Source organism: Zalophus californianus, chromosome 9 (assembly GCF_009762305.2).
Source record: "Zalophus californianus isolate mZalCal1 chromosome 9, mZalCal1.pri.v2, whole genome shotgun sequence".
Taxonomy (NCBI): Eukaryota; Metazoa; Chordata; class Mammalia; order Carnivora; family Otariidae; genus Zalophus; species Zalophus californianus.
This window is the reverse complement of record NC_045603.1, coordinates 96,995,337-97,138,913: the sequence shown is the minus strand read 5'-3', so window position 1 is coordinate 97,138,913 and position 143,577 is coordinate 96,995,337. Positions and strand designations below refer to the sequence as shown.

The 143,577-nt window shown below is 43.1% G+C and overlaps 3 protein-coding genes and 1 long non-coding RNA gene across 12 annotated transcripts; 2 read left to right on the top strand and 2 right to left on the bottom strand.

The window, feature by feature from the left end:
- Positions 1-5,314: 5,314 nt before the first annotated feature.
- LOC113935274 (60S ribosomal protein L10-like) lies at positions 5,315-6,016 on the bottom strand. The gene has a single exon (XM_027617016.2). It carries the CDS (start codon positions 6,014-6,016, stop codon positions 5,315-5,317), a length of 702 nt encoding a protein of 233 aa, XP_027472817.1.
- A 29,511-nt stretch (positions 6,017-35,527) lies between these two features.
- LOC113922269 (solute carrier family 2, facilitated glucose transporter member 3-like) lies at positions 35,528-83,255 on the top strand. Of its 7 annotated transcripts, none has more exons than XM_035721801.1 (11): positions 35,528-35,944; positions 37,567-37,641; positions 71,924-72,016; positions 72,546-72,706; positions 74,931-75,171; positions 75,610-75,772; positions 76,089-76,276; positions 79,357-79,461; positions 79,832-79,933; positions 80,394-80,597; positions 82,509-83,255. In XM_035721801.1, exons 2-11 carry the CDS (start codon positions 37,624-37,626, stop codon positions 82,707-82,709), a joined length of 1,476 nt encoding a protein of 491 aa, XP_035577694.1. In that variant the 5' UTR covers positions 35,528-35,944; positions 37,567-37,623; the 3' UTR covers positions 82,710-83,255. The 7 variants fall into 7 exon arrangements, with proteins under 7 accessions (XP_035577694.1, XP_035577693.1, XP_035577691.1 ...); XM_035721800.1 differs by having other exon boundaries at positions 35,528-35,981; XM_035721798.1 differs by having other exon boundaries at positions 35,529-35,944; positions 37,567-37,644.
- A 5,725-nt stretch (positions 83,256-88,980) lies between these two features.
- Positions 88,981-108,948, top strand: LOC118357341. The gene is made up of 3 exons (XR_004820288.1): positions 88,981-89,160; positions 90,688-90,744; positions 108,888-108,948. It is a non-coding gene; the product is annotated as an uncharacterized LOC118357341 (long non-coding RNA).
- A 6,800-nt stretch (positions 108,949-115,748) lies between these two features.
- LOC113922268 (homeobox protein NANOG-like) lies at positions 115,749-119,821 on the bottom strand. 3 transcript variants are annotated; one of them, XM_035729253.1, is made up of 4 exons: positions 119,780-119,821; positions 117,797-118,062; positions 116,315-116,401; positions 115,749-116,177 (listed from the first exon to the last, which is right to left on the bottom strand). In XM_035729253.1, the coding sequence occupies exons 2-4, from the start codon at positions 118,040-118,042 to the stop codon at positions 115,749-115,751; spliced, it is 762 nt and encodes a 253-aa protein (XP_035585146.1). In that variant the 5' UTR covers positions 118,043-118,062; positions 119,780-119,821. The 3 variants fall into 3 exon arrangements, with proteins under 3 accessions (XP_035585146.1, XP_035585147.1, XP_035585148.1); XM_035729254.1 differs by lacking the exon at positions 119,780-119,821 and adding an exon at positions 119,346-119,425; XM_035729255.1 differs by having other exon boundaries at positions 115,753-116,172.
- Between the last annotated feature and the right edge of the window lie 23,756 nt (positions 119,822-143,577).

The window sequence follows — 143,577 nt, the reverse complement described above, 5'->3', positions numbered from 1 at the left end:
AGGTAACAAGTATTGTATGAACAACCAGGTCAAGCTCCTAAAGCTGCCAGCCTCCTTCTCCTCAAGGTCAGGCGGGCACATTCTGTTTTCACTGGTACAATTGACTTCCATCTTTGTCCCTCTCCATGGGCCTGGAGAAAAATGTAGCACACATAGAAGTCCTTAGTATATTGACCCAACAAGCCTTAAATGATAGCTGGCAAAGCCTGTATTTACTGGACACTGAAATGTCTCCAATGAGAAGAACTGTCCCCCAAAATAGGATGTCCTTGGACATTGCTAAGGCCTGGCAAGGATTATCCAAAGAGAATGTTGTGTGGTTGGACCTGATGCGTCTGCTAATGTATTATTTTTTCTTAAATCACATGGGGGGGCGCCTGGGTGGCTCAGTCATTAAGCATCTGCCTTTGGCTCAGCTCATGATCCCAGGGTCCTGGGATTGAGCCCCATGTCTGGACTCCCGGCAAGGGGGAGCCTGTTCTCCCTCTCCCTCTGCCGGCCTCCCCCACTGCTTGTGCTCTCTCTCTCTCTCTCTCTGTTGAATAACTAAAATCTTTCTAAAAAAAAAAAAATTAAGAGCCTGTCACACAAGAAGTAGTGTGTTAGAGGAAATCACGTGAGAGGATGTGATCGCTGGTTGACCTGTGACCCAGCCCTGGGCAATTGGAGGCTCCTCATCCCCTCCCATATCCTTGGAATGTAAATTCTGTCCACTGTTCCCACCGTGGGAGCCATTCTGAAGGACACAGCCTTGAGAGAGCGAGGTTTCGTTGAGACCATCTGGACGGCCTTCAGGCCTCTCTGTAACTTTGGCCTCAATCCACTTAAGGCCTCTCGATTACTTTGAAGATTCTGGCAGGCAGATTCAGAGATCCATTCATCGTGTGGCTGCCCAAAGCCAGGCTCATTAATGAGTTCCCATGCTTATTAAATCTGCCATCTACTAATCTGGGGTTGTGGGCCTCTTCTGTCTTTCATTGGCCTCAGTGTGGGAGCCAATTTCAGATTTCACTGGGGAAAGTCATGAGGTTACAACCAACAGGGTAGAAGGCAAGGGAGGTTTTTTTGTACTTTTCCCCCATGAACTTCAAGTATTTGTTTAAAAGGTCCTAGTTCATACCTGGAATATTTTTGGAGCTCTTATTTACTGCTGCTAAATAACAATAATGCCTTATTCAATAGAGTGCACAGCAGGGTGCGAGGTACTTTCAGGAATAGTATCACATTTGATTTTTGCCATCACCTTTAACTTAGAATGTGGTAACCATTGCTTTCAGGATCAGAAAGACTTGAACATGTTCATAGTCTGAGAGGAAAGAATGAGTCGAAAGGGTTTAGTGGATTTTGACGGATGAAATCTGAGTTGAAGGGGATGAGCTCCTAAAAGGAGGGAGGATGAGCTTAAAAAAACAAGGGATAGAAGCATAATATATTTATAACCTCCATGTATCTTTTTTATGTCAAGTACAAGAAGCCAGACACAAAGAGTCACGTATTTATGTAAAATGTCCAGAATCAGTAAATCCAAGGAGACAGAAAGACTGGGTTGCCAGGGGCTGGCAAGGGGGAAGGGAGAATGTTGCCTAATGGGAACCTGGTATCCTTTAGGGGTGATGGAACTATTTTGGAACTAAATAGAGGTGGTGGTTGCACAGCATAACGAATATACTAAATGCCGCTGAAATTTTATTTATCTTCAAAATTGTATGATTTTTAATTTTTTTTAGATTTTATTTGTAAGTAATCTCTATACCCAACACGGGGCTTGAACTCACATCCCTGAGATCAAGAGTCACATGCTCTACTGACAGAGCCAGCCTGTGGGCCCCAGGGTAGGCCTGGGCCAGATCACAGGGTGCAGGCAGCTGCGGATCGGAGCCCTTAGGCTCGGTTCCTGAGCACAGAAGTAGGCAGTAGGCAGCAGGCCCAGGCCGCATCCCTGGGGAGAAGTCGGTCCGGGGCACGGAGGAGTGGTCAGTTCTCCTGAAGCAGCCAGAGGCCGAGGGAGGGCTGGAAGGGGTGTTATATCCGATGGATGGGTGAAGCTAGGCCATTGGGCTGGGGGGACGGGGCAGGACAAGGGGTGGGGCCATAGCCCACCCTGAAAGAGGCGTGGGGGCGGGGCTGCCTGCAGCCTTCCGCAGCCTGGAGGGGAGCGCCCAGAGCACTGCTGAGTGGCAGGGCCCATGACCTTCACTGTCTTTGGGGAAATACTGATCATGGCAGCGGTCAGTAGTGGAAATGGGTTTGCCGAGTTCTGAACACTGTTCTGAGCTAGTGCTCGTGCCCAGAGCAAGGGTCTGGGGATGAACGCCATCTAGTAGATATAACCTGGATAAAGGTTGTTTTCTTTTTTTGTTTTGTTTTAAGATTATATTTATTTGACAGAGAGAGACATAGCGAGAGAGGGAACACAAGCAGGGGGAGTGGGAGAGGGAGAAGCAGGCTTCCTGCTGAGCAGGGAGCCCGATGTGGGGCTCGATCGCAGGACCCCGGGATCATGACCTGGGCTGAAGGCGGACGCTTAATGACTGAGCCACCCAGGCGCGCCCCTGGATAAAGCTTTTAATAAAACAAAACTATTCTGAATTATATTATGTTCAAAAGGAGCCCTGTCCTCACCTGTGAACTCTAGCCCGCCCCTGAGGCCTTAATGTTGACAACCAAAAAACCCTATTTCGTGGGTGCCTGGGTGGCTCAGTCCGTTAATCCTCTGACTCTTGATTTCCACTCAGGTCATGATTTTAGGGTCGTAAGATCGAGCCCCACATCAGGCTCTGCCCTGGGCGTCGAACCTGCTTAAGATTTTCTCTCCCCCTCTTCCTCTGCCCCTCCCTCCCGCTCTCTCTCTCTCTCTCTCTAAAACAAACGAATAGCCCTATTTTGTTTTACTCTTCTGTGATTTCTTAAAAACTTTTTTTTGCCACCTGTATTCAACTACCGTGGTATAGGGCATTTTAAAACTCATTTTGAGGGCGCCTGGGTGGCTCAGCTGTTTAAGCCACTGCCTTCCGCTCAGGTCATGATCCTGGAGTCCCGGGATCGAGTCCCGCATCGGGCTCCCTGCTCAGCAGGGAGTCTGCTTCTCCCTCCGACCCTATCCCCTCTCATGTGCTCGCTCTCTCTCTCAAATAAATAAATAAAATCTTAAAAAAAAGAAACTCATTTTGAGATTTTGTCAGGCATGTGGAAGGACAGCAGCACAAGACAACCGAGGTAGAATGGTGACCCGGTTATTAACTACACAATCCAGACTGTAAAGCACGGAATGAGACCAGCCGAGTACTCCTAGATCAGAAGAAAATTGAGGTATCAAATCACAAGTTCCATATGAGGTTGTATTGAAGCTGGGGAAGGGCCCGTATGAAACAGCTAGAAGAACAGAAAAAGAGTAGAGACAGGGGTTTGCAGTTTGAGATATCCAGTGTGAAATACCCCATATAACAGGGTCAGATCTTGGCCATAGGTGGGTGAAGGCCAGTGAGTTTCAGAAAGTTCAGAATCTCTAAGGTTTAGGTGTTAGATGGTTCATCCACACGAGCGGTGAAAATCACACCAATGTCAAAATCTGATGAGATCTGGGTAGAGATCAGAGCAGGGGTAGATAAGGATCTATACTTTCTTTATTGATGACTTTCCACACTCCCACTCAGGCTCCATCTTCCTGTCTCTGGTCCTTATGTCCACTGGTGTCATCTTCTTCCCTTCCCTTCCTTCCTTACCCAGGGTTCACGTGTCTGTTCCCTCTGGCAAAAAACCTAAATAACCCTGCTTCTCTCAGTCACACCCACCAGACAAAAACCGCCCCTCCAGGAGCATGATCAGGTTTGTAGAGAAAAGTCAAAACGGGCTGGTTAGAGATAGACTGACAGATTGCAGGACGCACCAAACCCATTAGATTCTACATTCTCTGGACATTTCCACAGAGGTTAGTCATTTCTTCATTGCTTTTTCTTAAAGTCAATGAACGTACATTATATATAAAGACTTCAAATCCATAGTAAGGTAAAAAGAAACTGTTTAGAAACTCCTTTACACTCCCCTCATCCAGTTTACTCCACAGAATTAACAATGGTTCACATTTTCTTGCTTAACCTTCCAAAACTCCTCTATACGTGAGAATGGTGTCATACAAAATATTTCACAAGACAGTCCACGTATTTAACATATATCAAAATATGTTAGGGATGCCTTGGTGGCTCAGTCAGTGAAGCATCTGCCTTCGGCTCAGGTCATGATCTCAGGGTCCTAGGATCGAGCCACACATCGGGCTCCCTGCTCTGCGGGGAGTCTGCTTCTTCCTCTGTCTGCCGCTCCCCCTGCTTGTGTTCTCTCTCTCTTTCCGACAAATAAATAAAATCTTTAAAAAAATATGTTAAATCTGGAAAACAATTTCCACTGAAGAACAAGGGGAATCTTCCTAAACCACATTTAAAAATTTCGAAATGGTGAAGAGGTAAAGTTATGGAGATGGAGAAGGCACAAGAAATTTGAAATACTCTCACATTGGAATTTCAATAGAGAGCATTAGGAGTATATAAACACTACGTATAAAACACAAATTGATACAGCCTAGAATATTTCCCAGGTTATAACTGAAAAGACAGCATTTGCCGCTGAAGGTGCAAGCACAAATTGAGGCTTAGTGCGGCGCCTGGGTGGCTCAGTCGGTTAAAGGACTGCCTTCAGCTCAGGTGATGATCCTGGGGTCCTGGGACTGAGCCCCATCTCAGGCTCCCTGCTCAGTGATGAGTCTGCTGAGAAGACTCTTCATCTGCCCCTTTCCCCGGCATATGCTCTCGCTCTATCTCTTAAATAAATAAAATCTTTAAAAAAATTTTTTTAAAGATTATTTATTTATTTATTTGACAGAGACACAGCGAGAGAGGGAACACAAGCAAGGGGAGCGGGAGAGGGAGATGCAGCCTTCCCACTGAGCGGGGAGCCCGATGCGGGGCTCGATCCTAGGACCCTGGAATCACGACCTGAGCCAAAGGCAGATGCTTAACGATGGAGCCACCCAGGCTCCCCAGTAAATAAAATCTTCAAAAAAATTAAGGCTTAGACATTTAGGAACTGGTACTTGTTATTAGTATTATTTTTTTTAAAGATTTTATTTATTTGAGAGAAAGAGAGAGAGAGCACATGAGAGGGGGGAGGGTCAGAGGGAGAAGCAGACTCCCTGCTAAGCAGGGAGCCCGATGCAGGACTCGATCCTGGGACTCCAGGATCATGACCTGAGCCAAAGGCAGTGGCTTAACCAACTGAGCCACCCAGGCGTCCTTGTTATTATAATTTTTGCAAGAACTAGGATTTATTGGCTGGCGTGAATAAGGAGGGGGCAGTGCCGAGGTTCGCATGAGGACAGAGCCCGCCATCTGTCCAGGGGGGCAATGATTAGGGACGTTTTTGACCCACAGCCATCTGGGATGAGCTGCTTTTCAGCCACTATGTCTTCAAATTCATCCGCATTAAACTTAGTAAAGCCCCACTTCTTGGAAATGTGGATCTTCTGGCGGCCAGGGATCTTGCCCTTGGGCCTGTGTAGGGCCTCAATCACATGCTCCTTGTTCGACAGCTTTCTACAAATGGAGTTGATGAATTGGCCAATGTGGACCCTGGCCACTGTGCCCTGGGGCTTTCCAAAGGCACCCTGCATACCTGTCTGGAGCCTGTCAGCCCCAGCACAGGACAACATCTTGTTGATATGGATGCCGTGGAAGGGGTAGAGCCACACTCGGATGTGAAAAATATCTTTGCCACAGTTGTTCACCACATACTTGCGGGCACAAACTCGGGCAGTTTCCGTGGCTTCAGAGGAAGGCTGCTCATATTCATCTCGCACCATGTGGCCACATGGTGGGAACTCATTCACTTTTGCCTTCTTCCGCCCCAGGTCAAAGATGTGGATCTTGGCGTCAGGGGCACCTCTGCAGAAGGGAGACTCTGGATACGACTTGTTCCTATTGGTACTATTCTTACAATAGTGGTAACAGCTGGTGGGGACATGGCCCATGGAGACACCAGGATCTTCAGTGGCAGGAAGGAAAAGAGAAGAACTGGTACCATTTGATAAAATCACATTATTTCTATATATGTTATTTATTTATTTGAGAGAGAGAGAGAGAGAGAGCACAAGAGAGCAGGGTGAGGGGAAGAGGGAGCAGATTCCCCGCTGAGCAGGGATCCAGACTTGGGGCTTCATCCAGGACCCTGGGGTCATGACCTGAGCTGAAGGCAGACGCTTAAATGACTGAGCCACCCAGGCACCCCCAAAATCACATTATTTCCCAGCAGTTCAGTTTCCTCACTTATGGTTTAGAGTGATGATCGGGTGAGGCAATACACAAAAAATTATAAATAAACATACATAAATAATATATAAAAATTCTATATACAGTCTAGTACTTTGCAAAATGTTGATGTTATGCTTCATTTTTTCCATCAACATGAGGTTCTGCCAATAGGTAACACAGAAAAGACAAGCCTCACAAATATTCAGCATCTAAGGAACAAAAAAACCAAAATTATTAATTCCATACTGCAATCAATAAACATCTACGGGGGCGCCTGGGTGTCTCAGATGGTTAAGCGTCTGCCTTCGGCTCAGGTCATGATCCCAGGGTCCTGGGATCGAGTCCCGCATCGGGCTCCCTGCTCCTTGGGAGCCTGCTTCTCCCTCTGCTTCTCCCTCTCTCTCTCTCCTCCTCTGTCTCTCATGAATAAATAAATAAAAAAAAATCTTTAAAAAAAATAAACATCTTCGGGCTGTAGTAGTATATTTGGTAATATGAGTACATGGTGAATGGTGTCATATCTGTGTATGCACATGCATTTTTGTATGTCGAGCAGAATAACAAAGAGGGCAGTTAGCGGTTCTTTGTGTCACTGGCTGAAACGTGAAAAGTTGTGTGGTTTTTTGATTGTTTTAACATGTATTCTCACTTTATTAAATCTTACTATCCGCCCCTAGAGCTACCACAAATGCAGCAAATCCCTATTTGAATCGATTTAGTAACACACCAAAGGAAACACTGTTCGCAAAACCACCCATGTATCTCCAAGCTTCAAGCTTCATCCAAGTAGCATGGATCCCTTAGGCCTCGGGCAGGCAGCTTCTCCTGGACAGATTCTAATGGTTTTCTTTTTACCTTCCACTGTTCATAATCTGGAAGGTCAGGTTTAATAGGACCATGTTCACGTCCATGTCCATGGGCCATGTCTGAGAGCAATCTGAACTCTCAAGATGCTCCGTATTCAACTCTCCAGCCAAAGCCAAATGGAAATGCTGGAATGTGAAGAGTTTATGGGATATCCAAGAACTATGGGACACAATCTGTCTCTAAAAGTCAATATGTTCCTTTTTTACTTCCTTACAACTTTGTGTTCTACATATAAAACATTCTTACAGACGAACCATGAGACGTGATGGACTCTGAAAAACAAACTGAGGGTTCTAGAGGGGAGGGGGTTGGGGAGATGGGTTAGCCTGGTGATGGGTATTAAAGAGGGCACGTTCTGTGTGGAGCACTGGGTGTTATATGCAAACAATGAATCTTGGAACACTACATCAAAAACTAATGATGTAATGTATGATAATTAATATAACAATAAAAAAATTTAAAGATTAAAAAAAACATTCTTACCTCTTGGGTCTTTGCTTAGGTTTCTGCTTGTACATAGCTTTATTGTATTTCTTCCTCCTTTTACAAAACCATTGCTTTATCTGTAAAAAAAAAAACAAGGTGGGGTAGATGATGAATCGAGGAATAAGGTTATGGGGGGCGCCTGGGTGGCTCAGTCGTTAAGCGTCTGTCTTCAGCTCGGTCATGATCCCAGGGTCCTGGGATCGAGCCCCACATCGGGCCCCCTGCTTGGCTGGGAGCCTGCTTCTCTCTCTCCCACTCCCCCTGTTGTGTTCCCTCTCTCGCTGTGTCTCTCTCTGTCAAATAAATAAATAAAATCTTAAAAAAAATAAGAATAAGGATATTGTTTTATATGGGTAATAGTACTACACAGGTTACTCCCGTTGGTAAAGAAATATGTTTCATACCTGTTTTACTGTCATGTTAAGTTCAAATGCAAGTGATTGGCTATGTTCCTTTGTGGGGCATCTGTTTAACTTAAAGGTTGCCCAGAGAGTGTCCATGAGGGGTTTGCTGACTAATCTTTTCTGGGGATATTGTTCTTCATTTTTCTCTTCCTTTTCCTGTTTCTCTTCCAGTCTCTTTTCTATTTCCAACTCTTTTTCTTCTCCTTCTCTTTCTTTCCATTTTTCCTTTCCTCTTCTTTCATCTTCACTATGGTTCCTCTTTGATTGCTCTGGATTTTGATCACAAAGCATAGCTGCTTCTTTCTGTAGAGCAAAACCTGTGGAATAAAATCAAACTGCAGCTAAATTTGACTTTTACATCATAGCCAACATTCTTCAGTGTGAGAACATATTTGATTTTCAGAAAGTAGCAGTGTTGTACATTGTTGGAAAAAAGAGAGGAAAGAAAAAGTAAGGTTATCAACATCAATGAAGATTTTCATAAAAAGATCAGTTTATTTATTTTTAAAGTTTTTATTTATTTATTTGAGAAAGTGAGTGAGAGAGAAAGAACAAGCAGGAGAGGTAGAGGCAGGCTCCCTGTGGAGCAGGGAACCCAACACAGGGCTCGATCTCAGGACCCCAAGATCATGACCCGAGCTGAAGGCAGACTCCCAACCCACTGAGCCACCCAGGCACCCCAAAAGATCAGTTTAAAAATAATTTACTTCTGGGCGCCAGGGTGCCTCAGTTGGTTAAGCGACTGCCTTCGGCTCAGGTCATGATCCTGGAGTCCTGGATCAAGTCCCGCATCGGGCTCCCTGCTCAGCAGGCAGTCTGCTTCTCCCTCTGACCCCCCCCATCTCATGTGCTTTCTCTCTCATTCTCTCTGTCTCTCAAATAAATAAATAAAATCTTTTAAAAAAAATAAAAAATAAATAAAAAAAATAAAAATAATTTACTTCTGGATTTAAATATAGACTAAGTGAGGAAAGGGGCTGTGTATTGAAATTAATATGTCTCCTTGTGATGTTAGTCAAAAATAAGTTACATTGGGGTGCCTGGTAGCTCAGTCAGTTAAACGTCCGCCTCTTGATTTTGGCTCAGGTCATGATCACAGGGTTGTGAGATCAAGCCCATGTTGAGACCACATCGGGCTCCATGCTCAGCACAGAGTCTGCTTGAGGTTCTCTCCCTCTCTCTCTGCCCTTCCCCCCTCTTATACACTATAAATAAATAAATTAAATAAATAAATAAAACCTTTTTTTTTAAGATTTAATTTATTTGACAGAGAGAGACACAGTGAGAGAGGGAACATAAGCAGGGGGAGTGGGAGAGGGAGAAGCAGGCTTCCCGCGGAGGCGGGAACCCGATGTGGGGCCGATCCCAGAACCCCGGGATCGTGACCTGAGCCGAAGACAGATGCTTAACGACTGAGCCACCCAGGCGCCCCAAATGAAATCTTTAAAAAATAAGTTACCTTGAAAAAATTAAGTTATGAGTTACCTTACTTAAAGGACTATTCAGGCTTTTTATTTCCTCTCGAGAGAGTTTTGGTAAGATATATACTTTTTAGAAATTTGTTCATGTTTCAGTTTTCCCAGGATTGTTCTGGTATATGTCCATAAACTGACATTATTATTATTATTATTATTGTTATTCTTTTAAGCAGGCTTTACACTCAATGTGGGTCTTGAACTCATGACCCCAAGATCAAGAGTTGCATGTTCTAGTGACTGAGACAGCGAGGCACCCCCATAATTTTTAATATTAATAAACTATTTTTTACTTTGAAGTACTCTGGTTTAAACTACATATGATCCCTCTACTTATACTACTAAAGAAATCAAATCAGTAATTTAAAAATAACCAAGAGGACGCCTAGGTGGCTCAGTTGGTTAAGCGACTGCCTTCGGCTCAGGTCATGATCCTGGAGTCCCCAGGGATTCTGCTTCTCCCTCTCACCCTCCCCCTCTCATGTGCCCTCTCTCTCAAGTAAATATAATCTTTAAAAAAAAAATAAAAATAACCAAGACAGGGCACTTGGGTGGCTCAGTCGGTTAGGCATCTGACACTTGGTATCAGCTTAGGCCATGATCTCAGGGTTGTGAATCCAGCCCTGTGTGAGGCTCCATGCTCAGCACGGAAGTCTGCTCAAGATTCTCTCTCCTTCTTCCTCCCCCTCTGCCCCTCCCCCCTGTGCACTCTGTCTCTAAATAAATAAAATCTTTAGAAGCTCAAAGACCAAATAATATTATTGAAGAGTGCATAAATATGTGATAAAAACTATAAAACTAAGGCAATAATAAAATTGAGGAAGATGGTTGGAAAAACAGGAAAGGATAGAGGAGGCATACAGATAAGTAGATGAAATGTATGTAGTGCTAACTTATATTGGTAATGTTATAATACTGTTAATTAATGTATAGTGTATATTAATGTAGTTTTATATTTTTTAAAAGAAATACATTGTTTTTTGAGTTGGTTGGTTGGTCCTTGCATGTTCATGTGATTGATTTGCTTATAAATTAATTATATATCAAATATGTTTTTGCATATCTCAAATATTACAAATAATTTTTTAAAAAGTAATCTCTATATCCAACGTGCGGCTCCAACTTATAACCACAAGATCAAGAATCACATGCTTTAGGGGCGCCTGGGTGGCTCAGTCGTTAAGTATCTGCCTTCGGCTCAGGTCATGATCCCAGGGTCCTGGGATCGAGCCCCACATCGGGCTCCCTGCTCCGCGGGAAGCCTGCTTGTCCCTCTCCCACTCCCCGTGCTTGTGTTCCCTCTCTCGCTGTCTCTCTCTCTGTGTCAAATAAATAAATAAAATCTAAAAAAAAAAAGTCACATGCTTTACTGACTAAGCTAGCCAGGCGCCCTTTTTTAAAACAAAATTTTGATTGTATGGCTAATATTTTAAAAAATTGAAAGAGTTGGGACACTTGGTTGGCTCACTTGGTAGAGCGCATAGCTCTTGATCCCAGGGTTGTGAATTCGAGCCTCATGTCAGGGGTAGAGATTACCGGGGTGGCTCACTCAGTTAAATGGCTGCCTTCAGCTCAGGTCATGATCCCGGTGTCCTGGGATCGAGCCCAGCGTCAGGCTCCTTGCTCAGCAAAGAGCCTGCTTCTCTCTCTCCCTGCTGCTCCCCCCTGCTTGTGCTCTCTCTCTGAAATAAATAAATAAATAAATAAAATCTTTAAAAAAATCAAGAGGCTTAACATCAAAATTCAATTTCCAGATTAAAAAAAAATCTGAAATTGGTGGTACTAAATTCTCATGGAATCAAAAATTGGCTGGATCTTGTCCTCTTTGGACGGAGTCTGCTTTCTCTAACTAGCTGGAGTCCACACAGCCAGCTTAATTTCACCTACCAACCACTGGCAGGAAGAAAAAAATAACACGCATACACCCTCATTCTCCATTTCTGACTCACAAGATTATATATTCCTTATATTCTTTCTATAATAAAAGCTCAATTCCCATTTAACTGTTCAGCTCTGCTGTGGTCAAACTTATACTCTGTTATTATTAAAATCCGTAACTATTGGAAGGGAACCTGAGTGGCTCTGTGGGTTACTCTGCCTTTGGCTCGAGTCATGATCCCAGGGTCCTGGGATCCAGCCCCACATGGGGCTCCCTGCTCAGCGGGGTGCCTGCTTCTCCCTCTTCCTCTGCCATTCTCTCTGCATGTGCTCTCTGTCAAATAAATAAATAAAATCTTAAAACAAAATAGTAAGTACATCAATGAATACTAACATGGAAAGATGGATGTCCCAGATTTTTTTGAAATAAAAGAACCACTTCAAATTAGCACATACAGTAGAACAAATTTCTTGGACAGAAAAACAAATCTTATCAATGTTCAAATAGTCAGATGGCTTCACTGGGGAAATCTACCAACATTTAAATAATAATTAAACACTTCACAAACTCTTCCCAAAAAATGGAAGAGAAAAGAACACTTCCCAAGTCATTCTCTGAGGCCAGTATTAATTATCTCGTGTTACCAGTCAGGGTTCAACTAGACAAACAGAACCAGGAGGAGATAGGTACTAAGAGATTTATTGCAATTGGCTTACGCGGTTGTGGGAACGGTCCAGGCAAGTCCGAATCCTAGGGCAGCCGGGAGAAAAAGGAGGCTGGCGTTCTTGGGCACCCGGTGAAGCTGCTCTCCACAGGCCGAATTTGTTCTCTTCAGAGAAGCCTCAGCTCTACTCTTCAAGCCTTAATTGATTGAATTAGGCTTACTGAGGCTATCTACGATAATCTCCCCTACTTCAGTCAACTGATAAGGATTTTACTTGCATCTAAAAGATACCTTAAAAATATCAGCAATACCTCTATTAGTGGTTGAGTAACTGAGTCTCTAGCCTAGGCAAGCTGCACCTGAGACGGACCATGACACCCCGATGCCAAAACCAGACAGATAGTTCCAGAAAAGAAAACTATATTTTTTTAAGATTTATTTACTTATTTGAGAGAGAGAGAGAGACTGAGGGGCAGAGGCTCAACCGACTGAGCCACCCAGCTGCCCCCTAATAGGCTTCTTTTTAAGGGTGACAAAAATGTTCTGGAATGAAATAGTGGTGATGGTTGTACAACATTGTGAATGTTATCTTTAAAAATTGGGGATTTTACCTATTTTTAAATTTTATATTTTAAAAGAGTGAATTCTATGGTTTCTAGTTTATATCTCAATTTTGTAAAGCACTCACGTGACGTAGGATTTCACACCCCAGTACGGTGAAATTGCATAGATGTATTAAAAAATAATTGAAATTTAATTTCAAGTAGTTAACTCTATTTTCAAATTTGCAATTTCAAATTTGTGGAATTCAATTCATTAGTTACATCATTTACCCTCTCTATCATTTCTGCACATGATATAAACATACTGTAATTAGGATCAGGTTACAAAAACAAAAACACATCTCTCTTGAATCACACATCCCTCTACTGCTTCCACCCCACGTCTGTATTTTCTTTCAAAGCAAAACTCTTTGAAAGATTTCTCTGCATTTGCCGTTTGCATGCTGGTGATTTTTCCCTCCTCTTTCTCTCTTGAATACTCCAATCAGACTTTCACAGATACTCCTCTTGTCAAAGTCACAAGTTAATAATGCTAACATTGCAAAAATCTAATGATCAATTCCCTGTCCCTATCTTTTTTTAAAAATATTTTATTTATTTATTTGATAGAGAGAAATAAAAAATATTTTATTTATTTATTTGAGAGATAGAGAGCACAAGAGGGAAGAGGGTCAGATGGAGAAGCAGACTCCCCGCCAAGCAGGGAGCCCGATGTGGGACTCAATCCCGGGACTCCAAGATCATGACCTGAGCCGAAGGCAGTCGCTTAACCAACCGAGCCACCCAGGCGCCCTATCTTTTTTTTTTTTTTTAAAGATTATTCATTTGAGAGAGAGGGAGTGCATGGTCACAAGCGGGAGGGGCAGAGGGAGAGGGAGAGGATGCCAAGCAGACAACCTACTGAGCTCAGAGCTGGAAGCAAGGTTCCATCTCACAACCCTGAGACCACGACCTGAGCCTAAACCAAGAGTCAGACACCCAACCGACTGTGTCACTCTGGTGCCCCCGCCCCAATCCCTAACTTAACTTGAAGTATCAGGAGCTCTCCATCTTGAAAAGCTTTCTTCTCATCACTTCCAGGATACCATCCATTCCTGACTTTCCTTCTATATCAATGGCTGCTCCTTCACAGTTTTCTCTGGGGCACCTGGCTGGCTCAGTCGGTAGAACAAGCGACTCCTGGTCTCAGGATGGTGAGTTTGAGCTCTGCATTGAGTTAGAGATTGTAAATAAATAAACTTTAAAATAAAGGAACAAGGTTTTCTTTGTTTGTTCCTTCTTTCCTCCCACCTTTCCCCAGCCTTGGTCCTGCCCAGTTTCTCAAGGCAAAATCCCTGCATCTCTTCTCTACTATATACACATGGTCCTAGCCTTGGTAATCCAATCTGAAGGATTTAATACCACCCAAAGGGTGACTACTTGCAGATTTTTAACTCTAGGCTCATATATCCAACTCCTGATTCAGTATCTCTGCCTGGATGTCCTCTAGGTAACTTAAGTCAAGCTTAAAACTCCCAGACTCAGGGGTACCTGGGTGGTGAAGTCAGTTAAGCATCTGACTCTTGGTTTCGGCTCACGTTGTGATCTCAGTCATGAGATCAAGCCCCGCTCGGGCTCTGTGCTGAGCATGGAGTTGGCTTGGGCCTCTCTCTCATTCTGCCCCTCCCCTCTGCGGGTTTTTCTCTGTCTCTCAAATAATTAATTAAATAAAAAAAAAAATTCCCAGACTCAGTCATGATCCTTTTCACTGAACCCCCACTCTCAGTGACCCCACCTGAGCAATGCCAACTGCATTCATCCAGGTGATTGAGTTAAAAACCTTGGTAGCATCTTTGACTCTTCTCTTTTTCTCATAGTCCAAACTCAATCTGTCGGAAAATCTTGCTTTTCTTCTTTCAAAATTCTCAGAATACTACCACTTCTTAACCACCATTATCTCTAAACTAGATATATTTCATGGGGCACCTGGGTGGCTCAGTCAGTTAAGAAGTGGTAGATTCTCGGGGTGCTTGGGTGGCTCAGTCGTTAAGCGTCTGCCTTCTGCTCAGGTCATGGTCCCAAGGTCCTGGGATCGAGCCCCACATCGGGCTCTGTGCTCGGCGGGAAGCCTGCTTCTCTCTCTCCCACTCCCCCTGCTAGTGTTCCCTCTCTTGCTGTGTCTCTCTCTGTCAAATAAGTAAATAAAATCTTTAAAAAAAGAAAAAAGAAGGGGCGCCTGGGTGGCTCAGTCATTAAGCATCTGCGTTCAGCTCGGGTCATGATCCTAGGGTCCTGGGATTGAGCCCCCCTCGGGCTCCCTGCTCAGCGGGAAGCCTGCTTCTCCCTCTTCTACTCCCCCTGCTTGTGTTCCCTCTCTCGCTATGTCTCTGTCAAACAAATAAAATCTTTAAAAAAAAAAAAAGAAGGGGTAGATTCTCTCCCTCTGCCCCTCCCCCTTCTCTCTCAGGCTCTCTGTCTCTTTAAAATCAATAAACAAATCTTTTAAAACAATGACTTCCATTCACATCTGCCCGAGAAAAACCTATTTTAACATTTTGGCACGTATTTTAGATTGCCCATGCATATGTTTGCCATCTACATGGTTGGTGGTCAATAAACATTTATATTAATATAAACTTTTTATAAAAATTGCATCAAACTGCTAATAATATTTTTCATATCTATATACATACATCCCATTATTTAAGATTTAGTTGCTTTGCATCTTGATTAAATTGAACATTTCTCATAAACCTCCTGGAAATGCATTATTTTTAACTTGTATATGTACTTTACCCACTCTATCACTAGCTGCTCATTTTTGTGGCCCATTGACATCCAAGACACAGATGACACCTACCTTAATTCTGGTCACCATTATCACTGTAATCTCTACCACCAGGGAACAGTTAGTCTCTAATTGTCCTTAGTCCAATCTATTCTTTACTCCATAGTTTATCTCATCACTTAACAACCCTTCAGTGGTGTTCAGTAGTTTTAAATATTTAGCACAAAATCCTTAGCCTGAGTTGGAAAAGCCTTCAGCCTCCTGACTGACATCCAGATTAGAACACCTCTAATTCATTTTCCAATTGAAATTTTACCTGATCACAACCCAGATTAAAACTCCCCGTAGTTTCCATTTACCCTTGGACCCTAATCCCAAAACCCTAATCTCATCAAATACTGACTCAAACCCCAGTGCTGGTCACTGCCTCACCAATAAATGTACTTGGAGACGTGGAGAGTAAACTGAAGGTAAGAGAACAAGTCATGCGTTTATCTGGAGAAATAACTTTCTAGACAGAGGAAGTAGCACAGGCAAAGTCCCTGAACTGGGACGGTGCTTGGCTTGTTTACTAAAAAGCCTGGCAACCAGAGGGAATGGAGCAAAGAGAGTGAAGGGAAGTGTTAGCAGAAATCCAAAAGGTAGCCAGAGATCAAATCCTACAGGATATTGTAAGCCATTGTAAAGTCTTTGGCTTTTACTCTGAAAAGAAGAGATATTGTCCACTTTTGGGTAATGGAATGTTATTATCTAATTTATATTTCAAAGGGCTACTCTGCTATGTTAGAAGCCGACTACGGGGTGGGAAGGGCAAAGCCAAAAGGAGAGAGTTATGAAATATATCTAGCTTTTTTTAAAAAAGATTTTATTTATTTGGGGCGCCTGGGTGGCTCAGTTGGTTAAGCGACTGCCTTCAGCTCGGGTCATGATCCTGGAGTCCCGAGATCGAGTCTCGCATCGGGCTCCCTGCTCCGCGAGGAGCCTGCTTCTCCCTCTAACCCTCCCCCATCTCATGTACTCTCTTGCTCTCTCAAATAAATAAATGAATACATCTTTAAAAAAATAAATAAAAGATTTTATTTATTTATTATACAGAGAGAGGGAGAGAGAGAGAGTACAAGCAGGGGGAGCAGCAGAGGCAGAGGGAGAAGCAGGCTTCCCGCTGAGCAGAGAGCCCCACACGGGGCTTGATCCCAGGACCCATGAGATCACGACGTGAGCCAAAACCAAGAGTCAGATGCTTAACCAACTGAGCCACGCAGGAGCCCCTGGAAGTGATTCTTTTAATTTTTTTTGTATTGCTTGTTTCTAGTTATTAAAATTTCTGTAATGTGCAGGACCACTGGTATAATAAAAATAAATAGAAAGAATATACTACACATGTAGGCCACCCAGCATACCCACTTATCCAATTCTTGGAGAATTTTAAGGGAAGGAATGAAAATACTATCTAGGATTAGATTTCTTTTTAAGATTTTATTTGGTCATTTGACAGAGAGAGACACAGCGGGAGAGGGAACACAAGCAGGGGGAGTGGGGGAAGGAGAAGCAGGCTTCCTGCGGAGCAGGGACCCCGATGTGGGGCTCGATCCCAGGACCCGGGACCGTGACCTGAGACGAAGGCAGAGGCCTAATGACTGTGTCACCCAGGCGCCCTTAGATTTTTCTTTAGCTAAGTTAGTTTCCCAGCAAAGGATATAATTAAGTTGTTTTGTGTGGTACGGAAATCTCAGAAGCCTCTTAAAGGGTATTGATTGGAGATGCAGCCATTGTACAAATTATCCAGTGAACATTAGTGCAAATTATCTAGTGACTTTCTGGGTAATGCAAGCAACAGCCACTCCCTCATATCCACCCTAGACGCCCACCTATAGCAACAAACCATCTTTACACCAGTGGTTCTCAACCCCTGATGCACATTAGAATCACCTGGGAGAGCTTGGCTGCCCCTTAGAGCAATTTAATCAGAGCAGGGCTCAGGCATTAGTAGTTTATAAAGTACTTCAGGTGATCCCAAGGTGCAATCAAGAATGACCACAGCCTTCCACTCATCTATCCTCTTTCGATTAAATCACAGACAGGTGTTGAGAATGATGATTCTATCAGCACACAATTCTTGGCAGGTATAAATCTGGTTCTCATAAAGGATCTATGCCTGTTTGATATATTTAAAAAATAGTAAGTGTGAACTGTTTGGTACGCCCTGCCCAGGTTAAGTAAACATTGGGAATTAATGTCATCCTCTCTTTTCTTGAGCAAATGAAAAGAAAAAATAGTGTTGGGAGTATAGTACTTTTGTAAGAACTTTCAGACAAGGAAGGAGAGTGAGTGTCTGATGTATAGATTATTTGACAGTGCAAAGAGAGTTGAAAGTTTTGCACTTTGGACAATGGGATGATAAAGCTCGTGTGAAATCATGAGACATTTTTTGCTCTTGTTTATGTTATTTGCCGCTACAGAGCATTTAAAAAAATGGTACATAATCTATGCTGATATATATTCTGGTGAATTCTTTTTTAAAAGTAATCGATCAATTAATTAATTTATTTTTAAGTAATCTCTACACTCAACCTGGGGCTCGAACTCATGATCCTGAGAGCAAGACTCGCATGCTCTACTGACTGAGTCAGCCAGGTGCCCCTATTCTGGTGAATTCTTAAAATTCAAGAAAATGGGCAGAATTAGGAATACATCTTTGATGGGAAAAAGATATAAATTAAATTTAAATTAATTTTAAAAAGGCGCTAAATTCATGATAATTCCAGACTTCTCCACAACATGAATTAATGTCAAAAGAAGAAGATACTGGTGTTGAGTGCCTAAATATAGAGATCTCTAGATTTAGAGATTCTTACTCAGTAAATCTGGAGAATTGGAATTCTATTTTTAAACCTCCCTACAACAGAGCAAATCCTAAAACATCAAGAGAAAGTACCTGATGCGGATGCTGTGTTTAAATAATTAAGAAGATATTCTTAGGTCTATATTTCTGAGAAAATTTGAAACTCAAGATACAATAAAAGAAAAATAAAGTTTATTCTATGAAGAATAGGCATCGAGAATTGGAACTATCCAGAAGGCATTGGTTATAGGGATAGAATAGAGTTCACACAGGTCATTGGCTTGAAGAAACAATCCTCCAGAAGTCCACCCAATCTCACACTGTAAAGACTGTAGGAATTAAATGACTTTTATTGTTTCTGAATTCTCTCAGAGAAATATGGAAACTCTAAACTTTCTGATCTCTGGGAAATGATTGAAAGGTAAGTTTGAAATAATTATCATATTAATAATATTATCATATGTAGTCATTAGTAGGCACCAGCATCATAGTTAAGAGAGTTTGGATTTAATATACCCCTTGGTGACATTATCCCCATTGTGCTGACATTATCCCCAATGGGCTGACATTATACCCATTTTACACATGAGTAAACTAGGGTTTAGAAAAATTGAGTAACTTATCACAGATCTGTACCCCTGAAACAAATAATACATTATATAATTAATTGAATTTAAATTAAAAAAAAGAAAAATTGAGTAACTTGTTCAAATCACATAGAGAGCAAATGATGGAGTTGGCCTCAGGACAAGCTGTCTACTTTCAGTGCCTATGCTTTTTTTTTTTTTTAAGATTTTATTTATTTATTTGAGAGAGAGAGAGAATGAGAGATAGAAAGCACGAGAGGGGGGAGGGTCAGAGGGAGAAGCAGACTCCCTGCTGAGCAGGAAGCCCGATGTAGGACTCCATCCCGGGACTCCAGGACCATGACCTGAGCCGAAGGCAGTCGCTTAACCAACTGAGCCACCCAGGCGCCCTCAGTGCCTATGCTAAGATCACACTGTATTTTCTCTCACTAAAGGCAACGGTTATTTCCCGCTTTGGGAAAGGGCAGAAGTGGGACATTTGATACCCAGATGAGATTTCCAGGAAAAGGAAATTATTTATTGAGAGGAATAAAAATGTGAAGAGCACGATCACAATTTAGACATTAGAGAAATATTGATAAAAAAATAAAAAATAAAGAAATATATATATTTTAAAGATTTTATTTATTTATTTGACAGAGAGAGACACAGGGAGAGAGGGAACACAAGCAGGGGGAGCGGGAGAGGGAGAAGCAGGCTTCCCGCAGAGCAGGGAGCGCGATGCGGGGCTCGATCCCAGGACCCTGGGACCAAGACCTGAGCTGGAGGCAGACGCTTAACGACTGAGCCACCCAGGCACCCCAAAATAAAGAAATATTGATGTCAAGGGGCCTGGGTGGCTCAATTGGTTGAGAGTCGGCCCCATAGCATAGTTCACCTTAAAAAAAATTGGGGGGGCACCTGGGTGACACAGTCAGTTGAGTGATCGACTCTTGATTTTGACTCAGATCATGATCTCAAGGTCCTGGGATTGAGCCCCGAGACTGGCTCCCCGCTCAGCAGGGTGTCTGCTTGAGGGTTTCTCTCCCTCTCCCTCTGCCCCTCCCCACTATGTGTTCTCTCTCAAATAAATAAAGAAATCTTTAAAAAAGTAAAACTCAACTATGCTCAAATTAATATCATTTTTTAAAATGTATTTATTTGAGAGAGAGAGAGCATGAGAAAGAGAGCACAAGAGGGGGTAGGGTTAGAGGGAGAAACAGACTCCCTGCCAAGCAGGGAGCCCAATGTGGGACTCGATCCCGGGACTCTAGGATCATGACCTGAGCCGAAGGCAGTCGCTTACCCAACTGAGCCACCCAGATGCCCTCAAATTAAAACATTGTTAAAATTATTTTCAGCTTGTTATTTTAGATGGTAAGTATTTGGTTCAATTATCAATGACCAATGATTTAATCAATCATGCCTATGTGATGAGGCATCCATAAAAACCCTAAAAGACAGGGTTTGGCGACCTTCCAGGTTGGTGAACCAGAACATACCACGTGCCACTGTATTGGCCCCCAAACCCATTGGACAGAAGCTCCTTTGTCTGGGGCCTTGCCATCTGTATTTCCTCTTCTGGCTGTTGATTTGTATCCTTTAATATCCTTTGTAATAAACCAGTAATCTAATAAATAAAGCGGTTTTCTGTGTTTTATGAGCTACTCAAGCAAATTAATCGAACCCAAAAAGGAGGTTGTGAGAGCCTCTTTTTGTAGCCAGTTCCTCAGAAGCGTAAGTAACAACCTGGATTTGTGATTGACATTAGCAAGAGGGGCAGACTTATGGGACTGAGTCCTTAACTTGTGGAATCAGATGCTACATCTGGGTAGATGGTGTCAGAATTAAGTTGAATTATAGGACAACCATCTGGTGTTCAGAGAATTGCTTGGTGTGGGGGGAAAATCCCACCCATCAGAACTGGTGTCAGAATTGTACTACGTATACATTTTTAGTGTGTAATGTTAATTCTACGTTCTCATTTGTGCACATGAAATCAAAGGGAATCTAAACTCCTCTGGAATGTGTGACAGATTTTGTGAGAACATTTTCAGGTGGCAAGTTTAAGGGTATAATGCTAAATACATTGTAATCAGATGCAAATCTGATTTTTCTTTTCCTTTCTTTCTTTCTTTGGAGTTTTATTAGAGGCCCCCAAAACTATGAACAGGATGCTCTGTGTAAAACATGCTAAGAGATTATGAAACAGATTTTGCTATTAGTAGCTTATCACTCACTTGAAGTGTATCTGAGGCAAAGAGAATGATCAAGAAAGGTCATCAAATTTCTCTAAAGAGAGTGGGTGCTGGGCTGTGCTAGCCTTCCCCATCCCACACACCAGTCTCTCACTCTGCTGGAAGAAAGGTTTGCCCCTTTGTCAGTCCCAGTCAAGTGAAGAGATTATCTCATATAGTCCCTCATAGAGCTTGACTTTTGTGTTTGGAAATAGACAGGGACTGGCACCTGACTTCAGCTTGAGAATGTCTGAGAGGCACGATTGGGAGCTGTCCATGGTGGTGAGAAGGTCTTGCTGGTACTGGCTTGACTGACAAGCTGATGAGGAGTAGGGAAGCCATACATATAACCATATGAGAGGGTTTGGATTTGGCCCGTCATGACAGTGTTGCTTTCTAGGCCTCCCCAGGTCATGTATTCTAGCAGTCCCTCTTGAAAGGGACACTGCCTACCAGAAGACTGATGCTAAGGAGGGAGTCCCACAGGACAGGTGTAAGAGGTATAGCCCTCCTATAGAAAATTCATGAAAAAGACACCTAGGGCAGAGATACCTTAAAAGACAACAGAAAGTGACTTAGGTATACAGTCCAGAAGCATGATCTCTGCCATGCCTGAAGGGCACACTTAGCAGAGTTACCATCACACCAGTAATGTAAGACTTTGTCCTTTTACTTTAATCTGCCTATCATCTAGCTAAGTCAGACCCTGTTAGGCTGGGGAGGTGCAAGCTCTCTCATAATTTTTTAAGAATTTCCAGGGATATAATTGAAATTGTTCTGGGGGCCGCCTGGATGGTTCAGCCAGTTAAGCGTCTGCCTTCAGGTCAGGTCATGATCTCAGGGTCCTGGGATCAAGCCCTGCATCTGGCTCCCTGCTCAGCGGGGAGTCTTTTTCTCCCTCTCCCTCTGCCCCTAATCCCTGCTCATGCTGTCTCTCTCTCAAATAAATAAATAAGATCTTAAAAAACAAAAAGAAATAGTTTTTGATTAGAAAAGATTAGTTTCAGGGGTGCCTGGGTAGCTCAGTCATTAAGCATTTGCCTTTGGCTTGAGTCGTGATCCCAGGGTCCTGGGATTGAGCCCCACGTCGGGCTCCCTGCTCCATGGGAAGCCTGCTTCTCCCTCTCCCACTCCCCTGCTTGTGTGCCCTCTCTCACCATCTCTCTCTCTGTCAAATAAATAAATCAAATCTTAAAAAAAAGAAAAGAAAAGGAGTTTCACCCCATGGCTGACCAGTCTATTTTTGAAGAACATGTGAAATCCTAGACAAAAAACTCTTTTCACAATCTTAAGCCACTGATTTAAATGACAGTTCCTTAAAAGTCCAAAGTTTGAGGTCCAAAATCTTTGGGAACACAACTGGACAACATATTCAGCAGTGTTTCTCTCTCCAGTGCTGTCCATATGCTTGTGATCTTCCAACAGCCATCTATGCTACGTGGTAAGATTAATGAATCAACTAACTTCACATATTTTACCCTTTGTCAATTACGCTGAAACTTAATTGTGTACTGACAAACCTGTAAAAGCCAATAGAAATTCTGGATTTTCAGGAGTTACTTCATGGGGGGAAAAAGTAATGAATCATCCCCATCTCTACCTCAACTAGCCAATGGCAGTGGCTGCTTCTTCTTCTTTCTTCTTGTTCTTCTTGTTCTTGTTCTTCTTCTTTTTCTTTTTCCTAGCTAGGCAGTTATTTTTTTCAAATAATATTTTCTTTTACTTTTTAACTAATTCTTTATTTTTTTTCAAAGATTTTATTTATTTTTTTGAGAGAGAGACAATGAGAGACAGAGAGCACAAGAGGGAAGAGGGTCAGAGGGAGAAGCAGACTCCCCGCTGAGCAGGGAGCCTGATATGGGACTCGATCCCAGGACTCCAGGATCATGACCTGAGCTGAAGGCAGTCGCTTAACCAACTGAGCCACCCAGGCGCCCTTAACTAATTCTTTAAAAAAAATTTTTTTTATTTGTTTATTTGTCAGACAGGAAGAGAGAACACAAGCAGGGGTAGCAGCAGGCAGAGGGAGAAGCAGATTCCCCACTGAGCAAGGAGCCCCACGTGGGACTCGATCCCAGGACCCTGGGATCATGACCTTAGCTGAAGGCAGATGCTTAATCAACTGAGGCACCGAGGCACTCCTCTTTATCATGCGTTCAATTTAAAATATCTGTTTTTATCTTCTAGGGAAACGTTGGGGACTATCTTAGGCGTCTCAGGTACAGACACTGAATAAACCCAGTTCTACTTAATGGTTTGCCATATCGGAGAACGTACTTAGAAAGTGGGACATGGCGTTGTCTCTACTCTCAGATCTCGTAAAAAAGGGTATTCTCTCCTATTACCAAGTCTTGGACTTTGTTTAAAGCAGAGTCTAGATGCAGGGTCTCCTTCACTTACACTATCCTCTCGATGTGGTTCAGGAGATGGTACTCCACAATATGGCACTTTGGTATATTGACTATTCTAAGCTGAAGGTGTTTGAGAAACCTGCAGGAGCAGGAATGTCACTCTGACCCCCCCACTCCCCTTGTTCCCAGAAATAGGCCATAAAACCGTCATGGGAAAAGTGCCCTCCCTATACCCAGAGGAAAAGAAAACATCCTTATCTCTGAAGACAAAGAGACGCCAAGAAGAATCCTAACAAACAGGCCTGGCTGGGTTTCTCCTAGTTTACTATAATTATCTCATACTCTGTGACATATTGTATTTCTTCTCAAAGTATTTTTCTCAACCCTCTGCTCTTCATCACACCTAGCATAAAAATACTAAGGTTTAACCATTTCTTTGGTTCTTCTTTTCCTACGAAGTCTCCAGGGTCATGTCAAACTTATATTAAATAAATCTGTATCCTTTTTTTTTCCCGTTAATCTGTCTTGTTACTTTAATTTTCAGACCCAGCCAGGGATCGTAAACGAGTTAAGGAAAACTTTTTCCTCCCCTATACTCTATAAATTCAGATCGCAAACTCCTTCTGATATGTGAAAGGGTCTTTGATCTACAAGTAGTAAAGAAGGAGAGGGGAGCAAATCTAGTTCCGTTTAATTTTTTTTCTCGAAAATCTTTTGTATCTTAAACCAGACGGTACATTGTAGACTTGAACCCAAGAACCTGGACACTTTTGTCGTCTCATTTTTGCCATGCATGAGTAGAAAGAAGCAAATGAATTGGTGCTGAAGGAATCCACAGAAGGGACCCATCTGTTAATTTTTTGCAGAATTATCCTACCTCAGTGGAGTTAAGGATTATCCTCCTATTTTCCTACCTCAGTGGAGTTAAGGATGGAATTCTTTGGTTTCTAGCTTGATGAGTGATGATAACAACAGCAGAAACAGAACATTTTGGATAGAAATAGGTGGGTGTGTGAGTTAGTTTCAGACGTTACCAGTTTGCAGATTCAAACGAACACATGTACCCTCCCCCGCAGTTGAAGATATGACTTTAAAGACCCCAGAAAGGTCAGAGTTAGACAGTGGACTTGGGAGCCATCAGCATGGTGCTGAAATGATTAATTTGGAATGAGACGCATCCAGAGATTGCTTAACATGGCAAATGGTTTTTCAGAAGTTACCTCAGGGTAGAAAAAAGGGATGAATCACCACTGTCTCTGCCTCAACTAGCCAACGACTTCCTTTTTTTGTTTTTTCTTGTCTAGGCAGTTGTTTTCTTCAAATTATATTTTCAAGGCCAAAATTTGTCCCTCCAACCCCGTATGAAACCCTGATTGTTCAGAAGATGAATATTTTGGGAACAACAAAATTAAAGGGGAAAAATCAATCAGCTGTATGATGATAATCACTGACAATCTTTTTTTTTTTTTTTAATTTATTTAAGTAACCTCTACACCCAACGTGGGGCTCGAACTCACAATCCCAAGATCAAGAGTCGTATGCTCTTCTTACTGAGGCAGCCAGGTGCCCCTCTGACAGTCTTAATGTAAACATTTTCTGTGGCATTGGGGGAAAATGGACAGGGAAATATGGATAACCCTTCTCAGAAGTTTGAATGGAAAAAGGAGAGAGATGCGTGAAGCTATTGTTAGACCAAGTTTAAAGGACAGAGGAAAAGGCAGAAAATGTTTCTGACCCGGCAAAAGGGAAAGAGTTAAGTGTTCAGTTGAGTGGTTGGCCTGGAACAGAAGGAAGGAAAGGAGTCCCTCAGCGTTTATTCTTAGAGCCCAGAAGTGACAGTGACAGATACCAGGTAACTTTGTGAGATGCTGGCGGCGGAGGGTTGGAAGAGCAGGGAGGAGACTGAAGAAAGTCACATTTAATGGCCTTAGTTTTTGTCAGTGAGTTAGGAGAGAGGATATCTGCCTATAGAAAGGGGGGCAGGGGGGCGCCTGGGTGGCTCAGTTGGTTAAGCGACTGCCTTCGGCTCAGGTCATGATCTTGGAGTCCCGGGATCGAGTCCCGCATTGAGTCCCGCATCGAGTCCCGCATCGGGCTCCCTGCTCGGCAGGGAGTCCGCTTCTCCCTCTGACCCTATCCCCTCTCATGTGCTCTCTCTCTCTCTCAATCTCTCTCTCAAATAAATAAATAAAATCTTAAAAAAAAAAAGAAAGGGGGGCAGGGTTCCATGGGTGATACGAAGATTCATAAATAACAACAATAGGAACTGTTTAGTGAATGCTTTCTATTTAATAATATGCTATTAAGAATATTAAATAATTTTACTTAACACTTAAAACAACCGTATGAGATAGAACCTACTCTAATCCTCATTTTATGAATGAGGAAGTTGCCGCTTAGAGCAGGTCAGTAGCTGGTCTTAAATCACAGTTTAATAAGCGGTGGGGCCTGGAGAGAAAGAAGGGCTGTCTGGCTCCAAATCGCCAAAGTCCGGATGCCATCCAGGAAAGCTAAAGGGATCATCCCTAGGGGATCTGAGAATAATGACGTGAGGTATTTCTGTTCTGATCTACCTAGCTGCTTGAAATAATAACCGTCTGTACTTAAAACATGAACAGGAGGCTTGAGTTTCCAGTGTGAAAAAGAACAACAGTGCAGGTAAGTGATAAAAAGAGACATGTCAGAACCTTTGCAGCCAAAGTGCAGATCAGCAAATCTTCTGAAATCTGTGTAGGGCACATTTATCCAAGGACGTATCTGCTTAACATGGTTAGACGGTGGTGTGGTGCAGAGGTTTTGTACAGAGGTTCTAGTGTATTTTCCTTCTTACAAACGCTCCTTGTAGCTTTTCTACTGGAGAAGAACAGGCATATGAAATGAGATTAGCAAAACCCCTTTGGCAACATTCCCTAGCCGCCCTCCCCCTCCACCGCACCTTCCACCTCCACCCAGCCAGTGGTTCTCAAACTTTTGCCTGCGTAATAATCCCCAGGAGGTCTTGCTAAAACAGAGGCTCCTGGGATTCAACCCCAGAGCTCAAAAATGTGCATGTTTGACAAGCTCCCTGGTGATGCCAAGCTGTTCATCGGGGAGCACACTTTGACAATCACCACTCTGGCTTGCTTCACATCACATGCTTATCCAGAGTATTATGAAGGGTAGACCCTTGGGTTAGATTGGAAGTCCTAGCACACAGGCTAATGCCTGAAGGAGAGCGGCCCCTCCCGCTCACCACAAGGGACTACCTATAGTTTGCTTCAGGGGACAAAACGCAAAAAATTATAACTTTCGGAGTAATAGCAGCTAAAACATAATAGGGATTACACAGACAGCAGAGAATTGAGCTCATTTAAATTTTAACCAACTGAAAGCAGCAGGTTTTTACTACAGTATTCTCTTGCACCAGGGTAATAATGTCTGTAAGAATCATAAAGACCTGCTGTTTAGGTATTCTCTACAAAACAAGTTTTAGGAAAACTTGGTGCTTTATGCCATGAGACAATCAGAGTAAAACACTTCAGCACCACCCGATGCTTCTGATGGAAATTTTTTTCAAGCATTCTGTCAGCAGCTCCAATTCCGGTAAAAGTATTGTTGTTTTTTAAAAAAATTCAAATAACAGTGATAATATATTTTATCTGGACTTGAAAAAATGTCCTCGTGTTTTAGATGCTGGCAGTTTTAAAATATGAAGTATAAATTCCTAGAGATCCATTCGTAGAGAGGCACTCACAGTATCTTTATATCAGACTTTCAAAATATTTTAAAGAGGGACTATAGTATTATTTATTTTCAAAGTATGATTAAAAACAAGAATAGGTTAAGACCTGAGACATATTTTTCACCTCTTTTCAGTAAAGTTAAACTTGGTTTGTGTATGAATCAGGTAGGGTTGCTGTAACAATGTATCACAACTTGAGTGTAGACAACATATACGAATCATAGTTCTGGAGGCTAGGAGAATAAAATCAAGGAGTTGGAAAGGGTGGCTTTTCTGAGCACCGTGAGGGAAAGAGCTATAATATTGTTTTTTAATGTAGATGTAAACTTTGCCATAGAGGATAATCTAATATCTGAGATTAATAAAAAAAAAAAAAAAAAAAGGAGGGGGGAGTGGATGGGGAAGAATGTTGTCAACTTGTTCCTTGAGAAAAATCCTCTGTTGTTAGGTAAAAGGCACCGGCCTATCATCTGAATGCCAAATACACGGTTCTTTTCAAATCTGCAGAAACAAATATAATGTTCTTTTTCCACCTTGGGACCCACCTGCTGCAGAAGCTTCTAACTTCCTGTTTCTGTCTCGGGTACGCGTGGATTGTCCAGCCTGGACTCTAGGCCTCTTGCCTGGGGCCAAGCTCATTTCTGACTGCATGCCTCCCTTGAAAGCTAAGAAGTATGAGATGCTATAAACATTACATTGTATATTTACAGATAATAAGACTGGGGAGGGCCCCCTAGGAGTCTGTGGAGGCCTGCTGGGAACAGGACTCCTATAATGCCAAATAATGTCTGGAAGGCTGTGGTCCAAAGCCTTTTTTGCTGGCTATAAGCGGGGTCTCCGGAACCAGAGGGAGCACACAGCTTTTCTTGAAGGTGTTTATGCTCGAGATGAAACAGAATTCTATCTAGGCAAGAGATGTGCTTATGTGTACAAAGCAAAGAACAACACAGTGACTCCTGGTGGCAAACCAAACAGAACCAGTGTAATCTGGGGAAAAGTAACTTGAGCTCATGGAAACAGTGGCATGGTTCGTGCCGAATTCCAAAGCAACCTGCCTGCTAAAGCCATTGGCCGCAGAATCCGTGTGATGCTCTACCCCTCAAGGATTTAAATTTAATGAAAAGTAAATAAAGGTGTAGATTTGTTATCTTGTAAAAAAAAAAAAAAAAAGCCTGGGGAGAAACACAACAAAAATGTTCAGGCTGGTTCATACTGACTAATTCAATTGCAGGTGATTTTTCTTTTTTCTTTTTATTTTATGTATTATTTAAATTCTCCGTGATGAAAATGTAATACTTTCAAAGTTAGGAGAAAATACTGTTTTGTTTTGTTTTAATTTTAAGGCTATGGCTTATTGATTGATATTAGTGCTACCGCTTCTGATAAATATGTATTTCAGTTTGGGAAGGACCGTTTGGACAAAATATAAACATATCTCAGTGCAGTAAAACAGCCCATATAACTGCCACTTAATTGTTAAGTCATCCCCCCCCCACACACAGACACATGGACATGACCGTGCCCATGACCGTGTCCATGTACCATACCTTATACTACGGCATGACTGCTCTGAACCCATAACCATCCAGATTTCAGTACTAGAAATAGCCTGAGAAATATCAAAACAACAGCAAACAAACAGCAAACTATTGACCACAAATAACAGTTATACAATTCAAGGGGCTTCCATTAAACAGCAGCCAAATGGGGCAGGTACTTTAGAGTAGTTGCTGAGTTTCTTTCTGCCTCCAGAGCGAGCTGTCGTGGAGGCAACCCCCATCCCCAGCAGCAGACGGGGCAACTGAGGCCGGAAGAGCTGCCAGAAGAGAAAGCAAAGCTGCCTCCACCCAGGCCCGTTAGAGATTTTCCAGGACAGATTAAAACTACGGAGAAATCTGACCCGATGTGACTTCTCACTGTGTACTTCCTCTGTACTCGTGAACTAGAAGTCTATCAGAAAACAGGGCCCAGGGGTGCCTGGCCGGCTCTGTCAGAACAGCATGCGACTCTTGATCTTGGGGTTGTAAGTTCAAGCCCTCACATTGGGTGTAGAGATTACTTAAAAAAAAATCTTAAAAAAAAAAAAAAGTGGGGCCCAGAGAGGAAGGAAGCAAGGAAGCCTACTGTTTGCTAACCCGTGTGACTGCAGGCTGCTTTTTATCCATTCACCAAAAAAATAGGAACTTTTTTAAAGATTGTATTTTTAAGTAACCTCTACACCCAGTATGGGGCTTGAACCCACAACCCCGAGAGCAGAGGTCAAGAGTCACACGCTCTACAGACGGAGTCAGCGAGGCGTCCTTCCCTTTTTTCTTAGTCTAGCTAAGGTTCTGTCAATTGTATTTATCTTTTTTTTTCTAAGTAGCTCTTAGTTTTGTTAATCATTGTTGTTTTTCTACTCTCTATCTTATTTATTTCTGCTCTGGCTTTTGTGATTTTCATAGCCTTTTTATTTAAGAAAATCCGATGGGCTTATGATGTTGAGTTCTAATCTGCAGAAAAAGGAATCAGATGACCACTCAAGATAAAAAGCTTGTGATGGATCACATTATGATCACTGTTGTACAGATGTAGAAACTGTGTTGCTAAAAGGTCACAGCCGGTGGAAGAGCCAAACCTTGATCTAACCACTACAAGGTACTACCACCTCCTGGGCCAATCTCCTGCTTCTCCCTCTGCCTGTGCCCCACCCCTACCCCCCTTGTGCTCTCTCGCAAATAAATAAAATCTTAAAAAAAAATACAGTATCTATAAATAAATATTTAAAAAATAAAGTATCTATGTCAATTTCATAATCCTGGAAAATGTTTCACACGTACTTACCACCTGGGTTAATCCAGCCATAAAATGAGAGGTAGATCTGCTTCCCAAACCTACCATTTTCCCCTTACCACCCTGAGGCCTTTAAAATTTGCAAGATTTCCCCTTAACCTACATTCCTAGAAAAAATTGAAAAGTTAGAAGGAATTAGTAAAAAAGATGACCTCTACATCCAATGAATGGAAAATCAGTTGTTTCACCTACAATCTGAGAGTCAAGGGTAGGAAGAACTTAACTATTTGAGAGTACTGAGAGATAATCAGCTATACCAGAAATTACGGAATCACTTGCTTTCCAGCAAGATTTCACCAATGCTTGAACATGGTCTAAAAACTGCTCTGAAATTGAGGAAACAGTGCAAAAACTTCCCAAAAGTGTTGTAACTATTCCCACTGCAGGACACTGCACGGGCTGTTGGTCAAGATTCAAGTACCTTTTATTTATCCAGAATGATTTTATATTTTCTAGAATATAGATATATTCCTTATAATTTTCTAGAATCTTCTAGGCCAGATAGTTTATGAGAGAGTATATCATACTGGCTCTTCAGTTTAATTATGAGAATAGTTTGAAATAAGGGGAGGAGCAGGGGGCAGCTCTATTTGCAATAATAAAAGTATCATAGGAAAGTTATTTCTAAGCTACAAATAATTCTGCATAATAAGGTATACATTGCCGGGTGCCTGGGTGGCTCAGTCGGTTAAACGTCTGCCTTTGGCTCAGGTCATGATCCCGGGGTTCTGGGATCGAGCCCCGCATCGGGCTCCCTGCTCCGCGGGAAGCCTGCTTCTCCCTCTCCTACTCCCCCTGCTTGTGTTCCCTCTCTCACTGTGTCTCTCTCCGTCAAATAAATTAAAAAATCTTAAAAAAAAAAGATCAAAATACACCACAAAAAAAAGAAAAAAAAAAAAAAGACTACTAAACTCACCCACCAGGGGAAGCTACAGAAAGGGGAGGAAACAAGACTGATGCTGAAACTGGCGAGTTCAAGAACACAGTGCCTTCCTCAAGATCCGGGTATCAGGAAGCTACTGTTGCAAACACTGCCTCAGCAGCCTTCAGTGGCCACGAAGCTTGTAAATGGTTGCTGGAACAATGCTGCCCAAAACCACGACGTCCCATGACCATGCCGGCCAGCAGCAGCTACCAAAGCAGCCAGGAGAGGGCCCCTGCCTCACTTCCACTTCTCGGGTCTCTTGGATGTGCACATTATTGATGAATCAAAACTCACAACTACAATCCAAGCTTCAAGAAAATTTAGGAAATTGAGGTTTTGGTTTTCCAGCCTCTCTAAGGAGAGGAAAGTATATAAAAAGGAGGGAGGGGCACCTGGGTGGCTCAGTGGGTTAGGTGGCTGCCTTTGGCTCAGTTCATGGCCCTGGGTCTTGGGATCGAGCCCTGTGTCAGGCTCCCTGATCAGAGGAGAGCCTGCTGCTTCCTCTCCTTCTGCCCTTCCCCCACGTCATGCTCTACCCACCCCTCACCCCCACCCCCCATCCCCCCAGGGATCAGTCAGTGGAGCAGTGACTCTGGATCACAGAGTTGTGAGTTCAAGCCCCACACTGGGTGTAGAGATTACTTAAAAATAAAATCTTCATTTTTATTTTTTTTTAAGATTTTATTTATTTGAGAGAGAGAGAGAGCATGAGTGGGGGGAACAGCAGAGGGAGGGGGAGAAGCACACCCCCCGCTGGGCAGGGAGCGTGACCTGGGGCTCGCTCCCAGGACCCTAGGATCAAAACCTGAGTGGAGGGCAGACGCTTAACCAACTGAGCTACCCAGGAGCTCCAAAAATAAAATCATTAAAAATAATAAAAAGGGGCACCTGGGTGGCTCAGTTGGTTAAGCATCTGACTTCCGCTCATGTCATGATCTTGGGGTCCTGGGAGCAAGTCCTGCATTGGGCTCCTCACTCATCAAGGAGTCTGCTTGTCTCTCTGCCCTTCTCCCCACTCATGTGTGTGCACTCTCTCTGTCTCAAATAAATTAAAAATCTTTCCAAAAAAATAGGGGCACCTGGGTGGCTCAGTCCTTAAGCGTCTGCCTTCAGCTCAGGTCATGATCCCAGGGTCCTGGGATAGAGCCCCGCATCAGGCTCCCTGCTCCTCCCGAAGTCTGCTTCTCCCTCTCCCACTCCCTGCTGCTTGTGTTCCCTCTCTTGCTGTGTCTCTCTCTGTCAAATAAATTAAAAAAATCTTTAAAAAATAAAATAAAATGTCCTTGGTAATAAGTAGAATGAAAGGATTCTGAGCCAGAAGCAGCACAAGAATGAAGCAAAAGTCTGTTTCACACTTTTTTATTTTATAAACCAATAGAGATATAATGGGGAGCAAAGAATTTTTTATATAGTCACATAAAGACATTACCAGCTACCATCTACCATGAACATCATTTCATTGGAGAATTAACATTTTTTAAAGGAATTTTTTTTAAAGATTTTATTTTTTTTGACAGAGAGAGCTCGAGGAGGGGGAGCGGCACGCAGAGAGAAGCAGGCTCCCAGCTGAGCGGAGAGCCGACGTAGGACTTGATCCCAGGACCCTGGGATCATGACCAAAGCCGAAGGCAGACGCTTAACTGACTGAGCCGCCCAAGTGCCCTGAGAATGAACATTTTTAATACCAAAACGATGGGAAGGTTATACTCTCAGAATTTAAGAACTGGATACATTTCACTTCAAAAAAAAAAAAAATACGACCTTGTTTTTCCTTTCCCAAGGAAACACTGTTCCAGTGTGGCATCGCTCTGAAACCACAAAGTAGCATAAGGTCACAGCCATAGCGGGGAAGAAACTCAGCTTCTTGTCTAGTCTGTTTCAGACTTGCCAAATAGCCTTGAACAGGTCGCTTTACCACTGGGCCTTCATCTACTGCTAACTAAAATTAATATTACAAACAAAACATTTAAGAAAGGAGAAGGGAAGGTGTGGAAGAAACAGTTTGTAAAAGGAACATAGACTAGAAAAAAAAACTTATTTAAAACGGCATTAGACTAATAGAACTCTTAGTTCTCTTACAGTTCTAAAAGTCTATTCTTCAACTTTTTTTCTGGACTCCTAATAACCCTCGACCTGGACTTTGGCTTGTAGAGTCTACTTATGTCAACTCATCCCCTTCAGTGGCCCACATTGAATAAAGCACAGAATTTTTTTTCATGTCACTCTTTTTGTTCAAAAGCATTCCATGGCTACCAATTGTCAATAAAATATAATCCAAACTATTCAGTGTGGCATTCAAGGCCCTCCTCAGTCCTAATCCCTACCTGACCTGCAATTTCCTGCCATTCACAAAATAACTGGTATCACCTGATAGGGTGCCTTTATTTGTTACCATTTGCCCCCCATTTTATTTCAACAAATATTCATCGAGCTTATTGAGCATCTTCTATGTGCCAGACTCTGTGTTAGAAACTTCAGGTTCAAAGATGAATCAGGGGGTGCCTGGGTGGTAGAGTCAGTTAAGCGTTCAACTCTTGACTTTGGATCAGGTCATGATCTCAGGGTCGTGAAATCGAACGCTGGTGGGGCTCCAAGCTCAGTGGGGAGTTTTCTTGAAGATTCTCTCTCTCCCTCTCCTCCTGCTCCTCCTCCCTTCTCAAGAAACAAAACAAAATAGGGGCACCTGGGTGGTCAGTCCGTTGAATGTCTGCCTTCAGCTCAGGTCACGATCCCGGGATCCTGAGATGGAGCCCTACATCGGGCTCCCTGCTCATCAGGGAGTCGGCTTCTCCCGCTCCCTCTGCCTGCCACTTACCGTGCTTGTGCTCTCTAAGAAATGGATAAAATCTTTAAAAAAAAAAAAAAGAAGAAGAAGAAGAAGAAGAAACGAAATAAAACAAAAAAACAAAGATGAATCAGGCTCAGCCCCTGTTAGAGTGACTACCCATCCCAGGTTGCCCAGGACTGTCCCAGGGAAACCCCTTAGTCCTGGGATAACTGAGATAGTTGATCACGCTAGCACCTGTTGACAAGAAATTATAAGGATCTTAAGATCCCTTCTAACTCAGAAACTCTGCCTAGATGCATATTCTTTTCCCCAACTTTTTCCAGAGTAATTATTTTGGATTTCCCTAACAATTAGCATAGTATCAAAGACTATTCCCCAGCAATGACTTTTATGTGCTTATAAAATCCTGGAAGGCAGATATATCTTTCCAGGACCTCACAGTGCCTACTAGAGCCTTATAATGATTGTCAAAGGGATGCAGGTAGAACTGAGCAGAGAAGTTGGACAAATTAATATGTCAGTCTTTTTTGTTCTTAACTGAAAACTTTTTAAGGTAAAACACATCAGGAAAAATGTTTTATCGGATGGTTGTTTTTATAAAGTTAACAGCACCCAGACCAAGTGACAGAACACACCCCAGAAGCCCTGCTGTCCCTTCCAGTCACAATCCCCCAACGGGTAAGCACAATCTGGATTTATGACACCATAGATTAGTTTTGCTGTTTTTGACCTTTATATAAATAGAATCTTTCAATACATTCTCTTTTGCACCCTGGTTTCTTTCACTAAACTTTGTGATTCATCCCTATCGTTGCATATCACCTTAATACATCTGCTCTCATTGCTGTATCCTATTTCGTTGAGTGAATATACCACCGTGTATTCATCCATTCTTCTTTCAATGAACATTGGATTATGTATTTCCAGTTTTGGAGCTATTAGGAATACTGCTGAGATGAACATGCTAGTACCTATGTTTTGGCGAACATGTATATGCATTTCTGTTGAAATAGCTTGGAATGAAATTGTTGGGTCACAGGGTAGGCCTATGTTCTGTTTTAATAGATATTGCTAGTTTTCCCAAGTGATGGCACCAATTTATCAAGGTATACCCCTAATTAACAGTGTATGAGAGTTCTGGGTGCCTCGTATGCCCTCCCACGTTTGGCATTCCTCTTTCTCTCCTTTTCCTCCTCCTTCCTTTTAACCATTCTGGTGGGCCTGCTGTGCAATCTCATGTAGTTTTAATTTGGAGTTCCCTGATGACCAATTCAATTGCATACCTTTTCATGTGTTTATCTTTCACTGGGAGGTTCTCTTTTGAGAAGTTCAGTGTAGATCTTTAAAAAACAAACACAAAAACAAAAAACAACAACAAAAAACCGTCACTATGGCCTCGCCTCTTTACTAAAGGCCAAGCCATCATGGTGAGGCTCCAAATAATTCCAAGTTAGGTTCGGAGAAGAGCAATCTCTCCAAAACACTTTTGTGTTCTCTTGGGCCCTCCCCTCCCCTGGAGAGCACCAACAGGGCGGCAGGGGACGACTTTTAATAGAAATTCGAAAGAGTCCTTTCTGGGAGGTGGAAAGAAAGACAGTTGGGTTTTTCATCAGAAAACAGCCACAGGGGCCTAAAGAACTACCACGAATTGCCTCCCCCGCACCCCCGTCCGCCTTCCCGGCACCCACTCCGGCCCGCCCCGCGGGGCTTTCTGGGGGCACCTTCTCCGGGGCGAGAGGGCGGTGAGGGGGACGGGTATCTCTTAAAGCAGAAATGTTAACACCCTCCTAACGGCGACTTGGAGGATTGTGGGGCCCAGCGCTGTTTCCCCGTAAAGGGTTCCCAGCCGCCTGCGTCCGAAGACGCCGGAGGGGTCGTGCGGCGGCCGCCCGCGGGGGTCAGTCTGGTGTGTGGGTGAGAAGTGGGGCTGGGGTCGCGGTCTTCGGGACTCGCGAGCCGGACCCCCGCGCAGCCCGCGGGGGGGAGCGCGCGTCTCCCTTCCGGAGGGAGCCGGATAAACGAGTCACGTTTTACGACCACATCAGCGGATCCGTTCCAAAAGAATCCTTGGCATTTGGCCGCAGCGCGGGGCCCTAACGGCTGCGGAGCGAGCCCCGCGGAAGGCAGTGGCGCCGTTATTGCCACTCCCGGGCGCGGCGACCTGGGACAGCGGAGAAGCGTGGGGGGCCCCGGAGACGGACGGTTGAGCGGAGCCGCAGGGCCCAACTGCAGTTGCCGGGTCCGGGTGGTGGACACGCTGAGCTGTCCCAGTGGCCGGCAGGTGGGAGGACCAGCCCGCGAGCTGGGATCGGGTCCAGGTGGGTGGAGACCCAGAGTTGGGCTGGGCTGAGGGAGAGCGGGTCCTGCGGCTCTGGAGAAACCGGCACGTCGCCTCTGAGTACTGGAGACAATATTGGTTATTTCCCGAGTACCCATTGTGTCTCAGTCCCTGCTCTAAATGCTGGGGATCCCACTGCGTACCAGACAATGGCCCTGCCCTCCCGGAGCTTATACTCTAGCGAAGAGACAGCAAGGAAAACACACGGATAGATAATAAAATGCCAAACGGTGATAAATCTTATGAAGAGAATACACAGTAAGAGATGGGGAGGCGACTGGTGTATTAAGGTGGGCGAGGGAGAAGGAATGGTATATTAAATCGGGGGTGGGGGTGGGCGAGAGGGATGGGGTGGGTCTGAGAAGTCCTTTCCCAGGAAGTGTCTTTTGACCAGAGACCTGACAGAAGTGAGGAAGCCATGAAGAATGGTCCAGGCGGAGGGAACTTGAAGGATGTCTAGCAGGGGTTAACTGTTAAGCAGATGAGATTAGTTTTGTAGGTTTTTGCAAGATGAAAACTGGAATTTTCTTAGAAAGTTATGGATCATCCATTCATTTAATGCTTTATTCCTGAAGTGTCAGAGAAGGGGAGTAAGGCCCGGTGTCCTTGGCAAAATACTATTAATTTTGTCCCAGTTCAATACATAGACTAAATTGAGAATTTCCACTTGTTTTCAAATGGAAGAAGAACTTATCTGAATTAATTTCATAAATAACCAAGTAGCATCTCCCTTTTTAACAAAAGTATTTACTCGAGTTTAAAGAGTTATGGACTGTTTTTGTTTGTTTCTCGATTTGTCCCCTCCCCCCATCTCCTAAATGAGGATGACTAGAAGACAAGGAGTTGCAGACAGGAAAGGAGGGAGATGAGACTGGGGTGAGAAGTTTGAAGAGAGAAATGGAAAGGAAGAGTAACAGAGTCTGTGCAATAGTCAGAGGAATGGCCTGTTCTAATTCTCTGCCTCCTCCTGATAAACTCAGGAAATAACACTGGTGCTTCAGCATACAACATCTCAGCTGATCCCCACAACCGTGCATCCACTTCAGGAGAGGAGGGAACAGATTCAGGACTTGATAACTGGTTAAGCAGAATCATGATTTCGGACTCCACTACAGCTCACTGAAGCACTTTAGGCCAAAGGTGGCTTATTTCCAATATTTTAAATTTTATATGGCAAAATAAGCCACATTAAGTCCCAGAATTTGGTAACAGCAAGATTACCTAACCCCTGCTTATTTTGCTAATGGGGAAACCACTAGTTGATGAAGAGCAATGACTCCAAATATAGGGGTTCCATTTTCACCATATCCAGCTCTGTCCCTTTTCTCTCCCCAGAACCCTTAACTTGATAAAATTCTTCCCACTGGCTACTGAACAAGTGGAAAGAGCTTTGTTGACGACCCCAGAATTGAGTTAATCTAAGACATCATTAGAATTCTGTGAAGGTTTCACATTCTTCCACAAGTATTTATTAGTGTGCCCACTGGTGGGCTAAGTCATACTTAAGCTCTTGAAGAGTTTAAGTAGATAGAGCGAATAAATAACTAGCCAATTACAATTTACAGGAAGCAGTACCTTGAAGAGGAGTTGGAGGGAGAGTCAATTCTTAGTATAGCAGAGAGATGGAGCGCAACAAACAGGTTGTGAGTATTAAGAATTTATGTCAGATTGGTATCAAACTGTTTTGTCATGGTTGTGTTAATAATCATGATACCTGTCATCTTCCTAAACTTTTGTTATCTTGATCATGTATGCCATACATAAGTGGTGGTGGGAGAGACTGTTGCAGCCAGTGGACTTGGTACATTCTCACGTTGTCTTTTCACAATTAACTAGTATTTGCCCCTTAGGGTGTTTTGTGCTTTCATATTATCAAGAGTAATAAGAATGATAAAATAGCCGTGTTCAGCATTGTAATTGCAAACAGGTCTTGGTAAAATTATACATAACTGGTCTTGGGGGAACATCCTCGAAAAGAAGCATGGCTGTGTAGGTGTGAAGAGTAATACAGAGTAATAGATGAATTCACAATAGGAAGAAGTCTTCTTATAGAGCAGACTCTAGAGTGTAACTGAGTCCCTATTACCTTAGAAGCATTGTGATAAGAATCTCCCAAAAGGCATTAACCCTTTGGAATGAGATGGGGTAGGGTAGACATCATTGGGTGGCTAAAATCACATATTGCCTGAAGTCAGTGGTTTACCACATGTGATCACATCCAGAAAAACTTTAAATAAAGTTGTTTCTGGGAAATCATTGGTATCTTGAATGGCTGGCGTCTCAGACTGCCCGATTTTTTTCCTGAACTGTTTAATGGTCATACTAAGGGAAGAAAAGCTGGGGGAGCAATTGCTCTTCCTTAGCATATTTTCCAAAAGATGAACATTTTGGAAAAATTTAAAAGTCAGTACATTTTAAAAGATGATACATTTACATGACAATTGTTAAGACTATTTTGGAAAGATGTTAGAGGAAGCAGTATAAGAGCAAGATATGAAACACAAAGCCACCGTGCCCCTGCCATCCCAGACCCCTATCTACTCCCCCCTGCTGTATATTTATTTAATAATTAGATTAGACCCTGTACTTTGTTTTCCATTTCAAAAATCACAGAATTGCCTACCTCTGTTAGTTGTGAGCTTCTAATTATGCCGACCTTATCGTTGTTAAGATACCACTATATCATTGTTCTTTTTATTTTAAAAGAAGCCCATATCTATGAAACATCCCAATAATACAAAGTCTCCTGAATCTTGGTAGTAATTAAGGATAAGTAAAGGTTTAAGATGGTTGTTGCTGTCGTTACTTTTGACAAGGTCATTTTGACATAGCCAGATACAAATGGCTATGAAAGTTTGTCCTATTTCATATCTATTAGCCACAGTATAATTAGCTTTTTGCATGACGTGTCTCTTTGCCTATTATTGTAACAATTAAATTAGATCATATATTCTAAGCACTTGGCCGAGTATTTGGCTATGTAGGGAAAAATCCAGTTCTTCCCTACTGTGATTCTTTCCTTTGGGTCTTGTTTCCTACTCACACAAAACACTTCAGTTCTAGTCACCAAATGTGTCAAGGTTTTTCCTCACACCAAGCAATCTTCTGTAACACCACTTAGTTGTCCTATAATTTTATTCAATTAGGACACTATCTACCTGGAGATAGTATCAGATTCCACAGGTTAGGGGCTCAGTCCTACTAGACTGACCCTCCCGCCAACACACTCACACACTTCAGATACCAGTTGCAAGCCCCGGTTATACCCATACTTCTGACCAGCTGGCCCTAGATCGGGGATTCCAACAACCCCTCCTTTGGGTTTGACTACTTTGCTGGAGTGGCTCACAGAACTCAGGAACACTTAGTTATATTTACCAGCTTATTAAAGACTATGATAAAGGGTGCAGATGAACAGTCAGATGAAGAGATACGTAGGGTAAGTCTGGGGGCTTCCCAAGTGCAGGAGCTTCTATCCTCCTGGACTTGGGGTGAGTCACCCTCCCAGGATGCATGTGTTCACCAGCCTGAAAGCTCTCTGAAAGCCCTACTGTTGGGATTTTATGGAGCTTCCTCACGTAGGTATGATCAATTTCTTGCCCCTCTCCCTGCTCTGGACGGTGAGGACGTGGGGCTGAAACGTCAAGCTTCTAACCATGGCTTGGTCTTTCTGGTGACCAGCCCCCATCCAGGAGTCCTCTCATTAATGTAATGAGTCACCTGATTAGAACAAAAGATGCTCCTAGCGCTCTCATCACTTAGGAATTTATAAGGGTCTTAGGATCTCTGTGTCAGGAACGGGGTCAAAGACAAATAATAGAACAAGAGATGCTCCTAATGTTCTTATCCCTTAGAAAATCACAAGGGTTTTAGGAGCTTTGTGCCAGAAGCTAGGCATATAGAAAATATTAAATAATTGGGAACTTCCAGTTATTTACATACATTGATTTGTGAGGCGGACTGAATTCAAGGTTTAAGATCTTGAGATAAATTTTCAAGGTCACACAGCTAGAGCATGCTGGAGCTGGCCTGTGATCAATGTCTTTATACCAAAGCCCTCTTTCTTTTCTTTTGTTTTGCATGGTCCTTGTAGTAGACAGATTAAGAGGTTCAGAACTCAAAAACAATGGGGAGAAAGCAATCACAGTGTGAAAAAGATAACCTACATTAGTATTCACCTGTTAGATTGTAGTTTAGGTTCAAGAGGAGATCAGGAAGGAATATAGAGTTAGAAAATTAAATCTAGGGGCACCTGGGTGGCTCAGTCTGGTGAGCTTCTGCCTTAGGCTCAGGTCATGATCCCAGGGTCTTGAGATCGAGACCAGCATCGGGCTCCCTGCTCAGCGGGGAGCCTGCTTCTCCCTCTGTCTGCCGCTCCCCCCTGCTCATGCTCTCTCTCTCTCTCTCTCTCTCTCTGACAAATAAATAAAATCTTAAAAAGAAAAAGAAAACTAAATCTAAAGACATCCAAAGATCCTTGCCCTCTAGCCCTCTGTAACTCCTTAGCTTTTTATGTTAGGGAATACCAGAGGTAAAATGACACACAAACATCACTTATACAAATTATGATGGGAATCAGATACATAGTTCTTTTATTCAAGTATTGCTCCCCTAATGAAATAATTTATGGAGTAACAGGATTGTTTTTCTCAAAAATGGGTAGTTCTCTGTGATTCGGTTATTCATTCAAATATTTCAAATAGTACCTATGGTAGGTACTGTTGGTTCCAAGGACTCACCTCAAGTAGCTTATATTCTGGCAAAGGAAGTGATACATTCTATTAAGAAAAATAAAGCAAGGTAAAGGCATACATGTTGGGATGGGAAGGTAGGGTTGCATAAATAATGTGGTCAAAGAAGGCCTGTGCAACATGAATTTGAGCAGGAACCTGAGTGACAATAAAGAGCCAGCCATGAGAAGATCTGAAGAAAGTGTTTCCGATAGAGGGAAGAGTAGATGTAAAGGTGCTAGGGTAGAAAGGCTTAGCAGATTAGAGCAAGGAGTCCACAAAGTTTTCTTTAAGGAGCCAGGTAGTATTTTAGGCTTTGTAGGCCCTATGTCTCTGTTAACAACTATTCAACTCTGCTGTCATATGTTAAAGCAGCCACAGACATTATGTAAACAAATGAGCATGGGTGTGTTATAATGAAACTATTTATAAACACAGGAAGAGGCTTGACATCAAAAGCATAAAGCATAAAAAAAAAAAGATAATTTCGGCCTGACCAAAATTAAAAGCTTCTGTTCTGCAAAACACCCAGTGAAGATGGTAAAGAGACAGGCTACAGAGAAAATATTTGCAAACCACGTATTGACAAAAAGCCCTCTCAAAACTCAACAGTAACTATAGTCAAAACAGGGTGGTATTAGCATAACATTAGACATAACTGAATAAAATAGAATTGAGAGTCCTGAAAGAAACTCCCATATGCCTCTGTTCAACTTTCAACAAGGATGCCAGGAGCATTCAGTGAGGAAATAATAGCCTTTTCAACAAATGGTGCAGGGACAACTGGATAGCCATGGGCCAAAGAGTGAAGTTAGACCCTTACCTCACACCATTTACAAAAATTAACTCAAAATGGATCACACACCTAAATGTAAGATCTGAAACCATAAAACTTTTTTTTAAAGATTTATTTATTTATTTGAGAGAGAGGTGAGCAAGGAGCAGAGGGAGAGGGAGTGGGGGAGTCCTTAAGCAGATTCCCCACTGAGCGCAGATCCCCGGACCCTGAGATCAAGAGTGACACCTGGACCTGAGCTGAAATCAAGAGTTGGCCGCTCCATGGACTGAGCCACCCAGGCACCCCTAAAACCATAAAATTTTTAGAAGAAAACATATATGTAAACCTTTGTGATCTTTCATTAGGCTACGGTTTCTTAGATAAGGTAGCAAAATGATGAATAACAAATGAAAAAATAGATATATTGGATATAATCAAGGTTAAACACTTGTGCTTCAAAGGACACCATCAAGAAAGTGAAAAGACAACCCTCAGAATGGGAGATAATATTTGCAAATCATGTGTACGGTAAAGGGACTTGTATCTAGAATATACAAAAACTAATTACAATTCAATAATAAAAAGACAAATAATGCAATTAAAAAAATGGCCAATGATCTGTGTGGACATTTCTCAGAAGATAAAGAACTAATAAGCACATGAAAAGATGCTCAAGGGCACCTGGGTGGCTCAGTTGGTTAAGCAACTGCCTTCGGCTCAGGTCATGATCCTAGAGTCCTGGGATCGAGTCCCACATTGGGCTCCCTGCTCAGCAGGGAGCCTGCTTCTCCCTCTGACCCTCTTCCCTCTCGTGCTTTCTATCTCTCATTCTCTCTCTCTCTCTAATAAATAAATTAAAAAAATAATTAAAAAAAAAAGAAAAGATGCTCAATATCACCAGCCCTTAGGGAAACGCAAATCACATCCACAGTGAGATATTATTTCACGCTCACCAGTTGTCTATAATTGAAAATACAGACACTGAAAAGTGTTGGCAAGGATGAAGAAATTGAAACCCTTTATACATTGCTGGTAGGAATATAAAATGGTATAGCTGTTTTGGAAAATAGGCTAGCAGTTCCTCAAAACATTAAACATAGAATCACCATATGACCCAGCAATGCCGCTCCTAGCTATATACCCAAGAGAACTGAAAATGTATGTTTACACAAAAACTTAAACTTGAGTGTTCATAGTAGCATTATTCACGATAGTGGAAACAACCCAAATGTCCATCAATTGATGATTGGATAAATAAAATGTGGTATAGCCGTACAATGGAATATTATTTAATAATAAAAGGAAACAGAGTGCTGATACATGCTATGATATGGATGAACCTTGAAAACATTGTACTGAGTTTATGAAGCCAGTGAAAAAGTCCACATATTGTATAATTCCATTTATATGAAACGTCTAGAATACACAAACCTATGAAGGCAAAAACAACTCTGAATATACTAGAAACCACTGAATTGTACACTTTGATGGTGAATTGTATAATATGTGAGTTTTATGTCAATAAAACTGTTATTTAAAAAGCCTCAACCTTTTTTTAAAGAATGAGCAAAAGGGGTACCTGGCTGGCTCCGTTGATAGAGCATGAAAGTCTTGATCTCGGGATTGTGAGTTCGAGCCCCATGTTGGGTGCATAGAGATTACTTAAAAAAAAAAAAAAGGAATAGACTATTGCTACATACAACAACTTGGATGGATCTGAACGGAATTATACTGAGTGAAAAGAGGCAATTTTAAAAGGTTATATATGATATGATCTTGTTGTGGACTGAATGTATCCCCCCCCCAGATTCATTATGTTGAAATCTAATCCCCAGTGTGATGGCACTTGGAGGTGGGGCCTATGAGAGGCTTTTAGGTTATAAGGGTGGAGCCCTCATGAACGTGATTTGTGCCTTTGTAAGAAGAGGCCAGAGAGCTACTTTGTGTGATTTCTCTCTGCCGTGTGAGGCTACAACGAGAAGGCGACTATCTGTAAACGAGGAAGAAGACCTTCACCAGAACCCAACCATGCTAGCACCCTAATCTTAGACTTCCAGCCTTCAGAACTGAGAAATAAATTGTTGTTTAAGGCACCCGGTCTATGGTACTCTGTTATAGCAGCCCAAACTAAAATAGGTTCCATTTATAGAACATTTTTTTAAATGATAAAAATATAGGGCGGCTGGGTGGCTCAGATGGTTAAGCGTCTGCCTTCGGCTCAGGTCATGATCCCAGGGTCCTGGGATCGAGTCCCGCATCGGGCTCCCTTCTCCTTGGGGAGCCTGCTTCTCCCTCTGCCTCTGTCTCTCTCTCTCTCTATGTCTCTCATGAATAAATAAATAAAATCTTTAAAAAAAATAAATGATAAAAATATGGAGGTGGAGGACAGACTAATGGTTGCTACTGGTTGGGATCGGGAGAGTGATAACTGGCTGTAGGGTGAGTAGATTTATCAATATCATTTCCCTGGTCGTGATATTGCACTATGTTATGCAAGATGTTGCCATTAGGGGAAACTGGGTAAGGAATATATGGGATCTGTGTATTATTTCTTACAAATAAATGTGAATCTATAATTACCTTAAAAAGTTAAGAAAACAAACTACAAAAAGAAAACACAAGAAACAGTTCGTAGGCCGCATTTGGCCCAAAGACCATTATAAGAACTGCAAGGAAAGAGGGTAGTGCATCAAGGAGAAGAGTTTGAAATAAGATTGGGGCGGCAGCCCAGGGCCGGATCACCTAGGGCCTACTGGACCATGGTGAGATGTTTGAGTTGTTTTTTTTTTTTTTAATATGATAAAAGGCCACTGGAAGGGTTTTGACCAGGGGAGAAATAAGTCAGATTTATGTTTTTAAGAGGTCACTAAAACCTGTTGGTTGGACAATAAACTGTATAGAAGCAGACAGATCTGTTACTGGCCTATTGGTAGAGATCATGTTGGCTTGAGTACAGATGGTAGTAACCGGTAGTAAAAGCAGTGAGTTCGGCAGGCAGGACTTGCTGATGAATTGGGCAGAGGGTGAGAATGTAATACAGAACTCAATCCTAGTTCCTTTGTTTTTAGCTTAAGTGATTGAGGTAGGAAAACTGGAGGAAGCACAAGTCAGTGGAGAAGTGAGCAAGAGCGTGGAGCACTCCCGGGTTTCAGATTCCCATTAGCCCTCCTTGGCGAGACATCCAATTCTGTAGCTTAGAGACCGGGTCCCAACTGGAGATTGAAATTTGATATAAATGGTATTTAAAGCCACGGGTCTGGAGGTGACAAGCCAGGGCATGAGTGTATGTAGAAAAGGGTTTTAAGGACTGGACACTGGAGACAGTCCAGCATTTAGAAATGGTGAGAAAAGGCAGGAACTAGAAACCAGGACAGACAGATGTATCAAAAGTCAAGGGAAGAAACTTATTTGAGTGATTAGTTTTGTCAGAGGTTTTTGAGTGGTTGGGAAAGAAAGAGAGAATTGGCCATTGGATTTGATAAGATTGAGTTTGTTGATGACCTTGACAGAAGTTGTTCAGATAGAGCAGGAGGGACAAAAGCCTACTGGAGTAGGTTTAATAGAGATGACTTAAGGAATGGGAGGAATTTTACTTTAAAGGGAGCCCAGATATGGGGTGCTCATCTTGAGAGGGACTTCCTTCCTTCCTATAGAGAGAGAAGAATTCTTTCCTTTCTATAAAGGAATATATGTGTTTTAAGAATTTTTTATGGTAGGGGCGCCTGGATGGCTCAGTCGTTGAGCGTCGGCCTTCTGCTCAGGTCACGATCCCAGGGTCATGGGATCGAGCCCCGCGTCGGGCTCCCTGCTCTGCAGGAAGCCTGCTTCTCCCTCTTCCACTCCCCCTGCGTGTGTTCCCTCTCTCGCTTTGTCTCTCTCTGCCAAATAAATAAATGAAAATCTTAAGAAAAAAAAAGAATTTTTTATGGTTAAAAAACTATATTTAGAATTAGCCAGCTGGACTCAGTTTAGATGATCCCAGTTTCTTTGGCAACATCCAAAGCATCACAGTCAAGAGGCAGTTGAACATATACCTTCTCTCCATTAGGCCTGATCAGGGTATTGGTTGGCTTTGGCTGTGTCCGTGTCACAGAGCTTCCTCACAGCCCATTTGGTCTGCTGCTTGGTGGCTTTGACATCCACTCCACAGTGAATGCAAGAATATTGTGGTCTTCTTTCTTCATGGCTGAGTCAGTGGTCGGGGGGAGTTGATGATGGCATATTGGTCAAGCTTGTTTCTCCTGGGGATGCTCTTCTGAGGATGTTTGGGCTGCCTTTGGAGTCGTGGTGTGTGGCACCTTTTAGCACTGCTTTTTTGGCCTTTAAAACCTTTGCTTTTGGCTTCAGCTTTGGGAGGGTCAGGGGCTTCCTTATTCACTTTCAGCAGCATCTTTGTAAAAAAGGCATTAAGTTTTTTTTTTTTTTTAATTTGACACAGGGAGAGCGAGAGAGAGCGAGAGAGGGAACACAAGCAGGGGGAGTAGGAGAGGGAGAAGCAGGCTTCCCGCAGAGCAGAGCCCGATGTGGGGCTCGATCCCAGAACCCTGGGAGCATGAGCTGAGCCGAAGGCAGACACTTAAAAACTGAGCCACCCAGGTGCCCCAACAGATCTGTATTTTAAAAAGCAGCTATAGGGGCACGTGGGTGGCTCAAGGGGTTAAGTGTCTGACTCTTGATTTTGGCTCAGGTCATGATCTCGGGATCATGGGATCAAGGCCGAGTCGGGCTCTGCGCTCAGCTCAGTCCGCTTGTCCCTCTCCCTCTGCTCCTCGCCCCGCCCCCCGCCAAAGCTCTCTCTCTCAAATAAATAAATACATAAAATCTTTTTAAAAAGGCAACTATAGTGTTGTGACGTTTATGATTATACCTGGGGAAATTGAAGAAAATGAGACTAGTTAGTATTCACCGCAAATTAAGCAATGACTATGAGCATGGGGCATAGATTTCACCTAAAGCGTTACAATTCAAGGGTTTTTAATATACTCACAGGGATCTGCAACCGTTAATCAATTTTAGAACATTTTATCACCCCAGAAGAAGCCCCATAATCATTAGCAGTCTCTCTGCATTCCTCCTTAACCTCTCCCAGCTGTTGGCAACCGCCACTCTACTTTCTGTCCCTGTGGATTTGCCTATTCTGGACATTTCATGAAGGGAATCATAAAATATATGACCTTTTGTGACTGGCCTCTTTTACTTAGCGTGATGCTTGAAGGTTCATCCATGTTGTAACACGTACTTCATCCCTTTCTATGAGTAAATAATATTTAATTATGATTATACTGCATTTATTTATCCATTGATCACTTAATGAACATTTGGGTTCTTCCTTTTTTTTTTTAGCTTCCTTTTATTTTTCTTAAAGACTTTATTTATTTATTTGACACAGGGCGAGAGACAGCAAGAGAGGGAACACAAGCAGGGGGAGCGGGAGAGGGAGAAGCAGGCTCCTGGTGGAGCAGGGAGACTAATGTGGGGCTTGATCCCAGCCCCCTGGGATCATGACCTGAGCCGAAGGCAGACGCTTAACGATTGAGCCACCCAGGCGCCCCAAGGTTTCTTCCATTTTTGACTATAATGAATAATGCTGTTATGAACATTCTTGTGCATGTTTTTATGTGGACATAGGTTTTCAATTCCCTTGGGAATATACATTGGAGTAAAATTGCTAGGTCATAGAGTAACTCTGTATTTAACTGTTTTCCAAAGCACCACACCATTCTACATACCCACCAGTAATTGTGAAAGTTCTCATTTCTCCATACCCTTGGAACAACAATTGTTATTTTTTTTTCGTATGGCTATGCTGGTCCATGTAAATTGGCATCTCAGTATGTCAATATGAGTTCAATTTGCATTTCCTCAACCACTAAAGATGTTTTTTGCGTATGGGCCATTTGTGTATCTTCTTTGGAGACATGTCTATTCAAGTCCTTTGCTCATTTTTAAATTGGATTATCTTTTTGTTAAATTGTAAAATTTTTATTTTTATTTTATTTTTTTTTTAGTGAGTTCTATCCCAATGTGGGGCTCAAACTCACAACCCCATGATCACGAGTCACATGCTCTACTGACTGAGCCAGCCAGGTACCCCAAGTTGTACATTCTGTTTTTTGGGTTTTTTGGTTTTTTTTTTTAAGTAGGCTCCATGCTGGGCATGGAGCGACGTGGGGCTTGACCTCACAACCCTGAGTCAAGACCTGAGTGAGCTGAGGTCAAGAGTCAGACGCTCAACCGACTAAGCCACCCAGGTGCCCCCCGACTTGTAAATTCTTATATATTCTAGATACGTTCTTTATCAGATATATGAATTTTATTTTCTCACACTATATAGGTGGTTCTTTTACTTTCTTGATGGTATCCTTTCAAACATAAAAGTTTTATGTTGATGAAGTCCAATTTATCTCATTTTTCTTTCCTTACTTCTACTTTTGATATTATAAAAAGCTTCATCTGACCCAGGTCAAAAAGGTTTACATTTGGATCTGTGAACCATTTTGAGTTAATTTTTATGTATAGTGTGAGGAAGGGGTCCAACTTCATTCTTATGTTCATGGATATCCAGTTGTAAACATCACCCTTTTCTTTTGTTCTTTTTTTTTTAAGATTTTATTTATTTATTTGACAGCGAGACAGGGAACACAAGTAGGGGGAGGGGCAGAGGGAGAGAGAGAAGCAAGCTCCCCATTGAGCAGGGAGCCCAGCACAGGATTCGATCCCTGGACCCCGGGATCATGACCTGGACCAAAGGCAGATGCTTAACGAACAGAGCCATCCAGGCGCCCAAAACAGCACCATTTTCAAAATAAAATTTGCTCTTGGGCACCTGGGTGGCTCCGTTGATTATGCATCTGCCTTCAGCTCAGGTCATGATCCCGGGGTCCTGGGATCGAACCCCGCATCAGGCTCCCTGTTCAGCGGGGAGCCTGCTTCTCCTTCTCCATCTCCCTCTGCCTGCTGCCCGCCCGCTTGTGCTCTCTCTCTCTCTGCCAAATAAATGAACAAAATCTTTAAAAATTAAAAAAATAAAATTTGATCTTGTTCAATAACTAGTCCAGTATTTTTTTTAAGATTTTATTTATTTATTTGACAGATAGAGAGCACAAATAGGGAGAGAGGTAGGCAGAGGGAGAGAGAGAAGCAGGCTCCTCGCTGAGCGGGGAACCCGATGCGGGGCGTGATCCCAGGACCCCGGGACCATGACCTGAGCCGAAGGCAGACACTGAACGACTGAGCCACCCAGGTGCCCCTACCTAGTCCAGTATTAAGGGATATTTTCTGAAAGCAGATTTGAAAGTACTTGATGGCTTGAAAGTCAGAGAGATAGAAGCATCAGAATTTTTATTTTAGGAACTAGATAATTAGTAATGCCATTAATCCAAGCGGAGAAATCAATTAGGGGAGGTAAAGCACAAGCAGATTTGGAAGATCAGTTTTGAGCATGTTGAGCTTGAGGTACTTATAGGATATCCAGGTAGAGATTCATAGGAGGCAATTATAAATTTGGTCTGGAATTCAAAAGTTTATTTAGGGTGCCTGAGTGGCTCAGTCTGTTAAACATCTGCCTTCGGCTCAGGTCATGATCCCAGAGTCCCAGGATCGAGCCCTATGTCGGGCTCCCTGCACAGTGGGACGGTGGAGAGTCAGCTTCTGTCTCTGACCCTCCCCTGTCTTGTGCTCTCTCTCTCTCTCTCTCAAATCAATCAATCAATAAAATCTTAAAAAAAAATGTTTGGAGTGAAAACGAAATTTAGAAGTCCCTTCTTCTGTGAGAGGTTGAGAACACGAGAAGCTGTTCAAAGATGAACCTGGTGTTTAAGAGTCATTGAAGAAGAAGAACCAAGGGGGGAAAAAAGTAGAACTAAGAATTAGAAGAGTTGAAGACTACCTAGAAAATGGTGTGGGAACTGAGAGAGATTGGGGGGCTCATAACAGTTTAAATGATGAAAAAAGTTTCCATTGGACAACAGCTAAGAAGGTCACTGGTTTTACAGTTAGGTTATTCATGTCTTTATTGAAATGGAAGCTTCAGCAGAGAGGTTGCAATGGAATGTGGGGAAGAATGCTTGCACCTTCAAGCAAAAACATTTTTTCTTCGGAAATTATTGCTAAAGACTGTACCTACCATCTTGGTAACCTCAAGGAAGGAGCACAAGGAGGGCAGCGTGCTTTTCTTTTCCTCTAATTCTGTCTCTACCCTCCAATACTTAATACAACTGAGAGAAGCCTGGAATGTCATAGCAAGACTTTCCAAAGACAAGGAGATAAAAGAAGAAAAAAGAACATTACAAAACTTAGGATTAATAGGTACTTCTCTTTCAGTGAACTGGTTCATGGAAGACCTATCTTGCTGAGAAGCTCTTGGCCTAGTTCCATTTATCAGAGGCCAACCTTGTACCTCTTGGGAGGGTCCTCAAACACATCAAAGTCTAAGGGAACAAGGTCCAGTTTCCTTATACATATATGTAAGAGTTCTGGTTTCCTTTTTATGGACCTACCTCTTTTCTCCAGGTGAAAGAAAGTCTACTTTTTTGCAGGGAAACCATACCTTCCCACAAGCATGTAGCCATAGGTATAGGTGATAGCCTTATTTCATAAAATAAATAAAATTCTAGTCATTTCAAAGATATTGCTAGTGACAGGTATGTAATTTCATATAGAGGTCTGCACTACTGTGCAGACCGCTAGCTATTCTGAAATATGTTGATGCTGAATAGGAGGGAAAGAAATAGAAACAGGGAGTATAAATCACTCTTTGGAGGAAGTCAACAGTGAAGAGTACCTTGACAGAGTACTTTAGAGAAGCTGAGGTATAGGAAGAATGAAAGTATTTCAGGATGGAGGTACTTTAGAATTTCATTGGCAGCAGGAAAAGACAAGCAGAAAGTGAGAAATTTAAGGCAGAGCTGGGAATAATAGATGGAACAGTGTCCTGGACCCTAGATAGGATAAGGTATGGAAGATAAAAATTTCTAAAATAAGCAGGATTTTAGAATGAATGGATTAAGGGTGAGGTGAGGGTAAGGAATGAAAGTTAACAAAACCCGTTTTCTAAAACAGCATGAGGTCCGGTCATCTGGGAAAATGGGGGAAACAGGGATGAGATTGGAGCTTGGAAAAGGCTGGCAAAGGTTTGTTTCTCTGATGAAGTATTTTCTCCATACCTTAGAATCTTGAGCAATACTCCTGTAGAGAGATGTCATTTCCTGTACATTAACCCTCTGAAGATAACTGGTTGGTTGTCTGAATCTTTTTTCTGTCCCTCTATTATATAAATTTCATTTCTGCCGCAGGGCCAGCCTGGAGATGCCTTCAAATGCCAGATTCCTGAGCCTCTTGTGCAGTAGGACTGTTTCACCCACCTGATGAAAAACTCCCAGGATTGGTTTAGGCTTCTCTGATACTCCACCCTGCATGCTGAAAAAAGTGAACAAACTAGAAAGAGAATTGATACTGTTATAAATGCACAGTCACTGGGGCACCTGGGTGGCTCAGTTGTTTACGTGTCCGACTCTTGATTTCTGCTCAGGTTGCAATGGAGTCGTGGGACTGAGCCCCATGTGAGGCTCCGAGCTCCGTGCAGAGCCTGCTTGAGTTCTCTCGCTCCCTCTCACTCCCCCATCACTTGTGTTCTCTCTCTCTCGAATAAATGAATAAATAGAATCTTTAAAAAAATTTTTTAAAAGGGGCACCTGGGTGGCTCAGTCAGTTGGGTGTCTGCCTTTGGCTCAAGTCAGGGTCCCGGAGTCCCGGGATTGAGCCCCGCATCGGGCTCCCTGCTCAGTGGAGATCCTGCTCCTCCCCCTGCCCCTCACCCTGCTCATGCTCTCTCTCTCTCTCTCTCTCTCTCTCTCTCTTGCTGTCTCACTCAAATAAATAAAATCTTTTTTAAAAAAATTTAAAAATAGTAAATTCACAGTCATCAATCTCACCGAGTTATTAATAATGCTCAGCAATCTGTAATTATCCAGTGCAATTTTCTACCAAATATAAGAAATTAATTCAGTTCATCTATATTATTATTTGATTATCCATTTCTTCAACAAATATTAATTGAGCTTCCAGTATATATCAAGTTCCTTCTAGACATTAAGAGTATGGGTCAAATAATATTGATAGAAAAGGTCCCTGTTGAAATGGGGACAGACAAGAACCAAAGAAATAATTTCAGATAATGATAAGAGTATGAGAGAAATTAAAACAGGGAGGTATGGTAAATGATGGATGGGGAGAAAGGCAACATAGACAGCCTGCCCGAAGGAAGCCTCTCTGAAGAACAGGCTTTGAGCTCAGACCTGAATGACAAGAAGGAATCTGGCATTTGAAGACATCTGCAGGTAGGCCCTGCAGCAGAAATAAAATTAATATAATAGAGGGACAGAAAAATGACCTAATATGGCTGGAGCTTAGTGAATCAGGGGAATAGTGGTAGAAAGAAGGCAGGAAAGAGGGAGAGATAGGCGCCAGATATAGTTTTGATACCTGTGTGAAGAATGAATTGTACAGTAAGAATGAATCAGTAAGACCGATTAAGAGACAATAAGCTGGGGTACCAGGCTGACTCAGTCAGTAAAGCATGTGACCCTTCATCTTGGCGTTGTGATTTCGAGCCCCATGTTGGGTGGAGAGATCACTTGAAAAAAGCAAATGAAATCCTTTTTAATTTTTAATTAATTTATTTTTTTAAAGATTTTATTTATTATTGACAGAGAAAGACAGCGAGAGAAAGAACACAAGCAGGGGGAGTGGGAGGGGAAGAATCGGGCTCCCCACTCCAGAAGGAACACAAGCAGGGGAAGCAGGCTTCCCACTGAGCAGGGAGCCCAATTCGGGGCTCAATTCCAGTGCCCTGGGATCATGACCTGAGCCGAAGGCAGACGCATAACGACTGAGCCACCCAGGCGCCCTTAAAATCTTTTTCTTTTTAAGTTTTATTTGTGTATTTGAGAGAGACAGGGCATGAGAAGTGGGGAGGGTCAGAGGGAGAGGCAGGCTTCCCGCTGAGCAGGGAGCCGGACATGGGACTGGATCCCAGGACTCCAGGATCATGACCTGAGACAAAGGCAGTCGCTTAACTGAGTGAGCCACCCAGGCGCCCAAGTAAATAATTTAAAAAAAGAGAGAGACATACTGCAATAGATGAAGTGACAAATTATGATGGTTTTGACAAGGGTGAGGCCGTAGAGAGTGGAAGAAATCTGGGTATATTTTGGAGGTAAAACTGACCATACTTCCTGCTGTGTTAAATTTGGAAGGTAGGAGAAAGAGAAATCCTGAAGAGCTCCTAGCATTTTCGCTTTTGCAAAAGGGTGAATGGTGATAGTGTTTACAAAAATGGAGAAGACTAAGGAAGGAAGGAAGCGATCTGAGGATTTGGAAGAGGAATCAGTGCTTCTCTTTTGGCCATGCTTAGTTTGAGATGCCTTTTAGCCAGTGAAGTAGAGCGAGCAGACAGGCAATAGACGGATGACTCTGGCAATCAGATCAGCAGTGAGAAACTCATTACCTTACAAGGCAGCCCGTTTTTGGAGAGCTTTAATTACTAGGAACTTCTTTCTATGACATTGAGATGATGAAAAATGTAATATAAATGGGATACCTACTTCAATTTGGGATTACTGAAAAATGCGTATTTTGGGAAGCACAACAAATATGTGAAGAAAGTTATCATGTCGTCTGCCATACTCTGATTCTCTAAGCTAAATAACACTAGTTCCCTCAGCTGCTCTTCATTACCTTGTTTCAAGATACTTCATCATCCTAGTCATGTCTTTTTTCTTTTTTAAAGATTTTCTTTATTTATTTGACAGAAAGAGACAGGGAGACTCATGTCTTTTGTAAAGTAGGATGTCAAGGACTAAAGTGATCTGGAGAACATATCCCCTACACAGGACTAATATCCCTCTGATTTGCTATTCTTTCAAAAACATGTTGGTTCACTTTTTCTTAAAAAGATGCTATTTATTTATTTGAGAGAGAGATAGAAATCAAGAGTAAGGGGGAGGCACAGAGGGAGAGGGTGAAGCAGACTCCCCGCTGAGCAGGGAGCTCAATCCCAGGACCCTGCGATCATGACCTGAGCCAAAGGCAGACACTTAACCAACTGAGCCACCCACGCGCCCCGATGTTTGTTCACTTTTTATAATTTGTCAGTTTCCTTTCTTGCTGTCATTAGTGTGTTAGGGCCCCTGCATGTGGCATAAGACATCTCTTCTAATTTTCTTTTAATACAGTGTTGCTGATTTGGAAATCAGATAACGAACTTATGCTCTGTATCAGTTATTAACATTTTGTATTGTATGTTGGGAATATTTTATAGTCATTTAGAAAGAGAGAAAGGGTATGGTTTCTTAGAGGGGCCAACAGAGCCCTCCTATGAAGAAGGCTTTGCAGTCTAGTGAAAAATATCTTTTTTCCTTTGTTTTTCATAGCTTACATTCAAAATAGGTTAGTTTGGGACACCTGGGCGACTCAGATGGTTAAGCGTCAGCCACTGGCTCAGGTCATGATCCCAGGGTCCTGGGATGGAGTCCTGCGGAGGCTTCTCCCTCTGCCTGCTCCTCCCCCTGCGTGTGCACTCCTGCGCGTGCACTCTTGCGCGTGCATGTGCACGCGCACGCTCGCTCTCTCTGATCAATCAAACCTTTAAAAACAAAAACGAAATAAGTTCGTTTTCTGAATAGTTGAGTTACAAATGGGTGAGGTCTTGCAGTCTTTTACACAAGGATCTCATGAGAGATTTCCTAAGGGAATGGTTCTCACTCAGCAGTGATTTTGCTCCCCAGGGACACTTGCCATTTTTCTACAGACATATTTGGTTGCTGTGACTGTGGCAAAGAAAATGCTACTGGCATCTAGTGAGTAGAGACCAGGAATGCTGCTAAACGTCTCACAGGGCACAGGACTAAACCCAATAACAGAGAATTACCTGGCCCACAATAGTACCTAGATTTTTTTTCCTATTTTTTTAATTATTATCTTAATCACCATACATAACATCATTAGTTTTTGATGCAGTGTTCCATGACTCATAATTTGCGTATAACACCCTAGATTTTAAAACCTTGGTCTGTGGTATTTCTCTGATTTTTTTTTCTTTTTTTGGCTAACCTTATTGGAGAAAAGGTTAGTAAGACTTTAGGTGAAAAATTGACACGATGTAAACTTAATGAATTAATTCTGCATCCAATTAATCACTCCTCTTTCCTTTTATTGCATGCCAACCATCTATTAGTAATCTTTCTAGAACTTAATGGGAAAATAATGAAGCACTACTTTTTCTCACTTTGAAAAATTTTCGTACCTCTCAGGTTTTTCTTTGTTTTGTTTTGCTTTTTAAGTTTATTTATTTGTCTTTTTAGTCATCTCTACAGCCAACATGGAGCTCAAACTTATGACCCCAAGACCAAGAGTCACATGCTCTTCCAAGTGAGCTAGCCTGGTGCTCCTATAATCTTTTGTCTCCCAGGCTCCATAATTATTAGAATATTAACAAGTGTAAAAAAAAAGAGAATATTAAGTAGTGTTCAGTGATCAAATTTGGGCATTTTTTATGCTTTTTATTTAAAGGAAAAATTTACTCTCACTTTTCTCATTGCCCTTCCTGGCCTTTAGTTTCTCTTCCCCATATCTCATTCATTTTTTCCTTTTAGAGAGGTCATGTTTCTTGAGAAGAGGATAATCCTGCTTTTCTCCGGTCATATCTCAATATTAGATAAATACAATACAAGGTAAACCGGAAGCTTTGTGGCCCTCATCTTTCAGGTGCCCCAGTGAGGCATGCAGCTATTTTGGGATGCAGCTATGCTCATCAAGCTCCCTAGTGTGTTACTGGTGAGACAGGCGGGGCAGAAGTCACTGTCCCATCACTGTTTGTACTTCGAGGTAGAGGTGTGGGAGCCAAAAGAATGCTCTTCACTGCACGTCCTCTACGGTGGGAATGTGCTTGTCTTTTCCTGGGGATGTTTCGTTTCTTGGTGTGGACCCCAGGTGTCAGGATCAAAGAGGAAATAATGAGACAGGAGTAAAGAGCTTCATTCTCCGAGTACCTGAAAGGAGTGAGGGCTAATGGAAACTAAAAAGTAAAAGGGAAGAAATAAATTCTTTTTTTTTTAAGATTTTATTTATTTATTTATTTGAGAGAGAGAATGAGAGAGAGAGCATGAGAGGGGGAAGGTCAGAGGGAGAAGCAGACTCCCCACTGAGCAGGGAGCCCGATGTGGGACTCGATCCCGGGACTCCAGGATCATGACCTGAACTGAAGGCAGTCGCTTAACCAACTGAGCCACCCAGGTGCCCGGAAGATATAAATTCTTTCCTCAGCCATGCCCCAAAAGAACAACCAGGTAGCACTCTTCAGATGCTTCTAATTTTTCAAATTACAACTGTGTCACCGCTCAGAATCTGGTGGTAAAAATAATCCTTCCCCTTATACCTTTATGTTCAGAGCTGGCAATTGATTCATTCATTCTTTCGTTCAGATATTTATTGAATGTATCTATATATACCAGGCACATAAATGTACCAGGGAAGCTTCTAAAAACCTGGAAATTTTAAGTGTATATTTGAAAGGGGAGTGATAACTGAATACCTAATTAATAGTCAAAACGTTTCTATAATTTGTCACCTTTCTTCCTCGGGGTAACAAATCACTAAGTATTTGTATGGGCGGTATATTTGTGGAACTCTTGAGATTGCAGAGAATACCACAGCTAGGTCTTTCTCCTTCAGCCTTAAGACCACCCTTTAGGGATGCCTGGGTGGCTCAGTCGGTTAAGTGTCTGCCTTGAGCTCAGGTCCTGATCGCAGGGTCCTGGGATCGAGCCCCGCATCGGGCTCCCTGCTCAGCATGGAGTCTGCTTCTCCCTCTCCCCCTCTCCCTGTGTCCATCTCCCTGCTCGTGCTCTCTCTCTCTGTCTCTGACAAGTAAATAAATAAAATCTTTAAGGGCGCCTGGCTGGCTCAGTTGTTAAGCGTCTGCCTTCGGCTCAGATCATGAGCCCAGGGTCCTGGGATGGAGCCCCGCATCGGGCTCCCAGCTCGGCGGGAGGCCTGCTTCTCCCTCCCCCACTCCCCCTGCTTGTGTTCCCTCTCTCACTGTGTCTCTCTCTGTCAAATAAGTAAATAAATAAAATCTTAAAAAAATAAACAAAAATAAAATCTTTAAAAATAAATTTAAAAAAGACCACCTTTTAGAATGAGCGGACCGAGACACAGGTTGAACGATGTAACTAATCACTAGCTAGTTTGTAGCAGAGCAGGTCGGGGACCATAGTCTGAGGTGAGGTTACCTGGGTTTTCTAATTTTCAGCCTTGTCTTTGTTCTAAAAATAGAAGTGAGAGCAGATGGATTGCAGAAAGTGCTTTCCACCACCACCGCACCAGGTTGGTTTCTCTCCAGAAAGCCTTCTGACAAACAGTGGATAGGATAGTGAAATGAAAGAACAGAGTTTGGGGTTCAGGGGTACGGTTGGGCGAAGCAACGGAAGGAGGGGATTAGAAAAAGCTCTGAACGAAGAGAGCGTATTTTAGTTGGGACAAAGCGTGTAAGCTAAAAGTGACACGTCTGGTATCTCTGGAGGACAAATAGTCCTGTAAAACAGGAAAAAATGCGTTAAGATTTTACTTCATTTCCCACCTAAGGGCATAGAGTCAAAGTAGCATGTGTGGTATTTAAAGACTGTGGCAGCATCGCCTGAACTTGCTTTTCCAGCATTGTCTCTCCCTAGACTCCTATACGCACCCTGCTCTTCAGGTAAATTGGTCAAAGCCCTATTTCCCGACCTTCTGCCCAAACTTCCTACCACCATACCTTTGCCGGGGCCATTCCATTTTCCTGAAATGCCCTTCTGTAATCTCTGCCTCTCTTCTCTCCTCTCTCAGTCACCTGTCCAGACCTAGTCCAAATTCTAACTTCATGAAGGCTCTCTGGATTCTTCCCACGTGAACAGAATCTCTTAACACTTTGGCTGCCTTCAGAACTTTTTTGTCTTGTCCCCTCAATGCCAGATTGTAACCAACTTGAGGGGAGGGACTTTGGGTCTTCTGCATTATTTAGAAGAATGCTGTGCATTTTGTAGGCTCTCTGAAATCGTATTTATGTATATATCTTCGTTTTTCTCAACATTGCCTTTTTAAAAACTCATTAAAATTTTTCTGTCTTCAGGGGCACCTGGGTGGCTCAGTCGTTAAGCATCTGCCTTCGGCTCAGGTCATGAACCCAGGGTCGTGGAATTGAGCCCCGCATTAGGCTCCCTGCTTGGCGGGAATCCTGCTTCTCTCTCTTCCACTCTCCCTGCTTGTGTTGCCTCTCGCTGCCTCTCTCTGTCAAATAAATAAAATCTTAAAAAAATTTTTTCTGTATCCATGGGGCACCGGGGTGGCTCAGTTGGTTGAGCATTTGCCTTTGGTTCAGGTCATGATCCCAGGATCCTGGGATCAAGCCCCACATCGGGCTCCCTGCTCAGCAGGGAAACTCCTTCTCCCTCTCCCACTCCCCCTGCTTGTGCTCTCTCTATCTCTCTGTGAAATAAATAAATGAAATCTTTAAAAAAAAAATTTCTGTATTCAGAAAACCATCGTTTCTTATTGTTTTTATTAGATGTGATGTTATCTAAAGGTGAAGGGGTCCAGGTAAGCATGCAGCTCTAGGAAAAAACGAAAAATGGAATTGAAAGAAGCCAAGTTTCTGGCTAGGGTGTGGGGACAAACCTGACTTTAGGAAAAGGGAGATATTGGAAAAGAGAATGGGATAGACAAAAGGAGCATTAAGATGGTGGCTTGTGGGTGCCTGGGTGGCTCAGTTGGTTAAGCGACAGCCTTCGGCTCGGGTCATGATCCTGGAGTCCCGGGATCGAGTCCCGCATCGGGTTCCCTGCTGAGCAGGGAGTCTGCTTCTCCCTCTGACCCTCCCCCCTCTCATGTACTCTATCTCATTCTCTCTCTCAAATCAATAAATAAAATATTAAAAAAAAAACGGTGGTGGCTTGTAACCTGGGAGAAATGGAAAGAAAAGAAGAAAGAGCAAGAAAGACAAAGAACTGTAGAAATTTTGAGATACAAATATTGAAAAGAGGGAAGGAGGAACAGTCGAGAGACCAAAAGGGTTAGGTCTAAGGGAAAGGTGTGACTTAGCCTTTGTTGTCTTTGGGAGATGCCTCGCAGAAGACCACAAGCAAGAAAAGGAAGTGAAAAACAACACAGACGTCAGGTTACCCTCTGTATAACCTCCCACTGAACCCTTCCTTGGAAATAAGAATGACTGAGGAAGGCATAGGAGGATAAAGAAACACCCGTCCAACTGCCGCTCTTCTCGGTGACGTTCTGTGTGAGGCTGTTTTCACCGGGATCCAGTGTGATCTGGTTCGGCCCCTGACTCTGTGTCTCCCCTCCTGCGTCTCCACATGTATTTCAGGTCCTTGGCTTTGCTTATGGCTGTGCACCTCTAACTGTGGGCAGTATGTCCCCATCCATCTCTGTAAGTAAGTGGTTGATGGCATCTTATTACCTATGCCTCAAGTCTCATCTGTGTCTGTGTCTTTTTCTTTTGTCTTAATCTTGTATTTGCCTCTCTGCCCTCTCTCCCATTCTGCTTCTGTCACAGTTTTTCTTACCAGCTGGCTTACTATGATTTCATCTCCACAGCAACCCCTTCCTGGGGAAGAATGAAGGGAAAGGGAAGGAAGAGAGAGCCTAGAATAGATGGACAAGGAGAAAGTGGATAGGAGTTGAGGACAACTCTCTTGGAACAGAGTAGAAACAAACTATGTGGGTGGATTCCAGCGAACTCACACAAAAACCTAAGGGAACACAAATTGGGGGGCCAAACCCAGCCCTTGCTAGCATATTCATTCAGCAGATTCCTTCTATTTATGCTAAGCTGTCATCTGTTTATCCCTCCCCAGTGATTCAAATTAACTAGTCTTTCTTTCTCTGTTTCTAGGCTTCATAGTTCTTACACATGTATAGTTTCTGATAATGTTAAACTTGAAATGTGATTTTCTTAAAGATTCATGAATATTCCCATTGGAACCACAAGGTCTTTATTTATTAATTTTTATTTTTTAAAGATTTTATTTAGGAGCACCTGTGTGGTTCAGTTAAGCACCTGCTTTCGGCTCAGATCAGGATCAAACCCCACTTCAGGTTCCTGCTCAGCGGGGAGCCTGCTTCTCCCTCTCCCTCTGCCATTCCCCCTCCTTGTGCTCTTTCTCTCTCTGTCAAATAAATAAATAAATAAAATCAATATTTTATTTATTTATCTGAGAGAGAACACAGCAGTGGAGAGACAGGAAGAGAGAGAAGTAGACTTCCTGCTGAGCAGGGAGCCTGATACCACACTCGATCCCAGGACCTTGGGATCATGACCTGAGCTGAAGGCAGATGCTTAACCAACGGAGCCACCCAGGCGCCCACAAGGTCTTTCTTTAGATGTACTATAGTTTTTCCCTAGGATTCATTCTGGACATTAAGTGGTCATTAAGTAATAATGAAGAACACTTGGAATCGCCTTTTTAGAAAAGGACAAATAAAAAAGGTGGTTAAATTGATACCCTGCCCTTGGCTCAGATCATGATCCCAAGGTCCTGGGATTGAGTCTGGCATCAGGCTCCCTGTTCAGTTGGAAGTCTGTTTCTCTCTCTCTCCCCACCCCCCCCCCCCCGCCACCCCCTGTTCCCGAGCACAGACGCTCTCTCTCCCTCTCAAATGAATAAAAACCATCTTTTTAAAAAAAGGACAAGAACGGGGTGCCTGGGTGGCTCCATTGGTTAAGTTTCTGACTTCGGATCAGGTCATGATCCCGTGGTCCTGGGATCGAGTCCCACATTGTGTTCCTTGATCAGTGGAGAACCTCCTTCTCCCTCTGCCTGTCCCTCCCCTGCTTGTGCTTGCTCTCTCCCTCTCTCTCTCTCTCTCTCTCTTTCTCTCTCTCTCTGTGTCAAATAAATAAAATCTTAATAAAAAAAGGACAAAAAATATTTTAATGATATTGCGCACTCTCATGTAGGACCGGAATGTTAGATATGAGATTTAATAAGCAAGCAAGGAAGTGTTACAGGGGCGCCTGTGTGGCTCGGTCCGTTAAGCATCCTACTCTTGATTTCGGCTCAGGTCTTGGTCTCTTGGTCTTGGGGTCCTGGGATTGAGCCCCATGTCCAGCTCCACACTCAGTGGGGAGTCTTCTGGAGATTCTTTCTCTCTCCCATCTCCCTCTGCTCCTCCCCACTCTCTCAAGTGAATAAATGGATCTTAAAAAAAAAACAAAACTTAAAGAAAGAAGGATTTACAAACAATGGAATTTGTTTTACTAACAATGTGGGGTAGTAGAATCATTCTGCCCAGAGATCTTTAAAACCAAATAGGTATCTGTATATCTTTAAAGGAAATTGCCTAGATCAGGGCTTCTCAAACTTTTAAGCTCCCTTTTCCTATAGCTTCCTTTGATCCTAACCTGGAGAGCTTGTTAAACACAAATTCCTGAGCCCTACCCATAGAGACTGGGATAGTCCTGGGGTTGCGGGGAGGGCTGGGGAAGGGGTATGAATCTGTATTTCCAGCAGGCTCCCTGGAGATGATGCTGCTGATCCATGGACCACATTTGAGTAGCACTAGTCTAGATGATTTCCAAAGTCAAGGAAAAGAGTTGACATACGTAGGACATAAATGTGTGGAAACTGCATTACTCTCGGATTAAAAATACCTTTTCTCTGGGACTGGAAGAGGACAATTGAGCTGACTCAGACAGGTTTGTTTTTTCCTTTGCAAGCTGTGTGTGATATCCGTTTGACAACTTTCTTTGTTCTGGAGAGTGACCAACCGTCCCCCACTTGCCCAGGCCCTTTTGGAGCTAAAATTGGGACAGTCCAGGGCAGAGCGGGCATTTGGGTGACCTCTCCCTTCACATGAGGCCACTGAAGTAAGAGGAATATAAAAAGAAAAATGAATTTGACTAGGAATCAGAAAATGTTGTTTCTTGTCCTAATTCAGAATGTGTTAATTTTATGACTTTAAACGGGACATTTAAATTGTCCTTCTTTCAGTTTCTACACCTGTAAAATGGAGATAATATGACTTATTCCACTTAGTTGACAAAATGTTTTGAAGATCAATTGAAACAATGTGTATAAAAATTGTTTATTAAAATACCATACACATATTAAGACACAGATGTAGCTCACTTGTTTTTATTTAGAATTGATTACTTACTGACCAAAAATACAACCCAGCAATCCTGTTCCTAAGTATATAACCAAGAAAACAGAATTCATACATATGGCAAATGCCAAGAATGTTTGTGATAGCTCAAAACTAGAAACAGTAATGTGTTCAAAAGGAGAATGGATAGGGGCGCCCGGATGGCTCAGTCGTTACGCTTCCACCTTTGGCTCAGGTCATGATCCCAGGGTCCTGGGATCGAGCCCCACATCAGGCTCCCTGCTCAGCGGGAAGCCTGCTTCTCCCTCTCCCACTCCCGCTACTTGTGTTCCCTCTCTTGCTGAGTCTCTCTCTGTCAAGTAAATTAAATAAATAAAAATAAATAAAAAGGCTTTAAAAAAAGGTCAGATACTATGAGTCCCTGGGTGGCTCAGTCAGTTAAGCATCTACCTTTAGCTCAGGTCATGATCCCAGAGTCCTGGGATCGAGTCCTGCATCAGGCTCCTTGCTCAGCAGGGAGCCTGCTTCTCCATCTGCCTGCTGCTCTCCTACTTGTGCACGCTAGCTCTCTCTCTCTGTCAAATAAATAAAATCTTTAAAACAAAACAAAAGGTCAGATACTAAATATTTTAGTCTTGCTAGGGCCCTATAGTCTCTTGATATAACTATTCAACTCCGACAGTATAGTGCAAAAGCAGCCATTGACAATATATAAATGAATGCATGTGGCTGTGTACCAGCAAAATTTTACTTGTGGACACTGAGATTTGAATTTCATATCATTTTTTTTGAGGTAATCTCTGTGCCCGACACGGGGCTCGAACTCACGTCCCCAGGATCAGGAGTCGCATGCTCCACTGACTAAGCCAGCCAGGCGCCCCAGAATTTAATATAATTTTTACAAGTCACAAAATACTATTCTTGTACATTTGTTTGCAACCACTCAAAAATGTAAAAACTATTCCTACTTTACGGGTAGTACAAAAACAGGCTCTCCAATTCCATTATTCCTGAAGTTAAGTGCGGCCTTTTTCCGCTTTGGTATATTTGTAGGCAGAGACAGCACTGAGAAGAAGCAAGAGCTTTCTCTCCCTCACAGAGCCTCCTTCCCTGCTCGCCTCATCTCCCCTCCACCTATGAGGATCTTCTCGCCAAAGCCTCAAAATAAGGATCTTTACTGCAGCAGTAGGGGAGGTTGGCTCCCTTTCCCACAACTCTTGAACAGCCACGTATCATCAGCCTCCAGATTTACTGCACCCCAGCCATGCTTTCTGTTTATGACCGGTGGCTGCAGAAGGGAGCAAAAACAGGCTCCATTTCTAGGAGGAAAGAGGTGGGGGGTGGGAATGGGGAAACACTGGCTTTCGCAGACACTTCTTTCTAAACCAAGATTGCCTATATCTTTCTCGGAATACACAGCAACAGATTGTAAAAGTACATTCGGACAACTAGTTCTGCCCCAAACCGTGGTCTGTAAGCTAATTACTTACAGATTTCTCTTGGGAAATCAGAATGGTAATACTAAATTTAAAGTACTGTTGTGAATTGTAAATGAGGGAACATGATAAGAATCTGGCAATAAATACAGCTTCAGTGACTAGAAAGAAGACTATTTATTCGAGTTTCTCACATGGAACTGGAGAATCTTTGGAAGTCGTCTTTAGGTCCTTAAAAAGAATGAGAATCTAGACTTTTTTTTTTTTTAAGTGATGACAGGGCGCCTCAGTGGCGCAGTTGGTTAAGCATCCAACTTTTATTTTCCAAGATTTTATTTATTTGACAGAGAGTGACACAGAGAGAGAGGGAACACAAGCAGGGGGAGTGGGAGAGGGAGAAGAAGGCTCCCCACTGAGAAGGAACCCCAATGTGGGATTCAATCCCAGGACCCAGGGATCATGACATGAGCCCAAGGTGGATGCTTCATGACTGAGCCACCCAGGCGCCCAGAACCTAGACTTTTTTTTAAAAAAGATTTTATTGTTGGGCGTCTGGGTGGCTCAGCTGGTTAAGCGACTGCCTTCGGCTCAAGGTCATGAATCTGGAGTCCCGGGATCGAGTCCCACATCGGGCTCCCTGCTCACCAGGGAGTCTGCTTCTCCCTCTGACCCTCCTCCCTCTCGTGCTCTCTATTTCTCATTCTTTCTCTCTCAAATAAATAAATAAAATCTTTAAAAAAAAAAGATTTTGTTTATGTGAGAAAGAGTGTGTGCAAACACAGCTGGCTGGAAGCTGAAGGGGGAAAAGCAGACTCCCTGCTGAGTGGGGAGCTGGGCTCAGTGTGGAGACTCAATTCCAGCACCCTGAGATCATAACCCTAGCTGAAGTCAGACACTTAACCCACTCAGCCACCCAGGTGCCCCAGGAATCTAGATTTTAACCCAAGACCTACAGTAATTTTCTCTGAGCATATATATTCAACTGTGAAATTAGGAAGATATGTCTGTTTCTTTTTTCTTTTTAGACAGACACTTATATGACAATACTGGGAACTGTTCTAAGTGCTTTACACATATTAACTGATTTAATTTAATCCTCATAACAAGTCTTATGAAGTAGACTCTATTATTACCTTCATATTACGTATAAGGAAATGGAAGCACAGTGACACTAAAAGACTTTCCCAAGATCACACAGCGTTAAGTAGCAAGCAGAGCGAGGACTCAAACCCAGGATGTCTGAGTCCAGAATCTGTGGTCTTAGCTATGCTTTCTTTAAAATAATTTTTTAGGGACGCCTGGCTGACTCAGTCGGTGGAGCATGTGACCCTTGATCTTGGGGTTATGGGTTGGAGCCCTATGTTGGGTGTAGAGATTACTTAAGACTAAAATATTAAAAAAAGAAAAATATTTTAAGGCATAGACATAAAAAGTAAAAATATGTGCATCACTCCACTGCACTTGAATTTGAGCTCCGTGAAAGCAAAAAATGGAGTTCTCCTACCACCTTCACCACAGTATCCCCAATATCTAAAACTGGGCCTGGCAACATAGTAGATCTGTATGAATGAATAAATGAATTAATCCAGACCCATATCCCATTGTCGATTTTCCAGGTATTTGTCTTTCTTCTTCAGTCTTTTGCTGTCAGTGTGTTTATCTGTTGTTGCTTATTCATAGTATTAGGGGGGAGAAAGCCAGAGAATAGCAAGTTAAGGCCCAAAGCCCTTAAAGGGCCACAAGTCAAGAGGATGACATTGAATGGACTACCTCTTTTCCTTTAATTTTGTAAAAAATGTGTGTAAAGTTGTTGATTTCCAATTATCTTAAAATAGCCATCTACATTTAATTGGAATCAAATTGGGTTAAAAAGCCCCCTGGAACCTAATATTTAAGAACTTTAGATTGTGATTTTAGTCAGAGTACCTCTCCCACATTTGAACATAAAAACTTACAGTATTATAGGGACAGACTATCAAAGTCAACATTCCTTCCACACATTTTTTAAATAGGTACAGATTCGTTCAGTAAATCTGCATCCACCCATTCAAGAAGAATTCAGGGTTTTACACACCCATGAGATTGTGCAGATTCACGTCAAATGGAGGACAACCAAAAAGGAGGAAAAAACAGGACAGTAAGGGAGATACAGATATTGCCTGCGTCCCTGGGTAGCATCAGCATGAAAATAAATTACGCGGGAGGAGGGGAGAAGCAGAAGAGTACAGAAGAGGAACCTTTGGTCGGCCTGAGTGATGGAACTAGTCACTTTGGAGATTTGGCAGACGGTCTACAAAGCACGTCCTCACTCGCTGACGTAGCCTCCTAAAAACGCAGGCAGGCGGGGCTTAAGCTACCGGGTAGCACAGAGGAGAGGAGATTCTTGGGTTTCTCGGCCCGCCTCAATCAAATATTCCAGTGACTTCCTGATTCAATTTGAGGCTGAAAAGAAGGCCAATGGCCTCGACTATTTGAAAAAAAAAAAAAAAAGCTGTAAGTTAGGGAAGCTGGTTTTTCACTACACAGAAAGATTACAATGCACTTGTAAATGAAGCATGTATAGGAGACATAAAATGATTAAAAGTACAGTGGCTAGAAGAATGTATAGCACATAATAGACACAGGATAAAATGTGTTGAGCGCACATAGTACATGGACAATTTTAATAAGGAGAAAACACGGTTCTCTTTAGCTCCAGAGAGTTTTACCTGTGCTGCTTCACATCTCTTCCTTTTCGAGTTGCTAAAGGTAAAAAGCTAAAATATCACAGTGGCCATCTGGATGAGTTAGGGTGAAGAATTTTAGTCTCGGGGCGCCTGGGTGGCTCAGTTCGTTAAGCGTCTGCCTTCAGCTCGGGTCATGGTCCCAGGGTCCTGGGATCGAACCCCGCATCGAGCTCCCTGCTCGGCGGGAAGCCTGCTTCTCCGTCTCCCACTCCTCCTGATTGTGTTCCCTCTCTCGCTGTGTCTCTCTCTGTCAAATAAATAATTTAAAAAAAAGAATTTTAGTCTCCTCCAACTCTGTCCTGTGATGAAGTTGGCTGTACTTCTCACTAAAGTCCCCTACTAATAAATGGCTCTGTGAATGCTGCCTCTTAACCTCTCCCCTGCTGGGAGGGAATTAGAGCCTCGCTTCAAAAGGGCTGGTTCTTTGTGATGCCACCTGGAGCTCAGACCCTCGCTAACAGTGGGTGGGGAACTAACTTGAAGGCCGACCACTCCTGCAGTTTCCATACTATAATTCCACTGATGACCCGGAGAGGTCAGATTCTTTCTCCTCCCCCTTCCTACCACACCCAAGCTTTGGCAGCCCCTTGGGCTGTTTTCTGGGTCCTGTGCTCCTTTCTGAGACAGTGACAAGAGCTTGTGGTCCCCCTGCCCCCGCAGAAGAGCACATGAAAGACAACATTTGCATTCACTCTCAGGGCATCTGTGTCCTGTCTAGTCCATCTTAGAACCCCATATTAATAAACACCACCCTAGAGCTTCAGCAGCCTTTTCCTAGAGTATTTGATGGGTTTTTTTTTTCTGAGGAGGTGGCTTGTTCTGGGCGGGAGGGTCGCCAAAGTTGGGGAAGTGCTCTACGAAAAGAACGCAAACCTCTAAATATGAAACATTGTATTGAACGGTAGTGGCACTGCCCATATCGTCATCCAGAGATTGGCACTTGCTTATGGTTTTTTTAAAGGGTGGATATGAGTCAGTTCAGTTATCAGTAGTCCGTAGCTGTCTTCCTGTAAATGAGCCAGACAGGGGTATCCTGGTGATAGTGTCAGACTAATAGCCACAAAAACACAACGAAGGACATTTATGGTCTTAGAGCACCGTCAGAGTAAACTTAAGGAACTTAAAGAAAGCCCTGTGCTTCTTGCAAACAAAAGTCTATGTTCTCTATCAACAATTGATTAGAAGTTGGCATGTAAAATACTTGTTTATGATCCAGCAGTCACACTCCTTGTTATTTACCCAAATGAACTGAAAGTTGACATCCACCCACACACCTGTGCATGAATGTTTATAGCGGCTTTATTCACAATTGCCCAAACTTGGAAGCAACCAAGATGTCCTTCAGTAGGTAAATGATAACAAGATGTGGTTCGTCCAGTGGAATATTATACAGTGCTAAAAAGAAATGAGCTATTGCAGTGCCCGGGTGGCTCAGTCGTTAACCGTCTGCCTTTGGCTCGGGTCATGATCCCAGGGTCCTGGGATCGAGCCCCACATCGGGCTCCTTGCTCAGCGGGAAGCCTGCTTCTCCCTCTCCCAGGCCCCCTGCTTGTGTTCCCTCTCTCACTGTGTATGTGTCTGTCCCTCTGTGAAATAAATAAATAAAATCTTAACAAAAAAAAGAAAGAAAGAAATGAGCTATTGAAAAGGAAAGAAAAGAAAAGAAAAAGAAATGATGTATCGACCACGAAAAGACATGGAGGAAATTTAAATGCATATTACTAAGTAAAAGTAGCCAATCTGAAAAGGCTGCATACTCTATATGACTCCAACGGCAGGCATACTTTATTTTCTTGATCTTCCCTTCATTGCTCTTCACAGATACTGCATTGTTCTTTCTACAAATTGTAGCAATCCTGGGTTAGTCAAGTCTATTGGCAACCATTCGCTCATTTGGTGTCTCTATGTCTCATTTCGGTAATTGTCACAGTATTTCAAACTTATTCATGGATGGTACATTTGTTATGGTGATCTGTGATCGGTGATCTCTGCTGTTACTATTTTTCTTTTTCTTTTTTTCTTTTAAGATTTTATTTATTTATTTGACAGAGAGAGAGAGCACAAGCAGGGGGAGCAGAAGAGGGAGAAGCAGACTCCCCGCTGAGCAGGGAGCCCGGTGCCGGACTGGGTGCCGGGACCCCGGGATCATGACCTGAGCTGAAGGCAGTCGCTTAACGACTGAGCCACCCAGGCGCCCCGTCGTAACTATTTGTAAATGTACAGTTCAGTCGTGTTAGGTATATTCATATTGTTATGAAACAAATATCCAGAATTTTTTCATCTTGCAAAACTGAAGCTTTACACCCATTAAAGTACTACTCCCCTTTTCTCCTTCCCTCCAGCTCCAGGTTACTAATCTAGTGTCTGTTTCTATGAATGAGGCTACTTTAGATACCTCCTGTAAGTGGAATCATATAGTATTTATCTCTTTATGATGAGCTTACTTCACTTAGCATGATGGCTTGAAGGTCAATCCATGTTGTAAGATGTCACAGGATTTCCTTCCCTTTTTAAGCCTGAATAATATTCCCGTGGATATTTATCTATTCCTCTCTTTATGGCACCCTGGATTGCATCCACCTTTGGCTATTGTGAAGAGTACGAGGTGTGCTGCAAGAGTGTGCATATATTTCTGTTTAAGACCTTGCTTTCAGGGTACCTGAGTGGCTTAGTCATTAAGCGTCTGCCTTGGGCTCAGGTCATGATCCTGGAGTCCTGGATTGAGTCCCGCATCGGGCTGCCTGCTCCTCGGGGAGTCTGCTTCTCCCTCTGCCCCTCCCCCACATTGTTCTCTCTCTGTCTCTCCAATGAATAAATAAAATCCTTAATAATAATAAAAAAAAAAGACCTTGCTTTCAGTTCTTTTGGATATATACCTAGAAGGGAGATTGCTGGACATAGGGTAGTTCTATTTTTAATTTTTGAGGAACTACCTTACTGTTCTCCATGGCGATTGCACTACTTCACAATCCCACCAACAGTATCAAGAGTATCAATTTCTCCACATCCTCACCAACACTTCTTATTTTCTGTTGTTTTTGGTAGTGGCCATTATAATGGGTGTGAAGAGATTTCTCATTTTAGTTTTGATTTGAATTTCTTTTTTTTTTTTAATTTTATTTATTTATATGACAGAGAGAGACACAGCGAGAGAGGAAACACAAGCAGGGGGAGTGGGAGAGGGAGAAGCAGGCTTCCTGCCGAGCAGGGAACCCGATGCAGGGCTCGATCCCAGGACCCTGGGATCATGACCTGAGCCGAAAGCAGACGCTTAACGACTGAGCCACCCAGGCTCCCCTTGATTTGAATTTCTTAGTGATCACTGATGTTGAGTGTCTTTTCATATGCTCATATGCTGTTGTCCATTTGTGTATCATATTTGGAGAAATGTCTGTTCAAATCTTTTGCCCGTTTTTAATCAGGTTATTTGAGTTATTTTGTTGTTGAGCTCTTTATAAACCCCGGGTATTAACCCCTCATCAGATACATGATTTGCAAAATTTTCTTCCATTTCATAGGTGGCCTTTTCACCTTGTTGATTGTATCCTTTGAAGAACAAAAGTTTGTAAGGTTAATGTAGTCTCATTTGTCTATTTTTGCTTTTGTTGCCTGTACTTTTGGTGTCAAATCCAAGAAATCCATGTTTCATTAGACTGAAGTCTCAAGATAACCCTCAGTGGCTCACTGCTCTGCCCTCGAGCCCCACTGAGGTGACAGGGTTGTCCCTTCAGTTGTGGGGGCCAGCCCGGCCCACTGAAATGGAGGAGGAGATGGCCTCCTTGAGGGCCCTTGGGCTCTGGGCCTGTGGTGGGAGTAGCAACTCTGCTGATCTCGGAATCAGCTTCAGTGACATTCTTACCTTTTATTGAAAGATAGGAAATGTTGATAGCTCTGTGGTCCCATCCTGTAGAATCCTAGCGGAGTTAGCCTTCCTTCATTTTGGCTTCTCTCTGTGCCCTTAGTCCAAGCTGGCCGTGTGTCAGCTGGCATAACGCCATCTCCATCCCCAGATTCCGCTAAGATGTCTGATGAAAGCCATGAGTTGTGTTCATGATCTCTTTATCAAATGATTTTCCAGTCACATCCTTGGTGTCTTCTCCAGAGAAAGCATTCTTGTTTTTGTAATATACATAGGCTAAGAGATACTGGTTATTGTATGTATGACTAGGAGTTAGTCCGTTGGGAAGGATATTCAAGATGAAAGAGTACAAAAGAGTGCGTCTTTTATAACATGGTATTATGGGCTGACTTGTGTTCCCCCAAAATTCCTATGGGAGGCTTAATGCCCAGTTCCTCAGAATGTGATTGTATTAGGAGACAGGGCCTTTAAAGAAGTGATGAAGTTACAATGAGGCCTTTAGGTGGGCCCTAGTCCAATCCTACTGGTGTCCTTATTCAAGAGACACCAGGGATGCAGGCACACAGAGAAAAAGACCATCTCTAAGTCAAGGAGAAAATCCTTAGGAGAAACCAAACCTGCCAACACCTTGATCTTGGATGCCCAGACTCCAGCATTGTTAAGAAAATAAATTTCTGTTGTTTAAGCCATCCATTCTGTGGTGTATTGTTATGGCAGCCTTCAGTGTGTGTTTTTTCACACCACCAAGCAATTCCTCAATTCTCAGCTGGTGATAACCGAATACCCTCCCAATTCAACTCAATTCTATCTACCCTGAGATAGCGTCAGGTGTCTCAGGTTAAGGGCCCAGCCCCACAAGACTGCCTCCCTCTCCCTCCACTTCAGCGGCCAGTGGCAAGCCCAGGTTATCAACCACTGGAGATTAGAGGTTCCAACAACCCCGTCCTGGGGTTTGATTAATTTGCTAGAGCAGCTGACAGAACTCAAAGAAACACTACTCACATTTCTGAGTTTATTATAAAGGATATAATTAAGGGTACAGATGCAGAGGTACATAGGGCTATTTGAGCACAGTGTTTGAACACTGACAATTGCTTTAGTTCGGCTTGGACAAAGGAGAGAGATATACCTAAAATGTGACTAGTGTGACTGAGGAGGTTAATTATAAATTGCATCCCATTTTAATTCATTTAGTTTGTTTTAATTGCTTTAATTTACATAAGCATTATTTTTGCTGGGAGAAAATCATTGTCACCGGGTCAACTTACTTGAAAATGAAGGAAGGTAAGAGAAGGGATGAAAAAACAGGGAGGAGAAAAAGGCCCTCAAGAATAGTAAAGGATGAGGCGAGGCAGAAGGAAGAGGTCATTACTGATGAGAAAGGGATTAAACAGAAAGAGCTGTGTGCAGGCGGGGGCCACTCGGGTACTTAAGGCCAAGTTGTCCGGGGTGGGAGGTCAACTTGGAGAACTGAAACTTCTGGCTGGCCAGTCCGTCTAACCTAAAAGGGGGAGGGAGTTTAAGGTAAGGAAGGATGTCCTCAGCCCTAAAAATTGAGCTTACCTTGAGCTGGAAATCTAAGATAAACACACACTTGAATTACTCCCAGCAGGGTGAGAGATGACTCCCTTCTCCCCACCACATCTCCGGTCTGTTATGTTGGGTGTGACCTTGTGCTCTCCCCCTGGTGGGTGAGGGTAGTGGTACAAAACGAAGTAAACAGGAAGAATTTCAAATGGGACCAGGATACCCTGGGTAGATTTTGTAGATTACATTATCCAGAGCGCTACAACAGCCCAGTGGTGCAGAGACCACCACGACCACTCTGGGCTTCAGTGGGATCTGGGGTACAGGAGGAGACAGCACTGGATCTAGCTGTTTCCAAAAGAATCCATTTTTAGGAATCCCAAGGCTCCCTGCAGTTCTAAGCTTGCTTTTACATGGGGCAACTTTTTTTAATAGTTTGAAACGAGTTAACCCAGTTCCTCTTAACTTTCTTCCCAAATTTTCTTGCCGCTTTTCCCAAGTTTACGTGGTTGTCTGTATATCTCCGGAGAAGTTCTTTAGTATAACCTGCTCTTTGTGTTCCCCCATTCGTTACCTAAATTTCGTTAAGTTTTTGTTCTTTTCATACCACTCATAGGCCGAGTGCTCCTAATATCTCTCCTTAATTAATAAGAGACAATCATCAGCCGAGAGCTTTAAGGACTGTTTCTTCCCTTCTCCCCCCCAACCCCAGGTCACAGCGCCTCTGATCTTTGCCATCTCCATTGCTACAATAGGCTCTTTCCAGTTTGGCTACAACACCGGAGTCATCAATGCTCCTGAGATGGTGAGTGCCAGGTGACCAGAGTTAGAATTTGGAATAGGTAAATTAGGTAGGGTTTCAAGAACGAAGAATTTCAGACAAACTTGGTATCTCGCTTGGTGAAGGCTGAGGAGGCAGAATAACATTGGTGGGGAAGTCCAAGTGAATCATTAAAGCAAAAAGCTCAGTTGCTCCCCATACCCTTGACTGGACTGTATCCATGCTTCCCCTCACGCTATCGTGATACACTTCCTTTATTATGCCTCAGGGGTTAGTTACAAGGAGGGTGGGAGGGTCTTAGGGGAGGACTGGGGTAGTCACTGAACATCAGTGCTAACCACCTACTGGGATTTTCAGGACAAATCAAAATTGTTCTTTTCAGAGCTACCACGAACCTCCAAAGGTTCTCTATCTCTTCCATCCCGACCCGTTCATTTACTTGATTCTCTACCAGTCATTGTAATGCTGTTTTCTTAGGGAGGGGAAGATCCCCGATATTTGCCCCTTCTCATTCAGCTGTAACAGTCTGCCCACCAGTCATTTTAATTGGCAGATCATAAAGGACTTTCTCAATTACACCCTGGAGGAGACGTTGAGCGACCGTCCCACTGAGGTGTTACTCACTTCCCTCTGGTCCTTGTCTGTGGCCATCTTCTCCGTTGGTGGTATGATTGGCTCCTTCTCCGTTGGACTCTTTGTCAACCGCTTTGGCAGGTATCGACCAGAAACTGGGCAAGGAGGGGGGCTATGCTGGTTGCATTGAGAACAAGTATTGAGAATTAGGATGGAGAGGTGATGATGCATTTGAATGAGAGCGTCCCAAATTCCCATGGAGGCAAATTTGGGCCAACTGGTACTGAACAGGGCTGCTTGGAGCTCGGCTGCCCATCAAGAGATTACCTTTGAGTGCAGCTGAAGCTAATTCAGTTCTCTCTGCAATAAAGTGCACTATGGAATTTCCCAGAAGCCTACTTGATTTACAAGGTCATAGGTTGTTTGCTTTTCTTGAAAAATTTGGGATTTCATGCTTGTGTTTACAAGCCAGGATTGGGAGGAAACATTTTATAATCCTTGCCCTGTGGCAAATATGGATAATGGCCAAATAACTGACATTTTCCCCCCCCAAAAGAAAATTGAAACTTTTCATTCTTGCTGACTTAATAAAATGTCTTAGCAGAATACTTTCAGTAATGACTGGTGAAGAAACCATTTCATTTGCTAATTTAGACGTTCAGGAAACACAAATAGAATTCACCGTCTAAAAAACTTTAAAAGCAACCCATTTTATTTGATGATGTTTGGTGTTTGTTCTGTTTGCATTTTTTTTTAAAGATTTTATTTATTTATTTGAGAGAGAGAGAGAATGAGAGACAGAGAGCACGAGAGTGAAGAGGGCCAGAGGGAGAAGCTGACTCCCTGCTGAGCAGGGAGCCCGATGCGGGACTCGATCCCCGGACTCCAGGATCATGACCTGAGCCTAAGGCAGTCGCTTAACCAACTGAGGCACCCAGGCGCCCGATTGTGTTTGCATTTTTGAGGACACCTTGTGTCTTCTAAAGTCATTGACATTTTAATGTGGCCCTCCCATACTTCAGTGACTTTCTTCCTATCTTTATTTTATTAGCAAAAGAACCTGATAGAGGAAGTAGGGAAACCAGGAAAGGAATGCAGAGAAAGGTAAAAGTGAGCATGAGGGATGAAATTTTTCTCTTAACAGCAGGTTCTCTCCTTTGGCTGCACGTTTAGGATCTCCCAGGGAGCTTTTAAAAGTACCAGCGTTTCACAATTAATACACTCTATGTTAAAAAAGAGGAAATAAAAGGAGGGGAAGAATGAAGGGGGGGAAATCGGAGGGGGAGATGGACCATGAGAGACGATGGACTCTGAAAAACATACTGAGGGTTCTAGAGGAGAGGGGGGGTGGGGGGATGGGTTAGCCTGGTGATGGGTATTAAAGAAGGCACGTTCTGCATGGAGCACTGGGTGTTATACGCAAATAATGAATCATGCAACACTGCATCCAAAACTAATGATGTAATTATGGTGATTAACATAACATAATTAAAAAAAAAAAGTACCAGCGTTTCAGAACTCCCCGGGTAATTCCAGCAGGCCACCCAAGGGCAGAGTCCCAGAAGTATCTTCCAAACATCTGCAGTGATTTTTCACTGTTAATCTCTTCCGTCTTCCTCTAGTTGTTTCCGTGGCTTTGCCTCCCACGTTTAACACATAGATTCAGTAATTTATTATTTTCTACTGGCTATCAATACTTATTGTAAGTGGCCGTCACCACAGGGTAGCCGAGAGCCGGAGAGCTGAAGCTGTCTAACTTTCTGCGCATAGAAAACCTTTGTCTGAAATCTGTTCTCATTAGTATGTTGGTGCCATCTAAGCAACTATATTGCAACAAAATGCAGTAAGAAGCATCAAAATTTCAGCACGGGTCCAGAAATTTCTCTTGAGTGTGTTCGTGGACCAGCTGTATGAGAATTGCCCAGGGCAGTGGTTCTCGGACCTTAGCTAGAATCAGATCACCAGGACGGCTTTTGGGAACAGATTGCTCCGTCCCAGAGTCAAACCTAATGATTTACTAAATTGGGGTGGGGTGGGACAGTTTTAATTTCTTGCCCATTTCTAGCTGATGCTCTTAGTTTGTGGACAACTTTGAGAACTACTGGCCTTTGTGCTTGCTACCACCCTGGCTACCGCTGGGAATTAAAAGAATCTTCAGCAAGTTCTCTAGGTGAGTTTTATGCCTACAGAGGTGTAAGAACCATTGATCTTAGCCCAACTGGAAATGTTCTGATAACAGAAAGAGGAGAACTTCAAACCGGAAGAGCAGATAACATGAGCCTGGAGAAGGGTAGAGAGATCAGGAAAGAGAGAAGTTTCGGCCTGGCCTATGTTGCTAACTTCTCTTGTTTTTTAACCTTTTCAGGCGCAATTCAATGCTCATTGTCAACCTCTTGGCTGTCGCTGGTGGCTGCCTTATGGGGTTCTGCAAAATAGCCCGGTCGGTTGAAATGCTGATCCTGGGCCGCTTGGTTATTGGCCTCTTCTGCGGCCTCTGCACAGGTTTTGTGCCCATGTACATCGGCGAGGTCTCTCCCACTGGCCTCCGGGGGGCCTTTGGCACTCTCAACCAGCTGGGCATCGTCATCGGGATCCTGGTGGCTCAGGTACTCTAGACCTCATACTGAATGCGTGTCAGTTTTCTGGGCAGGAACATCTGACCTATATTCAAGTATATGTCAGTTTCAGGTATTATTACTATAGCTCACAGGTGGCTAAAGAAGCAGGCAGGGTAGAGAAAGGAGAAGAAACAGAATTTATCTTTTCCTGTGGTAAAAGAAGGGATGATTTTCTGAAAATTTTTTCTGCTTTATTTTTGAGAGAGACAGAGCGCACGCGTAAGGGGAGGAGGGCTAGGGGCGGAGGGAGAAGCAGACGCCCTGCTGAGCAGAGAGCCCAGTGCAGACTGGATCCCAGGACCCTGGGATCCTGACCTGAGCCAACGGCAGATGCATAACCGACTGAGCCCCCCAGTTTTTTTAAACTGACTTGTGGCTTATATAAAGTATGAGCTTTATAAAGTATCGTCTTTATCTGGTTTCTAGATCTTTGGTCTGAAAGTCATCATGGGGACTGAAGAGCTTTGGCCCCTGCTTTTGGGCTTCACCATCATTCCAGCTGTCCTGCAAAGCGCAGCCCTTCCGTTCTGCCCCGAGAGTCCTAGATTTTTGCTCATCAACAGAAAGGAAGAGGAGAGTGCTAGGGACAGTGAGTATCCTTCACACCTTCGCTGTGGGAATTTGGGGGTTGTGGTTTGTTTCAGGATGAGGGCATTGGATCTGGTTTTGTCCGCTCCTTTCCTGGCCCCTCTGGATCCAAGCTGGAGACTTTCCTGATTGCTCTGGAGTGAGAAACTTTCCAACCCTAAAGAGTGGAGTGAGAAGCAGGTTAAGGCACAGATGCTAATGGATGAGCCATATCCGGGGCTCATCTAAGTGTGGCTTCTTCCCAGCTGTGTTATAGGGAAAATGAAGTTGGGACAGCACCTTATCTTTCTCCTTTGTTTGTCTGTCTGTTTGACCAGTCCTCCAGCGATTGTGGGGCACCCAGGACGTGACTCAGGACATCCAGGAGATGAAAGATGAGAGCACCAGGATGGCACAAGAGAAGCAAGCCACGGTGCTGGAGCTCTTCAGGTCACGGAGCTACCAGCAGCCCATTATGATTTCCATCATGCTCCAGCTGTCCCAGCAGCTGTCTGGAATCAATGCTGTGAGTAGCTACTCTGTGTCCCAGGGGGTCCCGCACACAGTTCACGCACCTGCCCGAGGGGCCTGCTCACCTCCTTACACCTGCAGAGTCCCCACGATGCTCGCCCCGCAGCAGCCACTCCAGAAATACTGATTATCCAGGTTTTGACATGGTTTCGTATTTTAAGTTTATTTACATAATCTCTACTCGCAACCTGGGGCTCGGACTCACAACCCCGAGATCAAGAGTCGCATGCTCTTCCTACTGAGCTGGACGGGTACCCCTGTTTTTATTTCTTTAAAATTCTATCTGCAGTACATGTTTTCCATGTGGGAAAATAAGAAAATAAATGATAAAACGAAAAATTCATCACCTTTTGTCTTGGACCTTATGGTCAACATTGTCCTCTTTCAAACTTTTTTCAGTATGTAGGACACGACACATATATCTGCTTTTCATTATTCCTCCTTCTGACCACTCATTTTTTATTTCCAGTTGTCTTTTACAAATCTGATCAGTCTTTTCTGATGTCATCAGTGATAAGGCAGGCCATACAACTAAAGTAGATCCAAGAGTTTACATGCTGTGGCTTTTTTCCAGGACTTCACAGTCTAAAAACTATCATTATAAAGCCCTGGGGAATAAACAGGCAATGAATTCAAGAGGTCTGACGATACACTGGGAACCTCAGATAGAGCGGGCCTTCCTAGTCTGTCTGTGTTGTTACAACCAGAATAGGGACTCTGATAGGTGAAAGTGGGGAGCAAAATGGAAGGTGACATTTGGCAGGTAGCTTGAATTCTCTGCAGATATTACCTTCCAGCTTTTGGATCCTAGTGGTGGTAAGAGAGGATATTCCTATACCTTCTGTCCATTTGCAGATAAAATTTTTGGATATGAAGCATACTCTTGTTCCGACTCATGCCCAGAGGGTTTCTCATCAGTCTTTTTTTTTTTAATTTTTTATTGTTATGTTAATCACCATACATCACATCAGTAGTTTTGGATGTAGTGTTCCATGATTCATTGTTTGTGCATAACACCCAGTGCTCCACGCAGAACGTGCCCTCTTTAATACCCATCACCAGGCTAACCCATCCGTCCACCCCCCTCCCCTCTAGAACCCTCAGTTTGTTTCTCAGAGTCCATCGTCTCTAATGGTTCATCTCCCCCTCCGATTTCCCCCCCTTCATTCTTCCCTCCTGCTATCTTCTTTTTTTTTTTCTTAACATATATTGCATCATTTGTTTCAGAGGTACAGATCTGTGATTCAACAGTCTTGCACAATTCACAGCGCTCACCATAGCACATACCCTCCCCAATGTCTATCACCCAGCCACCCCCTCCCACCCACCCCCCACCACTCCAGCAACCCTCAGTTTGTTTCCTGAGATTAAGAATTCCTCATATCAGTGACGTCATCTAATACATGTCTTTCTCTGATTGACTTATTTCACTCAGCATAACACCCTCCAGTTCCATCCATGCCGTTGCAAATGGCAAGATCTCATTCCTTTTGATGGCTGCATAATATTATTCCATCATCAGTCTTGATCAATATGATTAGGTCATTCTGTAGAAAAGCATTTGCCAAACACACTTGATGCTCAAAATAGTAAGTTGGTCCTTGGCCATTTCTCCCTAACACACAAGAAGGTTATTTGTATTTGAAAAAGCAGTGCTTTTCATAAAGGGTTAGAGGCTGTGATATCAGAAATTGGGAGGAAAAATAGTTTTAAAAAAACCTCTGAGATGATTTTGATGGATCCCAGTTTCCAATTTTGTCATTTTAAGAATCACTGTGGGGTGCCTAGCTGGCTTAGTCAAGAGAGCATGCGACTCTTGATCTTGGGGTTGTGAGTTCGATCCCCACATTGGGTATAGGGATTACTTAAAAATAAAAAATCTCATGTATTCATTTGAGACAGAACACGAGCGGGGGTGGGGGCAGAAGGAGAGGGAGAAGCAGACTCCTCATTGAGCAGGGAGCCCAATGTGGGGCTCTATACCGGGACCCCGGGATCATGACCTGAGCCGAAGGTAGACGCTTAACCAAATGAGCAGCCCAGGCACCCCAAAAATAATTTTAAACCAGAAAAAGCACAGCCTTATTAGTCTTATTTTAGAAAACAGAAGTATCCATCGTTTCTATCCGAGGTTGTAGGTATCTGAAGAGTTGTTTCTTGAGAACGTAACCCAGAGTCGACGCATATATTGATCAAAAAGTCTGATGAATACGGCTGTAGAGGCAAACACTCTGGATGAAATAATAAACTCTTGACCCAAACCTGAGGAACTGAACCTAGAGGATCTAGATCCTGTTCCCTTATTACCTTGAGGTCTGAGTTCAATATTTTGACATCCCTTTGACTGTGGTAGCTGTAGCAACCCTACATGTCAGCATGCTGACGAGCAAATAATAAAAAATAGTATAAACAGTAGCTTACTTAATAGTACATATTACATTAAGATGATAGCGGCTGTCATTTCCTAGAACACTTGGAGAGGACCTGGGGCTAGGGATTCCAGCCCAAGTTCTGTTTCTAATAACATGAGCAGGCTGAGGTTCCTCCTCAGTTGGCTTCGCTGTCGAAGTAGGATATCGGTGTGTGCCTATCACTGTTTTAAGGTTAGAGGAATTGTCCATTGAAGAAGCTTAATTGAGGAACTTGCTGCTGGCTGGCTTTGTTGGAAGATCACGTGACTCTTGATCTTGGGGTGTCTTGAGTTCCAGCCCCATGTTGGGTGTAGAGATTACTTTAAAAAAAACAAAAAACCAAAAAACCACCACCGAACTTTACAACAAACCGAAAAAAATCTTTATATCTAAGTTAATAGAATAGATGTAAGGAGGAGACTTCAATGAACAGGAGGAATAAACATTGAAGAAGAAGCGGAAACAGTAGGTAGAACTGAGAACTAAGAAGAGAATAGAGATAAGATAGAGAAGATTTCTTTGCAGAAAAGACACTGATTGAATGAAAAACCCAGAAAGGACTCCTTAAGCTCCTGGGACTTTGAGTGTATTTTTCCAAGGGTTCTCTTTAACTGCGGTGCCCAGCTGCTGTTTCAGAGTTGCATCATCTTTTGTTTCCTATTAGGTGTTCTATTATTCAACTGGAATCTTCAGAGATGCAGGTATTGAGGAGCCAATCTATGCCACCATCGGCACGGGTGTAGTGAATACCATCTTCACTGTTGTCTCTGTAAGTTGGATGCTGTGATAGTTTGGGGGCAGGGGGAGGGGCGTTCTTCCTACACATGTTCAAAGATGGGGTTTGTGTCCTTCCATCTCCCTCCCTACCATCATTTAGCAGTTGTGGTTGTTTCGTTCTTCTTTGGGAAAGAAGAGCGATTGAATGATGGGTATGAGTAGTCTTCACTCTCTCAAGCAAATATGAAGTGGGTGGGAAAGAGAGAGGTATAAAAGGGATTTGTAGGATGCTTGAAACTCAACTAAAAGGGCACGTGTGACTCTACCAAGTATCCTGCCATTGGTACAGCACATTCCGGTAGTTCATACAGTTTTCAGGAAAGGGAAAGCAGAAATTTTATGTTATATTCTTCTTCCTTTAGCTGTTTCTGGTGGAAAGGGCAGGGAGGAGGACTCTCCATATGACTGGCCTTGGAGGGATGGCTGTTTGTTCCATCTTTATGACCATCTCATTGTTACTAAAGGTGCGTGCTCTTTGAGTGAAGGAAACGGAGGGGAAGGAGGGAGAATAGGTCACAGGTGACTCTGACGTGGGTGGGAGAGGTGAGTGGGAGACCCGTAAAGTCCCATGCCCAGAGATTTAAGAAAAATGAATCCTCAGAGATCGGTAACTAAACTGCTGTAATTCTTAACATCTGTATAACATAGAGCTTGTAAAATACCTTATGTAATTCTTCAAGTATTCTTGAGGGAATTAGTCCCATTTTACAGGTGATGAAATGATCTTGGTGCAAAATGACAGATGGTGTGAGCACAAGGCTACGATTCAAAAACCCAGGCCTTTTGACTCTTAAGTCAAAGAACTCCATTGTACCCCAGACAGAGGGAGCTTCCGTTATCAGACAGTCCTCATCGCTGGGAGGCTAGATCTATCCAGGTCAAGCTGTCTTGACTACTAGCTTTCCTTTGTTCCTCCTCATTTAGGATGAGTATAATTGGATGAGCTTTGTTTGCATCGGGGCTACCCTGGTCTTTGTGGCCTTCTTTGAAGTTGGCCCAGGCCCCATTCCCTGGTTTATCGTGGCCGAACTCTTCAGCCAAGGACCCCGCCCGGCCGCGATGGCAGTGGCTGGTTGTTCCAACTGGACCTCCAACTTCCTGGTCGGGCTCCTGTTCCCTTCAGCTGCAGTAAGTAAATTCAAACAAAACTCACCGAGTCCATCTCAAAAGCAGCTCACTTAAGCCAACAGGTTTAAAATTTGGTAACTGACACCACAGAGGGTTAGATATCAAGTGGAGTTTGTTTTTGTGGTTTTTTTTTTTAAAGATTTTACTTATTTTAGAGAGAGAGATTGAATGTGACAGGGGGAGGAGCAGAGGGAGAGAGAGAATCTCAAGCAGACACTGCGCTAAGCACGGAACTTGACCCACGGCTTGATCTCCTGAGCCGAAACCAAGAGTCGGACGCTCAACCAACAGCGCCCCAGGCGCCCCAGATATCAAGTGGTTTTTTTTTTTTTAAAGATTTTATTTATTTATTTGGCAGAAAGACAGAGACCGAGTGAGTGCAACCACAAGTAGGCAGAGCAGCAGGCAGGAGAGGGAGAAGCAGGCTCCCCGTTTAGCAGAGAGCTGGATGCGGGGCTCGATCCCAGGACCCCAGAATCATGACCCAAGCCGAAGGCAGACGCTCAAGCAACTGCAGCACCCAGGCGCCCCCCCAGATATCTAGTGTTTTAAACCAGATTTTTTTTTTTTTTTTCAGTGGCATATAGAAAAAGAAGGAATGGTAGCAAAAAAAAAAGATTTAAGCAGGAGGGCGAAACTGGGAACTTTTATTTTTTTAACGTTAACTCTACCCCCAACATGGGGCTCAAACTCAAGACCTGGAGGAGATGAGAGGTCGCATGTTCTACTGACTGAGGCAGCCGGGTACCCCAAAACTGGGAACTTTTAAAAGACCACTGGTCTGGGCGCCTGGGTGGCTCAGTTGGTTAAGCGACTGCCTTTGGCTCAGATCATGATCCTGGAGTCCCGGGATCGAATCCCACATCGGGCTCCCTGCTCAGCGGGGAGTCAGCTTCTCCCTCTGACCTCTTCCCTCTCGTTCTCTCTATCTCTCATTCTCTCTCTCTCAAATAAATAAATAAAATCTTTAAAAAAAAAAAAAGAGCACCGGTCTGAGGTAATTACAGGCATAGTTCTGCCTAGATACAATGTTCGTGATGAATGCCAAAGGATTCCAGACCAACACGTAAAATCCTCAATTTGAATGAGCTGGCATTAGTGACTTCATGACCTTAAAGGCTCACTAATAATCATAGGATGTTAATGAATGAGTGAGGTAGGTCCTATTATATAAAATGACCTGGACCTGGTTCCTTAAATAAAGGCACTTGCAGTGGACTTCTAGAATGCATTTCCTATTTCTGTGGGTCTTTCAGAAACCTGGATTTTAAAAATAATCATCAAAAGTCCTAGGGGCGCCTGGGTGGCTCAGTTGGTTAAGCGTCTGCCTTCAGCTCAGGTCTTGATCCCGAGGTCCTGGGATCGCGCCCCACATGTGGTTCCTTGTTCAGCGGGGAGCCTGTTTCTCCCCCTGCTTGTGCTCTATCTCTGACAAATAAATAAAGGGAAAAAAAAGTCCTAAAATACTCAATAGGTATTTGGAAGCAGGGATCTTTAAGGAATAAGAAAAGGAATGATGCAGAATTGCAGGGAAATACAGTAAGTGAGCAATGGCATCCTAAACATCCAAGGAAGGGGCGCCTGGGTGGTTCAGTCTTTAGGTGTCTGCCCTTGGCTCAGGTCATGATCCCAGGGTCCTGGGATCGAGCCCCACCTCAGGATTCCTGCCCAGAGGGAAGCCTGCCACTCCCTCTCCTGCTCCCCCTGCTTGTGTTCCCTCTCTCACTGTGTCTCTCTCTGTCAAATAAATAAACGAAGTCTTTTTTAAAAAAATACCGAGGAAGACTACATGTTGTTGTTAAATGTGGAAGGGTTGTGTCCCGAAGCCTACTAGAAATGGATGGGAAGGGAAGGGTTTTGGCAATGACCAGAATTTACACTGACACTCCTTTTTCTTTATCTTTTCACTAGTTCTATTTAGGAGCCTATGTTTTTATCATCTTCACTGGCTTCCTCATTGTCTTCTTGGTCTTGACCTTCTTCAAAGTCCCTGAGACTCGTGGCCGGACTTTTGAGGAAATCACACGAGCCTTCGAGGGGCAGGCTCGGGAGGCTAACAGAGCTGGGAATGTCCCCACCGTGGAGATGAACAGGATCCAGCCCATGAAGTAAACCCCACCGTCTAAGCCATGCCTCCTTCCCGCCTCCCTCCCAACATGGAAAAGCAACCTCTCCCCAGATGAGGGAGAGACCTCATCAGCTTGTAACCCAGGACTGTTTCTGAATGCTGCTACTTGATTCCTTTCTCATCCCACAGAGGAAACCAGTGCAGGAGTTAGTTGTATCATTAATGGCTTTCAAAACATTTCATTTCTTGGACATTCTCTTCTGTTTAGGAGAGACCAAGCAAACCTACCCTCATTTCAGGAGGCATTGGCCACTTGCCATCTGACAGCATTGTCGTCTCTTCCTCCCTTGGGTTCTAATAGGGCCTCACCAGGGCCAGTAGGGGAGGGGAGTAAGAGTGAGGTGCAGTTTCCCCGACCCCCGACTTCCCAGGAAGCAGATCTATGAGTGTGGAGGGCAGAGAGGGATTACATAAGAGCACCTCCCTCGCTTCCATACAGCTCTGCAGAGCAAATTAACTTGAGTTTTATTTATTTTATCTTCTGGTTTTATTGCATAAATATTTATTTTTTTAAGTGTAAAATAATTTTACCAAATAAAACAAGGAAATTGAGGATAGAGGGAGGCGCTTGAAGAGAGGTTCTAGGGTAGAAGATTTGATACTGGAGCGGTCGAGGTGCAATAAGGGGAAGATTCAGGGAGAAGTATAACGTGTTCTCAGAGGGTACATGATGGGGTGTGTGAAGTTTGCACATTGCCTCTTAACCTTCAGGTGGAAACTCTCAAGTTTAATTTCTGAGAAAAGTGATGTGCCTGTTTTAAGAAGCTACTGGTTACCTTTAGAAATTTTTTCTTTGTTTAAAATTATAAGTAGTGTTACTTGAAATCTAGGGTTATTAAGATGGGCATTATAGCTAATGGTGGTGGATGGGTTCTAGTTTTGGTTGGAGTCCAGAGAAGGGAAGGTTATTTCTAGATATCCTTTCTCCCCTCACTGGACAAAACAACTTCTTCCCCTTATAGTGGACTCACTGTGGGGGGTGGGGGTTAAAGTATTCCTAATACCCGCCTGGTGGGAGAACCTTCCAAATGAGGAACCCAAAATAGTGGTTCTTGGTAGAGGTTCTGTATTTCTCCATTTTGTTCTTTAGGAGATTTTAGTGGTTGATATTTTGTTTTAAGCCATAGCTTTAAAAGAATTCAGAGGAGAATGTTCATCAACTAACTTGGAATTTGTAACCTCAGCTCTGGGAGAGGATTTTTCCTGAACGATTATTATCTAGTTGAAATATGTTGTCGCTAAGGGTCATCGCATGCTTTTTCTGTTGCCATATTTGCATAGTATGACGTCAGGCGCCCTTAGGGGACCATACATTTGGGATAATACGAGTAAATGTGCAGTGTAGCCCACACTTGAGAGAGTATGAATGTATGTGCACTGTCACTTTTGCTCTGGTGGAAGTAGATGACTGGTAACTTGTGTCCTTTATGTACCTACAGCCCCCTTTTGAATAGAATGTGTTCAAACTCATCTCTCTCTATATAAAGAACACTGCCTCTGCTGGGTGGAATTTGCATCTACGGTTTGATTCCAGACTTCAGAGTTCAGTCGCATCTGGCTACCTTTCCTTGTTGGACAACTGGGGGGAGAACTCCTTAAATCTTCAGATTGAGGGTGGAGGACTCTGCCTCCCCCTAGACCCAGACAATGGCAGTATGAAAGGAGAATGTGAGATCAGAACATGTGGCCTCCTGGAGGGGAGTCATAGGGGAGAAGGAGCCTTTCTTTTAAGGGGTAAGAAACAAACTGAAGACTTCTAACTCGGGAGCATTTTAGAGAGCCGGATGAGGTGGAGGGATGTACACTTGGCCCAGGTCATGGACACCAGTACAATCATCTAGTTTCCCAGTATTTTGATAAATGGAGATTGGGCCCCATGACACCTACTCTGTCTTCCTTCTTTCATATGTTGCTTGACCACCCTTTCTCTCCTTGGTGCTTACATACTTCAGACCCTTTAGCCAAATCCTTGCCTATGACAGTATTTTAGTCACCAGTTCTCACTGTTTCCCCTGGTCATTGAGCATTTTGGGGAAATAAACAGCTTATATGGAATGGGGCTTGGTTCAACAGATGACTTTAACTGCACCTCTACTTCCGGCTCCTCAAAACCAGTGGGTTGGCAGTAATGCTGTGGGGAACTTTTCCCCCTTTCTCAGAGACCAGATTGTGAATATTTCCAAATGGGTTTTCTATTATTAATGTTACTGTGGTTCTATGTTTTGAAATAAAAATTCTGAATGTACATGACATCATGAGCTTCCTGATTTGGGTTGCTTTGTTTTGTTTTTGTTTTTTTTTTTGACCTTCCTGTAACAACAAAATCAGCTTTAACTCCCGGTTTGGCCACTCAGTACCTGTTACCTGGAGTAAGCTTCCTAAAAGTCTAATACGTACGAAAATAGTGGTACTTGTTCATGATGCAGATGAGATGAACAGCCTTAGTGTGTTGCTTTCTTTCCCCAGTGAGAATTCTTTTCTCTCACTTCCTTACCCCTCTGGTCTTTGCTCTCTGAAACTCATCCTATGCTGATGTCAGGATATCCATATTACATGTATTTAAGATTTTATTTTTGAGTAATCTCTACACCCGACGTAGGGCTGGAACCTACAACCCCAAGATCAAGAGCTGCACGTCCCTCCAACTGAGCCAGCCAGGTGCCCCCATCATACACTTCTATCACCATCCTACTTAAGATCCTTCAGTAGCTTCCAGTCAACTACAGAAAATAAAACTTAAGCCCCCTATCGATCTCACACACCCAGCCCACCCCAGGACAAGGTCCCTGTTACCTGTTTAGGTTATCATTTCTTAGCTCCCGTTTAGACAAGAAAACACCCACACCCACTTCATCACTCTTTAACACCTTCATGCCTTCATTTATGGACTTTACATTTATGGACTTCTGATGTTCCCTCCCCTACGTTTCCCCATCCTTACTAAAGCTATTTGAATGGCTACTTTTTTAATTTTATTTTTTGGTTATCAAATGATCCTTTATTGAAACATTTTCCTTTGTAGTTGACTAGCTGGGCATTCCACCGCACCACTGTTGATGTCATCTGTGATGTCATGAGGGTGGTGGCCATCAACATTGCAGCCCACAGACTGGGCAGTCCCCAGGATTTCTTTAATGGTTCCAGAGAGTTCTCTGTCTAAAGATCGGTGTCGCGTCTGTCGGGCAATACTGACGATCTCATCAAAAGTGACAGTTTCACTGTCCTTAATGTTTTTCTGCTTCTTTCTGTCTCTTGGTGGTTCCTCGAGGGCTTTGATAATCAGGGCAGAGGCAGAAGGTCCCACTTCAATCTGGGCCTGTCTGTTCTGAGGGGTCAGTTTCACTGTAATCCTTAGACCCTTCCAATCACTGGTTGCCGTGGCGATGTCATCACCAACCTTTTTTGGAGACAGACCCAGCCGGCCGATCTTCGGGGCAGGGCAGACGTGGCACCAACTTCGCCACGGGGGCACCTCAGGTACACGACTTTGATCTCATTGGGGTCAAACCTAGGCGGCATGGCAGAGGTGGCTGGTGTCGGATGAACCCGGATTCGGGACGACCGAAGGAAGTTGCACATTTGCCTCCCCGAGCTGAAAGCCAAAAGCGGCTACTTTTTATTTCTTTTTAGCACAGGCATGAGCTCCATGAAGCCTTCCGTATCGGCAAACATAATCCTCACCCTGGTACTCTTATGTTAGGAATGACAATGAAACCCGAATGTCCTGAAAGAGCTTGGTGACTGAACCATATTCTCCTTAACTCTGGGGATGTTAGATCCCTTTTTCCATCTTTGTTTCTTTTAATCCATTCTCCAATAACCAGAGTAGTCAAAAAGATCATGTCACTCCCGTGCTTAAAGCTTTCTGATTACATCTTGTCACACTTAAAATAGCATCCAGACTCCTTTACTGTGGCCTGTAAATTCTGTGACCATACATCCCAGATGACTCCTATTACCGTGGTGTAACATTGCTTTCATTATCAAAACCCCTCTAAAAATATCTTCTGGTTACTCTACCTAAAAGGTTTGCTTCTTCAACTTCATCTCTCATTACTCTTTTCTCACAGAAGTCTAGCCCCACTGGGCCTTCTGTTTCTCCCAAATATATCAAGTTCATTATCAATAGGTTCTTTGCACTTATCCCCTTGTGTTTAGAATATTCTGCCTCAAAATTTTGTATGGCTCAGTCTGTCTTGTGAGTTAGGTCTTAGTTACCAACCTCTGTAGACTATAAGGTCAAAAGCAAGTACCTTGTCTGACTCACTCCTGCCTCGAACACTGCAGGACATACAATTGATTAAGTGTCATCAGTCTGGCTGGTTCCTATCAGAAGACAGAAACTATGGGCGCCTGGGTGGCTCAGTCGTTAAGCATCTGCCTTCAGCTCGGGTCATGATCCTAGGGACCTGGGATCGAGCCCCGGGTTGGGCTCCCTGCTCGCTGGGAGGCCTGCTTCTCCCTCTCCCACTCACCCTGCTTGTGTTCCCTCTCTCACCGTGTCTCTCAAATAAATAAAATCTTAAAAAAAAAAAAAAAAGAAACTACGCAATGCTTTAAACAGAGAAAGTGAAACAAAGAATGTCAAGCTGGGGCGCCTGGCTGACTCAGTCAGAAGAGCTTGTGACTCTTGATCTTGGGGTTATAATTTCGAGCCCTACTTTGGGCATGGAGGTTACTTTAAAAAAAATTGTGTTTAAATAAAAAAAAAAAAGAAATCATAGATGGGCGAACTCAATATGATATCCTAACGCTGAGGGAGAGTATCCAAGGAGAGACACACTTGGGAGAGAGGCCATCGCCCCAAAGCTGAGGCTCAGTTCTTTTTCTTTTTTTTTTTAAGATTTTATTTATTTGAGAGGGAGAGATAGAGTGCAAGCAGCAGAAGGAGACGGCGAGGCAGGGTCCTCCTGAGCAGGTGGCCCAATGCAGAACTCAGTCCCCGGACCCCCGAAGGCAGACGCTTTACCGACTGAGCCACGCAGGTGCCCCTGAGGTTCAGATCTTATTGGAAAAGACATAGTTGCAGTCTACCGGATAGCAGAGAAATTTGCTGGATTGCACAAGCCAGAGCTGCTGTGGTCTGGGGAGCAGGAGACAAGTGCAGGTGAGCCACAGCTGGTGGCCAGCTATGTGAGTGTACAGAGGGAGTCGGGGCACCAATATGGGGGGGAAAGGGGCGCCGTACTTGGGGCCTTGTGGGAGGTGATTGCCAGACATGGGCTGGGGTTGTGAGGTGACTGATGGAGCTAGCCTTCTGGGTGCATGCCTGTGTCAGGGTGCCACCAGATGCTTTGTCATCTATGGTGTGGCCATTGGAAAGAGCAGGACACGCCCCCTTCTTCCTACAGTATCCTGACAGCGCCATCTACTGAGAATACTTCACTGTGCTTAACACTCAAGAAGAAATGATTTAAAGGAATGCCATCCATTTTCAAAAGGTTACTGAAGGATGAATTTGGAGCCGAGAGGCAAAAAATCAGTAACTGACACAATAAATGTTAGGTGGCTGGCTGGCTGAAGTGGTCCCGGGTTGGGAGAATTTACTCTTTCCACACCTCCCAAAGCCTACCTGCGCTTTCGATAAAATTCAAGTTGAAACGTCCCACTTTTTTTTTTTTCTTTTGAGCGTAATGCCGAACCTTTCGCCAAGGTTCCAACTGGATGGCTGCGGCTTAAGTTGGGCTAGTGGCCGCCGGCCAGGAAAGGGAAAGGGAGGAGGGGAGAAGTAGAAGGAGTGCCCCTGGGCCTGGAGCCTGGCGCTGCGAGATGCTGAGGACCAGGCCGCAGGTGGGGACCAGGCCGCAGACGAGCCCCAGTCCCCCAGCTCTGGCTCTCCGTTCCGGGGCTTCCTTACGCCATCCTATCACCAGGGAGAACTCCTTGAGTGTCGACTCCCAGAGTGACCCCAACGAATCCCCTCGTATCACCTCTGTGTCCTGGATCCGGGCCCTGGTTGCGGCGGCACAGGGACGACCACGGTCGCGCCAAGCGCCCACCTTCCTCCCTCGTGTCGCCGCCCCGCTCCCTCCGTGACAGCAGCCCGCAGCGAGCACCCAGCACGCAGGTTTCCGGCCTGAGCCTCTCCAGCCCCAGGCGTGGCCCTGCGGCCCCCACCGCTCACTTCCTCCGCCCTTTCCCCAGCCCTCCCCTGCGGCGTGGCTGGAGGCCCGCCTGGCGCCCGGGAAACCGCAGACCTCGCGGGAGGCGGGGCTTCGGCCGCGCGTTCACTGCGCAGGCGCGGACGGCCGCAAACCCGTCGTCTGTACTGCGTTTTGTTCAAGATCCTCGCAACGATTTCTGGTTCTACTGCGGATCATAACCCAGCCAACCTTCCAATGCAGGTGTTTCTCACCTGTCTTACTATGAAGTGGATCTAACTACCTTTCCTGGATTACTCTCGGCTTAGTGACTTAATTGATAAAACTGAATCATGTGAGTTGCATGAGATATATTTCAGAAATTAAATCCAAATCTCATTTTTTTAAATGAGGAAGTTGAGACCAATGAATGAATTGGCAAAACTGGAGCTGCCATGGTACCTCTGTCTCTTTATACTCAAGAACTGGAATAAAGTAGCCAGTAAGGTGTAAGGTGCCAGTTCCTACGTATATTTACCAAAATATTTTATTAAAAGGTGTTTATTCTTTTTTTTTAAAGATTTTATTGATTTAATTGACAGAGAGACAGAGAGAGAGAGAGGGAACACAAGCAGGGGGAGTGGGAGAGGGAGAAGCCGACTTCCTGCCGAGCAAGGAGCCCAATGCGGGGCTCAATCCCAGGACCCTGGGGTCATGACCTGAGCCTAAGGCAGCCTGTTAACCGACTGAGCCACCCAGGCGTCCCAAAGGTGTTTAATTTTTTTTTTAAGATTTTATTTATTTATTTGAGAAGAGAGAGCATGGGCGGGGAGAGGGGCAGAGGGAGAGGGAGAAGCAGGCTCCTGCTGGGGGGTGGGCGACGGCGAGGCCATGGCTGCTCCACCCCAGGACCCTGGGATCATGACCTGGGCTGAAGGCAGACCCCTGACTCACTTATCCACTCAGGCACCCCAACAAGTATTTAATCTATCAATCTGAAGTGAGAAAGGGATCCTATACTTCCAAGTTTACATTGTATTATGACATTGAGCATTTTTTTGTGTTAGGAGCTCTTTGCATTTCCTTATCTGTAAACCGTTTGTATGTATCAGAGGAAAACTATTTTGAAAAGAACATGTTTTGACGAAGAAACAAGACAGAATAAATAAACGTAGAGTTTATAAGTAAGATAGTTACCACATGGGGCGCCTGGGTAGCTCAGTCGTTAAGGCCTGCCTTCGGCTCAGGTCATGATCCCAGGGTCCTGGGATGCAGCCCCGTCTGCCTCCCTGCTCGGCGGAAAGACTGCTTCTCCCTCTTCCACTCCCCATGTTTGTGTTCCCTCTCTTCACTGTGTCTCTCTCTGTCAAATAAATAAATAAAGTTAAAGAAAAGAAAAGAGTCAGATGCTTAACCCACTGAGCCACCCAGGCGCCCTATATTCTACTACTTTAGATACCTCATACAAGTAGAATCATACAGTATTTGTCTTTTTGTGCCTGGCTTATGTCACTTAGCATAATGTCCTCACAGTTCATCCATGATGTAGGATATGATAGGATTCCCTTCCTTTTTAAGGCTGAATAATATTCCCTTGGATATATATACCACATTCTGTTTATCTATTGAGCCATTGATGGATATTTGGGTTCCTTCCGCTTATTGGCTTTTGTGGATAGTGCTGCTAATGAACATGGGTATGCAAAAATCTCCTCAAGAACCTGTTTTCAGTATTTTTGGATATATATCATAACTGGGATTGCTGGATCATATACTGTTGTATTTTAAAATTTTGGGGGAACCTCCATAGTATTTTTCCATAGTGGTTGTACTATTTTACAAGCCCACAAACAAAATTAAAATCTTTTGTGCTTCAAAGCAGATTATCAAGAAAGTGAAAAAACAACGTACAGAATGGGAATTGCAAATCATAAATCTGGTAAGAGATTCCTATCTGGACTGTTTAAAGAACTCTTATAATGCAATAAAAGTGCTAAAAAATTAAAACTCAAGTGATCCAATTAAAACACAGGCAAAGATTTCAATAAACATTTCACTAAAGAAGATACGCAAATGGCCAATAAGCACAGGGCGCCTGGGTGGCTCGGTTGGTTGAGAAACTGCCTTCGGCTCAGGTCATGATCCTGGAGTACCGGGATCGAGTCCCGCATAGGGCTCCCTGCTCAAGGGCCAGTCGGCTTCTCCCTCTGACCCTCCCTGCTCTCGTGCTCTCTCTTTCTGATTCTCTCTCTCAAATAAATCAATAAAATCTTAAAAAAAAAAAACAAAGAAATGGCCAATAAGCACATAAAAAGAAATTCAGCGTCATTAATCCTTAGGCAAATACAAATCAAATATCTGCCTGTTGAATTATGTTGAATATCTGCCTAATAATCCATTAAGGATGTTTCAAATTTATTTAACTTTTTTTTAAAGATTTTATTTATTTGAGAGAGAGAGAATGAGAGATAGCACGAGAGGGAAGAGGGTCAGAGGGAGAAGCAGACTCCCTGCTGAGCAGGGTGCCCGATGTGGGACCCGATCCCGGGACTCTAGGATCATGACCTGAGCCGAAGGCAGTTGCTTAACCAACTGAGCCACCCAGGCGCCCTTATTTAACATTTTAAAAAGATTTATTTATTTTAGAGAGAGAGAATGTGCCTCTGAGGGAGGGGTGGGGTGGGGAGAGGCAGAGGGAGTGGGAGAGGGAGAAAAGCAGACACCCTCCTGAGTGAAGAGCCCAACTTGGGGTTAGATCTCATGACCCTGAGATCATGACCTGAGGCAAAGTCAAGAGTCTGATTGAGCCACCCAGGTGCCCCTCATTTTCTTTTTATTAAACCGTTTTTTTAAGCCAGTCTCTTAAACCATAATTCATATATTACAATGTTCACTCATTGGAAGGGTACAATTCATTGATTTTCACAGATTTGTTCAACTACTACGGAAATCACCCTAGAAAGAAACTTGTACCCATTAAAAGTCATTCCCTATTCCTCTGTCCCTACCCTCTTTAATTTTCCTCCTCTGGGTTCTAGGCAACCACTTATCTACTTTCTTTTTCTCTACAGATTTGCCTATGTTTAAAATTTCATCTAAATTAAATCATGTAATATGTGATCTTTTGAGACTGGCTTCATACAAATTCGAATGTTTTCAAGGTTCATCTATATTATAGCATTTATTTAGTACCTGACTCCTTTTTTATGGCCAAATATTGCCTGGTGTGGACATACCACATTTTCATTATCCGTTCAGCTGTCTATGGCTATATGGGTTGTTGCCAATTTGGGATTATTGTGAATAATGCTGCTTATGAACATTTGTGAACAAATGTTTTTGTGTGAACGTATGTTTTCATTTTTCTTCGGTAATGTATCTAGGAGAGGACGTGCTGGATCATATAACTTTTTTTTAAAGATTTTATTTATTTATTTTACAGAGAGAGACACAGTGAAAGAGGGAACACAAGCAGGGGGAGTGGGAGAGGGAGAAGCAGGCTTCCCATAGAGTGGGGAGCCCGATGCAGGGCTCGATCCCAGGACCTTGGGATCATGACCTTGGCCGAAGGCAGACGCTTAATCACTGAGCCACCCAGGCCCCCGTTGGACTCCTTTTCTAAGAGCATTAATCTCATTCATGTGGGCTCTGTCCTCAAGACCTTATCATCTCCCAAAGACCCCACAACTAATACCATCACGTTTGGTGTTAGGATTTTAACATATGAATTCAGGGGGACACAAACACTCACAGTATAGCAGTTAAGATGCTTTTAATTTGACTCAGTTTAAGTCATCTATTTTTTGTTGTTCATGCCTACTAGACTGGCAAAACTTTCTATATCTGTAAACACAAAATGTGCGTGGAAATACAGAAATGGGAACTGTCTTAACTGCTAAGAAGAGTATAAAACTGTACCACCACTTTATATAGCAGTGGCTTTCTAGGAAAGTTGAATGTGCATAGCCCCAGTTCTTCATCTACCCCACCCCGCCCCCAATTCCATGTTGTCTGCCAAGTGGTTTTGTAGTTTTGTTATGGTCTGAATGTTTGTGTCCCCCCACCCCCAATTCCTATGTTGAACTCCTAACTCCCACGGTGATGGCATCAGGAGCTGTGGCCTTTGGGAAATGATTCGATCATGAGGGTGGAGCTCTCATGAATGGGATTAGTGCCCTTAGAGAGGCTCCCCACCCCCAGAGCTTTCTTGCTCCTTCCTTATGTGAGATTACAGCAAAAAGGTGGCAGTCCATGCACCAGGAAGCTGGCTCTCATCAGATATTGAAGCTGCTGATGGCTTGATCTAGGACCTCCCAGCCTCCAGAACGGTAAGAAATAAATTCCTTTTCTTTATAAATCACGTAGTATGGTTGGTATTTTTGTTATAGCAACCCAAACAGACTAAGATGAGTTCCTTCTACTAAAAGAGAGGGGTCTGCTTCCATTTATTTGTTTGTTTGTTTATATTCTCTACACCCATCTTGGGTCTGAACTCGAGATCAAGAGTTGCAGGTACTTCCACTGAGCCAGCCAGGCACCCAATTTTTCTTTTCTTTTCTTTTCTTCTCTTCTCTTCTCCTACTTCCTTTCTTTCTTTCTTTCTTTCTTTCTTTCTTTCTTTCTTTCTTTCTTTCTTCCTTCCTTCCTTCCTTCCTTCCTTCCTTCCTTCCTTCCTTCCTTCCTTCCTTTCTTTCTTTCTTTTTCTTTCTTTCTTTCTTTCTTTCTTTCTTTCTTTCTTTCTTTCTTTCTTTCTTTCTTTCTCTTTCTTCCTTTCTTTCTTTCTTTCTTCTTTCTTTCTTTCTTTCTTTCTTTCTTTCTTTCTTTCTTTCTTCTTTCTTTCTCTCTCTCTCTCTCTCTCTGTCTTTCCTTCCTTCCTCCCTCCCTCCCTTCCTTTCTTTTATAAAAGATTTTTATTTATTTATTTGACACAGAGAGACACAGTGAGAAAGGGAACACAAGCAGGGGAAGTGGGAGAGAGAGAAGCATGCTTCCCGCCAAGCAAGGGAGCCCGACATGGGGCTCGATCCCAGGACCCTGGATCATGACCTGAGGCGAAGGCAGTCGCTTAACGACTGAGCCACCCAGATGCCCCTATTTATTTCTTTTTTATTTATTTATGCTTCCCTTTAACTTTAGATTAGCCGTGTGATATGACTTGGCCAATAAAATAAGGCAGAAGAAGTACTGTGTCAGTTCTGAGCCCAGGCCTTAAGAGATCATGCCAATTACCATTTGCCCTCTGGCATATTTGCCATTGCCAGGAAAGAAGTTCCCTGGGTAACGGCTGCAACCTCAGACAGGCCTCGGAAATTAACAGGCAGTTATATCTTAGTCCAAACCTCAGAGAGAAGCCTCATTCAGCTTGATCTGTAGCTTGAGGCTTAGCCAAACCCAGCCTGGATCTGCTGACCCCTCCTAGCCTATTCACAGATACAGGAGTGGTAATAAATAATTGTTACTTTCGGAGCACCTGGGTGGCTCAGTCATTAAGCGTCTGCCTTCGGCTTGGGTCATGATCCCAGGGTCCTGGGATCGAGCCCCACATCAGGCTCCCTCCTCCATGGGAAGCCTGCTTCTCCCTCTCCCACTCCCCTGCTTGTGTTCCCTCTCTCGCTGTGTCTCTGTCAAATATATAAATAAAATCTTTAATAATAATAATAATTGTTATTTTAAGCTAGTGAAGTTGGGGGCTGTATAAGTAAAAAGGTAACTGGTAAAATACAACTACTTAATGTCCCGATAATTCCATCCTTAGTCATATACCTGAAAGAAATTTAGGCAAGGATAGATGTAGAGGGACAGTTAGAAGCTACTGTAATTATCCAGGTAAGAGGTGACTATGGCTTGGCACCACTGGAGCTGGAAGAATTTGCAAACAGCTAATTTTTTATGGGGGCTTTAATGGGAGATGTACCTCAAGTCTAAAATCTGGAAACCCACAAGAAAAAGAATCAAAAAGTATATGCCAGGCAAACTTTAATTAAAGAGAGTTATTTAGGGGCGCCAGGCTGGCCCAGTCCGTGGAACATGGGACTCTTGATCTTGGGGTTGTGAGTTTAAGCTCCACATTGGGTACAGAGGTACTTAAAAATAAAATCTTAAAAAAAAAAAAAGAGGGAGTTATTCAACCTATCTTGATAACCAAAAGAGACCTTAAGACCAAAATCATAATGAAGATTTGAGGAAGATCACTTCATTAAGACAAAAGACCCAATTCACCATGAACATATAAGTTTTAAATATGTATAAAACAAATAATGATATCAAAATATATAAACCAGGGACACCTGGGTGGCTCACTCAGTTAAGCATCTGCTCAGGAGGCTCAGGTCATGATCCTAGGGTCCTGGGATCGAGTCCCACATCGGGCTCCTTGCTCAGGCGGGAGCCTGCTTCTCCCTCTCCCTCTGCCTGCCGCACCCCCTGCTTGTGCCCTCTCTCTGACAAATAAATAAACTCTTAAAAAAAAATATATATATATATATATAAAGCAAAACTGATAAAATTAGCGAATCAACCGTAACAGTTGGAAAAATCAACATGTCAATTTCAATTAACCATAGGTTAAGCAGATACAAAACCTGTATACTCAAATTCTTTACCATGGACTCTCCTTCTTCTCTGTATATGAAAGAAATTAACATTTCGTTTGTCATATATATATATTTTTTAAAGATTTTATTTATTTATTTGACAGAGAGAGACACAGCGAGAGAGGGAACACAAGCAGGGGGAGTGGGGGAGGGGGAAGCAGGCTTCCCACCAAGCAGGGAGCCCGAGGCGGGGCTCAATCCCAGGACCCTGGGATCCTGACCTGAGCTGAAGGCAGACACCTAACTGACTGAGCCACCCTGGCGCCCCTGTTTGTCATATATTTTTAAATATATATATTTTAAAAAATTATTAATCAAATTTAACAATCTTTTCCTTTATAAACTTTGTGTATTAATTCCTTCTTTAAAAAAGACTTTTTCATCCCAGTATTATAGGTATTAAATATTTAAAATATTTATCAATGTTCCTTCTAGTAATTTTATAGCTTTCATTTATGTTCAAATCTTTGATTTCTATGGATTTATTTGTGGGTATGCTGTGAAATAAGGATTCATCTTTGTGGTTTTTTCCTCAATACCTAGCCAATATCATTTATTCAACAACCCACCTTTTCTTCTTTGATTTGAAATACCAATTTTACTTTATATTAAATTTTCATATGTATTTGTGCTATTTTGGGCCATCTTTGTCCCATTGATCTATTTTTTCTGCAGCACCAAATTGCTTACATATTTCAAAAATATCTGCTGGGCTACTCCCTTCTCATTTTCTCTTTTTGGAATTTTCCAGATTAATTTTTTCAAATTCCAAAAAGAAACCCATGGCACCTGGGTGGCTCAGTGTGCTGAGTGTCTGCCTTTGGCTTGGGTCCTGATCCCAGGGTCCTGGGATCAAGCCCCATATAAGGCACCCTGCACTCCAATATAGCAGAAATGTCTACAATAGCCAAACTATGGAGAGAGCCTAGATGTCCATCAACAGATGAATGGATAAAGAAGATGTGATACACACACGCTCGCGAGTGCGTGCACACGTGCGCGCGCGCGCACACACACACACACACACACACACACACGCAGAAGAATATTATGTAGCCATCAAAAATGAAATCTTGCCATTTGCAACGACATGGATGGAACTAGAGGGTATTATGCTAAATGAAATAAGTCAATGAGAGAAAGACAATTATCATATGATCTCACTGATATGAGAAAGTTGAGAAAAAACACAGAGGATCATAGGGAAGGGAGGGAAAATGAAACAAGACAAAACCAGAGAGGGGGACAAACCATGACGGACTCTTCATCTCAGAAAACAAACTGAGGGTTGCTGGAGTGGTGGGGGGGTGGGAGGCATGGGGCGGCTGGGTGATGGACATTGGGGAGGGTATGTGCTGTGGTGAGCGCTGTGAATTGTGTAAGACTGATGAATCACAGACATCAGTCTCACTGTACCCCTGAGACAAATAGTACATTATATATTAACAAATAAAAATAAATAAATAAGTAAAATACCATTTTAGGGGCACCTGGGTAGCTCAGCTGGTTAAGCATCTGCCTTCAGCTAAGGTCATGACCTTAGTCCTGGGATTGAGCCCCACATCGGACTCTCTGCTTAGTGGGGAGTCCACTCCCTATGACTCTCCCTCTGTGCTCTCATTCTCTCTCTCAAAAAATAAATTAAAAATCTTAAAAAAAAAACAAACCTAAAAGACTATTTTAGGAGTGCCTGGGTAGCACAGTAAGTTGAGCATCAGACTCTTGCTTTACTCCCAGGTCCTGAGATTGGGGTCATGAGATCAAGTCCTGAGATGGGCTCCACGCTCAGCACAGATTCGGCTTGAGATTCTCTTTTTTCCTCTTACTCTGCCCTTTCCACTCATGCTCCTCTCTATCTCTCTCTCAAAAATCAATCAATCATTCAATCTTTATTTAAAAAGTACATTTTAGGGGCACCTGGGTGGCTCAGTCATTAAGCGTCTGCCTTCAGTTCAGGTCATGATCTCAGTATGCTGGGATTGAGCCCCGCGTCAGGCTCCCCGCTCGGCGGGAAGCCTGCTTCTCCCTCTCCCGCTCCCCCTGCTTGTGTTCCTGCTTCTGCTGTGTCTCTCTCTGTCAAATAAATAAAAAATAAAATCTTTAAAAACCACTATTTTAGTCCACCGGTGTATCCAATCAATATGGGTGGAAGGGTGGATTTGTATGCCTTCTGTTTTTCAATGCTAAGTCGGGGAAGCATTTCCCAGGCAGATGCAATATCCATTCCTATCAATATATTCAGGTAAAGGAGACACAACCATTGCACATAACGCCTCTTCAAACGCACCAATTTCTTTCCAAATTTTCACCTTAATGTCATCCCTTGAATTCTTATATCCTCCCAACCGAACTGTAGCCCCCATTAGGACTTCAGCAGCAGATTTTAGAACCACAGTGCATGGGGCTGCCACGTCAAGGATCCTAGAAATGTTACTTCTCCACTCAATGACTATTTTACCTATTTATGTGCATATGCCTTTTGGTCCCCAACTGGGGTCATGTCAAAGAACCTAGGCCCCCTCATCATTTCTTATTTTGATTAATTGTAGGAACATCACCCCAGGTAATTGGAGGTCAAGTTTCTTGAATTCCTCCAAAGTAGGACAAATAAAGCAAGTTTGTTTAGGACCCCTCAATTTGGAAGGACCAATACTGGTCTCATATACTGGTCTTACCATCCAGATCCTTGCAGTAATATGCCAGTTTTCTGTAGAAAAAGACCACAGAAACAAATTAGAAATAAAACATTGTAATTTATGAGAATTATAGTGTAGAAAGTAAGCAAAATACTTATTAAACAGGACCAAGGTACCAAAACTCCAGTCTTTAAAATTAGAATTATAGGGTCTCCTTTATATATATTAATATACCAAAGACCCACTTCAAGATTTGCCTGGGGGTAAGTAGAGAAGGAAGGGCTTCATGACACCTGTATGGAAGATTAGACTTTGGATACTTAGTAGGTAAGGAAAATGTGGACCTTACCGTAAATTAGCAATCTCCAAAAAGGTTACTGAAAAGGTTTACTGATAACATACATGTGAAAGAGGTACTGATATCATATGTTTGAAAACACTATTTAGAATAACAAAAAAGTATAATATTTAATGCCTATAAATGTACTATGATGTTTGTCCAAGGGAGTTAAACATTAACCATCTTTTCTGTTTATTGAATGCTTATCTCTTTTCTTTTTTTAAAGATTTTATTTATTTGACAGAGCGACAGCAAGAGAGAGAGAGGAGAGAGAGCAAGCACAAGCAGGGGGAACAGCAGGCAGGGGAGGAGCAGGCTCCCTGCTGAGCAGGGAGCCTGATGTGGAACTCGATTCCAGGACCCTGGGATCGCAACCCGAGCCGAAGGCAGCCACTTAACCGACTGAGCCACCCAGGCGCCCCTGAATGCTTATCTTAGTATGTGACTTAGACTTATTTTTTATTATGGAAAGGCTGATTTCCTCCCTATAGTCTAGTAAGACAGGGCTGAGAATTGACATTGTGTTTAGCAATATAGAGATCATTAGCATCTTGAGAGGAACAATTTTGATGGAGTGATGGTGTTGCAAATTTGATTGTGGCGTGTTCAAAATAGAATGGGAGGATTTCAGACGAAATATACTTCAAGAAAACAGAGTATTAAAAGAGAATAATAGAGGGGCGCCTGGGTGGCTCAGTCGGTTGAGAGGCTGGTTGCCTTTGGCTGAGGTCATGATATCTGGGTCTTGCCATCCAGCCCTGTGTCAGGTTTCCTGCTCAGCACAGAGTCTGCTTCTCTCTTTCTCTCCCTCTGTCCCTCACCACTGTTCCTTCTCTCTCTCTCTCAAATAAATAAATACAATCTTTAAAAATAGATAGATTTTATTTGACAAAGCGAGAGCACAAGGAGGCAGAGCGGCGGGCAGAGGGAGAGGGAGAAGCAGACTCTGCACTGAGCAGGGAGCCCAAGGTGGGGCTCTAACCCAGGACCCCGGGATCATGACCTGAACCAAAGGCAGACGTGCCCCAAATAAAATCTTTAAAAGAAAATGAATAATAGAATGATAAAAGTGATTTTTAAGAATCAACAAAATAAATCAACATATCAGGAAGGCCTAATGCCTTAGTCTTGGACCAAATGTACTTGGATCAAAAATTTAAGAATACATGAAGTAGGGCGCCTAGTGGCTCAGTTGTTAAGCGTCTGCCTTCGGCACAGGTCATGATCCCAGGGTCCTGGGATTGAGCCCCACATCGGGTTCCCTGCTCCGTGGGGAGTCTGCTTCGCTCTTTCCCTCTATGCTCTCTCTTGCTCTTTCTCCAATAAATAAATAAAATCTAAAAAAAAAAGTCTCTATCTAGGATATATTTTTGTCTCTTCTTTCCAGTTTTAGTTTGAGACGGGGATGCAAAGGATCCTGATCATAAAACTTACTCTTCGGGCGCCTGGGTGGTTCAGTCTGTTGAACGTCTGCCTTCAGCTTCAAATTTTTTGAAAAGATTTATGTATGTATGTATGTATTTGAAAGAGAACACTGCGTACACATGCATGCATGAACAGGGGGAAGGGCAGAGAGAGAGGGAGAGAATTTCATGCGGACTCCCAACTGAGCAGGCAGCCTGAAATGGGACTTGATCTCATGTCCCAGAGATCATGACCTGAACCAGAATCCCGAATGGGATGGTCCTAGAATCGAGTACTGTGTCAGGCTCCTGGCTCAGCTGAGAGTTGTCTTGTCCCTCTCCCTCTGCCCTGCTTGTGCTCTCTCTCTCCCTTTCTCTGAGAGTCTCAAATAAATAAATAAATAAAATCTTTTTTTTTTAAGATTTTATTTATTTCTTAGAGAGATAGCCAGAGCAGGAACAGAAACAGGGGGAGTGGGAGAGGGAGAGGGAGAAGCAGGCTTCCCACCGAGTAGGGAGCCCCATGCGGGGCTTGATCCCAGAACCCTGGGACCACAACCAGAGTCGAAGGCAGAAGCTTAGTGAATGAGCCACCCCGGAGCCCCAGTAAATAAAAACTTTAAAAAAAATTGTGGGATGCAACTAAGGGAAATTTACAGCTGTAAATGGTTATAATAAAAAATATATAAAAGCAAAATATCATTTTCTCCTTATGAAGCTAAAAAACAGACAAGCAAGTTAAACCCAAAGTTAGTAGAAGAAAGAAAATAATAATGAAAACAGTGGAAATCCATATAATAGAAACAGATAGGCTAGAGAAAGAAATTAATGAAGTCAAAAATTAGTTCTTTGAAGATTAATATAATTGGTAAATCAATAACAAAGGGACACTAAGAAACAAAGGCGGAAAATACAATTTACCAACTTCAGAAAGGTTTTTTAAAGCTTTATTTATTTAAGTAATCTCTACACCCAACATGGGGCAAGACCTCGAGATCAAGAGTTGCATGCTCTTCCGACTGAGCCAGCCAGGTGCCCCTTTTTTGCTTTTCATGGCTGCATAAATACTCCAACATATGGATGTATCAGGGCATATTTAAGCAAAGTCCTATTGATGGACATTTAGACTTTTTTTTTTTTTGGCTATTTCCAAGAGTGCTGCAATGAGTATCATTGTGTAGTTGTCTGAATAATGACTTAGCATAAAGTCCTAGGAGTGGATCAAAGGGTTTTCATATTTTATATTTCCATGTCTATAACTGACATTATTTATTGCATACATTTTATGAGTTAAAGAAAAATCACATTAGATGCTATTCTCATTAAATCCTCACAGGAACCTTTTCAAATAGCTTCAAGTATTACATAAAAAAAAATTGAAACCCAAAAGATAGCAAAGTAACCTGTCCAAGGTCACAAATGATAGGGCTAGGATTTTAATTTGGGTGTTTTCTAACTCAGAGAACCTGGTTTGGGCCCTTTTATCTGACAGCATTTCAGAACACCATACCAAATTACTCTCCCTTCAGTCTTTTTTTTTTTTTTTAAGATTTTATTTATTTCTCAGAGAGAGAAAGAGATACAGAACACAAGCAGGGGGAGGGGCAGGCAGAGAGAGAGAGAGAAGCAGACCCTCTGCTGAGTAGGAAGCCTGATCCGGGACTTGATCCCAAGACCCTGGGATCATGACCTGAGCTGAAGGCAGACACTTAACTGACTGAGGCACCCACCCGTCCTATACCCGTTACTTTTTTAATCACATCAATTTTTTTAAAAGATTTATGCATATATGTATGTATTTGAAAGAGAACGCTGTGTACACATGCATGCATGAACAGGAGGAAGGGCAGAGGGAGAGGGAGAGAATTTCATGTGGACTCCCAACTGAGCAGGGAGCCTAAAATGGGACTTGATCTCATGTCCCAGAGATCATGACCTGAACCAGAATCCCGAATCCGGTGCTCCACCGACCGAGCCACCCACGCACCCCTAGTACTAAATATTTTTCAGTCTTTGCTATTATTTTGAGACTGAGGTGCTCGCTTTGGCAGCACATAGGCTATTATTTTGAGAGTCAGAATATGTGCCTTCTGTGTTACAGGTTTCCTGGCTGCACAGAACATCCAAATTTGAACTAATTGTTCATTATATTCTTCTAGTTTCTTGATGATTAAGTTTTTATTTTTATTTGTATTTTATTTATTTATTTATTTATTTGAAGATTTTATTCATTTATTTGACAGAGAGAGGGAACGCAAGCAGGGAGAGTGGGAGAGGGAGAAGCAGGCTCCCCGCTGAGCAGGGAGCCCCATGCAGGGCTCGATCCCAGGACCCGGGGATCATGACCTGAGCCGAAGGCAGACGCTTAATGACTGAACCACCCAGGTGCCCCTATTAATACATTTTAAATGTATTTTGGCTTCACATGTAGTTTATCAGGGGTTTAGAGTGCTCTAGTTCCAAAAACCTCAGCATTATTTATAAAGGAATCCGTTTATGATAAAGAAAGGCAGTATGGAGAATATAATCTGAAGACTTGTAGGAGTCTTGATATCAAATACTTACTGTCCCTGCAAGTTGCTCTGTCCCTCTTTGGGAATCAGGCTTGCTCACCCAGGATATGCAAGTTGATAAAGTTAAACTTTTTCACATAGTACAATAAAAGCTGACGTTACAAGTTTTCTTTGCAAAATGGTTTCATAATTTGAATAACATAATCAAAGCTTCAACAACTGAGACAGAATTACTAATACACATGTGAGGGCGCACACACACACAAACACGTATTTGTGAAGAGGGATCTGTGAATACAGTACACATAAATTCTAAAGTGACTTGTGCCTGAGGGTTAGAGAGGGATGGTGGATAGCAGTGATGAAGAAATGTTCTTTTATTCATTTATTTTTTAAGTAATCTCCACACCCAATGTGGAGCCCGAACTCACAACTCCAAGATCAAGCCTTGCATGCTCCACCCACTGAGCCAGCCAGGTGTCCCAAAGAAATGGCCTTTTGAAAAACACTATACGGGGGGGGACAACTGTGTGGCTCAGTTGGTTAAGTGTCTGCCTTCCACTTGGGTCATGATCCCAGGGTCCTGGGATCCAGTCCCTCATCGGGCTCCAAGCTCGGCGGGGAGCCTGTCGCTCCCTCTGCTTGTGCGCTTTCTCTCTGACAAATAAAATCTTTTTTTAAAAAATAAAAATGCATATTTTTGGGTCCTGAACCCGGAGATTCTGATTCTGTACATTTGTGATGATTTCCCAGAATCTGCATTTTTAAAAAAACTCCAAAGATCCTTTCAGTTAGTATGGTACACTAACAAAACACAATAGAATAGGCAAATGTGAGCCATTAAAAGGTTTTCAGGAGTAACATGTTCACATTTTAGATTATTCTCCCTGTATTATGGGGAAAGAATTGGAAGTGGGCAAGACCAGAAATAGAGATTTTAATGATTAGATCTACCAATATGGGCCTAGATCAGGATCCACTGGAAAACAACAGAGCAGAACATCCGGGGCTTTGGAGTCAGGCAATTCAGGGGTTGAATATAGACTTTTCTGCATACAGTCAGAATCACCCTGGACATTAAGGCTGTGACTTCTTTTTCCTTATATAAAAATAGTGATGGAGTGCCTGGCTGGCTCAGTCAGTAGAGCACACGACTTTTGATCTCAGGGGTGTGTGTTCAAGCCCCATGTTGGGTGTAGAGATTAGTTAAAAATAAAACCTTTGAGGGCGCCTGGGTGGCTCAGTTGGTTAAGCGACTGCCTTCGGCTCAGGTCATGATCCTGGAGTCCCTGGATCGAGTCCCGCATCGGGCTTCGTGCTCGGCAGGGAGTCCGCTTCTCCCTCTGACCCTCTTCCCTCTCGTGCTTTCTATCATTCTCTCTCTCTCTCTCTCTCTCTCTCAAATAAATAAATAAATAAATCTTAAAAAAAATAAAACCTTTGAAAAATAATTAATTAAAACTTATTAAAATAAAATAAAATGGGGCGCCTGGGTGGCTCAGATGGTTAAGCGTCTGCCTTCGGCTCAGGTCATGATCCCAGGGTCCTGGGATCAAGCCCCACGTTGGGCTCGCTGCTCGGCAGGAAGCCTGCTTCTCCTTCTTCCACTCCCCCTGCTTGCGTTCCCTCTCTCACTGTGTCTCTCTCTCTGTCAAATAAATAAAATCTTAAATAAGATAAAAATAAAATGGTTATAATAACATTATCTCCTTTAAATGAATATTCAAGAGAGTATTTAAAAATCTTATTACACACTTATTGCTCAATACTAGTAGCTAATCTGGGAACCTGTTGGTTGGTTTGGAATATATTACAAAGGTAGACTTGACTAGTAACTATTTGGATATGGTAGGTATAGGAAAGTAAATATCCTAGGATAACTGCCAGGCTTCTGGCTCTGATAGGGTGGATTATATTGCCGGGAACCAGCACAGAAAATCCTGAAAAAGGAGTGTGGGAAGAAGATAATGGGTTTGATTTAGGACATATTAGATTTGTAGAATTTCCCTGAGAAGTGTGATTCCTGAGTGCCTATCTGGGAGGTTTCGCATACATTAGCACCAGTCCTCACCGCAAAGTAAGAAAATGATGACTTCAATTTATGTATTTTACAGAGAAGGAAACTGAGTGTCTGAATCAGGTTAGTCTAAACGGAGATACCAAGTAGGCAGATATGTCTGAGACTTGATGCTGTAGACTCTTAAACTGAAGATCCAGATTTGAGCACAGTTAGCCTAGAGGTGTAAAGGTGCTAAGGGAAAGAAACAGGGGTAAAGCATGAGGACTGATAGTAGAGCAGGTCTGACTTCTAGACTCAGCTCTTCTTCCATGTGTGTCCATTGGGAAGTTATTACCCTCATCATCTGTAATAAGATAATAATGCCTCATCTTGGTTTATGAAAATGAGAGATACATTTAGAGTAGTTATCACACACGCAAAATAGAGCATTTATCACAGTACTGGGCACATAGTTGCTACACACATATGTTTAGAAAGAGTCAGGTAGGGCTCCTGGGTGGCTCAGATGGTTAAGTCTCTGCCTGCGGCTCAGGTCATGATCCCAGGATCCTGGGATCGAGTCCCGCATCGGGCTCCCTGCTCAATGGGGAGCCTGGTTCTCCCTCTGCTTCTCTCTCTCTCTCATGAATAAATAAATAAAATCTTAAAAAAAAAAAAAAACACTTAAAAAAAAAGAAAGAGTCAGATAAACTAATATCTAAGGTCAAAGCACTTAACCATCTATGTTACTTCTAAGAAGACAGGCACCATGTCTGTTTGCTCACCTGCAACATCTTGGACATACCTGATACCTAGGAAGTATTAACAAATATTCCTTGAGAGGCACCTGGGTGGCTCAGTCGGTTGAGTGTCTACCTTTGGCCCAGGTCCTGATCCCAGAGTCTTCGGATGGAGTCAAGCTCCCTGCTCAGTGGGGAGGCAGCTTCTCGCCACCCCCCTCGTGCTCTCTCTCTCAAATAAATAAAATCTTAAAACACACACACACACAAAACCCCACAAATATTCCTGGAATGAGTTAATGAAGAATGAATTTTGAGGTGCTTTTTACATTTTAGCTTGATCTATTACAATGGCTCATGAAGGACAGAAAATTCATTCCAGTGGATTGGTTTTTTTGTTTTGTTTTAAAGATTTGATGTATGTATGTATGTATTTATTTGAGAGAGAGAGAGTGAGCGAGAGAGATCACAAGCTGGGGGAGGGGTAGAGGAAGAAGGAGGAGCCGGCTCCCCACGGAGCAGGGAGCCCAAAGAGGGACTGGATCCCAGGACCCCGGGATCATGACCTGAGCTGAAGGCAGATGCTTAACCTACTGAGCCACCCAGGTGCCCCTAATTACAGTGGATTAAAGAGGGATGCGGGGCAGTTTCTCAGTGGAGATGGGTTATAATCAACTCCAACTGTGAAGAGAAGGCAATACACCTTTGGATGGGTAATTTAAACTTCCAGAATTTTAGTTTCTTTACATATAAATGATAGTTAACCTCAGAGTGCAGCTTAAGGATCACGTGAAATAAAATTTATAAATATTTTTCCATGTAAAAGGAATGCTATACAAATGTACTCATAGTTATTTTCCTCTAAGTTGAAACTGGCTTCTTTTTCTAAGATTTTATTTATTTATTTGACAGCTAGAGAGAGAGCACAAGCAGGAGGAATGGCAGAGGGAAGGGGAGAAGCAGGCTCCCCGCTGAGCACGGAGCCCGATGCCTGGGCTGGATCCTGGCACCCTGGGACCATGACCTCAGCCGAAGGCAGATGCTTAACTGACTGAGCCACCCAGGTGCCCCCAAACTGGCTTATTTTTCACTATTCTTTTGGAAAATGCAAGTGGCATAAGGAAAGACACAGTAAAGAGCCATTGATGGAGTTAAGAATAATAACCATATTTCTCTTATCCTGACCAAGACTGCCGAGTCTCAGTAGTTAAAAAGAACCCTTTTTCTTGACCTAATGAATAAGAATTAATCAGGGAACCTGTGGAAATTAGCGTATTTGTGCTGAACGGTTCATCAGGCAGCACCCGAGGGACAGGCAAAGCCTACACAGTTTGGGGAATGTTAAGTATGATGGTAGGATTAAGTGGCTGAAGAAGGATTTGAGATTTAGGAAATGAGATCTGGCATCTAGGGGAGGCTGAGAATCAGGGAAGATCTAGGGTTGCAAAACGGACAGGAACTGTGCGGCTAATCCGGTTTAATGTGCACTTACTATTTTGTCTGAGAATGTTCACTTCAACTGTGGAAAACAATTGGAATTTATGTAACACAGGAGGCACATTAATTATAGGTAAGTCAGGGGCTCCTCCCTGGCTCAGTCGGTGAAGCATGTGACTCTTGATCTCGTGGTTGTGAGTGATGCCTACACTGGTTGTGAAGATGACTTAAAAAAAAATCTTTTAAAAAAATTATAGATAATTTAGTAACCAGTAAGACATACTAGATTTAGGGGCGCCTGGGTGGCTCAGACGGTTAAGCGTCTGCCTTCGGCTCAGGTCATAATCCTAGGGTCCTGGGATCGAGCCCCGCATCTGGCTCCCTGCTCCGTGGGAGGCCTGCTTCTCCCTCTCCCACTCTCCCTGCTTGTATTCCCTCTCGCTGTCTCTCTCTCTCTGTCAAATAAATAAAATCTTAAAAAAAAAAAAAAAGACATACTAGATTTAGATAGAGGACACATGCAGAGAGGAATGGAAGGGGGCACCAGATACTCTTCTTTAGCCTAACGCTAAATATCCTTACTTAGCTGAGGCACTCAGTCAACTCTGAACAGGGCCGTCCATCGTTGACACCCATTCCATCCCGCATGTATTCTGCTCAGGTAGTGAAAATAAATTGCAGGGGCGCCTGGGTGGCTCAGTCGTTAAACATCTGCCTTCGGCTCTGGTCATGATCCCGGGGTCTTGGGATCCAGACACACATCGGGCTCCCTGCTCGGCAGGAAGCCTGCTTCTCCCTCTCTCGCTCCCCCTGCTTGTGTTCCCTCTCTCGCTGTGTCTCTCTCTGTCAAATAAATAAATAAAACATTTTTTAAAAAATAAGAAAAGAAATTCCATAGCTGCTCATCAAGCCAAGGAGAGCTCCTTCTGCGGCTAGAAGTAGTTGCCCCGGCGTCTGGGAAAGAAGAAGCCTGTGGGCTTGTGTCCAGGTACCTTCCTTCTGCAGAACCCTGGCCCTTCAATCTCAAGTTCTCGTCCCCCGTCCTTGCACCCGCATCACGCACCAGAGACCTATCATAGGAACATCACTTGCACCCTGTCCTAAGTACAAGAGGATGCGCATCTCATTCCCCATACTTTGCGCCATGAGAGTTTAGTGAGATGGATTTAATACGAGTCTAGCGTCTTTATTTGATCCACGATCTTTTCTGATACCTTGCTTGATAGTATATGTGGAGGTAGCACTACCGTGGCATTCAAGTCATTTCTTAGCTTAACCTTTTAAGATCCTCAAGAACACTTTCTTATTGTCCATCAACCACCCAGAAACCAAGAATTTTTTTTTTTTTTAAGATTTTATTTATTTGTTTGACAGAGAGAGACACAGCGAGAGAGGGAACACAAGCAGGGGGAGTAGAAGAGGGAGAAGCAGGCTTCCCGCCGAGCAGGGAGCCTGATGCGGGGCCCGATTCCAGGACCCTGGGATCATGACCTGAGCCGAAGGCAGACGATTAACCACTGAGTCACCCAGGCGCCCCCCAAGAACCTTTTAAGGAGAGACTGGCCACCAGCCGCTTCGTCTTTTTCAATCGGGTTTCACTTCAGTCTCACACAGAGGAACCTATTCAAATGCCTACCTTTCAGCAACCTTAGTCGAACTAACTTCCTGTGCCTGAAGCTTTTGTCGGCCCCAACTGGCTTCTTTATTTAACAAATTCCCTTTATCTGCCGCTTGGGGCAAAGCTCATTTGGCCCCAGGAGGCTTCCAATATTTACTAAAGTTCCTCCCCCACTTTCTTGCCCCCGTCTGGCGGTTGTCTGCCTTTACCTTTAGGTTTGCAGTCATGGCCTGTTTTTTCCCTGTAGACACCGGCTTTTCTGAATAGTAGGATTATTCAGAAACGAATGAAACGTGTCCTTTACCCTGAGAACCGGGTGCTTGAAATTCAGTAAGCAAGGCTTCTAATCCTCCCACTTTAGAGCTTTGGATCAAGACTGTGAAATTCAGAAGAGCTTGGCAAATCAACCCTGTGTGCTTCTTCCTTTCAGGTACAAACTGGGAGGGAAATGCAAGGGGAACATGAAGAAAACGTGAGCTTTAAAAACTAAAATATGATAAACTAAAATAGGACACCCGAGGTAACAACCGCCTCCTTTTGGAAGATGGAGAGAGAAAGATTTTCAAAAGAAAGGGATGTGAAAAGATGGAGGGGCTGGCTGGCAGGTGAATTTATCATTAATTCCCTTTCTGCCTTATCTCTATTTTACCAGGATATCGTCTTGGTGAGTCTGTGACCAAAAGGATAAGTGAACGGCTTGAAATTGAGTTTGCACCTCTCCTAATGCGCCTTGGCAACTTTTTCAAGCTTTTATGTGGCTTGCTTAGGAAGATAGTGAATTTTGCTTTTATTTTTTTTTTTAGGATTTTATTTATTTCTTCGACAGACCGAGAGAGCGCAAGCAGGGGGAGCAGTAGAGGGAGAAGAAGAAGCAGGCTTCCTGACGAGCGGGGAGCCCGACATGGGGCTCGGTCCCAGGACCCCGAGATCACGACCCGAGCCGAAGGCAGACGCTCAACAATCAGAGCCACCCAGGCGCCCCCAATTTTGCGTTTACTGACTTTATTCTCAAACAGCAATCTTATACCTTCCTAGGTACTTATTTATATATATACACACACATATATGTTTTACATATATATTTCTGTTTATATATTTAAATATACGTTATATATGTTTATATATATTGTTATATATAAATGTTTATTGTTATGTTTATATATGTTATATATAAACATATATATAACATGGGTATGTTTATATGTTAATAGCAACATAATTTATACTGGCAAATAACCAAAACAGAAGCAATTTTAAATAAGTTGTAGTGCATCTGTAATATGTAATATTATATAACAGTTGAGGCAGATCTTAATTTCCTCGTGTGGAAAGATCTCTATGATACATTCTTTTTTTTATTAAAGATTTTATTTAGTTATCCATAAGAGATAGAGAGAGAGAGAGAGAGAGAGGCAGAGGGAGAAGCAGGCTCCCCAGTGAGCAGGGAGCCCGATGCGGGACTCGATCCCAGGACGCTGGGATCATGACCCGAGCCGAAGACAGAAGCTCAACCATCTGAGCAACCCAGGCGCCTTATGATATATTTTTTAAAAGAAGAAAACAAACAAAAAACACCTGGCTGGCTCAGTCGGAAGAGTGTGCTAGTCTTTATCTCCGGGTCAGTGGGTTCGAGCCCCATGTTGGGTGTAAAGATTCCTAAAAACAACAACACAACAACAAAAAAAACCCATAAAACAAAAAACAAAACCCACTCGTGTTTCTGTGTTCATGTGCATCATCCATTTATCTCATTTACTGATTTTTAAGTAAGCTCTTTGCCCAACGTGGGGCTCGAACTCACAACCCTGGAGAGATCAAGAGTCACTTGCTCTCCTGACTGAGCCAGCTGGGCACTCCCTCTATGACATATAGATAGTTTTTTTCTGATATATTCTTAAGTAGAAAAAGCAGGTTGCAGAACAAAATGCGTGATGAAATTCCATATTTGGATAGGAAAAATGTGTTATAATTCTGTTGTGTGTCGTGTGTACACGTAGAAATGTCTGCAAAGATAATTTCAAAGTTAACAGTGATGTTAAAAAAGTTAACTTTAGGGGCGCCTGGGTGGCTCAGTGGGTTAAACGTCTGCCTTTCGCTCAGGTCATGATCCCATGGTCCTGGGATCTGAGCTCCATGTTGGCCCCCTTGCTCAGCAGGGAGCCTGCTTCTCCCTCTCCTCTGCACTTGTGCTCTCTCTCCACATCTCTTGTGTCTCTCTCTCTCAAATAAATAAATAAATAAAATCTTTAAGGAAAAAAGTTAACTTTATGTAGTCTTGTTTTAATATTCTACAAGTAGTTTTCTTTTTTTTTTAAAGGGAATGACAAGGTCACACTGAGATCTTAGGAAGAGTCCCAAGACCTAATCCTTCCCTTAGTTCAACTACCTGAACTTCACCTTTATGTTCATATCAGAAATATTTTGATGGAGAATATTCAAGAAAGAAACCATCTCAACCTTGGCTGATACATTTAGGAAAATAAGAAGTCCTTTTTAAAAACATAATTATCAGGGTGCCTGCCTGGCTTCATCGGAAGTGCATGTAACTCTTGATCTCGGGGTTGTGAGTTTTGGCTTCACGTTGGGTATAGAGATTCCTTATATAAATAAAAAAATAAAGAACAACAAAAAGTAATTATCAGTTTTTAAGATTCTTCCAAATAGATCTACACCTCTACATTCTGACTTGCAAAGAGGCTGAAGATATAATGCTAAGTGGAGAAAATACACAAACGTTTAGAAGAGAATGTATAGTATTCATAAGAATTCACATAAAACTACCTCTATAATATGCACTGAAATAGCTGTAGAAATTAAATAAACTGTGCTTACTAGATTCACTTAATGATTCATTTCTCTATTGCTTAAATTTGCTCTCAATAGCAAGTTTTAATTTTGCAATCAAAAAAGTCCAGGCATCTTCTTTCTGCCTGTGGGTTTTGTCCCTGTGCCTTCATAAAAACACCTTTATGAACAGGGAGGGGGGGGAAGGTCCAAACTTGTATTAATTTATTATATCTTTTAAAGATTTTATTTGAGAGAAAGCACAAGTAAGGGGGAGGGGAGGGGCAGAGGGAGAGGGAGAAGCAGGCTCCCCGCTGAGCAGGGAGCCCAATGGAGAGCTCAATCCTAGGACCCTGAGATCCTGACCTGAGCCGAAGGCAGATGCTTAACCAACTGAACCACGCAGGCACACTTATCTATTTATTTCTAATATTTTATTCATTAATGAGAGAGAGTGCGCACAGGAGCAGGGGAGGGATGGTGTTTGTGGAGCTGCCGACAGAGAGTGAAGCAGGCCCTCCACTGGGCAGGGTGCCTGATAGGGGGCTGATCTCAGGACCCTGAGATCAGGACCAGAGCGGAAGACAGACGTTTAACCCAGAGCCAGCCAGTTACCCCAAGAGGTCCCATCTTTTGGAAAGATAAATCCAGACTCCCTCTGGTTCCCTGATGATCGTGGGTTTCACTGTCCTCCGCCTTTGGGGTTTTGTCTTTACCCTAACATTCACCTGTTGGGAAGAAGAGTAGGTGAATGGCATTTCCAGAATGGCTTATCTCCAAAAGACAAGGTGGAACACCAGAAATCATCTTTCTCCTTTTTCTCCTTCCCTTTCGATCTTTATTTTCCCCTTCTTTTCCTTTCCAGTATCGAGCATGTTTTAAATAGGTGTTGGGGCCCCTGGGTGGCTTAGTTGGTTCAGCATCTACCTTTGGCTCAGGTCATGATCTTGGGCTCCCTGCTCCACGGGGAGTCGACTTCTCCCTCTACCGCCACCCCTCCCCCAGCTTCTGCTCTCTCTCTCGCTCACTCTCTCTCAAATAAATTTTTTCCTTTTCTTTTCTTAAAGATTTTATTTATTTGAGAAAGACAGAGCACAAGATGGGGGAGGGTCAGAGGGAGAAGCCGACTCCCCGCTGAACAGGGAGCCTGATGCGGGACTCGATCTCTGGACTCCAGGACCATGACCTGAGCCGAAGGCAGTCACTCAACCAACTGAGCCACCCAGGCGCCCTCAAATAAATATTCTTAAAAAAAAAATACAATAGATGTTCTTTTTCCCACTCTACATCTTTAATTCTTAGCCATTTCCTTTCCTATTCCCATCCTCTTATAGCTAAACTTAATCCAAGCAGAAACAAGCAGTAATCAAGTGTGTAAAGACATCCATTACACAGGAAGGTTCAGTGCTGGAGAGCTAACTTGGAAGTTTCCCTAAGACAATCACTTTTATACTAGCTATTTTCCCATTTCTAGGCTCTGGGTCACCATTTAGTATTTCCTCAGATGTGTTGGCGATTCATTATGTGCAAAGAATTTTGTAAAAAAAAAAAAAAAAGAATTTTGTAAAACTGTGACATATTACTTCTTCTTTTTAATTTAAAAAAAAATAGCATTATGCCCAATGTGTGGGGTATTAACTCATGACTCTTGAGTTCAAAGGTCAGTGTTCCACCAACTAAGCTAAGCCAGGTGCCCAGTGACATACAATTAAAAAAAAAACCAAAAAACAGGGGTGCCTGGGTGGCTCAGCCATTAAGCATCTGCCTTTGGCTCAGGTCATCATCCCACGGTCCTGGGATCGAGTTCCGCATCAGGCTCCCTGCTTGACAGGAAGCCCGCTTCTCCCTCTCGCACTCCCCCTGCTTGTGTTCCCTCTCTGGCTGTGTCTCTCTGTCAAATAAATAAATAAAATCCTTAAAAATAAATAAATAAATAAATGAAACCCTCTAATCTCTTAAAGGAATTTTTCCTTCACTCAGTACATTTAAAACATAATGAAAAAGCCAGGTGGCAGAACAGTGAGATGCTACGTTTTTAAAATGTCACACTCAAATCTGGTTGAATTACAAAACTAAAATGTGGGGATTTAGAAGTGATTTCATGTACTATTTTAGTTATTGGATCAATGCTTTCTGTTTTTATTATCTATCTGTTCATAATAAAGGGCTTGGCACAAAACTCAAAGAGCTGACAGTTGAATAGGCTTTTGTGTTGTCCTTAGGTCTTGGCAAAAATTATCCCCAATTTCTTCTGTCAGATGTCTAATTTGATTGGGTGAGGTTTCACAACATTGGAAAATTGGGGGAACCATGAGGGAAAGGGCCAGAAAAACTGCCTGGTTGGTTACCCTCTGCTGCTTCGGAAAGTGGACGTTCCTGTGGGGCAGGAAGGCCGACTGACTGAAAGTGCGCTCAACCAGATCAATCTGGGGGCGAGCCAGGATGGGAAGATAGTAGAAAAAAAGGATTCCTATCATTCACAGATGCCTGGCTCGCCAGCCTCTTCTAAGGTGAGAACATAACTTACCTGGATAAAAAAGCCTATTTCAAACTTGCCTCAGAACTTACATATTTGTCTCTGATCCTGTTTATGTTAACATTAATATATTAATAGATTTATACTTTAAAACACATTAAATTGTGCTTTGTAGTTGGTCTGTAAATTTAACAAGGTCCTTTTTTTTTTTTAATAAAACCTGCCATTTACAAAAGGTCTTAAATAAAAAATGTCGGGCACCTGGGTGGTTCAGTCGTTAAGCTTCTGCCTTTGGCTCAGGTCATGATCTCAGGGTCCTGGGATTGAGCCCAGCATCGGGTTCCCTGCTCAGTGGGAAGCCTGCTGCTCCCTCTCCCACTCCCCCTGCTTGTGTTCCCTCTCGCTGTCTGTCAAATAAACTCTTTAAAAAAAAATAAAAATTGTCTTAAAATGAGCTTATTTCAACATAGGTCTTTCTGGCACAGTACAATTGTACCCAAGGGTGGACACATAACCTTCCCTGTATGTGAGTTACATCAGCTGACCTTCCCCCCCTTCTTTAGCGCCCTCTACCTTCGGTTATTTGCCTCATCCCTGGCTGCCCTACATTTAAGACTCTTGAAACCTAAGAGGTCTATCACTTCCCTGCCCCAACTTTTAACTGCAAATAACCACAAATTTTGTTCTTCCAATACTATTACACACATAAGGGAAATAAATCAGATCAGATTTAATTATCAGTCACCTAGCAACTAAGTATACTTAGTTACCTTTCCTTTCCTCATTTCTAAGATAGCAGCCACCCAATGGCTAGAGAAATTTCAGTTAATTGTTCCCCCCACACATTAAAAGGGTATAGAGACCCATGCTGGGTGCCTGGGTGGCTCAGTAAGTTAAGCGTCTTCATGATCCCAGGGTCCTAGGATTGAGCCCTGTATCGGGCTCGCTGCTCAGCGGGGAGTCGGCTTCTCCCTCTCCTCCCTGCTTGTCTGTTTTACTAGCTTTGTCACTCTCAAGTGAGTAAAATCGTTAAAAGATCTTTTAAAAATCTGTCAAATAATTTTAACATTTCTTTTATCTTGATATTGGCATGTATGTTTCTTTTAATTTTGAGAATTTGTAATTCATAGTTTGCTGGGTGATATTCCATTGAAACCTAGGTTATTTTTGTATAATAGCTAGGAGTCTGGACCTTCTTTTAGCCCGCTGTTTTAGCTGGCTTTTTTTTTTTAAGATTTTTTTTTTGAAATTTATATTTTTTTTAAGATTTTATTTATTTGAGAGAGAGAGAATGACAGAAAGCACGAGAGGGAAGAGGGTCAGAGGGAGAAGCAGACTCCCCGCCGAGCAGGAAGCCCGATGTGGGACTCGATTCCGGGACTCCAGGATCATGGCCTGAGCCGAAGGCAGTCGCTTAACCAACTGAGCCACCCAGGCACCCTTGAAATTTATTTATTAGAGAGAGACAAGAGAGCACGAGAGGGAGGAGGGTCAGAGGGAGAAGCTGACTCCCCACGGGATAGGGAGCCCGATGCGGAACTCAATCCTGGGACTCCAGGGTCATGATCTGAGCCAAAGGCAGTTGCCCAACCAACTGAGCCACCCAGGCGCCCTTTAGCTGGCTTTTTCGGACACCACTCTGGCAAGGGACAGGGGACCCTGCCTTGTTACCGTTACTGCCTGATATGGGTAGACCTGCGGGCTCCTTGCTCAGCGGGAAAATGGCTTCTCCTTCTGCCTCGGCCTGTACTGTCTCTTCAAGTAAATAAAATCTTTAACAACAAAACAACCCATATTTAATCCAGTTTTTAATCCCTGAACTACTGGTGAAATCAGGGTAGAGACAACAAAGGGTAAAGTGGGTACTTTATTTATTTGTACTTAAACCTATAAACCAATCAGCCAAACGGGTACTATTATCATGATACATTAAAATACAAAACATCTTTCTACAAATCCTAGAATAATGAACAAATTAACAGTGCTAGTAAAACATCACAAGGGACAGAGGAAATCAATGAAGAACACGATAGCTTAACCCCTCTCCGGTAGTAATTGAGGTTATTAACAAAAAAAGCCTCACAATCTCAGAAAATACAAATTATCCTTCATCACACATCTTTGTATCTTCACTTCCTATTCTTGAGGTTAGATTCTAGAGCCTAAAGAGATCCACATTAGGATTGTATCTAGTCACCTATAGCCAGAAACACCTTTTCTCATGTTGTCCAGAGCAGCCACCGCTCCTGAAACCTCTTTGACTCCAATCGTACCCCCTCAGTGGACACAATAAGAACAATAAGAAACAGAATATCGAGGCCGAGATCTATAGAGGACCCTAGAAGACAAAGCCTAGAAGTAATACAGCCACCACACAAATTGAGATCGAATAATATACTCATCGTCACACATCTTCAGGCTCTATGTTCACAGAGTAATTTGGGAACAAATCCATTATTTGCTGGGTACTAAAATACTTAGCGGATTGTTGTATTACACTATGGCTTTCCCCAGAAGTTGCTAAGATGGACTCCAAATCGCTGATGGAATTTTGCTGGAACTGGATCTGGGGCTGCAGGGATTCCTCTCCACAGTTCTGGAGCTGATTGTTCCAGGCTTGGGGGCACCAGGTCTGACTGGCCCAGGAATGGTTGCCCCAAGACTGGCCGTTCCAGGAGTGGTTGCCCCAAGACTGGCCGTTCCAGGAGTGGTTGCTCCAAGACTGGCTGTTCCAGGTCTGGTTGCTCCATAGTGGAAGGTTTCCAGAAGTGTTCCTCAGGTATCCCTGGTGGTAGGAATAGAAGCCTGGATATTGTGCAGTTGCTGTGCTGTTCTGAAAAGGAATAGCAGATTAACTGAAAAGCTCGGAGGAAAATCAGAACCGTGTGTGGTTGGGGTTGTATGGTTTAGCAACGAACAAAACTAAGAAGTCAGTGAAAAGAAAGCAGAAAGATAAAAGCTTCCCATCACCTGAGTCACACTCTTGCTCTCCTTTGGCCAATGGTTTTTCTGCCACCTCTTACATTTCATTCTCTGGTTCTGGAACCAGGTCTTCACCTACCCAAAAAAAAAGTGACAGGAAAACATAAAATACCAGTCGTGTGGATGTACCAGGGATCAAAGAATATCGTGAACATTTTTTTCCCCTGACAGTATCTAAAGCTCAGGAACAAGATGAAACCTTCTAGAGTCCTTTCTGCAATCTGGAAACAAATTTCTGTGAATGAATCTCAAAGCCCCTCAAGTCAGTTGGCTGCTTTAATACAGCTAACCAGTTAGAGAAGATACGCTACTTATCTACTCAGTAGAAAGTTCACGTGTAGATGTCTTCCCATCCCCCTTTTCATAGTTGAGCCATGCTGCTAGTCAGTTAAAAGTTTACTTTGCAGTAAAAAAACCTCCCCCCATAAACACACTCCTTTTTTTTTTTTAATTTTATTTATTTGAGAGAGTGCGAGAGCAAGAACACAAGAGGGGGTAGGGTCAGAGGGAGAAGCAGACTGCCCGCTGAGCAGGGATCCCAGTGCGGGACTCAACCACGGGACTTTGGGATCACGACCTGAGCCCAAGTCAGTTGCTTAACCAGCTGAGCCACCCAGGCACCCCTAAGCACACTTCTGTATTTAATGGGATAATGGTGGTAATTTTAACTCACGAATTATAAAATATACCACTAGAACTATTTAGAAATTATCAAGTTATATAACAGCCCACAAAACTTCAATTTCCAGATGATTTATAAACCGTTAATGAGAAATGAGATTGAGAAGGACCAGATTATGTATGTACAGGTGTACACACCCACACACTATAAAATTATGGAATGTAGGACTTATCTCTAAGTATGACACCAGTGATAGAAAACCATAAAATATCTATTAGGGAAGAATATGAAAAATTATTAACCTCATTAGTAATCAACTGTACACAGACAAACAAAAGATTCCATTTTTTTATTTTAATGAGAAGCAGTATTGGTTAAGGACTCTCCTAACCTGGAAGATGGAAATATATAGACCTCTTCTGATCAAGGAGAAATCGGAAAACTTTTTGCCATTTTAGCTTGTGCAACAGGGAGAAGTGGTCAAATAAACTATGGCATAATTAAAGAGAACATTTAAAGATGGTCACGAGGGGCGCCTGGGTGGCTCTGTCGTCAAGTGTCTGCCTTGGGCTCAGGTCAGGATCCCAGGGTCCAGGGATGGAGCCTGCCTCATCCGCTCGCAACTGCCCGCCGATCCCCCTTCCTTGTGCCCTCTCTCTGTCAAATAAATAAAAAGCTTAGGAAAAAGAAAAAAAAAAAAGATGGTCATGAAATGTTACAAAGAAACCACTTTCATATTAAAATTATTTGTAGGGGGTACACAAACACAGAGCACACAGATGTTAGTAATGCTCATCTGCAAAGGAGCTTTTCATTTGTCACTGCAAGGAGTACAAAACACATCCTACCTGCTTATAGCTAAGGTTCAGAATGTTGGAAAGTTCTTGCATCTGCTGGAGACTGAGGTATTTCTGTCTCTGAAATCGATCATTGAGGACGTAGAGTTGGGCCTGAGAGAACACGGTCCTGATCTTCTGTTTCTTGCCCTGGGCCGTATCTTCCTTCCTCACTGTTCTCTCCTCCCCAGAAGTGGGTGGTACTTTTACCCTGGGACTGGTGGAGGAGTCGGGGCTGTCCTGAACACGCAGATCCATGGATGCAGGAAGAGGAGAGACTGTGGGGAATAAAACAACACTTCTCTCTAAAACTTTGCAGATGCTCAATCATATTCGCAAATTCATTGTTTTCACAGCATTTTTAAAGTCCTCACAACCTCAGAATTAGGTAGTAAAAACTCTTCCGGGACCCTGCACTCTTTGCTCATCTTCGGATGATGCCAACCCACTAAGTGTACTAGTTGTCACCATTTCACATCCAATGGACATGGCCAACAGCCTACCCGCTGGGAAGCAGAGGAGACTCAAACCCTTTTTTTTTAATGATCTTATTTTTAAGTAATCTCCACCCAACATGGAGCTCTAATTTTACATTGTTGAGATCAAGGGTCACATGCTCCACCAACTGAGCCAGCCAGGTACCCCTCAAACCTCTTTGGCAAAAGATTTTTACTGCAAATTGATGCTCAAGAGCCTACACTGTGGCTGCTCAGAAAGGTGGAAGTGATCACTGGACTCCTTTTTGTAAAATTAATCCTCACCTACATCAGATTCTGGGGACCCTTTAAAATCCACGGCTGACTACTGCCCAGTTCCAAATACCAGGAGTAGCACGAACTGGGAATTCCGATAGGCTTTCGTTTCAGACTCTGTCTTTACTAGCTGTGGGACCCTCTTTTCTAAAGTATTTCTCTCCCTCACAGAGGGAGTTCCTTCACTGATTAAAGCAAAGTGACAGAGAAAGTTGTCTAGCACAGGACCTGGCGTGTATTGACCGTCTAACCAAAAATTAATTTCCTACAAAAAAATAAAAATAAAAAACAAAAAATAAAAAAAATTCATTTTCTGTATATGGCCTAGATTTGGTAGCCACTTAAACTCTTAGTAGCACTGAGGTATTTATTTCCCGCGCTCAACTTCAGCTCTCCCCTAGTCTTTATTCCGTGGCGAAATTTCACAATTTTATGCTTCTTTTGAGTAGACCTAGAAGGAAAGAAAATGGGGCTAGACCAAGGCGTATAGTGGAGCATCTCCTAAAAATGATCTCTACAAAACTTGCACTTGGCTTGCTAAGGAGGGCGTACCCACTTGCTTATGCCTACTTGCTCATACCCAAGCTACTTCTCACAATCCAGCGCTGTATTTTCAAGGTTTGAAATTAAAGAAAGGCCATCAATATGAAGTTTAGGAAAACAGGGTAACATTAGAATCTAACATTCCAATAAAGTAGTTGCTTACTTAGTCCTTCCCCACAGCTTAGTTTTAGGGGTAATCATCATGTAAACTATTTCTAAGTCTTTATCTGTACCATAAATCTTAAAAAATGATAGTTACCACAAACCTTAAGAAATGGTGAAAGTTTACATTTTCATATTTAACAACTGCTGCCCGACGGATTTAAAAAAATGTACTGCCTTTACAGTGTCCTGAGCACCCACCCCACCCCCCACCCGTGGTTACCATTTAGAAGCCAAACCGGGTTTCACAAATTTGGGCTCTAGCCACTTTGACTGTCAGCAGATTAAACCTTCTAGAATTATCTACCATAAAATGGGACGAACATTTCCCCAGGATGTAGGAGAGACGTGGGCATAGGAGGCTCCCAGAAACTCAGAACTGCCCCAGTGAGTAACACCCACAGAGCCAAGGAGTGGGAGAAGAGCCGGTTACTACTGTCGTACAAAGGCAAAACGTTTCAGTAAGGTGAGATTCATCACTAGCCACGCCATTTCTGGCACCCCGTGAAAAAAGACTAATCAAAAAGGGGATGCTCACCACATCCCCCACGCCAGCTGTGATGCTAGGACTTCTGGCTTAGCACTTAACACCGTTACCGTGTCCTCAGCACTGCGTGAAGATTTAGACATCAGCTCATTTATCACATCACATTTGCGTTTCCACAGCGCCTGTGCACGTAAGCCCTCCCATACCCAGTGAACAGCCGAAATGCCCGCATCCTGGGGCCCTTGTCTCTTGACTGACACCTGGGACAGGTGAACGGGCAACCGCCACCAACTTACAACCGAGACAGGTGCTGAGAGGGTTAACTGAGGACACCCGCTCGTATTAATGGACTATAATTGCTCACGAGGGAAACGAAGGACCCTGAACCTCCTTCGCCTTTCACTTTCCCTCAAGGAAAGCAGCTTTTTGAGGATTCCTTTCCCCTTACCGGTCTCCGCGTGGGGTGTCTCAGCAGATGACATTTGCAGGGACGCATAATTTTCTTCAGGCCCATAAATCTCAGGCATTGAAGAGTCCCTAGAACTGGGTGCTTCGGGGCCAGGCAGGCATTGGGGCAGAGGTGAATCGGCACTCATGTTGGTGAGTTGAGGGTAGATGGAAAGAAAAAAAAAAAAAAAAGAGCGAGATTGCAAGAAAGGCCCAGGCTTATGGATCTAGGTGGAAGAGCTGAGGAGAGTAGGAAGCCCTCCAGATGTTAGGAGTCTGAGAAAGACAGGATGAAGTGCGTCACCACTGCAACAGGAAGAGCCAACCAGCCCAATGGAGCCAGAGGAGAAAATTTTGGAGGCTCTAGATTTATAAGGAAGGCTCCACCATCCTCAGACCCGCCCCTCCTGGCTGCCCCACGCCCACACACACCCTTGCGAATTCTCAGTTAATCCTGTCTGCCAGTCTCACCAAGGCCATTGTAATGTAAAAGGTAGCTGCCGGGTAGTCCACACTGGGTGGGGAACGGGGAAACGGGGGCCACAGAACCTTAAGAAAAGGGAAACCCAACAATTACATATTTCTGGGTTCACTGCGTTTCCATCTTTTCAAATCAAAGATGCACCTGAGGCTACCTCAGGTGATTGAACCTTCCACTAAAACAATTTCTTGATTTAAGACCCCTTAGGGTCTCAAAATTGACCTGGTGCTGGCGGAACATGAACCAGTGGCTCTGTTTTCCTCTTCAAGTCCCCCTAAGGTCACATTAAGACACATATTGTATGTTGCTAAGGTGTCAGTTGATATCAAAACTAGTACTTGTTTTCAAGACCTTCTTACTGTTTTTTAGCTTTCAGAGAGACAGACAGACAAGTCTTTCCCCCAGGACTGTTGTCTCCTTTTTAACAAAGGCCAGAGGAAAGGAGTGGCAGCCTGCTGACCTGATGACTTTGTGCCCTGCAGGTAATTATGCTTCTGCCATCAGTATGGGAAATTTGTAAGCAGTTTCTATATACCCATTGCTGGATAGACTCTTGGCTCAGTTTCCTCATCTGTGCCTCTTTCTTCATGGCTCTAAAAACTAAGGAAATAAAGACTAAATGCTCATAATAGTTGACAACACCAGTGATCTACAAATGAGGGCCTTAAGAGAAATTTTCTTTATCCTACGTTCATGATCTCCCAAGTTTGAAATTGACCTTTGTTGTGATTACTATTTTAATCCAGTGAACAACATGATAGATTGAGAGCACCCCCTTCTAATTTTATCTGGGACATTCCTAGATGTAAAATAATGAAATTTTTTTTAAATTTTTTAAAAGGATTTTTTGTTGTTGTTGTTAAGATTTTGCTTACTTATTTGACAGAGAGAGACAGCGAGAGCAGGATCACAAGCAGGGGGAGTGGGAGAGGGAGAAGCAGGCTTCCCGCTAAGCAGGGAGCCTGATGTGCGCCTTGATTCCAGGACCCTGGGATCATGACCTGACCCGAAGGCAGACGCTTTAACGACTGAGCCACCCAGGCGCCCCAATAATGAAATTTCTTGACCTGTAAACCAACCCAGTTGAAAAGAGGGAGGTCAAGAAGAACATCCCCTAAGCAAATGATACTCCTGTAAAGGGTCTTCCCAAAGCGTTTGTGACAAGTTCCTTTTAGAATCCGTGTTGGGCCCTCCTATCTCTTCTTCCTAAGCAAACCTCTTCTTCTGGCCTTTCTTCCCCCACCCCCACCTGGCTCTCTTTTAAATCAACTTTTCTTTCTCTGGCCTGGCATTTCTGTTATGTCTTGCAACCCCACTCCATCCCTGCTCTCAAATTTTTTTCGTTTTTTGTTTTTGTTATTTGTATATGTTTTCCCAAGGCCCAGTTTTCATGGTTGGGTTTCAGCATGAACATATTTATAGACAAAGATAACAGTCTGCAGCTTTCCATTTTCCTCCCCACTCTCAAATTCAATATCCGAGAAACCTAAGATTTCTTCCTCTTTTCCAGTCTCCCACTCCTCCAAGTAAACCCTTAGCACATTCCAACGGTATATTTTCCGGAGATGCAAGCCTGACTAATCCTCGCATGCACTCTGCTCCTTGGGTCTCCACCTAGAACTGCTGGCTTTGCTTCTAGAAAGAGATATTCGTTCTTAAGGATGCCAATCCGTGAGCATAGGAGGATTGCCGGGACCAAAGCACAGAGATCGATTCTTTGTAGTCTTTTCTTTGTCTTCTCAGACCATCATTCCGGAAGGGAAAAGAGTAGGAACACGAGTGTCAAGGAAGAGGTGGGTGGAAATACATTGCGCTCAGGCCGACCGTCTCCGTCTCATTACAGAGTATGAGTCCTTTAAAGGGAGAACGTGAGTGATGGATGGAGTGAACTAAACTTACTGTGGTAATCCTTTTGCAACATCTCCGTCTATCAGTCCATTGTGTTGGCCCACCTTAAACTAATACAATGCCGTATGTCAATTACTTCTCAATAAAACTGGGGGAAAAGTAAATTAAAAAGCAGAAAACTTGACTTCCTGGCTTTCAGTTGGCACAGTTGGTAAGTGAGTGCAGTCAAGGGCACCAAAGACCTTAGTTTGCCCGCTCTCTAAACCGCAGGTACCGGAGGCTTTGTTCTTTGTTGACGGGGGTCTTTGCCTGAAAACCTGGGCCAAATTCTCCCCCATCCCCCACCTGTGCCTCATTGTATCTAGGGTCAGAGCCTCTGGAGTGGAAGACCAAAGGGAAGGGGGCTGGTAGCTAGAAGGCAAACTTACTACATTCTTTGCCCTGGAAAGCAATTTGAATAAGGTTGAGAGAATGCTTAGGAAGGTGTCAGAGACCTTGGATTTGTTGGGGTGTGGGCTCTGTGGGTGGAGGAGGGGTGTGTTACAAGGTGCTTAGAGTCCAGGGCTGGAAATGCAAAAGTGATTTTAGATTTTGTTTTCCTAGGAGCATCAGCCAGAAGGGAGAAGAAAAAAAAAGAGCTAAATATTAAAAATGAAAAATATTTTTCGGAAAAGATCTATTCCTCACTTAAAGGTAAGAAATGCACATTAGGTAATATGATCTTTTAAGAGCACAGGTGTCCTAACTTTGCATCAGATTTTGCTGACCCGTCAGGGTAAGGAGGAAGCGACAATCGTCATGAGTATTATTATAGACTTCGCTGCCCCTCGATTTTCAGGCAGAGTGTACAGATCAAATGTGGCATTATCAAATTTATCATAAATTTTCACTGCTTGGATCATCAGATCGGTTATTGATTTATCACTATTTTTACCCTTCACCCATTCTCCATCGCATTTACTCAAGGGTATCCAAACCGAGAGGTATTCACCTGTTTTCACTTAATTCTCCTGTAAGCCTGTTCTTGCTTCTCTCTTCTTTACATTGTTTCATTCTACCTAATAAACCCAATCTTTAAGTCACTGTTTCTTCTCCCTATGTGTACAAACATGTGGGTGTTTATAGATCTATTTCGTGATTTTTAACATTTATTTGCTAGGAACTATTTATTTATTTATTACTTATTCAACTAATAGTTCATGAGTGCCTATCATGCGCCAGAGAGAAAACAAATAATTAAAAAACATCTCCACTTTTGAGGAGCTAGCCGTTTCCTAAAGTACATCAGAATAGACCAAAAAGACAGTTACAGTGTTATGTGATGAGTACTGAACATAAGAAAAAACAAAAAATGAGGTATGTACTAGATGCTAAGGGAGAACAAACAAGGGAAGGTATGGCCAGGGAGGGGAATCAGAAAAGACTACTTGGAGGATTTTCGACTGAGCCAAGATGGAAAAAATGTTGACAGCAGGGGGGGATGCGAATTCCAGCGAATGAACATTTTTGGCCAAGTCGGTGTCAGTGTCTTAGAGAAAATGATGGGTTATTGGAAAATAGGGTTGAGAGACCTGAAATGTAACGAAGTGACCACAAATAGTATAACAAAAACAAAAACAAAAAACCCCTGCACATTTATTTTTTTATTTTTTATTTTTTTATTTTATTGATTGTAAAGATTTTATTTATTTGACAGAGAGACAGTGAGAGAGGGAACACAAGCAGGGGGAGTGGGAGAGGGAGAAGCAGGCTTCCCGGCGAGCAAGGAGCCTGATGCGGGACTCGATCCCAGGACCCTGGGATCATGACCTGAGCTGAAGGGAGACGCTTAAGGACTGAGCCACCCAGGGGCCCCACCCCTGCACATTTAGAATTAAATCTCCTTTACTTAATTTATACCCTATTGGTGTTCCACCTGCTAATCTCTCTCTGTCTCCTTCCTGGTTCTTCTCAACCGCCGGCCCCCACCCTTGACATCTAAAAGTCAGAGTGTACCAAAGCTTCGTTTTCAAACCTCTTTTCTTTCTCTCTCTCTCTTTCTTTCTTCCTTTTTTAAAAGATTTTATTTATTTGAGAGACAGCGAGTGCCCACAAGTGGAGGGAGGGGCAGAGGAGAAGCGGACTCCCCACTGAGCAGGGAGCCCTGATGCAGGGTCAGATCCCAGGACCCTGAGATAAGTCAGATGCTTAACCAACTGAGCCACCCAGGTGGCCCCGCAACTCTATGCTTTTGACCTTTAAATGTACGTCTTTAGCCCAGACCTATTCCCCCGAACTCAATCTCATATATTCAACTGCCTACCTAACATCCCCATTTGGGTTTCTGAAAGGCATCACAAAATGAACATTTCAAATGAATATTGAAATATTAAATGGGTGCTTCCTATAGTGTTCTCCATCTCACTGTATGACAATTCCATCTTTTTAGGTGCTCAGGTCAAAACCTTAATTCCCACTTTATTGACTGTGCCTTCAAAATGTCTAGAATACAGTTGCTTATTTCTTTTAATCTTTTGCGTCCTCCAGTGTTTTTTCAATTCTTGGAGTGAGTTTTGATCACATGAACTAGGGCTTGGAGAACCAGTAGAGTAGCAAGAAATGGTTCTTTCTTTTAAAGAACATTCATATATTTTATTATTGCCTGCGTCACAGGAGAGCTGGGGGCTTGAGATTACCTGTGACCTCTGGCAAGTGTGCCAACCCAAGCTGCACTCGACCTTTGCTGACATCTCCAAGATTACCACTCTTTCCACATCACCATCTATCTATCCCTTGGATTATTCCAATAGCCTCCCAAACGGGTCTCCCTGTTTGCACCCTAGCCTTCCTATAATCTAGTCTTAAAGTACTGGCCAGAAGGAATTTTTGTGAAGACAAGTCCTATCAAACTATTCCTTAGCTCAAAATCGTCTTTCGGTGTTCTCACATTTAGAGTAACAAGACGAAGTTCTGGATTACCTGAACCCTTTTGTGGCCTTGTACTTAACCTCCAACCTGTCACCTTGTGTTCTCCTCCACCCTCATGAAACTGCCTCCTTGCCGATCCTGGAACAAGCCAGAAAATCTCCTGAATCAGGGCTTTTGCTATCACTCTTACCTCTTGCTGATCTGTTCTCCCCCAGAAATATACCCGGGTTGATCTCTTGCCTCCTTTACATCTTTTTTTTTTTTTTTAAGGTTTTATTTATTTATTTGAGAGAGAAAGAGAGCGTGAGAGCTCGCGCGCGCGCGAGAGAGAGCCCTTGAGAGAGCCAGCACGAGCGGGGGAGGGGCAGAGGCAGAGGGAGAAGCAGGCTCTCAGATGAGCAAGGAGCCTGATGCGGGGCTCGATCCCAGGACCCTGGGATCATGACCTGAGCCGAAGGCAGATGCTTAACGACTGAGCCACCCAGGCGCCCTCTTTTCCATCTTTAATATTACCTTCTCAATAATGTCTCCCACTCCCTATCCTTTTCCTCTTGATTTATCTTTACAACTCTTGTCACCGTCTTGCACAATATATATTATCTAGGGGCGCCTGGGTGGCTCAGTCGTTAAGCGTCTGCCTTCGGCTCCTGTCATAATCCCGGGGGCCTGGGATTGAGCCCCGCAATGGGCTCCCTGCTCAGTGGGGAGCCTGCTTCTCCCTCTCCCACTCCCCCTGCTTGTGTTCCCTCTCTCACTGTGTCTCTCTCTGTCAAATAACTGAATAAAATCTTAAAATATATATATATATATTATCTCTCATCTATCTATATTTCTATCATCTGTCTGTCAGCTTCTATTTCCCTACAACGAAAACATAAGCTGAGGGGTGCCTGGCGGGCTCAGTGGGAAGCGTGTGTGACTCTTGATCTCAGGGTCGTGAGTTTGAGCCCCATGTTGGGTCTACGTAGAGATTACTAAAATAAATAAACTTTAAAAGAATTGTTAAAATATAAGCTATGTGTTGGGACTCTGGCTGGTTCAGTCATCAGAGCGTGTGACTCTTGATCTCGGGGTTGTGAGTTCAAGCTCCATGTTGGGTGTAGAGTTTACTGAAATAAATCATAAAAACTTAACAAATAGGGGCACCTGGGTGGCTCAGTCGTTAAGCGTCTGCCTTCGGCTCAGGTCATGGTCTCAGGGTCCTGGGATCAAGTCCCACATCGGGCTCCCTGCTCAGTGGGAGGGCTGCTTCTCCCTCTCCCACTCCCCTGCTTGTGTTCCTGCTCTCGCTGTCTCTGTCTCTGTCAAATAAATAAATAAAAATCTTAAAAAATAATAAAAATAAAAATCATATATGTGTGTATGCGTGTGTGTGTGTATAAGCTATGTGAGGGCAATTATTTTCATTTTTGCCAGTTTTGTTCAGTGTAGTATCCCTACCCCTAGAAGAGTGTGGACCATTGGCCGCCATCATCAGCATCACCTGTGAGCTTGTTCGGGACATAAATGGGTGGGCTTTACCACAGAACTACTGAATAGTAATGTCTGGTGGGGGTGACTGAGGATCTGGTTAAAAAGTTCTCCAGGGGCGCCTGAGTGGCTCAGTCAGTTAAGCGTCTGCCTTTGGCTCAGGTCATGGTCCCAGAGGCCTGGGATCCAGCCCTGCCTGAGGCTCCATGCTCAGCAGGGAGCCCGCTTCTCCCTCTGCTGCCACTCGCCCTGCTTCTGTGCTCTCTCGCTCCCTCTCTCTCTCACTCTCGCTCTACCTCAAATAAATAAATAAAATCTTTTTTAAAAAATTAAAAGTTCTCCAGGTGGAGCAGCTGGTGGCTCAGTCGGTTGAGTGTCCGATTCTTGATTTGGGATCTAGGTCATGATCTCAGCTTAGTGGGATTGAGCCCCAGGTCCGCTCTGCACTGAGTGTGGAGTCCGCTTGTCCCTCGCCCTCGGCTTCGCCCCCCCAACCCCGTGCTCTTTCTCCCTCTCAAGTAAATAAATAAATAACATCTTTTTAAAAAAAGAAAGTTCTCCAGGTGATTCTTTAGCATGCCTTTGTTTAAAAACTGTCTGGAAAGGCACTAGGAAGACAGTAGATATTTGATCATTATTTGTTGATGAAGGAATGGGTTTAAATGAGACCTAGGTCTTTGTAAGCAAATAGAGTGTAGAAGCCATTTCCTTACATTTAAATATTAAATTGCATTTCAAATGTAATATACAAAATAATCTTTAAAAAGCAACAATGCTCTTTGCCTCAAGTTGGCTAAACTAAATTCAGTGAGCCTGAAGCTCTTCTAATCTTTCTGGCCCCTCTGGGAGATAGATTACTCTCAATTTACCTGTGTTATCCAGATGAATGACACAGCCATCAAAGCTGCTCTGATAGAGATTACAAATGGAATTACAAAAGCATATTCTCCACTTACTTTGCCTGTTATAGCTACAATAGCAAAACCACACATTTTTCCCTAAAAGAAACTTATTATAAAAATCTTCACACTTAACATAGTGGTCAATATGCTAAACCCTCCTAATGTATCTGTCATCCCATTCAAATAATTTATTCATGGCCACTCTTGGTTCATCAGTGACTTTACCATGAGCAAATGTTTTGAAGTTCAGTAAAAAATCCACCCAACAAAATATGTGAGACATCATTGATCCCTTTTTCCACCATCCAAACTTCTATTCAGCTCTGTCACAATAATCTTACTTTCCAACGCTTCTCCGGGCTGCCATCTGAATGTTGACCACCACTCCCTCGGTCCTCGGTCAGGTACCATCTCCTGCCCAGACCTCTGGACACTTCCAGTAAGCCTTCCACAGACTGAACCAACTGTGTACCAGAGTGATCTTTCTTTCTTTCTTTCTTTAGATTTTATTTATTAGAGCAAGAGAGCACACAAGCTGGGGGAGGGGCAGAAGGAGAGGAAGAAGCGGACTCCCCGCTGAGCAGGGAGCCCACACACGAGCCTGATGCAAGCCTGACCTGATGCGAGCCCGAGGCTTCGTGCCGGGATCATGACCTGAGCGGAAGGCAGACACTCAACCAACTGAGCCACGCAGGAGCCCCTGGAGTGATCTGCTTTCAATTCAGCCCCACCATCCCTCTGCTTCAGTGTTGTCTAAGGAAGCGCACTCTCTTCCTAACTCTCAAGTCTGCTCTGAGCTTTGGCAAATTGCTCTACCCAAACAATCCCCTCTTTCCTGAATGCTTTGCCCCCCTTTCTTTGGTTCATTCTTAGTTGTCTTTTTTTTTTTTTTTTTTTTAAGTTTTCTCCCCCATTAGTTATCTTTTAAGACACGGATCAGTTGTCACCTTCCACAGTCCCCTTCTCCCAGTGAATTAAGTATTTCCCTTCTGTGTCTAAATCTTCCCATAGCAGTGGTCACTGTGCATTTTAGTTATACGTATTTGTGTTTGGAATAATAACTCCTTCAAGGCCTGGTTTGTTACTATAACCTAATGCCATGTCATTCAAAGTATAGTCCTTTCTGGCAACATCAGCATCCCCTGAGAGCTTGTTAGAAATTGAAATCCTGGGCTCGCTGTTAACCTCAGACTAGTCAATCAGAATCTCTGGGAGTGGGACCCAAGAATCTGTCTTAAAGGAGTCTGTAATTCTTGTGCCTCCTGAAGTTTGAGAACCATTGCTCTTAGAGAGACTACAGTGCTTAGGTGCAAAAAAAACAAAAAAAATCTCACTGGGCGCCTGGGTGGCTCAGATGGTTAAGCGTCTGCCTTCAGCTCAGGTCATGATCCTGGAGTCCTGGAATCGGGTCCCGCATCGGGCTCCCTTCTCCTTGGGAGCCTGCTTCTCCTTCTGCCTCTCTCTCTCTCTGTCTCTCATGAAGAAATAAATAAAATCTTTAAGGGGCAGCAGGGTGGTTCAGATGGTTAAGCATCTGCCTTCAGCTCAGGTCATGATCCCAGGGTCCTGGGATCGAGCCCCACATCGGGCTCCTGACTCAGCGGGGAGTCTGCTTCTCCCTCTGCCAATGCCTCTCCCACTGCTCATGCTCTCTCTCTCTCTCTCTCTCTCTCTCTCTGTATCTGTGTCTCAAATGAATAAATAAAATCTTTTAAAAAAAATCTTAAAAAAATCTCATACGTATTTATTGAATTAATGAATTTGCTCTTATGTTTAAAACACTGATATTCAGGAAATTGGGGAATTACAAGAATTCTCAAAAAGAAAAAAATCCCCAAAGAACAACTTCCCTGTGATTCTGTTTTGTATTTGTCAAAGTTTAACTAAAGGCTTTTACTATTTAAGAACTAAATTATTATGTGTAGCAAATTCTAAGGTCTCCCTGTGGAGACCTCCAAGGGTAAACTGAATTGTCAAAGAGCCCTTGACCCTGAGAAACACTACTGAGATTAAGGCGTTACTGCCTCTTTCCCACCCTACCCTCAAGGGATCTTTGACCCAATGTAAAAAGGGATTCCTTTTCACCCCTATTTGGACAAGCCTCCAGGGAGGGGAGGAACACCTAGGAATGTCTACCAAAATTTAGCAAAGTATAAAATTGCCCTGGAACAATGTGGTATAATTGGCCCCGAAGAGAATGGGCTCCATGGTTTCTCAGTAGGTGTGAGAGCAGGAGAAAGAACTTGGAAAAAGGAGGTGGTTGGAGGGGCTAAGGCAAGTGGAGGTGGTGGTTGGGGTGGCGTGGAAAAGGGAAAAATTTGCACCTTAGTGGTTGCTCTAATTAGCTGGTAGTGGGATGAAATAAAGCTGTTAACCCTTGAATTACCACACCTAAATATTTTACTTCACATCAGAGTATTCTTTTTTTTTTTAAGATTTTATTTATTTATTTGACAAAGACACCGAAAGAGCACAAGCAGGGGGAGCAGCAGAAGGAGAGGAAGAAGCAGGCCCCTTTCTGAGCAGGGAGCCTGCTGCGGGACTCGATCCCAGGACCCTGGGATCATGACCTGAGCCGAAGGCAGATACTTAACCATCTGAACCACCCAGGCGCCCAACATCAGAGTATTCTAATATTATAAAAGGAATAGAGGAAGAGGGAACAAGAGGGTCCTGTGTTCCACGACTAAATAAATTTTTTTTTTAAGATTTTACTTATTTGTCAGAGAGATAGAGAGAGAGAGAGCCCAAGCGGAGGAGAATGGCAGGCAGAGGGAGCAGCAGACTCCCTGCTGAGCAAGGAGCCCAATGAGGGACTTGATCCCAGGGCCCTGGGACCATGACTTGAGCTGAAGGCAGATGCTTAACCGACTGAGCCACCCAGGCGCCCCCAGGAATAAATAAATTTAATTGTGTAAGAGTTCCATGCTAAGGCAAATAGTGTGATCTTGAAAAAGGAATTCTTTTTTTTTAAGATTTTTTTTTTTTAAGTAATGTCTATGCCCAACATGGGGCTCGAACTCACAACCCCAAGAGTTGCATGCCCTTCCGACTGAGCCAGTCAGGCGCCATAGGAATTCAAATTTAAGGAAGCATTTGTTGAATGTACTACTGAGGGTTACAGCCAGAAGATGAGGCAAAGCTATTTTTTAAATTAAAATTGAGAAATAACTTCCATATAATGAACAAATCTCAAGTTGTACAGCTTGACGAATTTTTTACTTATGTATACAAATCAACTGACAGCCACCCAAATGAAGAGAGCAGCCACTTCCAGCACCTGAGGAGGCCAGCTTGCATTTTTGTTAAATGCTCAGAATCTCAAAATCCAATGTCCCTTAGACCATTGTCAATTTCTTTTATGTTTCAGACACGAAGTTAAGATAGCCTGAATTTTTATTAAAAAAAAATTTTTTTTTAAGTAGCCCCATGCCCAACATTGGGCTTGAACTCAGGACCCGGACAACAAGAGCTGCATGCTCTAGGGACTGAGCCAACCAGGTGAGCCTGCCAGCCTGATTCTACCCAGTCGCTATGTGACAAGTGGTTTCCCATTTCTATGCCTCGTTTTCCTTCATATGAGTAACAAGAAGTGAGAATTATCATACATACAAACTGATCAGATGTGGACATGGCATATTGGAAACACTCCATAAATGTTTGCCACTTTATTTTCTCTATGCAAGTTATATTTTAGGGAATCCATTAATTCATTCACTCAACACATATCTCTTAAGCATGTCTGAAATGTCAAGTGCTAGGAGAAAGAAACGAATTATGCATGCTCCCTGTACCAAAGCATTTTATAATGTAGTATAGAAAAGAAGCCATGTGAACGGATGAGCGCCTTAAGATATTACGGAACTGTGGTGAGAGTGTGTGCAAGATACAGCAGGAGTAGAAAGGAGGGACTTCTATCTTGGAGGGAAATCAGTTAAGAGTATCAAATATCATCATACCCTGCAGCTGTCAGCTCCCTCAGGGTCTGGCCCAGAAGCGCTGAAGCTGAACCGCTATGGCTGCAGGCTGCCGCATGCCCTGGGCCACATCCCCTTGCCGACCCGGGCGCTCCTCCTCTGTCCTCACCGCCTCTGAAACCGCTGGTGGTGTTCGCGCTCCGCGGTCCCCATGCTGGCGTGGGGACCCAGTGTGCCCGCATCAGCGAGAAATATGGCCACACACACCCTTCTGCAGGAGAACTTCGTGATGAAAAGGAAGAACCCAGATTCACAGGGCGGTGAACTCATTGAAAAGTACATTAAAGGGGCGCCTGGGTGACTCAGAAGTTAAGCGTCTGCCTTTGGCTCAGGTCGTGATCCCGGGGTAATCTCTACACCCAGCATGGGGCTCAAGCTCCAGAAGAAGAGTCCCATGATCTTCCCACTGAGCCAGCCAGGTGCCCCATAGGCGCGTCTTTTTTTCTATTGTTTTCTTTGTTTTTTTTAGATTTTTATTTATTTGAGAGAGAGCCAGAGAGAGCACAAGCAGAGGGAGCAGCAGACTCTATGCTGAGCAGGGAGCCCGATGTAGGGCTCGATCCCAGGACCCTGGGATCAGGACCTAAGCCGAAGGCAGACGCTCAACTCACAGAGCCACCCAGGCACCCCTTTATTCTATTTTCTTGTTTTTAAGATTTTATTTTTTAAGTAATCTCTACAAACAAGGTGGGACTCGAACTTACAGCTCTGAGATCAAGAGTTGCAGGCTCTGGGACACGTGGGTGGCTCAGTCAGTTCAACCTCTGCCTTCTGCTCAGGCCACGATCCCAGAGCCCTGGGATCGAGCCCCACACTGGGCTCCCTGCTTAGCATGGAGTCTGCCTCTCCCTCTGCTTGACTCTCTCAACTCTGACAAATAGATCAAATCTTAAAAAAAAAAAAAAAAAGAGTTGCATGCTCTTCGTACTGAGCCAGGCAGACACTCCTTCTGATGAGGTTTTTGATGAAGTTGTGAAGGTTTTTGTTTGACAAAAAAAGACTAGCTCTAAAGCTGAAAGCATCCTTGAAATCATGCTTGAATATTGCTTTGATGGCTGCTATTTCAACCCCCCCTTTGTAAAAAAATTTTTTTAAGATTTTATTTGTTTATTTGACAGAGAGCATGCCAGCACAAGCAGGGGGAGCAGCAGAGAGAGAGGGAGAAGCGGACTCCATGCTGAGCGGGGAGCCCAATGCGGGGCACCCAATGCGGGGCTCGATCCAAGGACCTTGCGATCATGACCTGAGCCGAGGGAAGTCGCTTCACCGACGCAGCCACCCAGGCACCCCTTTCAACCTCCTTTCAAGGCACTTTTAATCTTTCATAATTACATCTCCATTAATGGCTGGAAAAATATGTAATAAGACAAATTAAGTTTTTTTATCTCAATTTTTTTTGGTCGCAGGAGTAGACAGCCAATTCAGGTCTCGCTTCATCTGAGCTATGGTGCTCACAAAACAAAGGATATCAGCTAGTTCTTTGTTTTTACTCAAACATATCCCTTTTATAGTTTGTACCTTGCGTAAGCAAAACTTGTTGGTATATTTGTATATCCCTTTAGTAATTACATGTTAGGATTAGGGATTCTCCACATCCTCCTTTACTTTAAGGTTTTAAATTTCCAACCTGTTAAGTGAAGTTGTGGACCAAATTCCAAAGGCAGTTTTTGTGTAGTCAGTTCTTACAAAATGTGTTTGATAAACAAACTCGTAAAAATTCCTAGAAGTCCCAAGACTGGCCGTTTTCTATAAAAAGGTAAGAAAAGTTGGGCTTTGTTTTATTGCAACTTATAGAAAGTTGTGTGACAAGGCATCTCTTTTACTTCCAGGGATTCGGATGGGGTCACTTGGGTTTCAGAGCCCAGAGGAATTGTAAGATTTATTCTGACATATGTTGGAGGATAAGGGGCAAGGATCACATCTAAGGACATGTGTTCCTATGCTCTATTATAGTGTGCTATTTATGATTAAACTGATCTGAACAAAATTCCCGGCAGTGGAAACTTGAAATGCACATACTAATTTTATGGTAGAATGATTCGGTTAGTGTTTTAGTAACACTTCATTCAAATTTTTTTGTTTGTTTCTAGATTAAATGGAGGGTTGGTATGAACTAAAAAAAAATCTGATGGTTAAAAAAATATATGTCATCATAAAAAGATAGTACTTGAATTCAGCTTTGAAAAATGGCCAGGCAGTAAGGAAAAAAGGCAGCAAGCATGAAGAAGCCTGATGTCTGCTGCGGACTATGCATAGATTGGTGCAGGCATAGATAGAGATGATGCTACAAGGTAGGTTGGAGCAGGATTATACAGGTCTCCATCCTGCTAAAGAGTTTGGGTTTTATACTAAAGGCAGTGGAGCCGCTCAGGAGTTTCAAAGTGGGGAATGACAGGCAGCAACCTCTGCGACCTGGGCCACAGCAACTTCTTGCTAGACGTGTCTCCAGAGGCAAGGGAAACAAGGGCAGAAGTGAACTAGTGGGACGTCATCAAAACAAAAAGCTTTTGCACAGCAAGGGAAACAGTGGACAAAACCAAAAGACAACCGACAGAATGGGAGAAGATATTTGCAAATGACATGTCAGACAAAGGGCTAGTATCCAAAATCTATAAAGAATTATCAAACTCAACACCCTAAAATAAATAATCCAGTGAAAAAATGGGCAGAAGAGGGGTACCTGGCTGGCTCAGTAGTTAAGCGTCTGCCTTCGGCTTGGGTCGTCATCCCAGGATCCTGGGATCGAGCCCTGCGTGGGGCTCCCTGCTTGACGGGAGGCTTGCTTCTCCTTCTCCCACTCCCCCTGCTTGTGTTCCGTCTCTCGCCGTGTGTCTCTCTGTCAAATCAATAAATTAAATCTTAAAAAAAAACAAAAAAAGAAATGGGCAGAAGACATAAACACACATTTCTGCAAAGACATCCAAACAGCCAACAGACACATGAAAAAATGCTCAACATCATTTGGCACCAGGGAAATGCCAATGAAAACCACAATGAGATACCACCTTACACCAGTGAGAATGGCTAAAATTAACAAGTCAGGAAATGACAGATGTTGGTGAGGATGCGGAGAAAGGGGAACCCTCCCACACTGTTGGTGGGAATGCAAGCTGGTGCAACCACTCTGGAAAACAGTATGGAAGTTCCTCAAAAAGTTGAAACCCTACAACCCAGCAATTGCACTATTGGGTATGTACCCCAAAGATACAAATGGAGTGATCCGAAGGGGCACGTGCACCCCAATGTTTATAGCAGCAATGTCCACAATAGCCAATCTATGGAAAGGGCCCAGATGTCCATCGAGTGATGAATGGATAAAGAAGATGTGGTATATATGTACACACACACACACACACACACACACACACACACACACACACTGGAATATTACTCAGCCATCAGAAAATGAAATCTTGACATTTGCAACGATGTGGGTGGAACTAGAGGATATTATGCTAAGCAAAATTAGTCAATCAGAGAAAGACAATTATCATATGATCTCACTGATATGTGGAATTTAAGAAACAAAACAGAGGATCATAGGGGAAGAGAGGAAAAAATAAAACAAGATGAAACCAGAGAGGGAGACAAACCATAAGAGACTGTCAATCATAGGAAACAAACTGAGGGTTGCTGGAGGTGGGGGGAGGGATGCTGTAACCGAGTGATGGACATTAAGGAGGGCTATGTAATGAGCACTGGGTATTATATATGACTGATGAATCACACACCTGTACCTCTGACATCAATAATAGAGTATATATTAATTAATTGAATTTAAGTCAAAAAATATAGTAGGGAATGATATAATCAGGCTTAGGAACATCTAAAGAGCATTTGAGGAAGAGGATGGAACAGGACCCATTAAGAGACCGATGTGATCACCTAGACCAGGGATTGGCAAACTAGTTGGCTACCTGTTTGTGTAGTCCATGAATGTAAGAATAATTTCTATATTTTATTTATTTATTTTTTAAGATTTTACTTACTTATTTGACAGAGACACAGCGAGAGAGGGAACAGAGCAGGGGGGATGGGAGAGGGAGAAGCAGGCTTCCCACTGAGCAGGGAGCCTGATGCAGGGCTTGATCCCAGGACCCTGAGACCATGACCTGAGCCGAAGGCAGATGCTTAGCTGACTGAGCCACCCAGGCGCCCCAAAGTGGCACATTTTGAGGCAGCCTGCCTTTGGCCCCTGCAGTTGGGTTCTGGTGAGAATTCTCTTCTGGGATTGCAGATGGTGGCCTTCTTGGTGTGTCCTCACATGGCCTTTCCTGTGTGTGTGTGTGTGTGTGTGTGTGTGTCTGTATTCCTGGTTTCTCTTCCTCCTCCTCGTCTTTTGTTTTTTTTTTTAATTTTATTTATTTATTCATGAGAGACAGAGAGAGAGAGAGAGAAGCAGAGGGAGAAGCAGGCTCCCAAGGAGCAGGGAGCCTGATGTGGGACTCGATCCCAGGACCCTGGGATCATGACCTGAGCCGAAGGCAGACGCTTAACCATCTGAGCCACCCAGGCGCCCTCCTCTTCTTTTTTTAATAAGATTTTACTCATTTAATTATTTAGAGCGTGAGCAAGGGGAGGGGCAGAGGAGGAGGGAGAGAGAGAATCCCAAGCGGACTGCACTGAGCACAGAGCCCAAGGTGGGGCTCGATCCCATGACCCTGAGATCATGATCTGAGCCAAAATGAAGTCCGTCGCTTAACTGACTCAGTCACCCAGGTGCCCCCTGTCTCTTACTCTTCTTACAAGGACATCAGTCCTGTTGGATTAGGGCCCTACCCTTATAATCTCATTTAACCTTACTTACCTCTTGAAAGGTCTTTTCTGCAAATATAGTACATTGGGAGTTAGGGCTTCAACACATTAATTTGAGGATGACACATTTCAGTCCATACGAGTTATGTGTGTGAGGGGCAAATATTTCTATTTCTCTTTTTTTAAAGATTTATTTATTTATTTGAGAGAGAGAGGGAGAAGCCGACTGCCCACCGAGCGGAGAGCCGGAGGTGGGACTCAGTCCCAAGACCCTGAGATCATGACCTGAGCCGAAGGCAGACGCTTAACCAACTGAGCCACCCAGGCATCCAATAATCATTAACTTTCTAGCAGAGTATTTAAGTTACAGGGTATCAAGGAGAAGGGTGAACATCACCCAAAGACTTTGCATCATCTTATCAGGAGACAGCATGTTTTCGGTTGTATGCAGGATAGTTGTATTATGTTAGGCAGAAGTGTGACTTTGCCATTTGCCTTATTTGGAGATTAAATGTGGTTTAAGGGCACCTGGGTGGCTCAGTTGGTTACGTGACTGCCTTTCGCTCAGGTCATGATCCTGGAGTCCTGGGATAGAGTCCCGGCATCGGGCTCCCTGCTCCTTGGGAGCCTGCTTCTCCCTCTGCCTCTCTCTCTCTCTCTCTGTCGCTCATGAATAAATAAATAAATAAATAAATAAATAAATAAATAAATAAATAAATGTGGTTTAAGATGTATTTGGGTGCCAAGGTGACAAAGTTTGTTTCCAGTTTAGGGCTATAGCCAACAGTGTTGTGACATTCGTGTATATTTTTCCTGGCATAGGTAAGTATATATAAGTATATACACATACATGTATTTCTAACCATTTTCTGGGTACTGGAATTGCTGATTTATAGGGTATGAATATTTTTAGCTTCAAAATATACAGTAAAACATTTTATTTCAAAATGGCTTTTCAAATTTATATTCCTATTAACAGTTGATATGAAGTAGTTATTACATCCTTGTCTATACTTGGCACCATCGCGGTTTTAAATTTAGCTATTCTTGGGAGTATATAAGTATATTTCATAGTGTTTGCAACTGGCATTTCTTTGTTGGTGTCAATAAAATTGGGCACTTGCATTTCTTTTGTGAAATGTCTGCTTAGCTCTTTTGCCCATTTTTCGTTTGACTTCTTATTGATTTGTATTAGTTCTTTATGTCTTCATGAACAGAAGATCTTAATGCAGTCCAATTTATCAATCTTTTCCTTTTCTTTCTTTCTTTTTTTTTCAGATTTTATTTATTTATTTGACAGAGAGAGACACAGTGAGAGAAGGAACACAAGCAGGGGGAGAGGGAGACGGAGAAGCAGGCTTCCCGCCGAGCAGAGAGCCCGATGCGGGGTTGATCCCACTCTGGGATCATGACCTGAACCGAAGGCAGACGCTTAAAGACTGAGCCACCCAGGTGTCCCCATCCATCTTTTACTTAATGCTTTTTGTTTCTTCTTCTTTTTTTTTTTTTAAAGATTTTATTTATTTATTTATTTGAGAGAGAGAATGAGAGAGAGAGAGAGCATGAGAGGGGGGAGGGTCAGAGGGAGAAGCAGACTCCCTGCTCAGCAAGGAGCCCGATGTGGGACTTGATCCCGGGACTCCAGGATCATGACCTGAGCCGAAGGCAGTCGCTTAACCAACTGAGCCACCCAGGCACCCTTTGTTTCTTCTTTGAAAACTCTCTGTCCTGAGGTCATTATATTATTCCATATTGGGTTTTTTTTCCCAATTTTTTTTTTACTGTGGTAAAATACACGTAATATAAAATTTACTATTTAATAGTTTTTCAGTGTCCAGTTCAGTGACAATAAATACATTCATAATGTTGTGCAGCCATTACCACCATCCTTCTTGGTAACTTTTATGTTGTAAAACTGAAACATTATACTCATTGGACAGTAACTCTCCATCTGCCCTCAGTCCAGCCCCAGGCAATTACCATTCTACTTTCTATGATTTGACTACTCGATCTCATATAACTGAACTCATACAATGTTTGTCTTTCTTTTTTTAAGATGTTATTTATTTACCTTTCGGCCGGAACCGCCATCTTCCAGTAATTTGCCAAAATGACCAACACAAAGGGAAAGAGGAGAGGTACCCGCTTATATGTTCTCTAGACCTTTTAGAAAACATGGAGTTGTTCCTTTGGCTACATACATGGAATCTATAAGAAAGGTGATATTGTGGACATCAAGGCACTGTTCAAAAAGGAATGCCCCACAAATGTTACCATGGCAAAACTGGAAGAGTCTACAATGTTACTCAGCATGTTGTTGGCATTGTTGTAAACAAACAAGTTAAGGGCAAGATTCTTGCCAAGAGAATTAATGTACGCATTGAGCATATTAAAGACTCAAAGAGCCGAGGCAGCTTCCTGAAGCGTGTGAAGGAAAATGATCAGAAAAAGAAGGAAGCCAAAGAGAAAGTTACTTGGGTTCAACTGAAGCGGCAGCTTGCCCCACCCAGAGAAGCACACTTTTTGAGACCTAATGGAAATGAGCCTGAACTGCTGGAACCCATTCCGTGTGAATTCATGGTATGATAAATGTAAATAAAATAAAGACCTCAAGAGTGTAAAAAAAAAAAACTTATTTATTTATTTTCTTGACAGAGAGCGAGAGAGAGTGCACAGAAGCAGGGGGAATGGCAAGCAGAGGGAGAAGCAAGCTCCCCATTGAGCAAGGAGCCCGACAAGGGACTTGATCCCAGGACCCTGGGATCATGACCTGAGCCGAAGGCAGACGCTTAACCGACTGAGCCACCCAGGCGCCCCAATATTTGTTTTTTTGTGATTGGGCATTTCACTTAACATGATGTCCTCAGGGGTCATCTGAGGGGTAGCATATATCAGAATTTCCTTACTTTAGGGGTGCCTGGGTGGCTCAGTCGTTGGGCGTCTGCCTTTAGGTCATGGATCCCAGGATCCTGGGATTGAGCCCCGCGTCAGGCTCCCTGGTCAGCAAGGAGTCTGCTTCTCCCTCTCCCGCTCCCCCTGCTTGTGTTCCCTCTCTCGCTGTGTCTCCTTCTGCCAAATAAATAAATGAAATCTTAAAAAAAAAAGAATTACCTTACTTTTTTTTTTAAAGATTTCATTTATTTATTTATTTGAGAGAGAGAGAGAGAGAGAGAGAGAGCATGAGAGGGGGGAGGGTGAGAGGGAGAAGCAGACTCCCCGCTGAGCGGGGAGCCCGATGCGGGACTCAATCCCGGGATTCCAGGATCATGACCTGAGCTGAAGGCAGTCGCTTAAGCAACTGAGCCACCCAGGCGCCCTCAAAGAATTTCCTTACTTTTTAAGGCTGACTAATGTTCCACGGTACATATATATCACATTTCGCTTATCCATTCATCTGTCAGTGGACTTTTGGGTTGATTTCATGTTTCAGCTATTTTGAATAATGCTGCTATGAACATGAGTGTACAAATATCTCAGATCTTTTTGGAGTATATATGCAGAAGTGAAATTACTAGATCAGATAGCAATTCTATTTTTAATATTTTGAGGCGCTATCAATACTGTTTTCCACAGAGGTTGTACCATTTTACATTCTTACCAAGAATGCGCAAGGGTTCCAGTTTCTCTACAAGCTTGCCAACGCTTGGGGGTTTGGGGGTCTTTTGTTTGTTCGTTTTGAAAGGTAGTCATTCTAATGGGTGTGAGGTGTTATCTTATTATCGGTTTGATTACATTTCCCTAATGACTAGTAATATTGAGCATCTTTTCATGTGCTTATTGGTCATTTGTCCATCTTTTTGGAGACATGTCTATTCAAGGCTTTTGCTCCTTTTTCTCCCCAGGACTCCCCCATCACAATCCCATTTTTTAAGTAAAAAAAATTAATTGAAGTATAGTTAACACACAATGTTAATCCTTTGCCTATATTTTTAAAGATTTTTTTTCAGTAATCTCTACACCCAACATGGGGCTCGAACTTACAACCCTGTGATCATCGGTCGTGCTCCGCTGACTGAGCCAGCCAGAGGCCCCTCCTTTGTCTGTTTTTGAAGTGTTTATTTCCTTGTGGTTGAGTTTTAGGAGTTCCCTATATATTCTGAATTCCTTAGATATGATTTATAAGTATTTTCTCCCATTCTGTGGGTTGCCTTTTTACTCTGCTGATATTGTCTTCTGGTGCACAAATTTTTAAATTTTTACACTTTTAGAATTTTATTTTTTGAAGATTTTTCTTTATTTGAGAGAGAGAGCGAGAGAGAGAGAGAGAGACAGAGACAGAGACAGAGAGACAGAGCGCGCGCCCGCGCGCGCGCATGAGCAGGGGGGAGGGGTAGAGGAAGAGGGAGAAGCGGACTTCCCTCTAAGCAGGGAGCCCCATGTGAAATTTGATCCCAGGATCATGACCTAAACTGAAGGCAGACACTTAACTGACTGAGCCACCCAAGCTCCCCTCAATTTGAGAATTTTGAACTGAAGTCCAATTTGTTTATATATATATATATAGATATAGATTTTTTAATTTTTTAATTTTAATTTTTATTTGAGAGAGAGAGTGCAGGGATAGAGAGAGAGATCACAAGCGGGGAAGAGAGGGACAAGCAGGCTCCCACCGAGCAGGGAGCCCGACGCGGGGCTCGGTCCCAGGACTCTGGTATCATGACCTGAGCCTAAGGCAGACGGTTAAACTACTGAGCCAAGCAGGCGCCCCTCAATTTTTTGATATTTTGTTGCTGTCGTCTGTGACTTTGGTGTCATAGCCAAGAAATCACTACCCAATTGCAATGTCATGAAACATTTGCCCTATGTTTTCTTCCAGGGGTTTTATGGTTTTAGGTCTTGCATTTAGGTCTTTGATTCATTTTCAGTTAATTTTCATATATGGCATTAGGTATGCATCCAACTTCATGCAATTATATTGTTTTTTAAAAGTTTTATTGTTTTGCTTTCTCAATTTAGATCTATGAAATACCTGGAATTGATTTTTGTGTATGGTGTGAGGTAGAAGTCTAATTTTATTATTTTTCATATGAATGATTATATGGATAACAAATATCCTATACTGGCTAATGAGAATATTTTCCCATTTTTCTTCAGTGCTACCTTTATTGAGTCTCCATATGTATGTAGTTTATTCAGTTTCACTGGTCTACTTACCTACTTGTGTGCAGGGCTACACTATATTAATTGTTATAACTATAATAAATATTGATATTTAATAGAATAAGTTCACATATTTTATTCTTTTAAATTAATATCTAGGCTATTTTTTGGCTTCTGTTATTGACTCAAAGTCCATCACATAAATATGGAGTCAATTTGTCAAACTTTTAAAAACTATTTTAGGGGCGCCTGGGTGACTCAGTCGTTATGCGTCTGCCTTCGGCTCAGGTCATGATCCTGGGGTCCTGGGATCGAGCCCCACATCGGGCTCCCTGCTCCGCGGGAGGCCTGCTTCTCCTCTCCCATTCCCCCTGCTTGTGTTCCCTCTCTCACTGTGTCTCTCTTTGTCAAATAAATAAATAAAAATCTTAAAAAAAATAAAAATAAAAAATATTTTAAGTATATATTTGGAATTACAGTGAATGCATAGAAATTTGGAGGATATTTACATATTTAAAATATTGAATTTTGTAATTCAGCATAGATTTACCTCTCTCTTGTCTTCTTAAATTTTTTATTTTTATTTTTTTTTTTAAAGATTTTATTTATTTATTTGACAGAGAGACACAGTGAGAGCAGGAACACAAGCAGGGGGAGTGGGAGAGGGAGAAGCAGGCTTCCCGCTGAGCAGGGAGCCCGATGTGGGACTCGATCCCAGGACCCTGGGATCATGACCTGAGCCGAAGGCAGACGCTTAACGACTGAGCCACCCAGGCACCCTTCTTAAATTTTTTAAATTAAAATACAGTTTTCTCGGGTGCCTGGGTGGCTCAGATGGTTAAGCGTCTGCCTTCGGCTCGAGTCCCGCATCGGGCTCCCTGCTCCTTGGGAGCCTGCTTCTCCCTCAGCCTCTCTCTCTTTCTCTCTGTCTCTCATGAATAAATAAATAAAATCTTAAAAAAAAAATAGAATATAGTTTTCTCTGTAGACATGTTATTTATCTTTTGTTACATCTACTTCTAGGTCCTTGAGATTTTTTTGATGCTATTGTACATCACATTCTTTTGCCACATTTTATTTTCCTCTCTTGTAAGTTGAAATATAATAGAATTTTGTATATTGATTTTTGATCTAGCAACCTTGCTCATTTTTTAAAATTCTAGTAATTTATCTGTAGATGTAATTTTTTAGGTACATAAATATCATGCAAATAATCATTTTTTTTTCCATTTTCACATTCGTATACCTTGTAATTTTGTGTGCATGTGTCATTATTGTACTTGCTAGGATTTCCAATACAATACTAAACAGGAGTGGGAATCATGGGCAGCTACAAATTATTCTCAGTCTAAAAGGGAAAGCTTTTAGTGTTTTACCATTAAGTATTATATTTGCCATGGCTCAGACTTACACTTTAATTAAGAGGCATGCCTATTTGTAGCAGAAGAACACCCTGTTCTCGGCCCACTCGGTCTAGAAATGCAGTGCAAGTAGGCCAAGGAAATTCATGAAAACCCTTCAAATGCCCCACCCCTATTCTTGCGGTGGCCCCTGTGGCCTGTAGAGAGGGAGGGGGAGGGGGAGGGGAGGAATTCCCGCTAATGCTTTGTTTACAGATGGGTCTCAGGGGCAATCGGCCTTTGGGGACCGCAGTGGCTCTTCAGCCTCACACTGACACCATCTGGATGGAACAGGAATGAACCGTGGCAGCCAGTGTGTTGGACTTCAAGCAGTTGGGTTGGTGATTACGCAAAAGCCCTGGCCATTAACCCTTTCTCCGGACAACTGGACTGCTCTAAAGCGCTCTACCCTATGGCTTGGACAATGAGAACCCAAGGGGGTGGATATTTAGCAATAAGCCCTAGTGGGGTCGGAATATGTGGAAAGAGGGGTGCCTGGCTGACTCATTTGGTGGATCATGAGACTCTTGTCCTCAGGGTGGGGAGTTTGAGCCCCATGTTG

What these genes read in the sequence shown, in the direction of transcription:
- LOC113922268 (XM_035729253.1), bottom strand. Translation starts at nt 118,042, where the DNA reads ATGGATCTGCGTGTTCAGGACAGCCCCGACTCCTCCACCAGTCCCAGG. An exon ending in TGAACCTTAGCTATAAGCAG is followed by an intron (nt 116,402 to 117,796) that starts GTAGGATGTGTT and finishes TTTTTTGGGTAG; the next exon opens with GTGAAGACCTGGTTCCAGAA. An exon ending in AGAGCAAGAGTGTGACTCAG is followed by an intron (nt 116,178 to 116,314) that starts GTGATGGGAAGC and finishes ATTCCTTTTCAG; the next exon opens with AACAGCACAGCAACTGCACA.
- LOC113922269 (XM_035721798.1), top strand. Translation starts at nt 37,624, where the DNA reads ATGGAGCGCAACAAACAGGTT. An exon ending in TGGAGCGCAACAAACAGGTT is followed by an intron (nt 37,645 to 71,923) that starts GTGAGTATTAAG and finishes CCCCAACCCCAG; the next exon opens with GTCACAGCGCCTCTGATCTT. An exon ending in CCATCTCATTGTTACTAAAG is followed by an intron (nt 79,934 to 80,393) that starts GTGCGTGCTCTT and finishes CTCCTCATTTAG; the next exon opens with GATGAGTATAATTGGATGAG.
- LOC113935274 (XM_027617016.2), bottom strand. Translation starts at nt 6,016, where the DNA reads ATGGGCCATGTCCCCACCAGCTGTTACCACTATTGTAAGAATAGTACC.